The 144,179-nt window shown below is 34.4% G+C and overlaps 7 protein-coding genes, 1 long non-coding RNA gene and 1 pseudogene across 9 annotated transcripts; 7 read left to right on the forward strand and 2 right to left on the reverse strand.

Annotated features, from left to right (window-relative positions):
* Positions 1 to 6,937: 6,937 nt before the first annotated feature.
* LOC132755055 (uncharacterized) lies at positions 6,938 to 22,727 on the reverse strand. The gene is made up of 3 exons (XR_009629161.1): positions 22,620 to 22,727; positions 9,810 to 10,042; positions 6,938 to 7,731 (listed from the first exon to the last, which is right to left on the reverse strand). It is a non-coding gene; the product is annotated as an uncharacterized LOC132755055 (long non-coding RNA).
* Positions 22,728 to 39,915: 17,188 nt separating this feature from the next.
* LOC132755040 (uncharacterized) lies at positions 39,916 to 62,141 on the forward strand. Its single transcript, XM_060745825.1, has 4 exons — positions 39,916 to 40,429; positions 42,577 to 42,712; positions 43,415 to 43,695; positions 61,653 to 62,141. The coding sequence occupies exons 1-4, from the start codon at positions 40,312 to 40,314 to the stop codon at positions 61,700 to 61,702; spliced, it is 585 nt and encodes a 194-aa protein (XP_060601808.1). The 5' UTR covers positions 39,916 to 40,311; the 3' UTR covers positions 61,703 to 62,141.
* Positions 62,142 to 63,744: 1,603 nt separating this feature from the next.
* LOC132755039 (uncharacterized protein K02A2.6-like) lies at positions 63,745 to 68,347 on the forward strand. The gene is made up of 3 exons (XM_060745824.1): positions 63,745 to 67,048; positions 67,456 to 67,539; positions 68,243 to 68,347. Exon 1 carries the CDS (start codon positions 63,865 to 63,867, stop codon positions 66,421 to 66,423), a length of 2,559 nt encoding a protein of 852 aa, XP_060601807.1. The 5' UTR covers positions 63,745 to 63,864; the 3' UTR covers positions 66,424 to 67,048; positions 67,456 to 67,539; positions 68,243 to 68,347.
* Positions 67,479 to 76,990, forward strand: LOC132755047 (uncharacterized). The gene is made up of 7 exons (XM_060745839.1): positions 67,479 to 67,539; positions 68,243 to 68,365; positions 68,779 to 68,795; positions 70,616 to 70,796; positions 71,204 to 71,287; positions 71,992 to 72,114; positions 76,600 to 76,990. The coding sequence occupies exons 1-7, from the start codon at positions 67,479 to 67,481 to the stop codon at positions 76,722 to 76,724; spliced, it is 714 nt and encodes a 237-aa protein (XP_060601822.1). The 3' UTR covers positions 76,725 to 76,990.
* An 18,945-nt stretch (positions 76,991 to 95,935) lies between these two features.
* Positions 95,936 to 98,547, reverse strand: LOC132755041 (uncharacterized). 2 transcript variants are annotated; one of them, XM_060745827.1, is made up of 4 exons: positions 97,681 to 98,547; positions 97,398 to 97,481; positions 96,921 to 97,040; positions 95,936 to 96,334 (listed from the first exon to the last, which is right to left on the reverse strand). In XM_060745827.1, the coding sequence occupies exons 1-4, from the start codon at positions 97,772 to 97,774 to the stop codon at positions 96,087 to 96,089; spliced, it is 546 nt and encodes a 181-aa protein (XP_060601810.1). In that variant the 5' UTR covers positions 97,775 to 98,547; the 3' UTR covers positions 95,936 to 96,086. The 2 variants fall into 2 exon arrangements, with proteins under 2 accessions (XP_060601810.1, XP_060601809.1); XM_060745826.1 differs by having other exon boundaries at positions 95,939 to 96,334; positions 97,386 to 97,481.
* A 4,466-nt stretch (positions 98,548 to 103,013) lies between these two features.
* On the forward strand, positions 103,014 to 104,531 carry LOC132755049 (uncharacterized). Its single transcript, XM_060745840.1, has one exon. The coding sequence runs from the start codon at positions 103,014 to 103,016 to the stop codon at positions 104,529 to 104,531; it is 1,518 nt and encodes a 505-aa protein (XP_060601823.1).
* A 1,068-nt stretch (positions 104,532 to 105,599) lies between these two features.
* On the forward strand, positions 105,600 to 106,406 carry LOC132755050 (uncharacterized). Its single transcript, XM_060745841.1, has one exon. The coding sequence runs from the start codon at positions 105,600 to 105,602 to the stop codon at positions 106,404 to 106,406; it is 807 nt and encodes a 268-aa protein (XP_060601824.1).
* Positions 106,407 to 106,724: 318 nt separating this feature from the next.
* LOC132755051 (uncharacterized) lies at positions 106,725 to 107,342 on the forward strand. The gene has a single exon (XM_060745842.1). The coding sequence runs from the start codon at positions 106,725 to 106,727 to the stop codon at positions 107,340 to 107,342; it is 618 nt and encodes a 205-aa protein (XP_060601825.1).
* Positions 107,343 to 139,702: 32,360 nt separating this feature from the next.
* Positions 139,703 to 141,811, forward strand: LOC132755052 (ADP-ribosylhydrolase ARH1-like; annotated as a pseudogene).
* The last annotated feature ends 2,368 nt before the right edge of the window (positions 141,812 to 144,179 follow it).

Consider the following 144,179-nt stretch of genomic DNA (forward strand, 5'->3'; position numbering starts at 1 on the left):
AATTTTGAGATATCCCCTCGTTGCCATGGTAACAGGAAAATTAAGACTGAGTATGTCGTTACAAAGGCAATGGTCCAGTCAACATTTGTGCCAAGTTTGATTAGTATTGAAGCATTTTTCATAGTTTCATAGCAGTTTGAACTTGTAACAGGAGGCTTTTCAGTGAAAACGGCCATTTTTCACAATATGCTTATGGGGGAAAGAGTATAACCTCCTAGGAAATGAAACAAAGTTAGTAAAGTAAGGTGATATTATACTATTAAGTACCAAATACATCTAATTGACTAACATAAGAAAACCCCAACAAATTTCAATGAAAATTAATAAACTTATTGCTATTTTCCTATGATGCCTATCTTTCTGCAACAACTACAATAAATCTTCAGTAGTGGCTATTCACAGTCCAAGGGAAAGATCTTTAATACAAGAGGGCCATGATGGCCCTGAGGTCGCTCACCTGTATAAAGGCACGCGGAGCGGGGCCAGTTTAAACCCCAGGGCTTTTATTTGAATAAACTTGGAAGACACCCATTAGAAGATGTTTCACGATGTTAAGTTTTTACTACACACATATAATAAAACAACCCCCAACCCTCCCTCCTTCTGCCTCTGAAACACCTCCCCCCCCCCCGCCCCAGCCTCCCCCCCCCAAAGGGCTTTTATTTGAACAAACTTGGTAGACATCTAAGCTCTAGCTCATTGGGTTTTTTTTAAAAGAAGATTTTTTAAGTTTTTACTGTACACATATAGTTAAAACCAATGACACCCCTGGGGCGGGCCAATTTTGACCCCAGGCATTTTATTTGAACAAACTTTGTAGACAATTACTAAAAGATGATTCATGCTTAATATCTTAACTCTAGCTATTTGGGTTTTTTCAAAGAAGATTTTTAAGTTTTTGCTTTACAAAATTATAAGGAAAATCAATTACACCCGGGGCGGGGCCAATTTTGGCTCCAGGGCTTTTATTTGAACAAACTTTGTAGACACTCACTAGAAGATGTTTCATGCTTAATAACTCCAGCTATTTTGGTTTTTTTCAAAGAAGATTTTTAAGTTTTTGCTATATACATATAAGGAAAATGAATGACCCCCGGGGCGGGGCAAATTTTGACCCAAGGGCTTTTATTTGAACAAACTTGGTAGACACCAATTAGAACATGTTTCATGCTAAAGATCTTAGCTCTAGCTCTTTGAGTTCTTTAAAAGAAGATTTTTTAAATTTTTACTATATGCATATAGGGAAAATCAAAGACCCCCTGAGGCGTGGCCAATTTTCACCCCATGGCTTTTATTTGAACAAACTTGGTAGACACTCATTAGAAGATGTTTCATGCTAAATATCTAAGCTTAGCTCTTTAGGTTCTTTAAAAGAAGATTTTTTAAGTTTTTACTATATGCGTAGAGGGAAAATCAAAGATCCCCTGGGGCGGGGCCAATTTTGACCCAAGGGCTTTTATTTGAACAAACTTGGTAGACACTCACTAGAAGATGTTTCATGCTTAACATCTAAACTCCAGCTATTTGGGTTTTTTCAAAGAAGATTTTTTAAGTTTTTGCTATACACATATAAGGAAAATCAATGATCCCCAGGGCGGGGCCAATTTTGACCCCAGGGCTTTTATTTGAACAAACTTGGAAGACACCAATTAGAACATGTTTCATGCTTAAGATCTCAGCTCAAGTTCTTTGAGTTCTTTAAAAGAAGATTTTTTAAGTTTTTACTATTATGCATATAGGAAAAATCAATGAACCCCTGGGGCGGGGCCAATTTTAACCCCAGGGCTTTTATTTGAACAAACTTGGTAGACACTCATTAGAAGATGTTTCATGCTAAATATCTTAGCTCTAGCTCTTTGGGTTCTTTAAGAGAAGATATTTTAAGTTTTTACTATATGAATATAGGGAAAATCAAAGACCCCCTGGGGCGGGGCCAATTTTGACCCCAGGGCTTTTATAAGAACAAACTTGGTAGACACTCACTAGAAGATGTTTCATGCCAAATATCTAAGCTCTAGCTCTTAGGGTATTTTAGAAGAAGATATTTAAAGTTTTTTCTTTCGGTTGCCATGGCAACCAGAGTTCTGCATGGAATTAAAATCTTTGAACTATTTTTAAAGGTGACCACCAAAAGAACATTCCTGTGAAGTTTGGATGAAATTGGCTTTGTGGTTTATGAGGAGATGTCATTTAAAGTATTAAAGTTTACGGACGCCGGATGAAAAGCGATCACAAAAGCTCACCCTATCACTTTGTGACAGGTTAGCTAAAAAACATCCTGGTGCCAATATTTTATCAAAATACTGTTCAGGACAGACCAAACATTAATAAAAATAGGTTTTTAAAGGCTTTTCGGAGTAAAACTAAAAATGAAAATTTCCGTCGTATGCAATGGCAAATTTGATAAGCCATATAAAAGCTATTTATAAATTATACAATAAAACAGATATGTATTTTTGTAGATGTTGAATATCATGTGATATGTACTGAAAGATTATATTAATTTTTTGAGTACATATCACATCATATTCAACAGCTAAAAAGTCCATATTTGTATAATATTTAATTATTGTCTATATACATGCATTTGACTTTATTTTTTATAAGACATTGTAACAGTACAACTTTTTAATTGACCTTTTTTGTATGAGGGGGGGAAACTCTTAATTAACTCCTCACCAGTGAGTTTTATTTTGCATGAAAGGATTTTAATAAAGATAATTAAAATGTCACACAAATAATAATACAGACATTTTCCGAAATATTTATGGATTGTCAAAAAACTATATGGGATGGCGAGTAAATATTATGTGACATTTTATCATATTGAGTGAAAAGATATACCATATTTCACGAAAAACGAAAAAATAACCTTTTTATTTAATTTCATTATCAAAGAAAAAATGGTTACGAACACCCTTGTATTTGTCCAGCGCGCAGTAATATAATCATTGTCTTGTTTTGCACGCGATATTTAGCGCTACATTGTGACGTCACATAAACAACTCTTTAAACTCTTTAAACGTCTGTACAGCGTTAATGACTGAATTAAAGATATTGGTGTTCGGATTTATTTTCTTAGTTAGACCATTTTCTATTATTCTAGATAGTTTTCAAAACAAAATTCAACAAAAAGTTGTTTTGTATTTATCAGATTTTTCAAACAAAATTGCAAAAGTAGTCCTGTAAAATTAATATTAGTTTTGACTCCGCCCACTTTCATATTTATATTTCACCTTTAATTTTAAAAAATATGAAATATGTCTGACTGATATAGCAACATATTTCATGAGTAAATTTAAATAATTAGTCATATTTAAATAAATTATTATAATTTATTACTTAAAAATAATATTTGCTACTATGCGTTAATATTTTTACATGTTATTTTACATACAAACTTTAAAAATTTAATTCACCATAAATTTGTCTTAATTTGTAGTGCTATTGATGATATATAAGATGACATAACTACACAAACTCAAACTCCCACACAAGAAAATTTTCCTTATTTACAAAATTCACATAGTCATATTAATTAAGAGCAATCTTTCATTGAATAAATAAAGAAAATTCCATCAAATTTCATTGGAAATTAAAAAAGATATGGCCATGTTCCTATGATATATAAAACTAATAATGAAGATACTAAATTTCAGATAATGGCTATGCATAGTACAAGGGAAGTAACTCAAAAATGGACTAAAGAGGCAAATTGAATTTACTTTAAAAAAATAGCTCTATAAACATAAAATGGTTCCAATAAGACTAATTTTGAGTATAAGTTAGCTTGTTTTAAATAAGCTTAACAAAATATTTGATAATAAGATGTAAAATAATAAGATTTATAGCTATTAAAGGAATATTACTGGTAATAGTATGAGTTGTCTTCCCCCCCACTTAAATATTTGTGGTTTGATTGATACCACTCTGTAAACCTACTCAAATTTAGATACTTAGGAACATATAGAATGTATTACAATTGATTTATAATGTTAATAAGTTGTAAAATGTCCTCAAATGACTATAATAAAGGAATTTCTATATATAAAACACCAATTATAATCTGTCAGAAGGGAAACTTACACGTAATATGAAAAGTACTGTACTGAATAAATTATTTACTATCCTGGGTGCCAGACCCTAGTTTAAATGTTAAGTATCTAATTATAACCTTAATTTTTTAACTAAAAAAAATATTTTTTTCACGTTGTCAGTCACATATGTTAAAAGACCTACATAACATATGATATTACAATTTACCCCAAAATAATAATGGAAATGATTTTTATGGTAAGGCGGGGGTACAAAGACATCCTATGCTGTCCTTCAGGTCCATTTCATCAGGAGTCGGACGGAAAAAGACTGTCTTGGGCACCCTGGCGGCGCCCTGTTTTATCAGGGAGGGGTATACTAGTATCCTACGTTACCGGGGAGGGGCTCTGGTTGACTCCAGGTTCCCTTGCCTATCCAGCAAATTTTGATAAAAACAGGTTTGGGGCATGTTGAGCTGAGCGTGTGGACTGGCCAAACATCAGGAAAAGACCTGTTCCCAGGCTGTTTAATTCGTAAACCAATATATACCCTTATAATTTCAATTTTTAAAAAATTACAACAAAAAAACTTATGGTCATTTTCCTCCCTCCGGTGAGCATCTCCTCCATGCAAAATATTAGATCTATAATATGTATTGCTCAACTTTTCTTATTTAAAACTATTTGTTTTGATATTATTTAACTGTCCATGGGAGTTTAAGCTACATATATATAGTAGCTATGTTTATTTTTTCGATTACAAAATGTACCTGCCAAGGGGTGTTGCCAGTATAACTCTGTTGTTCTTTTTGTAATATTAATTAAGAGCTCCATCATATATAAATTTTTAATAGTTGTAATAGTGTACAGTTCAGATACTTTTTATTGTAAATAATTGAGTGTTTCTTTTATTACAGGTAATTAAATTTTAAAAAGTGATACATATCTTCTTAAATACTGACTGTACACTATCACCAAGTTTTATTGTCCCTGGTACATGATCATTCAAAATTGGGTTGTGGCTACATGAGACCTACAATGTATATAAAGACTCCATTTTTCATCTTTTATCTATATTTTTATCCCTTGTTAACAGCTGGTCTGTTTGTAAATAAACAAACTATCTATTTTTCATTCTTTCTTATATAGGGTACAATCTATAACATACTGTGTTGATATTGAGCCCGTTTAAATAATATGGAGCAAAGGCTATATGGGGCTCAATCAAGTATGAATTCCTCTTTTATTTGTTATCAAGAGGACTTCATCACATTAAGGCTGTCTATTTCGATAGTAAAAATCAAGCATTATATATATTCTTTAAGATTATGTATATGTTGAAAAATGCATTTCTTTTTCCTTTTAGACAACCTTAATGTTAGCAAAGACTCCATATTAGATTGTACACATACCTATATACACAAATATATGTATTAAACAGTTCACACTGTTACCTACTCAATGATAAAAATGGAGCACATGTTAATTCATTGAGTAGGGCAAGTATGAGCTAGCTTTTTTCTTCTTTAAAAAGCTGTACTCATCACATTGTAGATAACCAAGTAATTTATTATTAGCCCTTTTAGGGTTGTTTTTGTGTTGATTGTGTACAATTGACACAAAGGTATAACTACCCATCTACAGGCAAACAATTGCAATTCCAAACAATCGCAACTCTGCCTATCAATTTCACGAGATACGGTATTTATGGCACTGCACTAACTGAACTATTTCTTATTGCAAACCGAATTTCGTTGACAAAAAAAATAGTTCCGTATGTTCGGCAACAAATTAGAAAATCAATTCATGCATTATATAGAAAGGGTTGTCATACATTTATAATTGTATTACATTATCGAAAATTAAATTACAATTTGGTTTAAATTTGTACTGTACGCAGAAATTATATATATGCGCGAGTGAATCACGTGACTGGCTCTTCACTCTTCAGTGACGCCATTTTTATTCAACAGCCAGATTGAAACGTAGTTTTAAATTTTAATAGAGGAATTGTGACTTTGTAAGTTTGTAAAAACTATGATATCAATGTATGTAATATGTAAGTACAAAGAGGTATAAGATAAGTGTCTACTCGGCCCTAAACCAACGAATCCGGGTCAGCTCGCCACTAAAACGTACTCGGCCCCCGAGTCAGCTCGGCCCTATACCAACTCGGCATGGGTCAACTGGGGCCACTTTTCAATTATTAATATTTAGGTTTGTACAGCGGTGACCAGTTTGGCCTTTAATAGACGCCGTTGTTACTATTTTTAACATTATAAAGGAGACAGTGCAGAAATGTCAATACACAGACCACGTGGTTTAGATCGCTGAGAGTAAATGCGCCAATGAAATCTGTTTGATAACGACCAATAATATCTCTTCATTTCTTCCAAATTAGCCATACAAACTGCATAATTTTTCGGCCAATCAAAATTCACCTTTTAAACGTGGTTCGGCGTTATCTGTCAAAATTCGTTTCTGCATTGCTCTCTCTAATAAAAAAGAAGTTATACTATATGATGGCCGTAACTATGTTCTCAGGCGTGTTACTAAGGTTTATACAAATAAACCTTTTCATGTGTGAAATAAAGATTGAAAACAAAGAATTAAAAGTGTTTTACTGCGTTGGCATGCTATAGGAAGGCGTACGCGTATAAGCATCTTCCCCCCTCTAATACTAGGATATTATGTGCTTGAACAAGATATTTTTGTGTATTGAACATTATCTTCGGACTTGCGAACTAAACCATTTGTACAGCATTGACAGAAACATAGTTTGTTATTGTTAAATGCAGTTAAAAAGTTACAAATTCGAATAAATTAGGAGAAAACTCGACCAGAACAGTCACATGTCAAATTTAAAAATATCTACATGATCAGTTTATATCTTCAATAACTTCGTCAAAACAAAATCTAGGATGCTGAAACCTTTAACCGAGTGTGGCATATATATTGCATTATGGAAAAGACATACTAATGAACTTCAAAATAACAAAGAACCCGACTTGCCTGGCAAAAATTTGTTCACCCGTTTCAAAAAATCACGCCTTGTTCGCCATTTTGTCAAGTTTGCAACTAGTTCGCTCGCTTTAACCAAGTGTGCAACCACTTCATGTCCTGCCCCTTGGACAAAAGCTATTTCAATACAGGTAGTTAGATATATTTGGGACACTTCAGTCTATATATTTGAACACAGTGTTACCGGGCTTTGTTCCATAATATTAATAATAAAACAAAGACGGAGTTCAATCACTGTATTCTTTATTGCATCTAGGTGTAGAGACATAGTAAATCCACTTTACATAGGCTCTGCAAATAAATTAAACATAACATATTTCCTATTAGGTTAAATTCATAACATACATACAATGCATAGAACAATGAAAACAACTATATATCATAATCCTAATATCATAGAAGTAAATCATTGCCATTTATACATATGTCTCTATATTCTTTACAAACAATTGTAATTAGCTATTAATTTAAGAATAAAATGAATATAAGATACATCAACATATTTTACACATACATGTCATGGTTATTAAGTGGCTATGTTATCAGGTTCATCTAAATCAAAGTATAAAATAAGATTACACTTACTGGTCTATGGGACCACTGCCCTTATATAGATAATACACACTATATGTCTCTCTCCACACAACACTGCTTCATCTCACTGTGATGTTAACTGCTGTAAACAATGTAATGATACATGCACAAGTGTGAAATAACAAGTTGGATAACAGACCAGTCTGACCGGCATTTCCCTTTAATAAATAAACGGCAATATCCTGGTTTAGGCCACGGAGGGGTTTGTGTTTTTTAGACTGTCATATATAATGACGACTCTTATTGTCATATCCTTGTAAACTTATCGGTTATCAGTTGCAGGTAATACAACCTACATTTAAAATGATTAACAAGTCACGTGTAATAAGAATGACTCTCTCGTATTATTATATATACTCCTGGTTTAGGCCCCGTATATAACAAGAGTTTATATATATTATACACGAGATTCCAGAATATTGTCTCTCCTTCTATTATATATACTCCTGGTTTAGACCCCGGGGTTTAAACCAGGATGATATATAATAGAAGGAGACACGGTATTACCATTGTTTTGGTTGTTGTCATTTAGTTTTACTCTGATATTCAATGTAAACAAACTTAAGAGGATGGTAAATTTCACATATTTTTATTTTCAATGTGAATTACTTCAGCAATTACTGTTTTCGCAATCATATGCATTATCATATCAAAGCTTAAATACATTCCATATCATTATGTAACAAGTTTATAAAATAGCACTATTGATTTTTTCAGACTAGCTGATAGACTACGAGGATATAATTAATATGGATCCTTGTATGAATTTCTTCAATTAATTCATGCAAAATCGTCATCTGATGACCAGTCTGATCGTAATGTCGGTAGTGATGGGTTTTTTGATTTTACAAGTTTTCATTTCTTTTTCTTTCCATCAACTTTCACCTGTACAAAGCGAGATGGGGCACACACATAACGTAAATTTTAAGTCGAAAAAGGGGCATAATTCTGTCAAAATGCTTGATACAGTTACCTCCTCCTGTATACAGGTTGGGGTCATGATGGTGAACAAGTGTGCCAAGTTTCAAAGCCATATGTCAATGGACTTTGAAAATATTTGAACTATTACAAAAACTTTAACATAAGTGGTTACGCCGACGCGGACACCAACGCCGACGTCGACACTCGGGTGACTACAATAGCTCTACTTATTCTTATCGAATAGTCGAGCTAAAAATAAGAAATGCAGAGTACCAGTTCTTGGGCACTGCACTTCTTCTTAATGAGTTCTATCATCCTATGAAGTTTCATGTCCATAGCTTTAATACTTTAGGAGAAAAGGCCTGGACAAAAATAAAGTATGAAAATTAACAAAGGGCAATAACTCAAAAAATAAGAAATGCAGAGTACCAGTTCTTGTGCACTGCACTTCTTCTTAATGAGATCTTTCACCCTATGAAGTTTCAAGTCCATAGCTTTTATACTTTAGGAGAAATGGCCTGGACAAAAATAAAGTATGAAAATTAACAAAGGGCAATAACTCAAAAAATAAGAAATGCAGAGTACCAGTTCTTGTGCACTGCACTTCTTCTTAATGAGATCTTTCACCCTATGAAGTTTCAAGTCCATAGCTTTTATACTTTAGGAGAAATGGCCTGGACAAAAATAAAGTATGAAAATTAACAAAGGGCAATAACTCAAAAAATAAGAAATGCAGAGTACCAGTTCTTGTGCACTGCACTTCTTCTTAATGAGATCTATCATCCTATGAAGTTTTAAGTCCATAGATTTTATACTTAAGGAGAAATGGCCCGGACAAATATAAAGTATGAAAATAAACAAAGGGCAATAACTCAAAAAATAAGAAGTACAGAGTACCGGTTCTTGTGCACTGCACTTCGGGTCATTATGAGAAGCATGCATACCAAGTTTGAAGTCAATCTGACTTATAATGACCGACTTATGCTCCGGACAAGCTTTAGGGGACGCCGACACCGACAACGACGCCGACAAAAGTAACCCCTATATATCGCCTTTTTTAAGGCGACACAAAAAAGCATGTGCATTGTGATATTATTATCACGAAATTGCAGGCTCAGTTTAACAGCTTGTCCCTTAGTTTTATTGCTATTCAACTTGATTGACATAAGATATTTTTAAATCAGTCAATCAATCAATCAATTTTAGATAAAATATATACAATGTAAATATTTAGCTTACCGGATTCCGAATTGGCATCTGAAAATGCAGGTTCCATTTTCTCGTTTTCTGTAATTGGACCTGTCCGTGTATCAAACAGTGGAGTGCTGTTGGTATATACTGCTGGCTTGTCAAGAGGATAGATTTCCTTGATGAAGTCAAAAAAGGAATATACGTTTCCCTTAACGACACTGCCCCACATCACCTCGGCCATGTGAGACTCCCATTGAGAAGCTGTCGTATCTGACATTCGTCTGCAAAAGGAAGTGAAATATGCGTAAAATTTTTAAGTAAAGATAGTTATTATAAAGTACATTTCCCCAGTGTCTATTCTAGGACGCGCGATTGCGCGATTCACGCTAGTATTTAACAGATCGCGCACAATTCAAAATCATGTGCGTGAAAATCGCGCATCTATAAAAAAAGTTAATAAAACCGTAAAACTTCCATCCCGCATTATATTTGGTTGTTTTGTTTACATTTACACCGAAAACCGAAGGGAGGTTACTGTAAGCTAATTATAATAATTTAGTACCGTATGGTACTGGTTACGTGAGTTGACGGAAATTAACGGAATGTTCCGTATCGACCGGAACTAGTGTGCTTAGGTCTGACAGTTGGGCGCCATTTTAGTGTAGTAAATAATCAAGAAAAATGAGGCAATTCCTAGCTTGGCTACGATCTAGACGTGAAAGATAGTTCGATTATTTGTATTGCCAATCCCTTTATAATCAATCGCGGCAGTTCTGTAATAATTTGTTTTCGTTTAAAAATTCAGGGGGGACAACTTCTGCTGCCTTAAATTAATATTATCGTTTTAAATAATTATTTCATCGGTTGAACGCCTCAGTGTAAACTTAATGCAGACGATTTAACATTGGCAGTTTATATTGTCGCCCTTTGATTTTGAAAATCGCCCCCTTTTTTGAAATAGAGGGGGGAAAATCACCCCTATTTTTCAATTCCTAGAATAGACACTGTTTCCCCCCATTTGAAATATATGTTTGCTGTTCTTGATTTGACCACTATGTAAATTTCAGTAGTATGCACTAAAGGAAACGGAATGAACCTTATATATACTCCTAGTTTAGACCCCGTGGTCTATTCCAGGATATATACGGCAACTTCAAGACAATGTTAATAAAATACAAATGTCATTCATTCCGTAAATACATAAAAAGTATAAAAATTGTATCATGATAAAAAGTAATTTAAATTTCAGAAGTAAAGCTTGAATATAATGCACTTAAGAAAACGGAATGAACCTTATATATTTACTCCTAGTTTAGACCCCGGGGTTTATTCCAGCGGCAATTCAATGTTTATAAAATACAAATGTCATTCATTCCGTAAATACATAAAATGTATGTAATAGAAAGAGCACCGAAACACGAGGTTATCTGATTTGTACGAGGGGGCGTAGCCCCCCGAGTATTAATCAGGTTACCGAGTGTTTTGGTGTTCTTTCTCTTTTGTATCATAGTCAAACATAAAAACACGTTCCCTGTTGTCACAATATGAAACCCCGGCAAAAATGAACCAATGAACGAACATCTGAATATCATATTTCTGTCGCTTTCCCTTTCTCTGCCGTCACAATATGTAAACCCCAGCAAAAATGAGCCAATCAATGGGCATGCTCTAGAGTGCGGGTAACTAATACCCGCACTCCAGTTAACGCACGGTGCATGTATATGTATACGATTTAACCCTGACACATTTTCAACAGAAAGGTCTCCGAACTATGATACAACAAGCAATTATCATAGTATTGCAAGCAATCCATAAGTCCCCTACCGGTAAGAGCCCAAGAACATTCTGAAGGGCCATTGGCCGTTCACTTAGGTTCTTATTTTAAGTAAATTTGTTAAAAAAGTTACTTAAAAGTGATCACAGGAAACAGTTTTTATGTACAGACAGACGGACTGAAGGACACTCTAAAGTTATTTTTTAAACATCCCTGTTATCAAAATATAACATTTTTAAAATCCTATCATGATTGAAGACGTTGGAGTAAAAATTACCAATTTCTCAAAAAAAAGTCTAAGTTCAAAAGGGGCATAATTCTGGAAAAAGTCTTGCTAGAGTATTGAACACTCACAAATGTTGAGTGACAATAAGAAACATTTATATGAAGTTTGAAGTAGATACATTCAGAAAAAGAAGTTATTAAAAAAAACAATGTTTTTTTCATGAAAATTTTAAGTTCAAGGGAGGTAATTCTGATAAATTTTGTGCTAGAGTTGTAAACCTTGTCACATATGGTGTGGTTGATGACAAGCAACTTATATTAAAAGTTTGAAGAAAATACCTTAAGAAATAAAGAACTTATAGTGAAAAAGCTTTAAAATTAGAATCAGAAATCTTGAAATTCAGTCTATTTGTTGCCATAGCAACCAGAATTTTCAACATAGAAAGATAAAAAAGGATGTGCATAATTTCCATACTGCCATCTACCCATATGTCAAGTTTCATAAACATATTTTCAGTACTTTTTGTGTTATCACTGGATCCAGGTTATGTGTAAAATTTGCCATATTTTCAGTCTATTTGTTGCCATAGCAACCAGAATTTTCAACATAGGAAGAAAAGAAAAAGACGTGCATAATCTCCATACTGCCATCGATCCATATATCAAGTTTCATAAAAATATTTTCAGTACTTTTTGCGTTATCGCGGGATCCAGGTTATGTGTAAAATTTGCCATATTTTCAGTCTATTTGTTGCCATAGCAACCAGAATTTTCAACATAGGAAGAAAAGAAAAAGACGTGCATAATCTCCATACTGCCATCTATCCATATATCAAGTTTCATTAAAATATTTTCAGTACTTTTTGCGTTATCACGGGATCCAGTTTTGTGGACGGACGGACTGACGGACGGACAGACGGACGGACTGACTGACGGACGGACGGACGGACAGACGGACAGACGGACGGAGGGTAAACCTAAAGTCCCCTCCGGTAAACCGGTAGGGGACTAAAAAAAAATTGTATCATGATAAATAAGTTATTTAAATTTCAGACAGGGCTGCCAACAGGAAATTGCAAAATCAGAGGAAAATACACGGGGAATCAAGGGGGGCTGTGTAAGCCCCCTTTGCGGGTCCAGGGCAGAGCCCTGGTGGGGGCCCAGGGGGTGAAGCACTATGAAGTGTCTGTACCCCATATCGTTTAGTATCAACCGTCACTGTATATTGTAGTCCTATAAATATGACGTTGCTTTGAGATATTTTTGCTTCTGGGCAAAGCAACAGGCTTGACCAACATAAACTATAACAAGCCTGTAACGTCTAATATATTGGACTATGTATATTGTACTTCCTGGTTGTACATGGCGTTCAATTAGCGGCAGCAATGTTTTCGCTCAGCGGTCATGAACAGGGTAGAGGATCAAACTGTTGCTGGCCCTTTCTACCATCCCAAACACCCACACTCGCAGTCCTTTGTGGGGATTTCCTTTATTATATTTTACTTTTCGTCCAAACAGACTCTCATCGATTTCAATTTCCCCAGATAAAGATTTGTTTTTTAATTTCCTCTCATAAAATTCCTTAAGAACCTCTCTTATGAAGCTTCCCCAGTCCACAGCTGTACTGCCGTAAGCAACACCACTAAATTTTGCTCATGTGTTAAGATAAAATCTGTCTAGGTAGGATTTCGAAAACATCATAACGTCCTGTATGGTAAGGTGTGATTTGATTTCTCAAAGAAAGAGTTCTTACACTTTGCTCATGGTCGCGATGTTTGTTACATCTTAGTACAGCCCCTGAAATATTCCTTGACCGTTTTGCAAGGGAAAGTGTTCCATTGCATCCTGGTCTATGGCAAGGCATCGGTCCATGGAGTAATCCGTTACGTACACACCAGTTAACAACGAACAAATCATCTTGCGACATAACGTGATAAAAATTCTACGGATTGTAAAAGTCCTGAATTTCAATGTTACTAGGGTCATCTTTATGGCTCCAGTAGTTGCCGACAACCCTTAGTTTCCTCTCTGAAGCCATGCTGAAGTGATGACTAGGCTGTTGCTCTTGGACCTTATATACCGTGGTCTTGGGCTGCCAGGATTTTGACAGATCATGACAAGCACCGGCCCGCCCAAATTCATTTGAGTTTGAAACAAGAGGGCCATGATGGCCCTAAGGTCGCTCACCTGTATGTAGGCCCCCGGAGCGGGGCCAGTTTAAACCCCAGGGCTTTTATTTGAACAAACTTGGAAGACACCTATAAGAAGACGTTTCATGATGTACACACTTATAATGAAAAACAATGATCTGCCCTCCCCTACCCCCGGCAGGGCCAATTTTAACCAAGGGCTTTTATTTGAACAAACTTGGTAGACACCCATAAGAAGATGTTTCATGCTAAACATCTAAGCTGTAGCTCATTGTGTTTTTTTTAAAGAAGATTTTTTAAGTTTTTACTATACACATATAGTTAAAAACAATGACACCCCTAGGGCGGGCCAGTTTTGACCCCAGGGCTTTTATTTGAACAAACTTTGTAGACACTTACTAGAACATGTTTCATGCTTAATATCTAAACTCTAGCTATTTTGGTTTTTTCAAAGATGTTTTTAAAGTTTTTCCTATACACATATAAGGAAAATCAATGACCCCCAGGGCAGGGCCAATTTTGACCCCAGGGCTTTTATTTGAACAAACTTTGTAGACACTCACTAGAAGATGTTTCATGCTTAATATCTTAACTCTAGCTATTTAGGTTTTTTCAAAGAATACTTTTTAAGTTTTTGATATACACATATATAAGGAAAATCAATGACCCCGGGGCGGGGCTAATTTTGACCCCAAGCTCTTATTTGAACAAACTTGGTAGACACCCATTAGAACATGTTTCATGCTAAATATCTTAGCTCTAGCTCTTTGAGTTCTTTAAAAGAAGATTTTTTAAGTTTTCACTATATACATGTACATATAGGGAAAATCAATGACCCCCTTGGGCGGGGCCAATTTTGACCCCAAGGCTTTTATTTGAACAAACTTGGTAGACACCCATTAGAACATGTTTCATGCTAAATATCTTAGCTCTAGCTCTTTGAGTTCTTTAAAAGAAGATTTTTTAAGTTTTTACTATATACATATAGGGAAAATCAATGACCCCCTGGGGCGGAGCCAATTTTGACCCCAGGGCTTTTATTTGAACAAACTTGGTAGACACCCATTAGAACATGTTTCATGCTAAATATCTTAGCTCTAACTCTTTTGGTTCTTTAAAAGAAGATTTTTTAAGTTTTTACTATATACATATAGGGAAAATCAATGACCCCCCCCGGGGGCGGGCCAATTTTGACCCCAGGGCTTTTATTTGAACAAACTTGGTAGACACCCATTAGAACATGTTTCATGCTAAATATCTTAGCCATAGCTCCATGAGTTCTTTAAAAGAAGATTTTTACATTTTTACTATATGCATACAGGGAAAATCAATGACCCCCTAGGACGAGGCCAATTTTGACCCCAGGGCTTTTATTTGAACAAACTTGGTAGACACTCATTAGAAGATGTTTCATGCTAAACATCTTAGCTCTAGCTATTTGGGTTCTTTAAAAAAAGATTTTTTAAGTTTTTACTATATGCATATAGGGAAAATCAATGACACCCTGGGGCGGGGCAAATTTTGACCCCAGGGCTTTTATTTGAACAACCTTGGTAGACACTCACTAGAAGATGTTTCATGCCAAATATCTAACCTCTAGCTCTTCTGATTCTTTAAAAGAAGATTTTTTAAGTTTTTACTATATGCATATAGGGAAAATCAATGACCCCCTGGGGCGGGGCCAATTTTGACCCCAGGGCTTTTATTTGAACAAACTTGGTAGACACCCATTAGAACATGTTTCATGCTAAATATCTAAGCTCTAGCTCTTCGGATTCTTTAAAAGAAGATTTTTTAAGTTTTTACTATATACATATAGGGAAAATCAATGACCCCCTGGGGCGGGGCCAATTTTGACCCCAGGGCTTTTATTTGAACAATCTTGGTAGACACTCACTAGAAGATGTTACATGCCAAATATCTAAGCTCTAGCTCTTTCGGTTTTTTAAAAGAAGATATTTAAAGTTTTTTCTTTTGGTTGCCATGGCAACCAGAGTTCTGCATGGAATTAAATTCTTTGAACAATTTTCAAAGGTGACCACCAAAGGAACATTCCTGTGAAGTTTGGATGAAATTGGCTAAGTGGTTTATGAGGAGATGTCATTTAAAGTAAAAGTTTACGGACGGACGACGGACGGACGCCGGACGAAAAGCGATCACAAAAGCTCACCCTGTCACTTTGTGACAGGTGAGCTAAAAAATGAGGCCCGTCATATTCTAGTAGAAAAGAATAACCTCTTTCAATTTGTAAAATAATGATTTTATATTAGTTTGGAGGAAAAAAAACAAAAAAAACCCAAAAAACATGGGGCTCGAACCCATGCTCGTCGAGTGCGACTAACTAGTCCCTGTAGTTGATAGACATTTTATTTTATCCATTGTATATATACTCCTGGTTTAAACCCCAGGCCCCGTGTTCACAAAGAAAAGATCAGGATCAGGATCAAGTGATCCTGATTTTATTTTCATTGTTTTATGTTACTAAAATTTATTGTGTTTTGCTAGAATTAAATAGTAAATATTCAAAATGTAAAAAATTGCTGATTTGAAAAGAAATCAAACTATTTTGGGATAAAATTAACAAATAACAAAACAAATACAAAAATATTTGGATCAAAATAAGGATCAATTTTAGGATCAGGATCAATATTTGGATCAACTGTAAAATGCCCGTATCTTGTAAAAATAACAATAAATTTATTCTAAAATTTCATTAATTTGCTATTGCAAGTCCAGTTTTATCAAATTAATATTAGATATTTAATCTATGAGGATAAAAAATGAAGAATATTAGAGTTTTTCAATTTGATCCTGATCTTGATCCTGATCCTTAAATCTTTGTGAACACGGGGCCAGGGCTTAAAACAGGAGTATATATATATGTACTTACAGGAAACAAATCGATCTGTTCTGCTTTTGTAAGATAACATTTTTACAGCTTTTTTTACAAAAGTAAAAATTTATAATAATAATAATATAATATAATTTAAAATTAAAGATAATAGTTTTATAACAATGAAGAAATATTCTCTGAAGAGCCTCAATTGCACAACTTTTGGCTGATGCTGGCATCGGCACCATCAAAAGTGTCAATGTCATGTCACATTGACTGCCATGATGGCATTACACCCGATTTCATGTACTGTTTCCCAAAAAGGTGAACAGAGTGCATTTACATGTAGTACACTTACCTTTCATATAACCTTTCTGTCCAATGAATATGTCTTGGATTGGCAGAAATAAAGAAATTTACGAGAAATGGGTGAATATACAGGACTTAATTGGTGATGCTGTACAGTGGCCAAGGAGAATACGACGACTTTTTTGGACACAAAATTTGAAGCATTTTGACAGAATACTGATTACAGCTTTTTGTTATGTTAATGGTTTGACCCCTGAAGTGTTTTTTGAATGGGCTTGTCTTTTATCGTTAGGAAGAGATACTGAAGCCCAAAGGCATTTCACAGCATTGTTCAGATTGTTTGAACAGGGACGTTATTCAAGAAGTTTATATGCCTGGAATACGACCAACAGACGTTATGAATACTTAGATGGCACTGTGAAACAGTACGTGCATGCTTCTCTTCGACATTAGGTAATATTAGTTGATATTTTAATCCTTGCAATGGATATATTGGTACGCAAGTGACATTTGCTCTCTGTCTGGGGCCTATTTGTTAGCCCCCCGGGGCACATTTTTTAACACCCGGGGTTCATTTGTTTACGCCCTGGGGCACATTTATTCAACAATTGGACACTTCCAAATATCCCCCCAAAAACAAACCAAGCCCCATTTTTAAATATATATGAACCCCCTAAGAAAACCCTATTCAGGGATGCCAACAGACAATTTGAAAAAACGAGGAAAATTAAACGTGAGGGGTCATGGGAGCCGTGTAGGCCCCCATGCAGGTCCTGGGCAGAGCCCTGGTGGGGGACCAGAGAGCGAAGCCCCCGGAAGCTCCAGGGTTTTCATCCTTTTCAGATGGTCTAAAATTCATTTCCTTTTAGTGCTTTATCAAATATTTTCATTAACTGATATTTATAGCGAGCTCGACGAGCTGGCCCGAAGGGCCTGCTCGCAAAGCGAGCTTTACGGTAACGCGAGTACCTGCTAAGTGATGGTTTTGAAAACTTTCGTCCAAAGTACCGAATTGGACACATCGCAACCTTTCGAATTTAAAGATAACGATAAAAACTGAGGAATTCTGCCTGAAAACGGATGTGCATGTAGACTGGTCACCCGCGCACGTCTATGGGAACCATAATTGGACAGGGAACCAGAATAACGGAAGCTGTGTATAAAAAATGAAAATCGAAGGCGCCATTTTGTTTGAAATCTGATAAATAAAAACAATTTTTTTGTCGAATTTTGTTGTGAAAACTATCTAGAATGAAAGAAAATGGTCTAACTAAGAAAATGAATTCGAACACCAATATCTTTTATTCAGTTGTTAACGCTGTACAGACGTTTAAAGTATTGTTTACGTGACGTCACAATGTAGCGCCAAACAACGCGTGCAAAACAAACAAATCAAGTACGCTATTTTAATGTCGCAAACGTTTTAAGTTTTACATTTATTTCACTTTAAATAATCTTTATTTCGCTTGAAAAATTATAGAGTGAAATAAAATAAACATAGTTTTATAAACGTTTTCAAAACTCGTTATTCATTTCACGACAGGGGCGGAGCCATATTTAACACAGTACGTGTGACGTCACACGCACTCGTCACTGCATTTGAAATAAAAATGAGCGATTATTTCCACAGGTGCTAGTTGCATTGATTTGACCTAAAATGTGTTTGACCTTGTTATTTATACAATAAAATATCAATATATTAAAAAAAAAAAAATTAAATTTTTTTTTCTCTGTTATATTATTATAGTCTATAATAATATAACAGCGAAAAAAAAAAAAAATTTTTTTAATTTTTTTTTTTTTAATAGCGAGCTCGACGAGCTGGCCCGAAGGGCCTGCTCGCAAAGCGAGCTTTACGGTATGGCGAGTACCTGCTAAATGATGGTTTTGAAAACTTTCGTCCAAAGTACCAAATTGGACACATCGCAACCTTTCGAATTTAAAGATAACGGTAAAAAACTGAGGAATTCTGACTGAAAACGGATGTGTTGACTGGTCACCCGCGCACGTCTATGGGAACCATAATTGGACAGCGGAACCAGAATAACGGAAGCTGTGTATAAAAAATGAAAATCGAAGGCGCCATTTTGTTTGAAATCTGATAAATAAAAAACGATTTTTTGTCGAATTTTGTTGTGAAAACTATCTAGAATGAAAGAAAATGGTCTAACTAAGAAAATGAATCCGAACACCAATATCTTTTATTCAGTCGTTAACGCTGTACAGACGTTTAAAGTATTGTTTACGTGACGTCACAATGTAGCGCCAAACAGCACGTGCAAAACAGACAAATCAAGTACGCTATTTTAATGTCGCAAACGTTTTAAGTTTTACATTTATTTCACTTAAAATAATCTTTATTTCGCTTGAAAAATTATAGAGTGAAATAAAATAAACAAAGTTTTATCAACGTTTTCAAAACTCGTTATTCATTTCACGACAGGGACGGGGCGATATTTAACACAGTACGTTCGACGTCACACGCACTCGCCACTGCATTTGAGATTATTTCATACTATTTCACGTAAAAAGTACATCGAGCTCGCTTTGAGGCTTTGCCTTTTTCATATTATATTGACAGTGATTAATCTAGATGTGCGTCTTGCGTAAAATACGCATAAAAATCGAAAAAGACGCACAGTTTCAAAATATGTGCATTCAATTTGACGCATGCAAATCAGGTGGTTTATAATCCAAAATATCACGATTAGTAGTTTCTATGTACTGTTTGATTACTTTAATTTCATTAGTTGAATAATTTTTCAATTTCATCAGTTGAATAATTTAATTTCCGATGATTACTTATGCAAGACTTATCCCCCATTTGCTTGAAACGTAAATCCCTGTGATCGGTAACCGCCCATTATCGGCATAAGCCAATCAGAGCGTCCATTTTGCATGAGAGCGAATCGCCTACAATGGTGAAATATGCAGAGATCTGCCTGCGCCATTGGCGCAAAAATGAGAATTGCACAGGAAAATCGTCAGCAAAGGGCCAAGGGTGCATCTAAAATCTGTACCAGACTTATATTGTATGTTATTAAGTCATCCAGACAAAACTGGTACCAACAGCAACAGGTTACCTATTCCCCTGTAATTACGCATATTCTTGAGTTTATCCATTTCCCTATAGCATTTTTCCAAGTTATCTACTTACCTTATCCCTTTCCCACACAGATAAGCATTTCTACTACCGTAAATTTAATCCAATAAAAGCAAACAAAAAATCATTAATCTACTTAATATTTTAGATAAATATCGGTAGCTGAAAAAAAAGTGTTGCTATTTTAAGAAATGCTGTAAGTTACAGTATAATCTGACAGGTGTGTAAATTGAATTCCCCTAAGGTCACTCAAGTTCAGGCGGAGTGTAAAAAAAAAAAAAGATGTCTATTACGTCATCAGAATATTTGACAGGGTGATTAACCAATCAGGGAAACATTGTGCATGACTTTTTTTCATGATCAAAAGGTCTGTCTGTGTATGCTTTCTACACAGAGGCATACAAGGAGCAATAAAAGTCGTCAGTATGTATACAGTGTGATAGGGACATTTTGTGCAAATTACGAACAATTAAAATGGATATTGCACAGTATTAGACATAAGTAGTAAGAAAATATAAATTATGCAAATTAGATTTTTGAGCAGCCAATAAAAATTGTTTTGCCTGCAATTAATATTAGTACCAAAAAAAAACTTTTTTATACACTTTAATTATTTAATCGCTTGTTATAAAAACATGCAAATCATGTCAAGGATCTGCTATTAAAAAAAAATTTCTGCTAAGACGCATTTATTTTGCTACATGACTCATTGATTTTGCTAAAGGACTCATTGTTTTCAAAAATGTGCGTCATCCGACGCATTGTAAAGAATTTCTAGATTAATCACTGTATTGATATTCTATTGTATAAATAACAAGGTCAAACACATTTTAGGTCAAATCAATGCAACTAGCACCTGTGATTATTTCATACTATTTCACGTAAAAAGTACATCGAGCTCGCTTTGAGGCTTTGCCTTTTTCATATTATTTACTGATTTATTTTGACGAAATCATCACCAATGGGGACGGTTGTCACGTTGATCCTATATTCACATTTACTGTGTTCTCTAACCATTTCAAATTAAACTTATTTTTAACATTTTTGTCAAGTCTTTGATCTTCGAAGCGTTGTTGGAGTTAATTGCTGCCATTATTCATGTAAAAAATATCTTTCTTACTAATCGGCCGACATTTTCATTTTGTTTTGCTTTCTTCAACTACAGAAAGACGCTACGATTGGTCGGTAATTATTTAACGCTATCGTTCATTGGCTTACTATAATAGCGACAATAACTGAAGATACCCGAAAAGCGGTACGGTCTAAATATTTACGGTACGGTCTAAACATTTACAATTGGCGGACAATAGACGGTAGCAAACTCGGCGAAAGAGACTCCCACCCACCAAATTTTCTCCTCGGATTTACATCGTTCTCAAAAGTGGTTCGAGGACCTCGAAATCCGCGGAAAATTGGCATCCCTGCCTATTCCAGGGGATACCCTCCCCTGCAGAACTCATTATTGTGAAGTCACTCGTGTCTCTTTTTTCCAGCATATTTTCTTTTATTTATATTATAAATATTGACAACTTCTCTCGCTTAATATTATAATCCTGGTTTAAACCCCGGGGTCCAAACCAGGAGTATATATATAAGATAAAACTGGATGTAATTTATAAAAGCATTTTACGATAACGATAATATTTCAAAATATGTTTCATTGAAGTTAACTCTTCACGGAATGAACATTGTCGATTGAACGACAGGTAAAATATTTTTCTCAACAGTATATATATACTCCTGGTTTAGACCCCGGGGTTCGAACCAGGAGTATATATAAGAAACAAGAAAACTAAAGTTCACGAATATTTCCGCAGAACTTTAACTCTCCAAACTGAACGAACATAATCTTTTATCTCACCAAGTTAAATAGGAGGAATATCACGTTTAAAAATGGAAATGTGGAAAATGCAAAATAATTAAGAACCAGTTTTTAATATTTGACGTTACATGATATGAAATAACATCTTATTACAGGGTTTTGGTAAATAATGTTTTGCGTGTACTCGTATTTTTTAATACTTAATCTGAGACGGAAGATAGTCCCAGATTTAATTATGGAGCAGCAATGCGGCCAATGACCCATGTTTGAGATTAGTCCTATAAATATGACGTCGCTTTGAGATATTTTTGCTTCTGGGCAAAGCAACAGGCTTGACCGACATAAACTATAACAAGCCTGTAACGTCTAATATATTGGACTAGTTTGAGATCTGATGATTTGATACTGTCTCAATTTATCTATTTATAAGTGTATATTTCTGTCTCATGCACCACATCTGATATATAAGACTGTCCCAGGTGAAATGGGTCTCAACCACAGACACTCCTGATCCGCACTTGTATACAGCATGTCTATTTTTATCTTGCAAACCGTGCGCCAACATATTTTTGTATATTTTTACGCCCTGGTTAGAAATCTTGAACATAAAATATACAGGTATATATTTTTTTTTTAAATTACTTTTTTTACACTATCCCAACACTGTGCTGGGTCCCTGTGAAAAGCGACATATAAACTTATGGATTGGAAGCAAGAAACATTTTTTTTTCTAAAATGAAAATGGAAATCAAGCCAAAGTTACCTCCCAGTGTCTCTCTACTGTAACGAATGCTGCCTAATTTCGTTGTAATCTCGCACGTCTGCTAAGTGGATGGCAAGACCCCTCAATTCAGATTTTAAAAAGGGAAAATGCCAAGAAAAAATTGTCAGTGTTTCTCTTTAAAAATTATGATTACAAAATGTTAAACTTTAATAATAAATCAGGCTCTAAACACTATAATTTGCCAATTAAACCCGGCTTAATTGGAACGGCAAAGACAGGATTTAGGGCGATACTAAACTGCTGACGAATTAGCTGACGATATAGAATGTATAGGAGACTGCTGACCAGTTAAACAAAGAAGGATTATCGAAAACTGCTGACCAGTTAGATAAAGAAGGGAAAACAATGAAGGTGTCAAATTGCCGTTGGTGATATTATAGGCGAGGTCGAGAAATACTTAATAAGATGTTTTTCAAGATGACAATATTACAAATGATAAATATTAATTATAAAAATTTCAATTGATATATTTCTCAATTTCTTTTGATATAATATTTTATTTTAGTACCTTAATGAATTTTCTTCTATGTGTTGTATATTGGTTAAAATTTTAAAAATATAGTCAAAATATGATGTACGAAAAATCATAATTTGTTTCAAGTATGTATAAAACTATGCATCATAGGTTAAAATATATACATGTACATTTATGTAATGTACGTATATTTTAACAAAATCAAAAAATTGTATCGTATTGTGACGATTGTTCTATTCTGCCTAGATTCTATAATGATTTAGTGGTTTTGTACCTAAATTGTCGGTGAATTAAATTGTAAACAAATATGTTATCCTGTGTTTAAATGTATAGTTTGATCTTTTATAAATAAATAAATAATACATAAAAACTAAATGAATAGATTTAACAACTTATTCGTAGCAATATTTTGATATAACGGGCATATTTTTATTATTTCTAAAATATCAGAACAATTCGTACTTAAAATCATTCGAACTCAATGCCATTCGTACAAATATTCGAACCATTATCAATATCCCTTGGATGCTTGATTTCTTCAACTTCAGTAAACGATCATTAAATATAACTATATTATTGGGTATAAATAGAGCTCAAAGCTGCGGACAGCCAGTCTCTGTCCAGCTGCCGAAGTGTCAACACCACAGAAAATAATTAATTAATATTTTAGTTTAATTACTTGGGTTCTTGCGCTATTTACGAAGTATTTCAATTGCATCAATTCAACATTGCGTTAGGTGTAATTGTTATTACTAAAGTATTGAAAAACTCGATATCCCAAGTGGTTTTTCTATATATATTAAATAGCCTAAAAAGTGTCACCCCAATTTTATATCAAGTTCAAGGACCACTTATTACCTTTCAAGCACATTACTGTTATAACATGAGTTAATTAAACTTGATTCCAAAGTTTGAATAAATCATTTTATAATCATTTGTACCCAATCAACTGGCAAAGTAGCCATAAGAAAAATTATATATAACAGCTAGCTCGTGCACGTTACAAAATTGGCGCCCAACATGGGACACATCTAGCTTTAGACAGGCTAACTTACCCTAGACTTTTAAGAACATGGCTGAGTATAGAAGTAAATGGTCTGATGAAGATTTTTGTTATATGTACGATGAAATGGAAAATCTTAGGAATGAGAATCGTAGGCTGAAACTCCAGAGAGAGATTGATAGTCTTCAAAGACAAATTGACCAGACAAGTATTGAGCTGGCTACATCAACACCTGCTATGGTAAAAACAGAGAATACTTATGGAGGTTTTACACCAAGTAGAAAGACTACCTCAAAGCCTAGACGTCTTTTGCCTTCATTGCCTGTTCAAAGTGAAAAACATGAGAGGGATGTAAATGACAGAATGATCACCCAAAGACGGAGGATTGTTGACTTGCTTCCCCCTGAAACTCAGAATGATCTTTTGGATAAAATGAATTCGGCTAGTGTTATTTCAGCGACTGTATATAGCATTAAATGGGCACATGGTTTAAAGGGACTTCCGTTATTTGTTAATTACTGAACAAGATGTTTCTGATGAAAAGTTTTTATTTAGACCTTGTTTTAGATCAGGAAATAATTGTAAATTGATTTACAAGAATAAGCCGTTAAGTTATACAAGGGCTAGAGAGTGCATTTTAGAAAGGTTACGTCCTTTTACGGGTAATTTAAATATTGGCTTGCACTCGCTTAGATCCGGTGGAGCTACCGTAGGTGCTAATGCGGGGTAAATGATAGGTGTTGAAAGCGTCATGGTCGGTGGAAGTCGATAGTAGTAAAAGATGGCTATGTTGCGGATTCTTTGTCTAGACGACTTGAGGTTTCTAAGATGCTTCTTCTTTAATTGACCCAGAAACTTTTTATTAACACTCCGTGAACGTAAAGCCCTTGATGTATAATGTCTACATGCTTGTCCGGCAATGTATTTATGAGTTTGTTTTTATATTAATCAATTATTAAGCTTATTGTGAAGAGTAAAGAAAAGACTAAAATTTTCACGCGTTTCGTTCAAGTATAGCGTGAAAATATTGTCTTAACGATGCGTATACACAATATTGTAATGGTCAGTTTTTGTAATGTATATAGTATCTGCACGTGTTATGCGTGCGATATCGTGTTAGTATATATATGGGTTTTACAGTAGGTTTAATTCAGTCTACCGGACACTAGCGCATTGTTCAGTCGGTTTTATCCAATTTTTCTTTTAAGTATAATATTATGACTTAAGGTCAAGGATTGGATATCTATATTGATTATCTGCTGCAATTATTGATAAAATTTTCTTTTTAAGTTTACATCAGGCAGCATTTTACGCTATTGTAGACAAAGATATGGAGCTTAAATAATTATATTATCAATTTAAAATTGATCAGATTGGTTTATGTTGCATTTTCTTTTTAATGTTATATTATATGTATAATGTTCAGATTAAAAAAATGAGATAATAAGCAGGTTAGATGTATGTAAGATTGAGTCCCAACACTCAGCGATATGACATTTGACAAATGGGAACAGGTTTCCAGAGTAAATTTCTTTTAAAAGTAAAAGATTTTTATCGCTGATTTTTCCTGGGCGAGTCAACCGTGATCATTATTAGAGTATTGTGAAATTTGTGAATGGTTTTGTATCATGAGAAATAACAATCATTTGTTGATTCATATGTCAATATTTTGTTGTCGAATGATGAGCCACGTGATCTAACAATACATGCTTGTCCGGCAAAGCATTTATAAGTTTGTTTTTATATTGGTCCTTTATTAAGGTTATTGTAAAGAGTGGAGGAAAGACCCATATTTGACATATGACACCAGACTATTCCAACTGAAGTTGTGTTCAGCTGGTCTCATGTACCTGTAACCACATGTTATTTCAGAGTCCAAACTGTGCCAGCTGAAGTTTGGCTCAAACTGTCTCATGTACCACGTCTGATATATGAGACCAGACTGTTCTAGCTGAACAGGGGGCTCAAATGGTCTCATGTACCACATTTGATATATACCAGATTGTTCTTGGTGAAGTTGGTGTCATACGGTGTTATGTACCACATCTGTAAACCTTCATATTTTAATAATCAAAAGAGTTGTTTGATATGCAGTCTGAATGAATCTTTATATTTGTCTGCTTACGTCTTGGTACAAAAACATTTTCACCAAAAAATAATCCTTTTGTTTCAAATGAATTGTCCAAGAATATGTCTTATTTTCAGTTATTTTGTCTATTTCAGTTTTCAAGCCTTTACAATGGAAGACAATAAAAAAATTCTAAAAAAAGTTATGAAAATCAAACCCAGAGGGTTGAAACAATACAGGAAAAGGCTTGCACTCACTGGAGAATATAGATATCATCCATTTAAATCGAACACAAAACCGAAAATATGTTTTACAGACCACAAAAAAGATCGAAGCTCAACATCAAGACTTTCAGGTAATATTACTTTTTTATTTACATGTAAAGTCAAAAACCTCAAGTACATGTAAATGATTTTGCTGCTCTAGCAAAACAATACTGATACTTTCTTGTTATAAAGATGTAGGATTAATCTGTGCATTTTGAAAATTTTCCATGGTATTTTTAAACTTATGCATAGAAAAAATACAAAAGAATATTATTTGTGCTTTTAACATCTTTTTATGCCTCCACAGAGTGGGAGCATATAGCGTTGCACTTGTCCGTCCGTCCGCACTCACATGACAGTAATTATGTGGCTAGAGGGACAATAGGTAACTGTTATTTCTCTTTGATGTCATTCATTCCGTAATGCTTTTATGTGTTTTTTTCTTTTGTGTGGATAAAAAGAACAATAGAGAGAACAATAGAGTAGCCACATAATTACTCTCCTGTTAGAACTTCCGTCCGTCCGTCCGTCTGTCCGTCCGCACTCACAGGACAGTAATTATGTGGCTAGAGGGACAATAGGTAACTGTTCTTTCTCTTTGATGTCATTCATTCCGTAATGCTTTTATGTGGCTATTTTCTTTTGTGTTGCTAAAAAGAACAATAGAGAGAACAATAGAGTAGCCACATTATTACTCTCCTGTTAGAACTTCCGTCCGTCTGTCCGTACGTCCCGAAATCTTGTGAACGCAACTCCTCTTAAACCGGATGGCAGATTTTGCTTAAACTTCCAGGGATGAACAACCTTAATGTGTAGATGGTAGTAAAGGAAGGAATTTTTGCTGCGACCAAATTTAACAGAATTATGACCCTTTGTTGATTTTTTCACTATATACTATGTAGAAATTTTGTTAACGCAACTCCTCTTAAACCGGATGGCAGATTTTGCTTAAACTTCCAGGGATGAACAACCATAATGTGTAGATGGTAGTAAAGGAAGGAATTTTTGCTGCGACCAAATTTAACAGAATTATGGCCCTTTGTTGATTTTTAGTTTTCAACTTGTGGCACATGTAGTCCAAAAAATATTTGACCTAGAGTCATAAGATTGACAGAACAGTGGCGTGTGAGGGCACATTTCTAGTTTTTTACTAAATGTATCTAGTATCTACTTCTAACTGAAGATAGTTGATGTATTACATAAGTTGAGTGTGATGTCTCCTTTAACAGGTCTTGTAAGTCAAGTCATTAATCAACATGTAGATTTTCTTTTTATTTGAATTATTTCTTGATACTGTAATTATATTCAAAGGACATTTTGATGCAGAACAGCCCACTGTAGTAGTAAATGCAGAATCCAATAATGTGGACAGGGAAAATTTGTCATGCTGTCAGCAAGAGACCTCTTCAAGAACCTTTGAGAGTATCCCACAAGAACAAGCTACACAGGTATTGAATTTAATTGATTGCCTGTATATTTGTCCGGTCTCATTTCTGGTTTGGACACATTTAGCATACGATTATTACAGATGAAGAAAAAAGGATATTGTGTTCATCCATGCAAATATTTGTTTTAACCCATTACTTCATGAGCATTTTGTGAAGAATGGCTGTTTTCATTGAAAAGTCTCCCGTTACAAGTTAAAATTGCTATAAAACTATAAAAACTGCTTCAATACTAATCACACTTGGCACAAATGTTGACTGGACCAATGCCTTTGTAACAACCTGCTCAGGTTAAATTTCCTGTTACCATGGCAACAAGGGGACATCTCAAAATTGCTAAAAATCACTATTTTGTGTGGATTGTTTCCATCAAAATTGATTTCAAAGTGCTGCAACTTCTCAATGGATTGAGATAGAGCCAAATGCTTTTCAGCGTTGGTTACACATTACTGGGGTCCTTTTTAGCCTCTCACAAGTCCAAAATTTTCCTAGTGACCCCCTGATGTATCTTTTGGTTGGGGGGCAGCGCCGAAAAAGTTGTCACTTTTTTAACAACATTTCTAAAATGAAAACATTGTTTGGGGCCCAGGCTGTGATTATGTCACGGACGACCTTGAGGCCGCCATCGTTGCCGCACTCATAACCGCTCACTGTACCACACACGCTCCTGGACAGACTGCCAAAGTAGAAAAAGTTAGAAGACCCACACTAGCAACAGCAGGAACAAGTGAAGAATGGGCATATTTCCAATCTCGATGGTCTGACTATGTAGATGCCACTAAAATCAAAGGCCGTGATCGCGTGGTACAGCTTTTAGAATGCTGTGACGAACAACTTCGGAAAGACTTAACACGATCAGCTGGCGGCAGTCTTACTTACAAGTCTGAAGAAGAAGTGATGGCTGAAATAAAAAAAAACTGGCAGTTCGAGAAGAAAACACTATGGTAGCCCGAGTTTCCCTGCACAACATGCGTCAATATCGTGATGAGCTTGTACGCCGTTTCTGTGCACGACTTAGAGGACAGGCTAGTGTCTGCAAATTCCTGATTAAGTGTCCAACATGCAACACTGATGTTAATTACACTGACACAATAGTCAGAGACGTATTAGCACGCGGCATATGTGACCCGGAAATACAATTAGATCTCCTTGGTGATAAGAATCAGGATATGTCATTAGAAGAAGTAGCACAATGTGTCGAAGCTAGAGTCTGGAAAACGATCTGCCTCCCGACTATTAGACTCTCATGAGGTCCAAGCAGCAGTCAGTAAGTTCATATAGAAAGGCGAAACAAACCGCTGTAAAAGATAAAAACGAAAACTTGCTCATACTGTGTGGCAAGAAAGGACATGGTTGCAAGAAAATCAGAATGTCCAGGCTTACGGGCAAAGATGTAAACACTGTAATCGTGAAACCACTTTGAGAGTGTTTGCCGAAGTAGGGACAAACCGAAAGCGAAATCTAGTGCTTACAATGCCAATGACTAATGGAGAATGCTGTGTTCAAACACCTTGGGTGCAGTGTATCATCAAATGTCTAAAAACAACATTGACAAGACATTAGCTTTAGACCACGCACCTATATGACAACTTAGTATCTGATACTTTGGATAAAAAAGAAAACCCCTTCCCAAATCGCAACCCATTCATTACTCTTACAATCAGAGCATTACCCGAGGACTATGAAAGCCTTTTTTGGTTTTTAAGAACCTAAAATGCTGGAACACACGCTGTTCGTATTCCTGCCATGGCAGACAACTGGGATGTCAAAGCTGTCTTGCGGGTAATCAAAGTCATCCCACAAACTTGGCCTCAAGCAAAGCGAATCTCAAATTCCTATAACTTTGAAACTGCACGCTGCAAATAACAGGGGCATTAAAATCCTCGGTGCCACAAATTTTCGGATCTCAGGAACAGATGAGCACAGGGAACCTTCTTAGAGACTAAGCAAATGACATATGTGACTGATAATTCCGATAAGCTCTTCATCAGTAGGGAAAGCATGCATTGCTCTTTGGCATGATATCTGGAAGTTTTCCGACAATTGGTGAAATCTGCGACACACAATCCGAAGCAATGTATCAAACTCAGGATACAAACAATAGTGAAGTCGGAAGCATAAAGCGGACTAGTGAATCAATGTGACTGTCCGAAACGTCAACTACCAACCTCCGCCACTAAGCAAGGTTAGCCATACAGTGGAAGTGAGTCCAACCGCCTTAAACTAAAGGAATACCTCTTGGAGTACAGATCAAGTAACATTCAATGTCTGTGACCACCAACACCATTAACCGCTAATGGATGGAACCGCCAATTGAAAGTTTGATGATGCAATCCCAAATGCTGAACTGTCGCCATCATACAACCAGTGGGCCAGTACACCCAATTACAATTGGCAAGAGGAATTAAAGGGCTGGACTCGACCAAGACATCCGCCTTGGGTGTCCCTTGAGGAACCAGTCCCTATTGAGGAACCAGTGACTTGGTGCCATCGGGATGGTTGTATGTGCCAAGAAAATGGCACACTTCGACGAAAGTTGATTTTCAGCCTCTCAATGTACACGCTAAGAGAGAAACGCATCACCACTCCTTCGCCATTTCACCAAGCAAAGGGTCAGTCCCACAAGGGAAAAAGAAGACCGTCTTTGATGCCTGGAACAGGTACCACAGTGTGCCGATTCAAGAAATCTGACCGTCACTTAACTACGTTCATCGACTCATCTTGGGGACGCTATCGCTATAAAACAGCCCCCTCAAGGATACATTTGCTTCTGGCGACGGATACCTCGACGCGATATGATGAAATAGTTGCCGAAAATACCCAACAAAACTAAATGTAATCGATGATGTCCCTTCTCTGGTCTGATTCAATAGATGAGAGTTTCTTCCAAGCTGTCCAATGGCTTGACATATGTGAAAGACATGGCATCACACTCAACCCTGAAAAGTTTTGTTTCGCAGAAGACACGGTTGAATTCGCTGGGTTTGCAATAACCCCCGACACAGTTCGCCCTTGTACAAGATATCATAGCGCAATTATGGACTTCCGACTCCGAGAAATATCAAACCGATGTCAGATCTTGGTTCGGTTTATTAAACCAAGTATCGTATGCCTTTCAGCATGACAGACAAAATGCTACCATTCCGAGAGTTATTGGAAACCAGGCACAGCCGTTCATCTGGGATGTCAATATTAATGCACTCTTCGAGGAATCTAAAACTGCCATTCTGAATGAAAATTGAAGAAGGCGTGCGAATCTTTGACAAGACAAAATCTACAGGTCTCGTCGCCACTGATTGGTCAAAGTCAGGAATCGGGTTCTGGCTGTTCCAGAAACATTTGCAACTGTCCGGACAACCAGCCATTTTGTTGTCGCACCGGTTGGAAAGGTAAACACTTGTCGGGAGTAGGTTCACGCATGCAGCTGAGTCTCGATATGCACCAGTGGAAGGGGAAGGGCCTTGGCAGTTGTCGATGCTCTTGAAAAAGCAAGATACTTTGTTCTTGGGTGTGACGATCTTGTAATAGCAGTTGACCATAAACCCCTGTTAAAAATATTTGGTGAGCAGATCATTGGAGGACATTTCTAACTCACGTCTCAGAGTGAAGAGAAAGAAAAGTGAAAGAAAAATCCCTCGCTAATCGATTCCGCATGATTCATATTCCAGGGGTCAAGCATCTCGCTGCAGATAGAGTATCACGTCATCCAACCGGAAAATCTGAAAAGCCTATCGCTTTCCAAATATGATATTGCAGCAATTAAAAAGGGGTACCTTCTCTAAAACATTTTCTCCTACCTACATTGCCATCAACATATTCTATTCTCAATGTCAATGATGTTGATACCTGTATCTCCGCTTCAGCGTATGCTCTCTTGACTCACTTGCCCGTGAAGGCAAGTCAACCTGGGAACAGAGTTCGCACTGCCACAAGTACAGTTGACGATAACATGCATGAACTCCTCAACCTTATAGAATGGGAGTACCCTGAGTCTCGCATTTCCAGAATTTTTCCTGCACATCTTCGTGAGTATTTCAATTCCGTGAGCATCTCTACAACAGTAGATGGTGTAATACTTATACAAGGATCGTGTAGTTATTTCCTCATCTCTCCAGACAAGAAGTTCTGCAGCTCTTCATTCAGCACATCAAGGATTACCTCCATGGTATCGGGCGAGCAGAGTCCTCCGTGTTTTGGCCAGGGATCACACCTGCTATAACAACCCTTCGAGCTGGATGCAATCAACTGCAATCGTTCGCACCTTCGAATCCTAGTGCTCCGCCTACACACCCTAATATCTCCAGACTACCCATTCCAATGTGTTTGTCGCATATTATTTTCACCATCAAGGTGTTGGATATTTAGTTTATAGTTGATCGATACTCGAACTGGCCCATAGTTGAACGATCTTCGAATGGTGCAGAGGGGCCTTATTACTTCACTACGCGAACATTTGTGACATTTGGGATTCCGAATGAATTGACATCTGATGGCGGACCTGAATTTACGGCAACAACAACCGACAATTCTTAAAAAAATTGGGAAGTCCATCACCGCTTTCCTCTGTGGCTTTCCGCACACAGTAATTGCAGAGCTGAAATAGGTGTCAAAACTGACAAGCGTCTAATAGCCGACAACACAGGTAGAACGGGGATCTCAACACCGATGCATTTCAACGTGCGATGCTCCAGTACAGGAACACACCTGACAGAGACACCAAGTTATCTCCTGCTACATGTGTATTTGGTCATCCCATCAGAGACTTCATTCCTGTTCCGCCGGCAGGTACCGTCCCCATAACACATGGAAGGAAACACTCGATGCAAGAGAGGAAGCTTTAAGACATCGCCACCTTAAACATGGAGAGCGCTTATCGGAGCACACTAAAAGACTACTCCACTCTCTGTAGGCGGTAGGGTTCGCATCCAAAATCAAAAACAGGACATCACCCTCTTAAATGGGATACAAAACTGGCGTTATCATAGAAGTTCGCCAATTCGACCCAAATACGTCGTTAGAGTTGATGGCTCCGGTAGGGTCACACTAAGAAACCGAAATGTTTGAGACAATATGTGCCCTGTCCAGAAGTTTGCCAGAAGTCCGTACAATTAAAGGATGATGAAACTTGGAATCAGTTTGTACCTCTTGTCAGCCCTCAGACAACTAAAGCGTCTGAGACCATTGTGAAACACAACCAGGACACTATTCCAACAACGCAAAATCCGAACACATATTGTACCCTCCCATCAACCACTTTACCTTCACCAAGTGGTCACACCCCTAACACTCATTTGGATGTTGATGCCCCGGAATGCCTTCCGACTGATCTCGGCAACACCAAATATCATCCAGCTGAGATCCCACCTCCCAGTGATAGCACAAACTCTCCATCGCAAATCTAGTCGTACCCGTCAACCGCCAACATGGCACCGTGATTTTTCGAGATGAACTAGTGTTATCATTACTTTATATAAAATTATGAACATACATTTAATTGTTTTTGAAGTTTCCGTTTTTCAATGCTAACAGGAGTTTAGTGTTCATGGACCTATAATTTTGGATGTTAATTTGTTATCAAATGTTTTGACTTCAGTTTTAAACCGACTATGCATGAAAGACATATTAGAAGGCCGTTTTAAAACTTAGGGGGAGATAGAGGATTATAAACATTTACTTATACAATTGTTCAATTAACATTAGCTTAGTCATTTATCTTTAATATGTTTTACGTTCATTTCAGATTGACCGTGGTCATTGTTCATCATAATAAAGACATATGAATAAATGGACCTTGTTCTTATTTAAAAGTCTTTTGTTTTCAGCCTGAGAAATATGTTTTAGTCCGAAGACAGGCCATGACTGATTTCAATGAAGAGTGTCATTGGATGTTCTGGTGTAGTTGTGACAGCAATAGTTCTAGACAGATTTCCTCTTTGAATACTAATGTGAACATGTCAATTAATGGTATTTCTACTATTATCAGTAACTTTTACATACGTTTGCTGTGTTACTAACTGTAAAACCTCTTAGGAAACAAATACTTTGTTTGTTGCTGAGAGGATTTGCTCTACAGAGGGTGTCTCTAAAGAGGTCATACTGTAGTTATTCTCAGAATTTCCTCTTAAAAAATATTATTATTAATTATTATTATTCAAATAGAGAATCATCTTATGTCAGGGCTATTCATGATTATGGTATTCTATCATTTTTTAGGAAAAATATTGTTTTGAACTAAATTTGTACTTTTTACAGACATGACTGAATTTTCAACCATTTTAATTGCCTTTTTCTACAAATGTAATGAAAGTCCTTTTTGGCCATACTTTTTTCAAATAAAAAAAATAGAGGTATTTTTTACAGTCATGGCAGTGTTTACGTTGCTGTGGCTGTCTGCAAACTTTAACCTTGATAATAAATTTCTAAGTTGTTGATGTATTACCTTAATACTTGGCAACAACAATCTGTAGGACAAGACATATTAGTAGGCCTTTTAGGTAAAATGTATAAATTTTGCTTTATTTATGCTATTTGTGGCTTTAACTTTTTTGTTCTGTTTAACACAATAATCTTTTTGGATATCCCTTGCTTGCTTTTAGAAAAAAGTGAAAAAGGCAAGTATTGCCCCTACCTGGCATTGGCTCTGGTTGAAATTTGTGTTAAAATTCTGTCATGGCTTTGTTTAAATCAAACAAAATGTAATGATTATTTCAGAACTTCAAAGGTTGTATCCTGACTGCATCAATATAAAAGCATCAAGAAACGTTTACAGAAAGTATGACCAAGACAATGGGATTGAGGCTATAGATGAATCCTTTGTTAGAGAGCAAGGTATACATAACTGTTGGTTTAAGAAGTGATTTGTGCTTGTTATGTCTTATGGTGTGATATCATAGGGAAACTGTTGAGTGACATTAATTACATTGATATGTTTAAAGTTTTTAGCTAGATCTTGTAAACTAATTACTTAAAAATAATTAAACTATATGTATAACAACATACTCATCAGCTATTTGGTATAATTTCTGTTATAGCCCTTGTTTAATGACAGTGAATCAGCTAATGCTTAGTAATTATTGCATAAACAATTGGAGCTTTATGTGTAATAAAATAAAAAATTGCAAAAACGCAATTAGAACATTGCATAATATAGTGTCATTTTAATCCTGCTTTTTAAATGGATTTTTTTCAGGTGCAGATCACAGGTATCTGGTAGGCAAAATATTTACACTATCTACTTTAATCTTATTTTATGACACCTAGTGTCTGGTCGCATACTGTTGGGGTTAAGTGATTTGATAATGTTTTACCTAATTATGGCCCTTTGTTGTTTTTTTCCATATATGTAATATATAGTGAACATTTTTTTCTTTGCAAAACACCTACATTTCTCAAGGGATTATGATAAAACTTTCACAGAAGCTATGTCATCAAGTGCCCTGGTTCATATTGTCAGGGTTTAGTGATTGAAGATGTTATGGCCCTTTGTTTTCTACAAATATATATGATATTTAGTGGCACATTTTTTTAATCACAACTCCTACATTCATCTAACTGTATATTGTTATTGACTGGAAACATTCTGATTGATGCTTACAGTCAAGGTCATTGTTACTAAAACTTTTATATGTTTCCTGCCATTAACTAGAGAAAGGAATAAGATAAAGTACATGTAGGGATATATGTATGTAATGTTTATCTTCTATGCATAAAAAGAATATAAGTTGCCCGTATGTACAGTTGATTGTTACAGTATTCTTTTCATGTCTGTCAATTTTCAAAACGCTGCTTAACTTTCAGTAAGAATATATGACATTTGTGACATGGTCAAACTTTATTTAATCATGACTTTAGAACTTAAGACAAATTTCCCCCTTCTTTAACTTACTGCCAGTAACTGGTATCTGCCATGAGACAGCATAACTCTGTGGAATTAAGTGGACATTAGTACAAACTTTAAAGCTGCATGCCTCCAGATGAACCAAAATATGTAAAGAAGATTAAACTTGAGAAAATGTACTAAGGTTTTAAGACAAATTAAAAATATAAACGATTCGAGTAATGATTTACATGTTATGTGCTATTAAGGGCTGATTTTGCAGTATTTATCACCATTTTCTACTGCGTTACTAACGCAGTTGGGGCTGTTTTTGCTTATTTTGACCTCTTTTGGGGGTAATTTACGTGGATTGCAAATGCTGTTTGCAATGTGAAAATTATTTTCTTTGATCATTTAACAATATTTTACTTTCAAATCATGAATCTGGAGGCATGCTGCTTTAAAATATATTAATTTAGTTGGATAAAATTCCCTTCTATTGTGATAATGTGCTTTTTTCCTTGACTATTCGATAACAATAAGAAGAGCTATTGTAGTCACCCGAGCGTCGGTGTCGGCGTAACCACTTATGTTTAAGTTTTTGTAAAACCTCAAATATTTTCAAAGTCCACTTACATATGGCTTTGAAACTTTGTACACATGTTAACCCTCATGACCCCAACCTTTAGACAGGAGGAGGTAACTGTATCAAGCATTTTGACAGAATTATGCCCTTTTTTAACATAAAATTTATGTTAAAGTTTTTGTAATAGCTCAAATATTTTCAAAGTCCATTGACATATGGCTTTGAAACTTTTCATAAACCCAACCTGTAGACAGGAGGAGGTAGCTGTATCAAGTATTTGACAAAATAATGCCCCTTTTTTTACTTAGAATTTATTAACCAGGTTTTCAACGAAAACCGGGTTATTGTTATGCCGAAGTCGGCGGTGGGGGGGGGGGCAGGCGGGCGTGCGGGCGTCAACTTTTGGTTTCCGCTCAATAACTTTAGTTTGCTTTGGCCTATTGACACCAAACGTGGTGTGTAGGTAGCTTATATCAAGAGGCAGCTTGGGATTGCTACCCAGGTGTCTGTGATAAAGGTCAAGGTCACTGTTACTAAAAATAGAAATTCAGTTTCCACTCAATAACTTGAGTTTGCTTTGGCCTATTGACACCACACTCGGTATATTGATAGCTTATATCAAGAGGCAGCTAGGTGTCTGTGTTCAAGGTCAAGGTCACTGTTACTTAAAATAGAAATTCAGTTCTGCTCAAAAACTTCAGTTTGCTTTGGCCTTTTGATGCCTAATTTGGCGTGTAGGTAGCTTATATCAAGAGGCAGCTTATATCAAGAGGCAGCTAGGTGTCTGTGTTCAAGGTCAAGGTCACTGTTACTTAAAATAGAAATTCAGTTCTGCTCAAAAACTTCAGTTTGCTTTGGCCTTTTGATGCCTAATTTGGCGTGTAGGTAGCTTATATCAAGAGGCAGCTTAGGATTGCTACCCAGGAGTCTGTGATCATGGTCAAGGTCACTGTAACTAAAAATATAAATTCTGTTTCCGCTCAATAACTTGAGTTTGTTTTGGCCTATTGACACCAAACTTGGTGTATGGTTAGCTTATATCAAGGCAGTTTTGGGATTGCTACCCAGATGTCTGTGGTCTAGGTCACTGTTACTAAAAATAGAAAATTCAGTTTCCGCTCAATAACTTGAGTTTGCTTTGGCCTATTGACACCAAATTTGGTGTTTATATAGCTTATATCAAGAGGCAGCTTGGGATCGCTACCCAGGTGTCTGTGATCAAGGTCAATGTCACTGTTACTAAAAATAGAAATTCAGTTTCCGCTCAATAACTTGAGTTTGCTTTGGCCTATTGACACCAAACTTGGTGTATATATAGCTTATAACAAGAGGCAGTTTGGGATTGCTACCCAGATGTCTGTGGTCAAGGTCACTGTTACTAAAAATAGAAATTCAGTTTCCGCTCAATAACTTGAGTTTGCTTTGGCCTATTGACACCAAATTTGGTGTTTATATAGCTTATATCAAGAGGCAGCTTGGGATCGCTACCCAGGTGTCTGTGATCAAGGTCAAGGTCACTGTTACTAAAAATAGAAATTCAGTTTCCGCTCAATTACTTGAGTTTGCTTTGGCCTATTGACACCAAACTTGGTGTATGGATAGCTTATATTAAGAGACAGCTTGGGATTGCTACCCAGGTGTCTGTGATCAAGGTCAAGATCACTGTTACTAAAAATAGAAATTCAGTTTCCGCTCAATAACTTTATTTTGCTTTGGCCTATTGACACAAAACTTGATGTGTAGGTAGCTTATATCAAGAGGAAGCTTAAGAGTGCTACCCAGATGCCTGTAATCAAGGTCAAGGTCACTGTTGCTAAAAAAGAAATTCAGTTTCCACGTAATCACTTCAGTTTGCTTTGACCTATTGACACCAAACTTGGTGTGTAGGTAGCTTATATCAAGAGGAAGCTTGGGATTGCTACCCAGGTGTCTTTGATCAAGGTCAATGTCACTAAAAATAGAAATTCAGTTTCTACTCAATAACTTTGCTTTGGCCTATTGACACTAAACTTGGTGTGTAGGTAGCTTATATCAAGAGGCAGCTTGGGATTGCTACCCAGGTGTCTGTGATCAAGGTCAAGGTCACTGTTACTAAAAATAGAAATTCAGTTTCCGCTCAATTACTTGAGTTTGCTTTGGCCTATTGACACCAAACTTGGTGTATATATAGCTTATAACAAGAGGCAGTTTGGGATTGCTACCCAGATGTCTGTGGTCAAGGTCACTGTTACTAAAAATAGAAATTCAGTTTCTACTCAATAACTTGAGTTTGCTTTGGCCTATTGACACCAAATTTGGTGTTTATATAGCTTATATCAAGAGGCAGCTTGGGATCGCTACCCAGGTTTCTGTGATCAAGGTCAAGGTCACTGTTACTAAAAATAGAAAATTCAGTTTCCGCTCAATTACTTGAGTTTTGCTTTGGCCTATTGACACCAAACTTGGTGTATGGATAGCTTATATTAAGAGACGGCTTGGGATTGCTACCCAGGTGTCTGTGATCAAGGTCAAGATCACTGTTACTAAAAATAGAAATTCAGTTTCCGCTCAATAACTTGAGTTTGCTTTGGCCTATTGACACCAAACGTGGTGTATGGATAGCTTATATTAAGAGACAGCTTGGGATTGCTACCCAGGTGTCTGTGATCAAGGTTAATGTATTTAGTGTTCATGTTATAACTTGAGTTTGCTTTGACCTTTTGACATCAAACTTGCAGAGTGGCAGCTTTGGATTGCCACTTAGATATCTGGGAGCAAGTTCAAGGTCATTTGCTTACAATAGAATTTTCAGCTTCTACTCAATAACTTCAGTGCACTTTGATCTATTAATTGCTGTCACATCAAAACTTGGTCGTTGAAAACCTGGTTTTCGTCGCATTGCGGCGCTTCTTGTGTTAAAGTTTTTGTAATACCTCAAATATTTTCAAAGTCCATTGACATATAGCTTTAACTTTGCACACTTGTTCACCATCATGACCCCAACCTGTAGACAGGAGGAGGTAACTGTATTTAACATTTTGACAAAATTATGCTCCTTTTTCACAATTCAAAATTTATATTTAGGTTTGCATTATGACCCCCTCAGATATTTTCATATTCTATTGACATCTGGATTTGAAACAACTTGAAATTTTATACTCTTCTTTGAGAGCATAATTATATTAAGGACCCTCTCCAAGGCCTATAACTGTAACATGGATTTAAAGAAAAAAATGCCCTTTTGTTAAGTCAGAAAATTTTACATTATCAAGGCTCTTTTACTATCAAGCACTAAGAGTAGTCGAGTGTTGCTGTCCTACTGACAGCTCTTGTTGATTTTTCGTGCCTGAAATCAAAATTTGTTCTGTTTTGTTTATTAGGTTGTGATGATTAGATTAAAGCACCTCTTCAATAGCCTTGTTATGCTACTTGTTACTTTTTCTGTGATTGAAAGGCTAGAAAAGTTAAATAAAATTCAGCTCTTATTGTTCTTAGTATGTTGTTGGTTATGGATTTTAGAAGTTGATCAGCCTTTCTTCATGCCTATGTCTTTTTATCATTACAGGCTTCTCAAGAGTTTTTTTAAAGTACCTCATACAAAATTACTTGTTTGTCGGAGAGGAGGATCAAGCCGCTTTGGACTGGTGGATAAGAAATTGAAGTGTCAGATATGCAAGAAGGAATGTGAGCATTCAAGACTCTGTAGAGAGGTGAAAAACAGAGGCTTTCAAAGTCAATACTTTGAGCTGATTGAAAATCTATTTTCACCTGAACCAGATCAATGTAAAAGAGAAATCAGCAACCAAAGAGCAAGCATTTCTTTAAAAAAAAATTCCATACAGGCAATCAGAAATACTTGCTGAAAGCTTGAAAGGTCTTGAATCAACTTTACAGGAGAATTTACTTCCAGATATGAACCATTGTCCCAACTGTAATGGAAATTTGGAGGAAGGGGGTCCAGTTTTGATGGACTGGATTGCATATGAAAATGTTGTCATAGTAACAAACACTTCATTAAAACATGCTAAAGGTAATAAGTCCCATTTCTATTTTTGAATTTATGTTTACCCATTGTGATTCAAAAGAAGATTTATTGAAGCAATGAAGTTTAAAGAATGATAAATCAGTAGGCCAAAGAGAATCATTGTGGAATAAGTTTTTAATGCAACTTCTTGTACACTCATATTTCAGCAACCACTGAAGCTATTTGCTTATAACTTAAATATATTCAGCAAGTTTTAGGTCTCATTAGAAGGTCAGTATCCAAGGCTTGACTCTGTGACCCTGACATGGATAATGTCAGAATTATGACTGTTTTTGTGTCGCATTGTATGTGTCGCCTTGAAAAAGGCGACATATAGGGGTTACTTTTGTCGGCGTTGTCGTCGTCGGTGTCGTTGTCGGCGTCGGTGTCCCCTTAAGCTTGTCCGGAGCATAAGTCAGTCATTATAGGTCGGATTGACTTCAAACGTGGTATGCATGCTTCTTATAATGACCCGAAGTGCAGTGCACAAGAACCGGTACTCTGCATCTCTTATTTATTGAGTTATTGCCCTTTGTTAATTTTCATACTTTTTTTTTGTCCAGGCCATTTCTCTTAAAGTATAAAAGCTATGGACTTGACACTTCATAAGATGATAGATCTCATTAAGAAGAAGTGCAATGCACAAGAACTGGTACTCTGCATTTCTTATTTTTTTGAGTTATTGCCCTTTGTTAATTTTTATACTTTTTTTTTGTCCGGGCCATTTCTCCTAAAGTATAAAAGCTATGGACTTGAAACTTCATAGGATGATAGATCTCATTAAGAAGAAGTGCATTGCACAAGAACTGGTACTCTGCATTTCTTATTTTTTGAGTTATTGCCCTTTGTTTATTTTCATACTTTATTTTTGTCCAGGCCATTTCTCCTAAAGTATAAAAGCTATGGACATGAAACTTCATAGGATGATAGATCTTATTAAGAAGAAGTGCAGTGCCCAAGAACTGGTACTCTGCATTTCTTTTTTTTTAGTTATTGCCCTTTGTTAATTTTCATTCTTTATTTTTGTCCAGGCCATTTCTCCTAAAGTATAAACGCTATGGACTTGAAACTTCATAGGGTTATAGATCTCATTAAGAAGAAGTGCATTGCACAAGAAATGGTACTCTGCATTTCTTATTCTTTGAGTTATTGCCCTTTGTTAATTTTAATGCCCTTTGTTAATTTTCATACTTTATTTTTGTCCAAGCCATTTCTCATAAATTATAAAAGCTTTAGACTGGAAACTTAATAGGATGATAGATCTTATTGATAAGAAGTGCAGTGCACAGAAACTGCTGCTCTGCATTTCTTTTTTTTTTAGTTATTGCCCTTTGTTGATTTTCAAATTTCATTTTTGTCCTGGCCATTTCTCCTAAACTATATTGTTCACAAGGCGACACATCCGACTCGCGGAGTTCTAGTTTTAATAAAAAAAGTTCCTGATTAAGTTTTATGTATATTCGTTGAATGAGGGTTTGTACTGTCTTTAAAAAATGGAAATAGAGCTTGAAAGTACTTGAATTTGGTTTTCTCTGAAAATGCTTAAAAAGTGCATGACAATGTTCATAGTTTAGCATCTTTATTTCAAGAGTTATCTCCTCTTCAAGAATCTTGCTTTTAAAAAATTTATATTGGTTGTTAAAAGATTTACCTTCAGAGTGTCTTTTAGTCAGTCTGTCTGTTCCGTCCTAAAAACTTTTTAGTCAGTCTGTCTGTTCCGTCCTAAAAACTGTTTTCTGAGATCACTTTTAAACTTGTAACTATTCCAAAAAAATTTACTTTAAATATAGAAAATTTAAAATATTAGTAATACAGATTCATCCTGAGAAAATTGGATCTTTTGATTATCTGTTGTAGATACAAAATTTCCTTCTAAGTAGGGAAACTGAACACATTACTATGATACAGACAAACAAAGAACTCAAGAGATTTAAGTTCATTCATGTCATTCATTTATTCAATGGCAAAATTGAATGGCCAGTGGCCATTCAGAATGTTCTTGGGGTTTTAACTGGAAGAGTACTTATGGATTGCTTGCAATTCTATGATAATTGCTTGTTTTTAATAGAATTTTCTTCATAGTTTATTCTTAAATCATCCATGTTTACCATATAGTCAATCACTTTTTCTTACAAATATCTCTTGTTTTCCAGTGTTCTACAGACCCTGCCAAGATTGTGGTGCTGCAGCAGTATTTGAAGGACAATCAAAATGTCTGCTCAATCTTGGCACATATCTTGTTGGTTATGATGTTTTGAGGTCCTACATGCATAGCTTTCTTCATGGGAGGTGAGTGACTAAGTGCAGTGCCATGTGTAATAAATAAATGTCTGTATCTTTAAAATATTTGTGAACTTGATTTCTTTTTATTTAACCCAAACCAAACTAGAGTAGTTATATCGAATTCACTAGAATGTCGGCCTATCCCTCTGTGCAGACACAAATATGTTGTCCAACAGTTTTCATTGTTCAACATGCAAGTTGCATGTATTGGCTCTATGAAGAGGTACCTTTAGCAGTTAATGGGTCAGATTGGTCATGATACCTTTTAATCGAAATACAGAAACAATTGCATGTTAATAGTTTTAGTTTCAATTTTCCAGTCTACTTAAAACTCTGAACATAACAAACTCCTGTGAAGACCTTTATTTAGATTACATTCATGTCAATGTAATTTATATTGAAAAACTTTTTTGGTTGTAAAATTGTTTTTGGATTAGCCTATGATACAGAAAATAGAAAACAAATGATCTCAAATCAACTGACCATCAAACAGACCCAGCTTGGACTTGTGATTTACATTTTCTGAAAAGGGCAAAGCTTGAACCACCCACTTAAATAATGATAATTTATTAACCAATAATTTAAATAAAGTTCAATATATAAAATCTTTTCTTGACATTTGACCAATTAATGTAAACTTATCATCAGTATCAAAGATTTGTTTCTGGTAAGCAAGAACAAATTCATGGAAAATGTATCTTGTTTCAGGAGACCCATGTATACATTTTACCATACTTTTTGTGATGTACACCTTGATTATGGCAATAGAAACATTCAAGAGGAATTCTCATATCAGAAATTTCGCAAAGCTTGGCACACCTTCCTCAGTCTGCTGGATATTGATTACACAGATGGTTTTTCATGTCCAGACTGTGGTAATGATGGTCCGGGAACAGTTATATGTGATGGAACATCCCTCTCATTTCAACGTAGGATGTGGAGCTGGGAGACAAACATGAAGAAACTATTAAAGATTTATCATCTGTTAGGTATGTGATATGTCCTTGTTTGAGAAGCAAATTATCTTTTAACCTTCAGCCGTGTAACATGTGCATCCTCATATACAGTCCTACCTGGACTTCTACAATTGCCGGGGATTGAATATTTAATTCAATTAATGGATTGGTTTGATTAATCGGAATCTGAATATAGTGTAAGACGACAACTATTAAACTTTTACCAAGCGCCAATTATAGGCAAGTTGCATAATAACATCACAAGTACCTGCTACTACAATTAAGTAGATTTACCGGTTAGCAAAAAGAGCCAATATTTCTATGCTGAATTGTTAAATTCTTTTAACTTTTTTATTAGCTCACCAGAGCCGAAGGCTCAGGGTGAGCTATTAGTATCAAAGGGGGATATACTCCGGTGTCCGTTGTCCGTCGTCATGCGTCAACAATCGTCTTCTTCTCTGAAACTGCTAGACAGATTTACTTCAAATTTGGTCTGTAGCATCCTTGTGACAGTCACACTTGAATTTGCTCATGCCATTTCAATTGGCCCCTTTTAGGGGTCAACAGAGCTAAAAATAGAAAAACCTTTAAACATCTTCTTCTACAGAACTAATTGATGGATGATCACCAAACTTTGTCTGTAGCATTCTTGGGTAGTCTTTTATCAAGTTTGCTCATATTAATTTGATTGGCCCCTTTTAGGGGCTGCTAAAGCTAAAAATAGAAATTACTTTAAACATCTATATCTAGAGAACTAATTGATGGATGATCACCAAACTTTGTCTGTAGCATTCTTGGGTAGTCTTTTATCAAATTTGCTCATATTAATTTGATTGGCCCCTTTTAGGGGTCTCTAGACCTAAAAATAGAAAATCATTTAGACATCTTCTTCTACAGAACCAATTGATGGATGATCACCAAACTTTGTCTGTAGCATTCTTAGGTAGTCTTTTATCAAATTTGCTCATATTAATTTGATAGGCCCCTTTTAGGGGTCAAGGGAGCTAAAAATGATATAAACCTTTAGACAGCTTTTTCTACAGAACTTATTGATGGATGATCACCAAACTTTGTTATTAGCATTCTTATAGTAATCTCTTATAAAAATTGCTCATATTTATTTGATTGGCCCCTTTTAGGGACTGCTAAAGCTAAGATACCCCAGACCATGGCATTTCTTCAAATTATAGAATGGTTATTTGAATGACTTGCACAGTTTGTATAACTGAAAATAAAGACAAATCATTCACATCGGGATGCACAAACTTTTGAGTTTTTTAGTACCGTATGGTACTGGTTACGAGAGTTGACGGAAAATCGGAACTAGTGTGTTACGCTTGACAGACGCTTCCAAAGCTCCATAATTTTACCGATTGGGCACATATTTGCCCTCAAATAAAAAGTTTGTTGTCCCAAACTGTAAACACCTTACATATTTTGCATGTGACATTTTGTGTATTCATTTACAAAAGTTATAAAGAAAAAATGTTCCATCAAAATTAACCCTGCTGTAGTGGTCATTTATCAGGTCTAGTATTTCATGATATTTATGAACTGTCCGTAAATTTATGGATAGTCTGGGACATTATCTTATATCCCAGGGATAGTCTAGAAATTTAAAGATTTTTCAATCCATAAATTTACAAATCTATATTCAATGTGAAATTTGCTGTTTTTAATTTTACACTAAAATCCGCAGCTTCTGACTAGATTCAGTGTACCTGGTGTCGTACACTTTAAGGAAAAATAAGAAAATTATCTTATAGTTAAAAATTCTTCTTATAATTGATATTATTTTGAAAATTACATCCCATTAATGCCCATAAAAAATGATGACCAAAACGTTTCTATCTTAAGTAGGTCATACTTCTTAGTTCTAGGCGCACTTGATTTTAAGCAACAGGAATGGGCCAAATATAATAAATAGTGGACTCGGTTCCGCACACAAGGCCATTTTTATACTGACAGCTGGTTATTTTACATCTTAAACATGTTTTATAAATTATTTAACATCTCTAAGTCCAGATAAGGTATTTTTTTTTTGCTAATTTTCAGGACTTCAAATAAATTTAATGCACATTCTTTCTAACATTACAAACATTTATTTCCAAGAAGAGTAGCACACAGGAAACATGTAACAGCAATGGAAACATACTTTTTTACAACATGTAGGTAGCAAGCATAGACAAAAAAAAATATGATTGAAAGTTTTTTCATCTATTTAGTTATGATTTGTTCGATTAAGAGTTTGGTTTTATTTTAAACAAAAGAATCAAGGTAAAATGACTTGACGTTTGGTAGTTGGGAGAAGTTAATTCATGTGCATATTTCATAACTAACAGCAAATTTGCCATAACAAAAACATACATTTCTTTTTATAATAATATTAACATTAAAATAGAAATTAGCATGGTTTAATTGCTGAATAAGATGTTTTTATGTGTGACCTACACAGCCACGTACATGTATTTACATTTTTGTCTGCACTCTCCAGGGAGAGGCTAGGGGGAGGGGGGCAAGATCCCAGATTATGTCATATCCTGTTGAAAACATGCCAATTCAGTGAAACACAAATGAAAACTGAATAAATTCATTTGAATTTTCAAGAAAAAATGAAAAATGGGAAAGTGTGCGGGACAGGGTCCTGTGCGGAACCGGGTACACTGACTCTAGTTTTTTTATTGATTGTTTATATTTACAAAGGTAATGTGGTGAGTTTCATCTTTGTATGATGATTTTGAAATATTTAATAAAAGTGAAAATTGAAAGTCATCATATTGTTTTGAATCTCACCATACTGTTACATTTAATCATATAGTATGTAACCTTATTAATTTTAACCTGTGGTTTTGAATTTTAATGCAGCTTCTACTATTTTCTTACTTAATGTCTGTAAATTTACAGATACAAAAATCTGTAAAATTATGGCTCGTCCAAAAATTTACAGACTGTCCGTAAACATCATGAAATCCTAGACCTGTTTATTCTGAATAATTTTATTCTACATAGTCTCATGGGAACACACTTGCAACATAGATATTTCTAACAAAGCCTCCAAAATATTAGGGCAAAATATTTCAATAATTAGAAGGGCAAGTAAAAGTTGAGGTGGACTGGTCTTTCAACAAGTTCTTTGAAAAATAACACTGAAAAACAGTTGTTTCTGGTGAGCGACTCAGGGCCATCATGGCCCTCTTGTTTGTGTGTTTTTTGTTGTTTTTTTTTAGATTCTTATATAATTGAAAGTTCTTTATATTCATATTTTTGAAATATAAGCGGATTTGAATTTTTTCTTGTAAAAAATTAGCTCGGCTATTTTTTAAATGTTGTTTCAATAGTTCACCCAGTTTAACGCTTTACCAAGAATAAAGGAAACAGTTTTGAAAATTTATTATTTAATGTGTAAAACATGATCCCTTTCTATTGCTATAAAATATTAAGCTGCTTAATTATTTATAGAAAGTCTTATATACATGAACTGGAACAAAATAGTATGTGTTATTTTGGTTTTGGAGTGATATATGTTGATATATTACCTGCAAAGATTTTATATCACCCAATATCAGACAATCACTGTGATTAAATTGAAGTTCCTAAACTATCATAATTTTCCTACCTACTGTTAGGTTTTACTAAAATTTTCCTCAAAGAAAGAAAATGTATGTAACTTATAAGGGACATTATTTGTTAGGCTTATCTAAAGCTACTGTTTGATCCATTATTTTTTTCATATAAAGGTTTTCCCGAAATATATTGTACATCTTGGTTTATTTTTGAAAAATCTGAATATTATTCAAGTTTTTTTTGTGTTAAAAATCAATTGTGGTGGAATATTTCTCATTAAATATAAATTTCAGCCATTTTTAAGTTTGAAAAATTTAAAAATTCAAATTTTGGCTTTATTAATTTGTATTTGTAATTTTGGATTGTGGCAAAACTTTCAGGATATCTTAATACATGGAAGTATGCAAAGTTACTTATTAAATTTTTATGCCCCCACAGAGTGGGAGCATATAGCGTTGCACTTGTCCGTCCGAGTGTCCGTCTGTCTGTCCGTACGTCCCGAAATCTTGTGAACGCAACTCCTCTTAAACCGGATGGCAGATTTTGCTTAAACTTCCAGGGATGAATAACCTTAATGTGTAGATGGTAGTAAAGGAAGGAACTTTTGCTGCGACCAAATTTAACAGAATTATGGCCCTTTGTTGATTTTTTCACTATATACTATGTAGAAATTTTGTGAACGCAACTCCTCTTAAACCGGATAACAGATTTTGCTTAAACTTCCAGGGATGAACAACCTTAATGTGTAGATGGTAGTAAAGAAAGGAATTTTTGCTGCGACCAAATTTAGTAGTTCTTCTCTGATTAACCACCAGATAAATATAATTATCCCAATGGCGGTTCCTATCTGCAGCTACCGTCACCCCCAACATCACTAACTGGTAAGAGGCTGAGCTTTTCCTGCTGCTACCCTTACCCCACCAGTACTAACTGGTAAGAGGCAGGCTTTTATTACATTAGACTTATTCCAACTACATGTACAAGGAATTTCCCTCAAGTTGATTTCCTACATGGCACCCTGGATCCAAACACCATGATTACAACCTGATTTTCCCTCAGATCGATATCCTACATTTTATTCTATCCAATTTCCTTCCCCCCTTTGGGATTAGAAGAACCACACGTTAGAATAAAAATGATATCGACCCAACCTTGTAGTCTTAAAACACCTAAAAGCATTTTATAAACTTTTAGGGCTACCCTTTGACCTTAGCTTAGTCAACTGTGAAAGCCTTCTCAAACTTATCTTCAAGTTCCTCAATAGCCTCCGTCACAGTTTCCCAAGTCACAGAAGAGTTATCTTCATCAGAATGAACTTCATAACTGTCAGTACTGACTGAAGGAACCCTCTTTCCTTCACACCTTTCACTGCGTTTGCACCTACCAAAAATGGCATCATGGCTCTGTTGGTACTTACGGACCACTAATTTGGCTTGTTCGACCGTGGATGGATCATGCATGTTAACATGGGACCCAGCTTGTTGGTCTAATAAACCATGGCAAAACCTACTTATAACCTGACTTGTTATAAATTGGGCACACACCCCCTGAAAGACTTTATCGGCTAAGGCACATAACCTGTCTGCAAAATCATCAAGAGATTCGCCCGGGTTTTGAAAAGCTTGATAAAATTGCCCTTGAGCTGCCTCTGGTGAGATTTGGTCACCAAACCGAGCCTCCAGTTTATCGTATAAAGAAGCATACGATTGCACTTCACCACTTTTATGTAAAATTACATAATAATCTAAAGCTTTGCCCTCTAACGTCCAGCACAACGCAAAAAGTTTATCCTCATTTGACCACTGGCACATCTCAGCATACCTGGAAAACTTAAAAATGAAAGCTTCCCAGCTGCCATTGCCTTCAAATGTTAAATGTGTGGGCATTTTATCTAACGCTAGTCTTAACCTGGCTGGATAAACTGGTTTCCATCCCCCATTAGATAATGGCTCAAACTCATTATCCCCCAATGAGGTGGTCCCCTGTTCTTTCCATAGAGACCGCTCAGACCCAAAATCAGCAGGAATAGCTTGGGGAACCCTAGGTGTGGTAAAAATATGCCCCTTATCCCCTTTATCCCCACTCATACAGGTCACCCTTTCTTTTCGCCAAAAACTGAATGCTTTTCACCCCCGGCCCCTTGGGCCACTCGGGTTTTACGCCCGGGCGGTTCAAAAAGTCGAAAAGACTGCCCCAAGGACCAAAAATGACTTAAGACCCTTTCCCTGTGAAGTTTCTTTTGAGCTCAAAGCCCCTCTTTCCCTAGGGGATTTTCCCAAAGCTCATTGGGAAAAATCTACATTTAACCTCCCGAATTTTTTTCCAACATATAGAAAATGGGCGTGTATACCGACCCCCCTTATGGATAGGAAAAAAGCACAACCCTTTAAAACCCCCCGAATTTAACCAATCGTCTCAAAAGAAAAACTTAACGCAATCAATTTTTTTATTTGTGGGGGGGTTTTTGTGTTCCGCCCCTATTCCATCGCCATTGGCCATATTTATAATTACTTATTACAATTTTTTTATTACAAATAATTAAAAATATCAGGCAATAATAGGTCATGCAAAGTACCACTTACCGTTACTGTAAACCAATTTCCGAAATAAAATTTATTAGTCCTCTACCGGTTTATCGGAGGGGACTTTAGGTTTACCCTCCGTCCGTCTGTCCGTCCGTCCGTCTGTCCTTCCGTCTGTCCGTCCGTCAGTCCGTCCGTCCGTCCACAAAACTGGATCCCGCGATAACTTGAAAAGTACTGAAAATATTTTTATGAAACTTGGTATATGGATAGATGGCAGTATGGAGATTATGCACGTCTTTTTCTTTTCTTCCTATGTTGAAAATTCTGGTTGCTATGGCAACAAATAGGCTGAAAATATGGCAAATTTTACACATAAACTGGATCCAGTGATAAAGCAAAAAGTACTGGAAATATTTTTTATGAAACTTGACATATGGGTAGATGGAAGTCTTGAAATTATGCACGTCTTTTTCTTTTCTTCCTATGTTGAAAATTCTGGTTGCTATGGCAACACATAGACTGAAAATATGGCAAATTTTTACACATAAACTGAATCCAGTGATAACTCAAAAAGTACTGGAAATATTTTTATGAAACTTGACATATGGGTAGATGGCAGTCTTGAGATTATGCATGTCTTATCTGTTCTTTCTATTTTTGAAAAAAATATCAGTTGCCTTGGCAACAAATAGGCTTAAAACATGGCAAATAATAACAATATTTGTGATTAGTCAAAAAGAGCTGAAATTTTTAATGAAATTGCATCTTTAATTCAAGAGTTATCTCCTGTTTAAGAATTTTGCTTTTAAAATGTTATATTTTGGTAACAGGGATGTTTCAAATATTAACTTTAGAGTGTCCTTCAGTCCGTCTGTCTGTCTGTTCATAAAAACTGTTTCCTGTGATCACTTTTAAAGAACTTTTCCAACAAACTTACTTAAAATAGAGAAACATTGAAACATTAGTGAATGGCCCTTCAGAATGTTGATAAGGTTCTAACCGGTAGGGGACTTATGGATTGCTTGCAATACTATGATAATTGCTTGTTTTATTCCACACACCCGCACAATACTACAATATTGTGCCTTACAGTAACTATAATAAGCAATAAAAAAGAATATCGCTCTTTGAATTATGCAATATAAAAAAATACACACCTCTTTCTGCCTGAAAATAAGCAATATTATGAAAATATCACTCTTAAAAATTCCTCTGCAATTTTGTTTCAAAAATTGCTAGGTTTTGGAACAACAATAGAAGAAAATAAATATGATACCGGTATCAAATATCCTAATTAGAAACCACAATGGTACAAAATCCTAAGTGGGTCCTTAGACTGGTAGCGTCTTAAAAATACAGGCCGCAGCTAGAATTTAATCACCGCTGCCACCATTATAGTAAATCTATAATGGTATAACAAACTTACATAGATGTTCAAGTTCTTTGGATACTTTGACACACGGATGTTATCAGATTAATCTGAGCAGTTTATTACTTGTCCATTCAACAGGAAACCAGGATGTGGACTGAGGGAATACTGGGACGTCCCATCTCACCAAGGTCAAACACCACTATATTTCGGTTAGGTCAGTGACCACCACATAGCGAACTTCCGGTTATAAGAAACAAAATTTTTTGGCCCGAATTTTGCCGTTCTTTATTTAATGTAAAAATTACGGTTACACGGCACGGGTTTTAAGGAATTTTTCGCTTATAAGGGAAATTTTTTTTATTTCCCCAAACTATAAAAAATTTCAGGGAAAATTTTCACTTTTTAAGAAATTTTCCAAAAAATCGGGTATCCTAAAAAAAACGGGGGGTTTTTCTAAACTTTCGTTTTAAACGGCCCCAATTAAAACTTGGCCGAAAGTAGCGGGGTTTTATTTTTGGAACAAAAATGAGATTTAAATTTTAATCTTTCGAAACGAATTTTAAATTTTTTTTTTTCTGGGGCCCGGGTTTTGGGGCAAAAATGAAGTTTTTATTTTTTTGCACAAGATTTTTCATTTTCTTCGGGCTAATGCACAAAAAAAATTTATTGATATTGGGAAATTTTAATTGAAGAGTTTTTTAAACATTTTTAAACTTTAAAAAACGACTTCTTTTTAAAACAAAATGAAATTTTTATGAGAGCTGTATCGTTCATTTTTAAAACAAATTCATATATGGTACATATCATATATCTTATAGATATATTTTTATAAATAAAAATTATATAAAAAAAACAACATTGCAATTATTCCTTTTTTTGAATCAATATAAGGGAGACAACAATGACGAAACCAAGAGTTATTTATCTGAATCAAATGCTCTTCTAAATGGAGGACGATGGTAAACAATTAGTTCGTTATATGTAAAACTGTTCGCTATAAAAACTTCTGATACATGTATTTATTTACGGTGCATACACCGTGTCTTTCCATGTATGGTAATTCCTCGTGTTTTTAATGGTTATAGTTTTGGCGATAATTACGCACGATTTTACGTGTAAGTTGATAAAATATAGTCATTCGAGGCATTACGTTCACGCCGTCCATTTGTGAAATTTTGTTTTTCTGCGCTCGAAATCATGTCCAGGGATTTTGACGAACTAAAGGCGTACTTTGATGAGAAATTTTCCGAAATAAAGAGAGATTTTGTCAATGCTCCTATTCCGCCAACCGTGAAATCTACGACTCTCAAGTCAAAAGCTCTACAAGATCAACTTGACTATAACTGTGAGTTGCTTTTCTCTTGTCCAGAACTTGGAATGTCTTACAAATCCTTTAGAGAACTGTGAAATAAGTGACATTTGTGCGAAAGTTCAGAAGAAAATTAATCACCGTGTCAAACTGATCAAATTAGCGGACAAATCTCCGGCAGGCTGGCTCGTTGTCAAAGAATACGAACAAGACGATTTGGCAAGCGACGACGAGGATAGCAGAAAAATCAAAAACGCAAAGAAGTCGGCTTTGGCGATTTTAAAAAGAACGGGATGAAAGGAGAAAGTCATTTACCAAGTTTCAACTCTGCTCAACGTTATTCTCCTTATAACGTTAACAATTTTTCTAGGTCTGTCGGCGACAGATTTGCTATGGCATCTCATAATCCAGGGATTTAGCAATTATCGTCCCTTCACATACAACAACCAGTGGCGCCAGCAACCTTTTCTACGGTCCAAGACCAACAGACCAATGTTTTGCCTGTGGCAAGTTCGGGCACTACCGATCTACCTGTCCTCAAAACATCTTTAACCGGGAAGTCCAACGGAGGTGCAGTCTACTCAGAGTCGGAACCTAAGAAACAGTGAAGTCGACGTTTCCAAGGATCAAATGATAGACTTGAAAGTTGAGTATAATTTATTTTTTCATTCTTAAAGCGAACAAAAGGTATTTTTTGAGTTAAAAGAAAGACAGTTTTCTCCAAAAATTTCAGTAAAAGGCAGATTAAAGCAAAAAATAAATTTTTGCGATAACATAGGCGGAAGCACTTATATAAAAAGCGTTATCAGAGATGGTTACTTTATTCCTTTTATTCACACCCTAGTTTCAGTATGCTTGAAAAATAATCAGTCGGCCTTAGAAAACATGCCCTTTGTTTTAGACGCCGTTTCGGAACTGTTGATATCTGGGAGAGTTTTAGAGGTGCCTTTGAAGCCCTTAGTAGTAAATCCTCTCACAGTTTCTGTGAATCGTTCTGGCAAGAAAAGATTAATTTTAGATTTAAGGCATATTAATCAGTACATTTGGAAAGAAAAAATGCGCTTTGAGGATGTAAAATTAGCTTTAGAATACGTCAAAAAGGGTACTCACATGTTTAAATTTGATCTTACATCGGGTTATCATCACATAGATATCGCTCCAGAACATCAAACATTCTTGGGTTTTTCGCTTAATCAAGGCAATAATATAAAATATTATGTGTTTACCGTTCTTCCGTTTGCGTTGAGTTCATCGGGTTTTATTTTTACTAAAGTTTGGAGAGAGCTTGTAAAATACTGGCGTATTCAAGGCATAAAAATAATTGTATATTTAGACGACGGTTGGTCGGTTAATTCATCCTTTCATCAGACTTATGCTGATTCCGATTTGGTAAGGACTTCTCTTGACGCTTCCGGTTTTTTTAACTAACAATGAAAAGTCGGTATGGGTTCCGTCTCAGACGATGACCTGGTTAGGTCATTATTTTGACCTTAAAGCAGGTAATTTTTGAAATAAAACAAGAAAAGAGTGATAATTTGAAGAGCTCAAAATTTCTGAAGCTAAGTCTACTGCGCGACATCTAGCAAAATAACGGGTATGATAGCTTCTATGCATTTGTCATGGACAGCTTGGTCGCTTAATGACTAGGTCTTTATATGCAAAGGTTAATGAGCAGCATCTAACTGGGATTCTTTCCGAAATATCGAACCAGAAAGTCCAGAATGGGCAGAGTTATGTTTTTCATCTGACAATATTGATGATATTAACATAAAGCAGCTGTTTCTGTTAGTACGATACAAGGGGTCCTATTTCTGTGTATTCGGATGCCAGTGGACGTTGCATGTGCGGCTTTTTTCACCGCATATTGCTGGAAAGTATTGCACATAAAACATGGTCAGATTCCGAAAAAACACAAAGTTCTACTTGAGAGAATTAAAATGTAATAGAATAGGGTATAAGGGCTTGTCAAATTTCCTGAGTGATAAGCGCGTACAGTGGTTCACAGATAACAAAAATTGTGAAGTTTATCGTCAACGCCGGAAGTTCAAAACCCGACTTGCATTCCTTAGTTTATCATTTTTTCATTTTGGCAAAGAGAAAAGTATAGATTTTTCCATACTTTGGGTACCTCGCTCAAAAAAATGAAATTTGCCGCTTTCTTTTCTCGTCTAATTGATGAAGACGATTGGTGCGTGTCCGATGATTTTTTTCATTTATAAATTCGTTATGGGGGCCATTTACTATTGACCGTTTTGCTAATGTCGATAACAGAAAAAAAATTTGTTTCAATTCAAGTTTTGGAATCCAGAAAGCGAGGCTATTGACGCGTTGTCTCAAAATTGGCTAGGAGAAAATAATTGGTTAGTTCCACCCGTGTGTTTTAGCATGCAAATGTATTTTGCATTTAATTGACTGTCAGATTTTCAGGTACTTTGACTGTGCCGAAATGGCCTTCGGCTGCTTTCTGGCCTCTTGTTTTTGCAGACGGAAATTTGCACTTGGAGAGATTTTGTTTCAGATGCTTTAGAGTTTAACAATTCAGAAATCATTAATACCCGGCAATAATAAAAAATCTTTGTTTGAAATCTGGCCGTTTCAACGGGTCTGTTTTTAGCCTAATTAAATTTGATGCCCGATCAAAATAAAATTGAATTTGTTTTTTATAAATAGTTTGCTCCGCCTTTCTCGGGTTTTTTATTAGCTCACCTGAGCATGCTCAGGGTGAGCTTTTAGGATCGCATGATTTGTCCGTCGTCCGTCGTCCGTCGTCCGTCGCGTCGTCCGTTTCACATTTTGTTGTTAACACTCTAGCGGTCGCATTTTTGCCTCAATCATCATTAAAACTTGGTCATGATGCTTATCTAGTTGATAGCTCGGATAGAGTTCAAACATGGGTCATTCGGATGAAAAACTAGGTCACAAGAGCTAAAAATAGAAAAACCTTGTTAACACTCTAGAGGTCACATTTTTGCCTCATCATCATCAAACTTGGTCAGGATGTTTGTCTAGGTGATAGCTCGGATGAGTTCGAACATGGGTCATCTCGGATGAAAAAGTAGGTCACCGGAACTAAAAATAGAAAAACATTGTTAACACTCTAGCGATCACATTTTTGCCTCAATCATCATCAAACTTGGTCAGGATGCTTGTCTAGGTGATAGCTCGGATGAGTTCGAAACATGGGTCATCTCGGAATGAAAAACTTAGGTCACCGGAGCTAAAAATAGAAAAACCCTTGTTAACACTCAGCGGTCACATTTTTTGCCTAATCATGCATCAAAACTTGGTCAGGATGCTTATCTAGTTGATAACTCGGGATGAGTTCGAATATGGTCATCTCGGATGAAAAATAGGTCACAAGAGCTAAAAATAAAAACAATTGTTAACAATCCTTAGCGGTCCACATTTTTGCACCAATATCATCAAACTTTGTCAGGAAGCTTGTCTAGGTGAATGCTCGGATGAGTTCGAACATGGGTCATCTCGCATGTGAAAAAGTAGGGTCACTGGAGCTAAAAATAGAAAAAAAAACGCTTGTTAACACTCTAAGCGGCCACATTTTTGCATTAATCATCATCAAACTTGGTCAATATGTTGGTCTAGGGTGATAGCTTGGATGAGTTCGAAACATGGGTAATCCTGGATGAAAAACTAGTCACCGGAGCCTAAAAATAGAAAAACCTTGTAAACACTCTAGAGGTCACATTTTTTGCCTCAAATCATCATCAAAACTTGGTCAGGAAATGCTTGTCTAGGTGATAGCTCGGATGAGTTCGAACATGGGTCACTCGCGGGATGAAAAAAGTAGGTCACCGGAGTAAAAATAGAAAAACTTTGTTAACACTCTAGCAGTCACATTTTTTGGCCCTCAATCATCAATTCAAATTGGTCAGGATGCTTGTCTAGGTGATAGCTTGCATGAGTTTCGAACATCGGGTCATCTCAAATGAAAAAACTAGGTCACCGGAGCTAAAAATAGAAAACCTTGTTAAACACTCATCAGTCACATTTTTGCCTCAATTCATCATCAAAACTTGGTCAGGATGCTTATCTACGTTGATAGCTCGGATGAGTTTCGAACATGGGTCATCTCGGATGAAAAACTAGGTCACAAGAGCTAAAAATAGAAAAACTTGTTTAACAGTCTCAGAGGTCACAATTTTGCCTCAATCATCATCAAACTTGGTCAGGATGTTTGTCCTATGTGAATAAGCTTGGATGAGTTTCGAACTTTTTGGTCATCTCGGATGAAAAACTAGTCACTGGAGCTAAAAAGAAGAAAAATCTTGTTAACACTCTAGTGGCCTTCTTGTTTTGGATCCAAATATCCCCGTAAAATTGGTCTGAAAGTTTGTTTTTGAAATGATTTCTAATTCCCAAGTTCGAACAGGGTCATCTGGATGTAAAAACCCTACTATAGGTTCACACCGCCCAAATATGTGCGGAAAAACCTTGTTAACATTCTACTGTGGTGCACATTATTTCGACTCAAACAAAAAACTTTGGGCAAAAGGGGTTGCTAGGAATTCCCCCGATGAGTTTGAAATTTTCAGTGGGAAAAAGGTCACCGGAGGGTAAAAAAAGAAAAAATTTTTTAAACTCCCAGTTTACTGTTTTAAAACCCATAAACCCGGGAAAATTTGGGCTAAAGTTTGTTTTTTTAATTTTTAGGGCAATTTTAATATGGGTCACCTGGGTAAAAAAGTAGGCACACGCTCAAAATATGGTTAATCCGTTAAGATTGTAGTGGTCAATTTTTGACCGCACCTTTATGAAAATTGGTCAGAATGCTTGTCTAGGAAAGTTTTGGATGAGTTTGACGGGTCAGGGAGGCGTCTAGGGCCATTAATGGGCCCCTATTGTTTCGTATTTTTAGTAACTTGAATTTTTAATAAACAGGACAGCCACGTGGTTTTTCTCGTTTTTGTTAAATGAACAGAAGTATTTGTCTTTTTGACATGCGTATTGTTAATTCACTTGAAAATTCAATTGACCTGTTGAAATGAAAAGAGAAAACGTGATTGTTTTAGCAACGAACATACATTGATATACAGTAATATAATAACATACAAAAAAAATGCCCAAGAAATAAAAGTAATTATATGGAAAAGATAAAGGAGAAAAAGAAATGGAATGAAAAATTTTAATGGAAAATTGGAAAGAATAACGACAATTTAAAAGGGTTTTTCGAGAAAAGAATAGAAAAAAGAAAAGAAAGAAATGAAAGAAAGAAAAAAAATAAAAAAGAAATTTAAAAAATGAAAAATTGTAGAAAAGTCAAAAAAAAAAAGGGGTAAAAAAAATTTAAAAAAAAAAAAATAAAAAAATAGGGAAGGAGCTCAATTTTTCCAGCATGCTTTTAATTTTTTTATTATTTTTCATTTTTTAGATATTTTTAAATTTTTTGGAATTTGGGAAAAATTTTCATACATTTATCTGAAGCAAAATCCCAAATTTAAAAAGATCTAGCAGATAAATTACCCGAAGAACGTGCTTCAAAAGTAATCTGACCAATAACCAGGAAACAATATTCGTCTTACTTCAGAAAATGGATTGCATGGTGCGCAACCAGATGAAAATAGCTAAAATATATCCCGCTTTGAATTTTCATTATAATTAGTAATGTTGTTGAACAGTAGTTTCTAATGGCATTGAGTGGGTGCATTATTTTAGTGGAAAAAACCCCATGCGAGTCAAAAACGGTTAATTCAGTTTTAACTGCTGCAAAAAAGTTGTGCGGTTTCACCCAGTATAATAAGAAAAAGCTTTTGACATCTGAAGATATTACAAAAATGTTTACATTTCTTTCCGCCTGACGTAGTAGATTTGTACAAAATTAAGGAACATTAACTTTTGTTGTATAGGTTTTGCCGGATTTCTTTCGCATTTCAGAAATTAAGAAATTTGAAATGTTCTGACGTAAATATTTAAGAAGATCATCGCATTTATTTATGAAAGATCAGTAAAAAGATAAGAACAAAAAAGGAAGAAGTCCTCAGCGAAAAACAGGAAAAAAAACCTGTCCTTAAATACGCTAAAGCCTTTTATTTTAAAAAAGGGGAAATTAAACTAGGCGATGATTTTTTCTATTTGAAAAAATTTCTTTTCAAAAAGCAAAAAAACATTGTTTTAAAAAAAATTTGGGTTTTTTTATACACAAGATTAGGGAATTTTTCCGGGAAGTACTGTCAGAATTGGTTTGGAAACCTGATTTTTACGGCACAAACAGTTTTAAAACGCGGGGGTGCTAACCGGGCCCGGTAACTGGCTTTCAAAAGATTAATTTAAAAAGCCCAAAAAGGAAAGGTTTCAAAATGATAAAACAAAAAGGTTAAGTTGCCCAAAAATTTTCGGGAAAAAATATCAGTTACACAAAATTAGGAAATTTAAAAATGCTTTTGAAAATTACTATATTATGCTCTTTCGCATTAAAGAATTGAATTGCCCTTGGTCGTTTTTAAATTATATCTTCAATAATTAAATACTTAACTTTAATCTTGTTTACAGGATTTTATTTTAGCATTTTAAAATATCAATGATTATTTTTTGATTTCCCCTTCTTTATTTTTCGACGGCTTAACGGCATGCCCCTCTAACCTTGTTTTATGTTATGTTTTTTCTTTAAAGCTGCATGCTTGAATGAAGGTGTATGTTGGAGGATAATAAATAATTTATGCTCATTTGAGAGCATCGAATAAGAGCATAAATTTATTTATTTACGGTGCATACACCGTGTCTTTCCACATATGGTAATTCCTCGTGTTTTTAATGGTTATAGTTTTGGCGGTAATTATGCACGATTTTACGTGTAAGTTGATAAAATATAGTCATTCGAGGCATTACGTTCACGCCGTCCATTTGTGAAATTTCTTTAAATATAATTTTCATATATTACGAAATATCATGAATAAATTTATGTATTTAACATTGCCTTAAACAGATTTTTGATATCTTGTTTTATCTATTTCAGATTCTCAGTCTTCGTTTGAACATGGATGTAAAAATTTTAAAAAAAAGGTGATTGAAGCAGCCGCTTGTCTAGAGCTTTGGAGCTTCCTACCTCCCCCTCCCAAGACGGAGTAGGGTTGGGTAGCCCGCTCGCAGCATTTCTGACTTTGGCTTTTTCCAATTATTTTATATTTGATTAATTCTACCTGCGATTGATTAAAAATAGTATTTCTTAGAAATCGAATTTCATTAGGTTTGGTTGGTTGGATCGGAGAGCAGAGCACGAAAATTTTAGAAGTACACTTGCAGTTTTTCTTCAAGTATTGATCAATGGAGTTGTTTCTTTTGTTTCCTGTAAATCTTTTGTCAAATAAACGGGACGGCTTAACGGCATGCCCTCTAACCTTGTTTTATGTTATGTTTTTCTTTAAAGCTGCATGCTTGAATGAAGGTGTATGTTGGAGGATAATAAATAATTTATGCTCCTTTGAGAGCATCGAATAAGAGAATAAAAGGAACTAATTCGCTATATGCTTACAAGGAACTCCGGATATAAGGATATACAGCATTCCAGTGAAAAAAAAGAAAAACAACTGACTTCAAAAATAATAATGTCTTTAATTAATCTGTGAGTTATATAAAACATCCATTAAACCTCTCCTGTGTAAAATCAGCTGTTTTTGTTTACATTCTCTCTGCAGGTTAACACTGCATGCTATTTATAGTTCAGGGTTTATAACCGACAGTTTTACATCACTGATTAGTCAGGAAAAGAGTCAACTCGGCCCTATACCAACTCGGCACGGGTCAACTCGGCACGGGTCAACTCGGCCCACTTTACAAAAATATATAGGCCTATATCGTATTGACTTTGCTTTGCATGTTGTTAAGGTAAATGAATAATAAGAAATATTTTATTATTATTATATAATTATACACTGTACCTCTGCTGAAATAAAGTATATTTAGAAAAAAAAGTTATTTATTTGTCTTGCAGATTATTAGATAAAATTAATATAGACACAGGCACGATTATCGAACCTGGGAAGAAAAAATATGAACAGATTGATAAAATAACTTCATATTTTTACTTCCCAGGTCCGATACTTGTGCCTGTGAATATAGATATAATAAAAATGTGTTTCCTTAGATGCATTTTGTTTGTAAAGTAATGTTGCCCCTTTAAGCAGATAATACTTCATGCCTTGAAAATGATTTTTAGATATCTTTTCTCATTGCATGAAGGGGGACCAGGAACCAAAAACTCTTTAAGTTAAATATTAAAGCAGCACGCCTCCAGATTCATGTTAATTTTCATAAAAATTTTGGAATTGTATTTAAAAGTAAAATATTGTGAGGTGAACAAGTAAAGCAATTTACATATTACAATCGGCACTTACAATCCAAGGAAACTACCAAAAAGTGCAAAAACAACCTTTACTGCAAAAGTAACGCAGTAGAAATCAAATATATGATAAAATACTGCAAAAGCAGTTTTAAACAGCCTATAGCATGTAAATATCCTTTGGATCTTGAATGTTTTCACCTTTTTTTGAAATTTTAGTATACCATATTTTTCTAAATATTGATTTTTTTGGCTCATCTGGAGGCGTGCAGCTTTAATATACAATGTTTAATTGAACTTTTTATGTAATTGAACTAATTATTCAAAATAACTTTATAGTTTTAAATGGAGTAATGATAATTGCATGGTTTAGACCATTAAGTGGGACAATGTAAGATGTAGCAAGTAAACAGTCATTCATTAACATTTACAAATTTGGTCTTAAACAGAATATTATCATATAAATGTATCTACCTAACAGGGCAGAGATCACAACAGTCAGTGTCTTCAGGCATATGGCCAGAGATGAGCTAACTGTCATCTTTATGATTTTTTTGTTAATTCATCCACTTCCTTGCAGATGTACTTTTTCCCGTTGGGATACGTTTTTATTTTGAATGTATCTTTGGTCATTGAATACATGTTTTCATTTAGTCTTCTGCAAAAGTAGAGGCGGATGTTCATTTGAACCCGATTCAGTAATCCTGTCTGAGTATTTGGAGAAGACACTGTGATACAATTTCACGAGATCACTGTCTTCAATTTTAGGATAATGGTCGACAGACCCTTTTCCAGATCTTTTAATTTCTGACTGTGCTGCCTTGTACGCTTCATTAGCAACTGCGAATTCAGGGCTACTTATTATGTCAAAAGGTTTACTGTGTGGTGGTAATATGATAATATGGTGATATGCCTTCTTCATTTCAGCTACTATGAGCAAACATTTTTTGAAGATGCTACCACAAGACATCTCCTGAAGGGTTTCACAGCAGATTCAGCTCGTGGCGTATCACCTCTGAGTGAATCCGATAAAAATAAGCTTCTGTCGTCAGTGAAGAAAGTTTCTGAGCCACTGTTTGATATTATCAACGAGATTGATGGTAACCCAACACTGCTACCATTGTATCGTATAGTTTTGTACAGCATTGCCTTTCCATCTCCAGTAATGTATGTTCTTTTGTTCGCCCATGTAACCCAGTAGAATCCCTGGTAAAAGCTATTGTTTCAGGGATTAACATCAGGGAAGAACCTTTGATGTGGAAAACTGTTCATAATTTTTTACCCGTATTATTTGAGGTTTTCGAAAATCAAAATGTTACTCCAAATATGCAGCTACTGGTTAACCAACTGTGGAATATTGCAGTGTCACCATTTATATATGCAAAAGAGGATCATCAAAAATCAACCTTGACCTACAGTCAGTGTAGTATGTTTACCATACTGTTATCTTGAAACAGACTATAGCTAGTCTATACATGTAACCTGGCTGGAATTATCCGTCAGTCGTTGACCAGCTACACTTGTAGTAAGATCGCTTGATCATATCTTTATATTACTAGTCTTGTAAATAAACTGTATATATATGTATATCGGACTTTGTTATTATACTTGACTTTATTATATAGTTACAACGATACAACATGGTGTCAGAAATTTTGTGGATTTAATAACTACTGTATTATTTAACAACGTGTATTTAAAGTGGATATTTAATAGACATGGACATGTCTGGAATTACACCGCCCAGAATGGACTGGGATAGTTCGAATCTGCCTGAAACATGGGAAAGATTCCACAGGCATGTAGAATTAATTTTCAACGGACCGTTGAAAGGAAAAGAAGAAGAAGAAAAAATTGCGTATCTCCTAATATGGGTAGATGAGAAAGGGAGAGACATCCAACAAGCTTGGAACTTATCAGCAGACGACAAAAAGAAATTAAACATCCAGTATGAAAAATTCAAAGAACACGTACAACCAACGCTTAATCCTGTATTTGCCAGGTATCGTTTCAATAATGAAACACAAGGATCCGACTCGATTGACAAATTCGTAACACGCCTAAGGCTCCGTGCTAAAGACTGCAGATACGGCGGCATGGAAGACGAGTTAATTCGTGACCGCATCGTTTTTGGCACGAACAATTCAAGAATTCGTGAGAAATTAATAAATGAGGGAGAAAAACTAACTCTAACAAAAGCCGTTCAAATTTCTCAGAATTTCGAATACTGTCAACAGCAAATGGCGACAATGAGCATCGGTGACAGGCAATCACAATATCACACCGGTAATGTAGACGCTATACGGAGAAGACGCCCCGAACAGCCTACACACCAACGGAGAGAATACGCACCTCTTCCTGTGAAGCAATGTGGAAATTGTGGACAAAAACATGATTTGAGAGACAGAACTGTTTGTCCCGCATATGGAAAAACTTGCTTAAAGTGTAAAAAATTGAATCATTTCAAGAAAACGTGTCGCGCTAAAACTAGAGTGCATGACATTGAACAAAGTTATTTTAATGGTTTAAGTGCTGTGGGACCATGTGATACTCATTTTGAGGAGAGATCACAATACTTCATTGATACGGTAAGCGCTTCATTTTCACCACACAAAACTCCAGACCGTGCTTTTGTTTCCCTCCAAATCGGCCCAGAAAAGCTGCGCTTAACATTCAAAATTGATACCGGAAGCGCATTAAACATAATCTCGCGCCAAATCTATAATCAGCTCAGACTGAATTTCCCACTTGAACCCCCGGACAGTAAACTTACTTCATATTCAGGGGATCTCATTAAAGTTCAGGGAAAGGTCACGTTGCAGTGCACCTATAGAGAAACTAAAATCAATACAACTTTCTATGTAGTAGACACTTCCGCCCCATCTCTTATAGGTTTAAAGTCAAGCCTCGACCTAGGTTTATTAAACCTTACCTACTCAGTAGATAAATCGCCAGTACATAATATTGAGCTCATGACCAAACAAATAGTTATGTCTGACTATGGGGACTTATTCAAAGGTATTGGTAAACTTCCCGGTAAATGTAAATTACATGTAAAAGAAACTGCGGTTCCTACAGGTAACCCCCTCGCAAAGTACCAGAGGCACTGAAAAACAGGCTTAAACAAGAACTTTCACGTATGGAAAGTGATAAAATAATTGTCAAGGTTACAGAACCCACAGACTGGGTAAATTCTATCGTGGTTGTTGAAAAACCAAAAACTGGCCAACTTAGAATATGTATAGATCCGAAAGCGTTAAATGACGCAATCTGCAGGCCCCATTATCCGATGCCTACACTGGAAGATGTGACGGCTAATCTCACAGGTGCGTCACACTTCAGTATACTTGACATCACTCATGCATATTGGAGTGTAGAATTAGAGAAAGAATCGTCAATGTTGACAACTTTCTCGACGCCATTTGGCAGATATCGCTACTTAAGGCTGCCATTTGGCATATCTTCATCTGGCGACATTTTTCAACAAAAGGTATACGAAATATTTCAAGGTCTGCCAGGCGTTCACGCTATTGTTGACGACATACTTATTTGTGGTCGCACAAAAGAAGAGCATAACGCAAACTTGCGTAACACCCTTGATCGCGCACGGGAGGTAGGAATTAGGTTTAACCCTGATAAATGCATCATAGGTGTTCCTGAAGTTCAATTTTTCGGACACATTATCTCAACCCAAGGCTTAAAGCCCGACCCAAGCAAAATCGAAGCCATCACGAGGCTTGAAATCCCAAACACACGTGCTAAGCTTGAAACGTTTCTAGGGATGGTCAATTATATGGCAAAATTCGCGCCAAACTTGGCTGAGGTCACTTCCCCTCTGCGTAGCCTCATGCAAAAGGATGTTGAGTTCACATGGGAAAATTCCCACACTCAAGCATTTCAGGAGGTCAAAAATATCATTACGAATGCCCCAGTTCTTGGTTACTTCGACCCAGACAAACAACTTGTCCTTGAGTGCGACTCGAGCCAGAATGGAACTGGTTGTTGTCTCATGCAAGGAGGCAGACCAATTGCATACGCATCAAAAAGTTTCACTAATACTGAAAAAATGTATGCGCAAATTGAGAAAGAAATGTTAGCCATTGTTTTTGGCTGTAAGCGATTCCATCAATTTACATATGGAAGACCCATAATTGTTAAAAGCGATCATAAACCGATCGAGTCAATTATGAAAAAACCCCTTTCGGCGGCCCCTCCTAGACTTCAGAGAATGCTGCTGCAGTTACAAAAGTACAAAGTAACTGTAGAGCATGTTAGCGGTAAGAATATACCGGTCAGCGATTTTTTATCGCGACATTCACTACCTGAAACAATGCCTACATTGATTGAAGGTCTCGATCTGCATGTACATTCAATTACGAAACAGTTGTTCGTTACTGATAGACGTTTAGATATCATTAGGCAAGCTATTACGCAAGACAAATCCATGCAGATATTGAAACAAACTATACTAGCAGGCTGGCCTGAAATGAGGTCACAGTGCATCCCAGAAATAACCGAATTCTGGAATCACCGGGACGAATTATCAGTGGAAGATTCCTTGATATTTCGTGGTCAAAAGGTCATAATACCACATAACCTTCGCCAGGAAATGCTGACGCAGGTTCACACAGGTCACTTAGGCGTTACCAAAACTATTGAACGCGCGAAAGATAACATGTTTTGGCCAGGAATGGCAAAACAAATCACAGATTATGTTTTAAAATGTCCTATCTGCTTAAAACATAGAGATTCAAATGCGAAAGAGCCGTTGCTCCCGCATGAATTTCCAAGCCGACCCTTTGAAAAAATAGGGACTGATATTTTCCAGTTTGATGGAAAGCAATATCTTGTCACAATCGATTATTACAGTCGATTTTTTGAAATAGACTTATTACCTGATACAAGGTCAGGCACAGTTATCCAAAAACTGAGAGTACATATGTCGCGTTATGGTATATGCGATATATTAATCAGTGACAATGGACCTCAATTTTCCTCGCAAGAATTTGAAGATTTCACGCGCGAGTGGAAATTTGAGCATAAAACATCTTCTCCATATTTTCCAAGATCAAATGGTATGGCAGAGAAAGCTGTTTCAATTGCTAAAAGGTTACTTACTAAAGCAAAAGAAAGTGGTCACAACCCGTATACAGCTTTGCTCGAATACAGAAATACCCCCCTCGACTGTGGTTTTACACCAGCGCAGTTACTTATGGGTCGTAGAACTAAGTCAATTCTCCCAATCACACCCAAACTGTTACAACCTAAAACCATATCTTCTTCCCTCGTCATAAAAAATAACGATAGGTCAAAGTTTACGCAAAAGAAAAATCACGACAAAAACGCCAAGCCCCTATGCCCCCTTTATGTAAATGACTCTGTTAGAATACGTTCAGGAAAAATTTGGGAACCAGCCAAAATCATCAATAAACATGATGAAAGGTCATATTCCGTTGTTACACAAGATGGAACTGTATATCGTCGTAACAGGCAACATCTTTTGAAAACAGAGGAAAATTTCTCACACTTTGACCCCATGCAACTCAATATTTTTGCTGATCCTGTTATAAGTAAAGAGCAAACATGTGTAAACAATCAAGATCAGATTAACCCCAATACTGAAGGCCCTTATATAACACGGTCAGGGAGAGTGGTGAAAAGCAATCAGCGCTATTCAAGTAGTCAGTGGGTGAAATAAACATCATAAACATATCATTTTACCTTTCACACCACTTGTTGTACTCTAATCAAAACAAATTATTATTTTGATATGTACTATAATTTTTTATAGATTTTATTCATTTCTGAACATACAATGTTTCATCTATATTTAATTTTCTGAATGAAAAAGTGCTAGTTGTTTTACACCTTATTACAATTATGAATTGATTTCTGATAATAAAAGAATATTATTTTTTTTAATACTTAAAGAAGGGAGATGTAGTATGTTTACCATACTGTTATCTTGAAACAGACTATAGCTAGTCTATACATGTAACCTGGCTGGAATTATCCGTCAGTCGTTGACCAGCTACACTTGTAGTAAGATCGCTTGATCATATCTTTATATTACTAGTCTTGTAAATAAACTGTATATATATGTATATCGGACTTTGTTATTATACTTGACTTTATTATATAGTTACAACGATACAACAGTCAGGATGATGAATTATCATTTTTTCCATGTTTGCCGAAGTACAGGTCCAGGGGTCGGTTCCAAAAAGATGCATCGCAAGTGAAGAACAAGGTACATTGCACCAAGAAGTATGCTGGACATCCTAGCCTTTTACCAGGGGTCTTCACTATCTTCTGTCCTCATGGTGAGTAATCTATATATATAGTTACCTTGTTATTGTTGTTGGTTTAAATGCTTTTGATGTTAAAATTCAAGACTGAAATATATATAGTATAATAAGTACTTTAAATAGTCACCCACAGACACTAAATCAAGAAACTACCACCCTTCTATACTGATACATCTTTGTTGATTTGATTTATACTAGATTTTGGGATGAACTGGTATTTGTCTGAATATCTTCACTAATACAGTATCATTGATGGTGTCTTGTTTCTAGTATTCTTTAAATAATATACTTGGCTCATTGTTTGTATGGGACAACAGTCTGTTCAAGTCCCATTCATCACTGTTACATGTAATTTTCACATAATGACAGTGCTCTGCTTTTAACCATTTGCAGAGGAAAACTGTGCTTTCTTACTTCTTCAGGTATATACTATGGTTTTCAAGTAATGGCTTCAAATGAGTCTCCAAATGTACCATTTACTATTCTGAGGACTAGATTCAAACGTGGTGAGTGCAGATATTATATACATACTTTTTCTAAGATACAGTTACTGTATCAAATGACCCTATGTCATCAACAACAATTAAAGAATGAGAATTGACTTTTTTGTCCCCTGTTTGTCTCTGCATGTGTCAGTAACAAGCTGACTGGAGACTGAAGCTGAAACTATGTCAGTTTGTAAGTTGTCTATAACGTAAAAATGGATATATCTTATAATGGAAAGCTCATTACATAAGAAATATATAACTATATAACCTTATAAAGCATAATTTTAGAATAACTGCCAAAATTGTTTTTTACAAAAAAAAGTGTCTCAGAAGCAAAAGTGATAAAGTATTTGGTACAATCTGAAACATCATAAATCGATATATATGGCATTAAGGGGATAACATTTTCCAAGAAACATATAGATTTTACCACTAATCTGATAATAAGAATTAGATATGTCAGGGATCTATGCATAATGACAATCTTCAATTGTATAGAAACAAAAAATAATTCTGTTTCTACACTACTATTTAGTGTTGTATTAATGCGGTGGCATAGTTTTTATCACAAATGCAATCTTGTTTTGCCTTATTTTGCAGATAAAAATAAGTTTGCTGCTAAATTCTTTTTTTAGGTGTATAACCAATGTAAACACCAAAATTATGCCCTATCATACAATTACCAATTATGCAACTTTTGTGTTTTTACTTTTAATTTCAGCCCCAAGACAAGTTATATATGACAATGCATGCAAGCTGCATGAGTATTGTCTTAACAGAGATCCACTGTTCTTTAAAGAAACAGAATTTTATATTGACCGACTGCATTTGGATAACCATACTAGTAAGTTAAATGTAATTATATTAAATTGAAGGATAAAAAGGTTAATGTAGCATTTTTCCAGCGTTAACATTTGCAAAAGCTTATATTGCATTGAAAGCCCAATCATGTGAAAAAGGCCTCTTTCAATGATTTTGAGCTCAGTCGTACATAATATATGGAGAGCTGTCCTACTCGCTCAGGCGTCGGCGTCCATGTCTGCGTCCAGATTTCAGATTCAAGTTTTGGTGCAGTGAAATATTTTTCACTATTAACTTTTTCATTTCTTAAGGTATCAACTTCAAACTTCAAATATATGTTCCTTATCATTAACCACATGCTATGTGACAAGGTTCTTAACTCTAGCACAAATATTGCAAGAATTATCTTCTTCATGAACTTTTTTAATTGAAAAATGTTACTTTTTAATATAATAGCTTCTTTAGTTTTGGAGGTATCCACCTCAAATTTCAAATACATATTTATTATCATCAATTACATCTTATGTGACAAGGTTCATAACTCTTGAAGCAATATTTTTAGATTTCTCTCCATTTGAACTATGGATTTTTAAAGAAATATTTTAACTTCTTTACTTTTTAGCTCACCTGTCACAAAGTGACAGGGTGAGCTTTTGTGATCGCTTTTCGTCCGTCCGTCCGTCGTCCGTCCGTACACTTTTACTTAAAATGACATCTCCTCATAAACCACTAAGCCAATTTCATCCAAACTTCACAGGAATGTTCCTTTGGTGGTCACCTTTAAAAATTGTTCAAAGAATTTAATTCCATGCAGAACTCTGGTTGCCATGGCAACCGAAAAAAAAACTTAAAAAATTTTCTTTTAAAAAACCCTAAGAGCTAGAGCTTAGATATTTGACATGAAACATCTTCTAATAAGTGTCTACCAAGTTTTTTCAAATAAAAGCCCTGGGATCAAAATTGGCCCCGCCCCAGGGGGTCTTTGATTTTACCTATATGCATATAGTAAAAACTTAAAAAATCTTCTTTTAAAGAACCCAAAGAGCTAGAGCTAAGATATTTAGCATGAAACATCTTCTAATGAGTGTCTACCAAGTTTGTTCAAATAAAAGCCCTGGGGTTAAAATTGTCCCCGCCCCAGGGGTCTTTGATTTTCCCTATATGCATATAGTAAAAACTTAAAAAATCTTCTTTTAAAGAACTCAAAGAGCTAGAGCTAAGTGGAAATTTGAGCATAAAACATCTTCTCCATATTTTCCAAGATCAAATGGTATGGCAGAGAAAGCTGTTTCAATTGCTAAAAGGTTACTTACTAAAGCAAAAGAAAGTGGTCACAACCCGTATACAGCTTTGCTCGAATACAGAAATACCCCCCTCGACTGTGGACTGAATCACTCCCAAACTGTTACAACCTAAAACCATATCTTCTTCCCTCGTCATAAAAAATAATGATAGGTCAAAGATTACGCAAAAGAAAAATCACGACAAAAACGCCAAGCCCCTATGCCCCCTTTATGTAAATGACTCCGTGAGAATTCGTTCAGGAAAAATTTGGGAACCAGCCAAAATCATCAATAAACATGATGAAAGGTCATATTCCGTTGTTACGCAAGATGGAACTGTTTATCGTCGTAACAGGCAACATCTTTTGAAAACAGAGGAAAATTTCTCACACTTTGACCCAATGCAACTCAATATTTTTGCTGATCCTGATATAAGTAAAGAGCAAACATGTGTAAACAATCAAGATCAGATTAACCGCAATACTGAAGGCCCTTATATAACACGGTCAGGGAGAGTGGTGAAAAGCAATCAGCGCTATTCAAGTAGTCAGTGGGTGAAATAAACATCATAAACATATGATTTTACCTTTCACACCACTTGTTGTACTCTTATCAAAACAAATTATAATTTTGATATGTACTATAATTTTTTATAGATTTTATTCATTTCTGAACATACAATGTTTCATCTATATTTAATTTTCTGAATGAAAAAGTGCTACTTGTTTTACACCTTATTGCAATTATGAATTGATTTCTGATAATAAAAGAATATTATTTTTTTTTAATACTTAAAGAAGGGAGATGTAGTATGTTTACCATACTGTTATCTTGAAACAGACTATAGCTAGTCTATACATGTAACCTGGCTGGAATTATCCGTCAGTCGTTGACCAGCTACACTTGTAGTAAGATCGCTTGATCATATCTTTATATTACTAGTCTTGTAAATAAACTGTATATATATGTATATCGGACTTTGTTATTATATACTTGACTTTATTATATAGTTACAACGATACAACAGTCAGGATGATGAATTATCATTTTTTCCATGTTTGCCGAAGTACAGGTCCAGGGGTCGGTTCCAAAAAGATGCATCGCAAGTGAAGAACAAGGTACATTGCACCAAGAAGTATGCTGGACATCCTAGCCTTTTACCAGGGGTCTTCACTATCTTCTGTCCTCATGGTGAGTAATCTATATATATAGTTACCTTGTTATTGTTGTTGGTTTAAATGCTTTTGATGTTAAAATTCAAGACTGAAATATATATAGTATAATAAGTACTTTAAATAGTCACCCACAGACACTAAATCAAGAAACTACCACCCTTCTATACTGATACATCTTTGTTGATTTGATTTATACTAGATTTTGGGATGAACTGGTATTTGTCTGAATATCTTCACTAATACAGTATCATTGATGGTGTCTTGTTTCTAGTATTCTTTAAATAATATACTTGGCTCATTGTTTGTATGGGACAACAGTCTGTTCAAGTCCCATTCATCACTGTTACATGTAATTTTCACATAATGACAGTGCTCTGCTTTTAACCATTTGCAGAGGAAAACTGTGCTTTCTTACTTCTTCAGGTATATACTATGGTTTTCAAGTAATGGCTTCAAATGAGTCTCCAAATGTACCATTTACTATTCTGAGGACTAGATTCAAACGTGGTGAGTGCAGATATTATATACATACTTTTTCTAAGATACAGTTACTGTATCAAATGACCCTATGTCATCAACAACAATTAAAGAATGAGAATTGACTTTTTTTGTCCCCTGTTTGTCTCTGCATGTGTCAGTAACAAGCTGACTGGAGACTGAAGCTGAAACTATGTCAGTTTGTAAGTTGTCTATAACGTAAAAATGGATATATCTTATAATGGAAAGCTCATTACATAAGAAATATATAACTATATAACCTTATAAAGCATAATTTTAGAATAACTGCCAAAATTGTTTTTTACAAAAAAAAGTGTCTCAGAAGCAAAAGTGATAAAGTATTTGGTACAATCTGAAACATCATAAATCGATATATATGGCATTAAGGGGATAAACATTTTCCAAGAAACATATAGATTTTACCACTAATCTGATAATAAGAATTAGATATGTCAGGGATCTATGCATAATGACAATCTTCAATTGTATAGAAACAAAAAATAATTCTGTTTCTACACTACTATTTAGTGTTGTATTAATGCGGTGGCATAGTTTTTATCACAAATGCAATCTTGTTTTGCCTTATTTTGCAGATAAAAATAAGTTTGCTGCTAAATTCTTTTTTAGGTGTATAACCAATGTAAACACCAAAATTATGCCCTATCATACAATTACCAATTATGCAACTTTTGTGTTTTTACTTTTAATTTCAGCCCCAAGACAAGTTATATATGACAATGCATGCAAGCTGCATGAGTATTGTCTTAACAGAGATCCACTGTTCTTTAAAGAAACAGAATTTTATATTGACCGACTGCATTTGGATAACCATACTAGTAAGTTAAATGTAATTATATTAAATTGAAGGATAAAAAGGTTAATGTAGCATTTTTCCAGCGTTATCATTTGCAAAAGCTTATATTGCATTGAAAGCCCAATCATGTGAAAAAGGCCTCTTTCAATGATTTTGAGCTCAGTCGTACATAATATATGGAGAGCTGTCCTACTCGCTCAGGCGTCGGCGTCCATGTCTGCGTCAGATTTCAGATTCAAGTTTTGGTGCAGTGAAATATTTTTCACTATTAACTTTTTTCATTTCTTAAGGTATCAACTTCAAACTTCAAATATATGTTCCTTATCATTAACCACATGCTATGTGACAAGGTTCTTAACTCTAGCACAAATATTGCAAGAATTATCTTCTTCATGAACTTTTTTTAATTGAAAAATGTTACTTTTTAATATAATAGCTTCTTTAGTTTTGGAGGTATCCACCTCAAATTTCAAATACATATTTATTATCATCAATTACATCTTATGTGACAAGGTTCATAACTCTTGAAGCAATATTTTTAGATTTCTCTCCATTTGAACTATGGATTTTTTAAAGAAATATTTTAACTTCTTTACTTTTTAGCTCACCTGTCACAAAGTGACAGGGTGAGCTTTTGTGATCGCTTTTCGTCCGTCCGTCCGTCGTCCGTCCGTACACTTTTACTTAAAATGACATCTCCTCATAAACCACTAAGCCAATTTCATCCAAACTTCACAGGAATGTTCCTTGGTGGTCACCTTTAAAAAATTGTTCAAAGAATTTAATTCCATGCAGAACTCTGGTTGCCATGGCAACCGAAAAAAAAACTTAAAAAATTTTCTTTTAAAAAACCCTAAGAGCTAGAGCTTAGATATTTGACATGAAACATCTTCTAATAAGTGTCTACCAAGTTTTTTCAAATAAAAGCCCTGGGATCAAAATTGGCCCCGCCCCAGGGGGTCTTTGATTTTACCTATATGCATATAGTAAAAACTTAAAAAATCTTCTTTTAAAGAACCCAAAGAGCTAGAGCTAAGATATTTAGCATGAAACATCTTCTAATGAGTGTCTACCAAGTTTGTTCAAATAAAAGCCCTGGGGTTAAAATTGTCCCCGCCCCAGGGGTCTTTGATTTTCCCTATATGCATATAGTAAAAACTTAAAAAATCTTCTTTTAAAGAACTCAAAGAGCTAGAGCTAAGATCTTTAGCATGAAACATGTTCTAATGGGTGCTACAAAGTTTGTTCAAATAAAAGCCCTGGGGTCAAAATTGGCCCCGCCCCGGGGGTCGTTGATTTTCCTTATATGTGTATAGCAAAAACTTAAAAATCTTCTTTGAAAAAACCAAATAGCTAGAGCTTAGATATATTAGCATGAAACGTCTTCTAGTGAGTGTCTACCAAGTTTGTTCAAATAAAAGCCCTGGGGTCAAAATTGGCCCCGCCCCAGGAGCTCATTGATTTTCCCTATATGCATATAGTAAAAACTTAAAAAATCTTCTTTTAAAGAACTCAAAGAGCTAGAGCTAAGATCTTTAGCATGAAACATGCTCTAATGGGTGTCTACAAAGTTTGTTCAAATAAAAGCCCTGGGGTCAAAATTGGTCCCGCCACGGGGGTCATTGATTTTCCTTATATGTGTTTAGACAAAAACTTAAAAAATCTACTTTGAAACAAACCAAATAGCTAGAGCTAAGATATTAAGCATGAAACATCTTCTAGTGAGTGTCTACCAAGTTTGTTCAAATAAAAGCCCTGGGGTCAAAATTGGCCCCGCCCCAGGGGGTCATTGATTTTCCCTATATGCATATAGTAAAAACTTAAAAAAGTCTTTTTTTAAAGAACTCAAAGAGCTAGAGCTAAGATCTTAAGCATGAAACATGTTCAAATGGGTGTCTACAAAGTTTGTTCAAATAAAAGCCCTGGGGTCAAAATTGGCCCCGCCACGGGGGTCATTGATTTTCCTTATATGTGTATAGCAAAAACTTTAAAAATCTTCTTTGAAAAAAAAAACAAATAGCTAGAGCTTAGATATTAAGCATGAAACATCTTCTAGTGAGTGTCTACCAAGTTTGTTCAAAAAAAAGCCCTGGGGTCAAAATTGGCCCGCCCCAGGGGGTCTTTGATTTTACCTATATGCATATAGTAAAAACTTAAAAAATCTTCTTTTAAAGAACTCAAAGAGCTAGAGCTAAGATATGTAGCATGAAACATCTTCTAACGGGTGTCTACAAAGTTTGTTCAAATAAAAGCCCTGGGGTCAAAATTGGCCCACCGCCACGGGGGTCATTGATTTTCCTTATATGTGTATAGCAAAAACTTAAAAAATCTTCTTTGAAAAAAAAAACAAATAGCTAGAGCTAAGATATTAAGCATGAAACATCTTCTAGTGAGTGTCTACCAAGTTAGTTTAAATAAAAGCCCAAGGGTCAAAATTGGCCCCGCCCCAGGGGGTCATTGATTTTCCCTATATGCATATAGTAAAAACTTAAAAAATCTTCTTTTAAAGAACTCAAAGAGCTAGAGCTAAGATCTTTAGCATGAAACATGTTCAAATGGGTGTCTACAAAGTTTGTTCAAATAAAAGCCCTGGGGTCAAAATTGGCCCCGCCACGGGGGTCATTGATTTTCCTAATATGTGTATAGCAAAAATTTAAAAAATCTTCTTTGAAAAAAACCAAATAGCTAGAGCTTAGATATTAAGCATGAAACATCTGCTAGTGAATGTCTACCAAGTTTGTTCAAATAAAAGCCCTGGGGTCAAAATTGGCCCGCCCGAGGGGGTCTTTGATTTTCCCTATATGCATATAGTAAAAACTTAAAAAATCTTCTTTTAAAGAACCCAAAGAGCTAGAGCTTAGATATTTAGCATGAAACATCTTCTAATGAGTGTCTACCAAGTTTGTTCAAATAAAAGCCCAAGGGTCAAAATTGGCCCCGCCCCAGGGGGTCATTGATTTTCCCTATATGCATATAGTTAAAACTTAAAAAATCTTCTTTTAAAGAACTCAAAGAGCTTTAGCATGAAACATGTTCTAATGGGTGTCTACCAAGTTTGTTCAAATAAAAGCCCTGGGGTCAAAATTGGCCCCGCCCCGGGGGTCATTGATTTTCCTTATATGTGTATAGCAAAAACTTAAAAATCTTCTTTGAAAAAACCCAAATAGCTGGAGTTTAGATATTAAGCATGAAACATCTTTAAGTGAGTGTCTATAAAGTTTGTTCAAATAAAAGCCCTGGGGTCAAAATTGGACCCGCCCCGGGTGTCATTGATTTTCCTTATATGTGTATAGCAAAAACTTAAAAATCTTCTTTGAAAAAACCCAAATAGCTAGAGTTTAGATATTAAGCATGAAACATCTTCTAGTAAGTGTCTACAAAGTTTGTTCAAATGAAAGCCCTGGGGTCAAAACTGGCCCGCCCCAGGGGTGTCATTGATTAAAAAACACAATGAGCTAGAGCTTAGATGTTTAGCATGAAACATCCTCTTATTGGTGTCTACCAAGTTTGTTCAAATAAAAGCCCTTGGATTAAAATTGGCCCTGCCGGGGGGGGGGGGCAGGTTGGAGGTGGGGGGTAGATCGTTGTTTTTCATTATATGTGTGTAGTAAAAACTTAACATCGTGAAACATCTTCTAATGGGTGTCCTCCAAGTTTGTTCAAATAAAAGTCCTGGGGTTTAAACTGGCCCCGCTGCGGGTGCCTTTATACAGGTGAGCGACCTCAGGGCCATCATGGCCCTCTTGTTAAGGTATCTACTTCAAATATATAATTTTTTTTACTCTTAACACACAGTATGTTGGTAACAAGGTTTCAAATCTACGCGTGACTCATTTCCAGAATATCCCCCTTGAACTTGGGAATTAATGTAAACAAATGTTATTTTTTTTGCTATAACTCAATACATGATTATACATAATTGATTTTCTTTCATAGATTTGCCTTCCTTACTGCGTCCAGTATTTCATTAGAGGAGCTTCGCTGTCTCCTGTGACAGCTCTTCTTTAAATGGACTTCAAGTTGACCAGAAAGACTTTGACCTTCACTCATAAATGTCCTTGACCTCAAATTATTGAAATGTTCACGTTTTTGTTGTAACTGACTATAATTTTAATATAAATGAAAGAATTGAATGCATTTTATAACAGAACATTCTTTAGGATAAAACCTTTATGTCTTTTATGACCTTGAAGGTTAAATTATTGATAATTGAAATTTAATTTTTGTAAATTGTTACAATTTTGTTATTAATGTACAGATTTTATTTAAAATTATATCAAACAAGATTTGCAACCCAACAAACATCTTGAATATTTTAAATATGACATTAATCCTAAATTAACCCTTACTGTCAAGGTCAAATAAATGAATGCTTTTAAAATAAGTTAAAATAAAGCGTCGCCCCTGCCCGGCAATTTAAATAATGCTAATGAAATTCACTTACGCTAGATCCTGTCTCTGCTCGATTGTCACTGCATCTTAATTATCGTAATTCCTTATTTTACAGGTTGCAGCTATGGATATAACTTGTCTATGTATCCAGAACTTGAGAAGCTCAACAGCCAGTGCAATGAACAAGCTAATACTGGACTTAAAAGAATAAAAGACCAACTTTCCTATATGACAGCCTGAAACTTTATGACCCATTGTGCATTTTATTTAAGACACCAAAACATTTGCAAATTGAAATCTATTTAATGCTTATTCAGGTATGGTTAATCCATTGCCTATAAATGAGTCATTTTATACAAAGATAAAGACCAGTGAGAAGAACTGCAGTGTCTAAGAACCAAAGCCATATTCCTACTTTTGGAGATATACTTATCTTCCTTGATATCATTTTATGATGCTTGTTACACTTTTGCTTGTACAATTTTTTCTAGCTCGAATTCTCTCATTTATGACTTTGGATCTCATTGGATAGAACTGCAATGCTAACAAACATTAACACAGCCTTGTCTAATTTTGGAGTTATTGCCCTTAGTTCATTTTTACACTTTGACCACCATAGACATGTAAGTCTCAATATCGTATGTGCCTTGTTAATGTATGTCTTGGAGCCTTTATTTGGAAGTATTTATATTACAGTAGTATTGTTTTATAAGGGATGCCGTTTACTGGATAGTTGCATGCGTATTTGCTCATTTCTCTGTACCAATAAATATATGCATTGACTACCAAGTGTTGTTGTTGTTGTATAAGTATATATACTATTTTGAAATATCAGTGCCGTCTTCTTGAATGTAAATCTATTAGTTTTTAGCTCGGCTATAGAAGTATATGGAGAGCTGTTCTACTTACCCTGGCGTCGGCGTCAAATTTTAAATAGTTATCGTATCGGTTTCATATTATCCTAAACAGTTCAAGTTTAGCCAAGGCTTTCCAGAAAAGTAATAGCAGTATCTTTAAGAGCATACTATAGACAGTTCTTTTTAAGAATTTAATTTTACGCTTTATATCAATGTTACAAAAATGACGAGCAAAAGTAAGTAAATGAAAACAAGGTTAACAAAATGCTTTTATACACGCGCATCTTTCAAAATAAAAGACATTGTTGCATCAACTAAATCCTTAGCTATTCAAGGGACATAGTTTTTACATATACATGACTTTTATCTTTGGGTTTAGCGTGTGTGTAAACATACTCAAAATTTCAATTTAACAGTTATTGAATGATAAAAATGAATATGCACTGACTGAATAGCAAACACGGGTGACCATGATCAGACAGTACGGGTGTGTAAAAGGTAAAATTTCACAAGAAATACAAACCAAATTATAGTTCAACTATTTTGAAAAGACAAATTGATGTATTCGTTCAGAACAAAAGTCTGGTCTCTTCAGTGACTTTTTACATGAAGAGACCGTGTGCCAAAAAATATAAATTTTCAGTTTACATTTATACCACTATAATGAAAATTACAAAAAAATACGTAAGAAAAACAAACCAAATTATAGTTAGAAGAGACCGTTCGCCGAAAAAGTCACAATAAATTTAAGTCAGTATGATAAAAATATGTTAGAAATACAAACAAAAGAAAATTGAAACTGTTATGGCAAAAGCCAAGTTAATGTTTTTCCTCTTATAATAATTGCAACGATCATATGTTTGAGAGTAAAAATGTCCTTTGTACGTGTTTAATGATGTAAAAATATTACTCGTTCTAACGTGCTTAAAACCAAAATACTAGTATGTCTGATTGATTAGGTGAAGTACTGATATTATAAAAGTACACACATATATTGTCAAAAAGAAAATCGACGTTTTCGTTCGTCTGTATGATGTGATTATCAATCGTTTTTCGTCATAAACAATCTTTATGATACGTTTTAAATAGCCACTAAAAGTATTATAAATTAAATGCAAAAATCTTTGTGACAAGATAAAGGGAAGTATCCTTTGACACGAGCAATATATATTCTGATCCTATTTGTTCATCTGTTTACTGGCCGCGTGTACACATATATATTATTAGTTATAAAAAAATGACAGGTCATATGGTATATGAACGGTTGTTTCGATACATAACCGACAGCTAGACGAATTTATAAAACAGCAAGCATCTTTTATAAGAAAAAAAGTGATATTCCTTCATAAATTTTTAGCAGGCGTGTATACAATACAATAGAACCCTCACGATAATCATGACTTTTTTTTATTTCCTCAGCTGACATTTATGGTGCTTTGAGATTGCTGAACTACAGATTTTACCTTTTCCGGAGTTACCCGATGCAATAATGCTTACTTGTTGTAACCCTTATAGCTGTTGTGTCAACAAACAGTCTGTCTTTCAAGCTTAAGCGAGTTTTACGGCCAACATACCTTTCGTAGTCCCTGCCTTCTTTGTGTCTTCAGTATTCACACCGTAAGATAGTTAGTAGAAGATAAGGTACGGCCCTATTATAATGAATGATACAGATAGTTTTGCGTATTAAACCAGAAACACAAATCCAGGAGTTTCCAATTACATGACATATCTATCATAACCGAGCAGAACCACACTACTTTGATGGTTTTATCCAATTTCAAATGCACCAACTATTTGAAAAGTGAAGCATTTTCTGTGATATAGACAGAACGACACATTTGTGTATAGCAAATCAAATACATCTTGATACTTTCCAATATCACTTCTCATTTCATGGGAAAAAAATTTTTTTACATGTATAAATGATTAAGCTCTAAATTAGCTAAAAAAATTAACACGACCAAAAAAAAAAAAAACGTTTCGTAAAACAAAATTTAAATATTAGCTAAATTATAATACGGTTTTCAATGCATAAATTTAAAATAAATTTTAGAGAATCAATCGCTCTTAAAAAACCCTTGATTTATTTTTGTCATTTTTTCTGCCCAACATATCTTTTTCTTTTAAAATAAGAGCCTTTTCCCGGGGATTTTTCCCGAATGTTTTTGACACAAAAAAGAAACCCCTTTGTTTTACAGATTATCCCTGGACAATTTCAAAGGCAAAAATTTTGATAAAAAGGAAAAGTTTTTCTAATAAATGGACCTTTGCCTACAAAGTTTTTTTGACCCTGTTATGGAGTTATGTACATGCCAAAGTTTAAAATGTAAAAATTAACAAAGGGCAAAAACTCCAAAATTATAATTAAGGTTGCATTATCAAAGACACAAGGCTGACGTTTTTCGCAGCTTTAAAATTCATAAAGAAAGTTTTTTCCACATTAAAAATTTTAAAAATGAAAAAAAACGCAATATTTATAAAATTAAATTTCATTGACACTTGTTTAATTTAGAAAAACGTCGGTAGGTTAATTACCTAATAAAAATTCTTTGGTTTATTGGTCAGGTAAAACCGTAACTTCACGTTCAAAAATTTCTAGCACAAAATTGGTGTATTTTTGTTTTTTTTACGAATTTTGAAAAAAGAATTTTTGGCCAATATTGAATCCCCGAATTTATACCTCACGAAATTGCCGTTTGCCCGGAAAAAAAAGAAAATTATGCCCTCGATTTAAAAAATTGATTTCACAGTTAGAAAGGGCCAGTTAGTTTTTTGAAACTGAAAATTCAAAAACCTTTTATTGAGATTATGTACCACAAATTTTCATGTTAAAATCTCTTAAAATTTATAGAGTGATGTCTCAGACATGACCTTTCCTAAAAGGGAGATAATTCAATTACAGGGCTAACCAGTTATGGTTTTTTGCAATGCATTTTCAACCCAATGAGATCTACGTACAACAGTTTTCATGTTGATATTCCTTATAATTTTAGAGTTTACGTTCTGGAAAAAGTGTAAAAAATGAACAAAAAAGGCAATAACTCCAAAATTAGGCATGGCAGAGTAACGTTTTCTGTGTACTGCACAGCTACCACTGGAATCTATCTACCTACAAAGTTTCATGTTGAATATCTCTAATAGTTTAGAGTTATGTCCAGTACAAAATTTTTTCTAAAAGCAGGATAATTCAAAAAACAGGGGCTGAGAAGAGTTATGATTCTTTTGCACTGCACTTCCACCCGATGAGATCTATCTCACAAAGTTTCATGTTGATAATCTTTTATAATTTTAGAAGTAATGTTCCGGACACAGTTATAAGTGTAAAAATGAACAAAACTCCAAAATTAGGTAATGGCAGAGTTACAGTTCTTGTGCACTGCACTCCCCTTGATGTGCCTCATTCTAACCACTGTGTGAAGTTTAAACAAATTATCTCTTAGGGTGTTTAAGTTATGTTTCGGACAAGACAACGGTCGGACAGGACAGACAGACAAGGCGGCGACTATACGCTCATAAAAATAGTGCATCTCTTCAATTTACAAAAGACCATATTGAAAAAAATCACCCTTTATTTAAAAAATTTAAATAATTTTCCCAACATTTTAAAGTACATTTTTGCCCGATCAAAAGGGGAAATAGTGAGGGGAACAGGAAAAGGGGAAACTCAATTTAACTATGGGATAAATTTTTTAAATTTTTTAAATTTTAAATTCTACAAGGACTTTTTTTTAATTTACCCGAGAAAAAAATTTAAAACATTAAAAAGAATTTTCATATCACGGTTTATTTTATAAAAAAATGGGAGAACATTTTTTTTTCTTGGAAGTTTTTATCTTTCATTTCCAAACGTTTGTCAGTATTTAAAAAAAATATTTGTCAAAACCCCCATTCTAACAGGCCCGTTTTAAAGAAAAAAATAGTAATTCAGGGAATTTTCCAAAGATTAAAATACATTGCAACATTTAAAAAATTTATTACATAACATAACAGTGTTGCTATGTGAATTGGGGCCCAATTAAATTTAAAAGGGCTTTTTAAGCAATTTAAATTTGGGTTTTAGTATTTAAACCCAAAAAAATAGCAATGAAAGAATTAAAAATGAATAAAAATCTTTTTATAAATTAAAGAAAATAATGGTTCTAGACCAAATTTAAATTTTCCATTTTTATACGAGATACTAAACTTTTCAAAAAAAATAGAACTTTTTTTTCCTTTAGGTATTCAAAATCTGGGTTTCAATATTTTTTTTCAACATTTGGGGAAAACCGCTATTTTTTTATAGGTGTTTGTTTAAAAAAAATAATATTTTCAAAGATAAAAATTCATTTTTAAAAATACAATGTTTTAAACATGGCACTAATAAAAAAGAACAGGGATTTACGAAATTTATAATAACCATGTCAAACGTATCAACAACTTCACAAAATGAGTTGAAATAAAATGATAATTACTTTGTGCTTCTTTAGTAGTAACACGGTATGACATAGGAAGATAATGATCCAACAAAGTAAACAATATTTCAATTATCACAGTAAATGCACAATAATAAAATAATAATCAGTCACACTAATAACAAAAAAAACAAAACATCTTAAAACAAGCCTATAAAAAATAATAATAAAATAATCAAAACTAAATTAAAAAAACAACACTTAACAATACACACACAAAGTTATCTATATTTGAAAAGAATTAAAAGGGTTTGTAAAACTACATGTATTTCAAAAAATATTTGTCTTAACATTTTCTACTGTAAAATAAGAATTGAAATTTTCAATCCATCTTTAATATCAATCATTAAGATTCTGAACCTTTCATCTATTAAATATTTGTTTCTTAGAGTCAATTAAGCTATTTCACAGTAGAAATAATAATACTCTTAAAAGAAAACTTTTTGATTAAAAAATTTTTAATATTTTAATTCTATTTTTTTAAAAATTTGATCTGTCACTCCCTTTTTTCAAAAAAAATGCTGTTTAAACTCCCCTTTTAATTCATGACTTTTATTATAAATAAAATTTCAAACAATTTTTAAAAGTAAAATTTTTATGTCTTAAAAACTTTTTTTTTAAAATTTTAAAATTTTTTTTTTTTAAAGCAAAAGTGGGTTATTTTTAATTTTAATTAAATTTCTGTTTAGACTTTTTTTTAAATATATAACAAAAATTTTCATGCACAAATTAAATTTGGGGGGGTTTAAGGGCTTTTTTAAGTCAAAATCCACAAATTGCCCTTTAAAATTTTTGCAATTTTTTAGAATAAACAAACTGGGGCCCCGATTGGTTTCAATGGTTCAGCAACCTTTTGTTTTTCCGGTGTTATAAATATGGGTTTATTAAACCTTTTCCAAAAATCGGGTTTTTGTTTTTTTCTCACTCTTTTAAAATCACCTTTCCAAAAAAGGTTAAAAAGGAAAAAATTTTTGGGAAAAAAGAAAAAGAAAGGACTGATTGAAAAATTATTAAATTGGGGACAAAGAAGGGCTTTGGGAAATGGAAAAATAAAAATGTTGTAAAATAATGGTAAAAAAAATTTCTTTTTGGGTAAAAATGAAAAATTTCCCTTAAAGTTCTAACATTCTTAAAATGAGGAAAAAAGCTTTGACCCCTTTAAAAACAACATAAAAAGTAATGTGGAACGATTTTTTTTTGGTTTTTATACAAATTTAAAATTGTCTTGCAAAATTATCCCCGCCCATCTAATTCTTATTATCGAAAAAGTGGTTTTAAAATTTTGTTAAGCAAAAAAAAGATAGTTAGGGAATTTTTGCATTGAGTTAGTGAATTTTGGGGGTGAAAGGGGCCTTTAAAATTTTATACTTCAAACAAAGGGCAACACGTAAGGGCAAATTTGTAAAAAATTTGGTAGTGTTCAAAATTCCTTTCATCTTAATTTTATGCACTTGGTTTTAAATTTATTTGGGTGTCATCAAAGGCAAAAAGTAGGCAATTTGGGCAAAAAGTTGGTCCCTGGTTCAAAAGCCCAATTTTAAAATTTTTTTAAAATGTGCCAAAGGGCAAAATTTTCATTGGCCCTTTTAAGGGACAAAAAAGTTTTGTTGAGGGAACATTTTGGGCCCCAAAGGGTTTTTCAAAAAATTTTGATAAAAGGTTTTCCACCCAAACGGGGATTTCAAAGTCAAAGTCTAAACTGTAGCTTTTCTATTCAAAAAATTTGTTTTTTTTTGTTTTTTTTTTGTTTTTATTTGTAAAAAACCAACAGGTGAAACGCTATATGCCCCGCTGCAGATTCTGCGGGGGGCATAAAAAAAATTTTATAGACAATAAAGAAGGGGGGTTATATTTGTTTAAATTTCATTCTAAAGAATGAATTCCCCCTTTGGGAAATAGATATTTGGGGAAACAGAAATTTTTCTTTTTTTCTAATATTCTAAAAACTTCTGGTTTCACTATCCAAACTTTCAAAAAAGTATTAAAATTTGATGTCTATTTATTTTCCAAATTGCTTTTTGAAAAATGCTTGCCCCACTATTCATTTAAAAGAAGTTTTTTTGTTTCTATACAAACTAAAATTTGCCTTAAAACAGTTTTGGGTTTTTAAAAATTGGGGCAAAGGTTTTTCAGCTGTGAAATTTAAAGTAATTTTGGGGAATTGTTTTTTTTGGTACAAAAAAATGTGCCTAATTTATTAAAAAAATAGTTTTACTAGATAAAAAAAAATTTTTTAATGAAAAAACGGGGCTTTGGGGAAAATTTTTTGTTTTTTTATTTTTGTGGTTAATTTTGGTTTAAAAATGACTCTTTTAAGGAAAATGTTCCCGGAAATGATTTGCAAAACCTTTAAAAAAGAAAAAAGGTTAAATTTTTATAAAAAATCTTCTTACATGGACCTAGGAAATTTTAGTTTCCTTTCCCTTCTGTGGCTTTGCCCCCATACAAAATGTTCTAGGGTTTTCGGTAAAAGTTTGTGCAATTTCCCGTAAAAAGGGAGGTGATGATTTTTAAAATTTGGGAAATGGGAAATAAAAATTGCATACATTTGTTTAAAAAAAAAAATTTTTTAAGGAAAAAACTTTTTCATGGGAAATTATTTTTGGGTTAAAAAGGTGTACGTTTTAAAATTTTTAAAAATGTGGTTCTTTTTAAAGGGTATTTTTTAAGTTGGTTCCCCCTTTAAAAAAAGTTTTTTAAGGGGAAATTTTTAAATTCAAAAGAAGCTTTTCAAATGCTTTAAGATTTGAAATTTTTACATTAAAATTTTGGGGATAAGGTTTGGTAGATCTCCAATCAAAGTGTATTTGAGCTAAACTTTAAATTTAAATGTTAAAAATCAAAAAATGTTAAATCGTTTTTTTTGGTTCAAAGGCTTTTTGCCCTAAATTATAAAATCCTTTTAAAAAAATTTTTTGGTGTCCCCTTTTGGTAGAAATTTTAAGGGTTAAAAAGGGAAAAAAAAACTTTCTTAAAAAGAAGTTATATGAGTTTTTTAGACCCTTTAAACACCCCCAATTTGGGTCAGTCTTTTCAGAGTCCTTTTTTAAAAAAATTAAAGACCCTGCAAAAAATGGTAAATGTGGAATTTTTTTTCTATAAATTATAAAATTTAAATTTTGTTTTTTTTTCTAAAAAAACATGTTTTTTTTAAACCCTTTTTATCGGCCCTTTTCCCTTTTTTCCGTACAAACCCCAAAACCAAATTTTCCCCGGGTTTGTTTTTGGGTTGAAAGTTTAGGAAATGTTTAAAAATTGGTTTTCCCCATTCAAACCCAGTATTGGGGTTTTTTTTAAGGCATTAGCCCATAACCCCCCAAAGCCCAAATTTTCTTTATGTGAAAATGGCCCCGGGTTTAAAAACGCTGGACCCAAAGATTTATTCTGGTATCTGAAAGGAAAATTTTGTAAGGGTTTTGTAGTTTAAAACTTTAGAAAACATTTATGGTTTGGAGTTTTTTTACCAAAAAAATTTCCCACCTGAAAAACTCCCACTAAAATGGTTATTTTTTCATTTTAAATAAATTTAAAAAAACAGTTTCAAAATTTCTTTAATCCGCAAAAATTTTTTGAACATTTAAAATTTCTTTATATTGTTTCTTAAAATTTCTTGGGTTTTTTGGTTTGGGCCCCCCTTTAAAAGTGCAGGGGTTACATCAGTTTAAAGGGGGGGTAAGCGCTCTTAAAAAATTTGGGGGCATTCTCCTTTAATTCGTGTCTGTATTTTGGGTTTTAAAAAATGGGCCTGGATGAAGGGGGCTTTAAAAAAGAAAAAAAGGTTATTTTTTTTTCTTTGATGTTCAAATTTTTTTTTTTAAATTTAAATCCCTATTTTTTATTCATGTTTTAGAAATTTGCAAAAATCCCCCCCTTTTAAAACCCCTACGGTAAAAAAATCTTTTTTTTAATTTAAAAGGGTCTTTGTGTTTTTTTGTGTTTGTAAAAAAGAAATTTTAAAAAAAATAAGGAAATGTTTTTGAAAAATTTAAATTTTTCTTTTAAGGTTTTAAGGGGGAAAATTTTTGAACCCTTAAAAATTTTAAAAAAAACCAATTTTCATTTGGAAACCCTTTAAAAAAATCAGCTGGTCCTTTTTAAAACCCCCCCGTTATTTTACATTTTGTTTTTTGGTTTTAACTGTCAGTTAATTAAAACCATGTTTTATTCAGATGGCAACATTTTCAAGTTATTATCAAGAAAACTTAAGAAATTCACCATATTTTCAGAAAGATATAACAATAAACATACTTCCATCCTTGTTAGGGCGATTTTACCATCTCCAAACAATTCCTGTCTCAGCAGCAACTCTAGCTGCTCAACTGTCAACTCATTTATCTGTTGAACTTCAGTTGAACTAGGGCGACCCATTCGACCACTGAATCTTTATATTCTTCGAGGGATCTGTAAAAAATAACCAGCTTTGTACTAGTGCAAGTCTTGTACATATAAACTGACCTGTTATTGATGCTTCTGTAAATATCTTAACTTTACAACTTATTAGTAAATGTTCTTAGACCAAAATCTATTCATTAAAATATTTCTAGTTTGCAATCATCACATTGTTTTAAAGGACATAAGTTGGTATGAATATAGTTATTTTCAAATAATAATAATTTTAATGTTCAATGATAAAAAATTGAAACGATCATTTCTAAAGATTTTACTTTAAATAGTTATTCTTGCTCAAGCAGCCCATAAATGAACTAGGACTCTGTGTGTCGCCTTGTGAACAGTATATTTGTTATACTACATCACTTAAGCATTTTCTTCTTAAATGTAGGTTATTTATAAACGCTGCTTAAGGGCAATAACTATAAAATTAAGAAGTGCAGAGTACCAGTTCTTGTGCACTGCACTTCTTCTAAATGAGATCTATCATCCTAGCTTGAATCCATAGCTTTTATAGTTGAAGAGAAATGGCTCAGACAAAATTAAAGTATGAAAATAAATAAAGGGCAATAACTCAAAAACCATGGAGTACCTGTTTTTGTGCACTCGCATCATCTCGATGAAGTTTCATGTCCAAAGCTTTTATAGTTTAGGAGAAATGGCCCAGACAAAAATAAAGTATGAAAATAAAAAAAATAAGAAGTGCAGAGTACCGGTTCTTGCACTTCTTCTTTATGAGATCTATCATTCTATGAAGTTTCAAGTAAATAGATTTCATTGTTTAGGAAAAATGGCCCGAACAAAAATAAAGTATTAAAATTAACAAAGGGCAATAACTCAGAAAATAAGAAAAACAGAGTGCCAGTTCTTGTGTACTGCACTTCTTCTTAATAAGATATATCATCTTATGAAATTTCAAGCCCATAGCTTTTATAAATTATGAGAAATGGCCCGGACAAAAATAAAGTATGAAAATCAACAAAGGGCAATAATTCAAAAAATAAGATATGCAGAGTACCAGTTCTCTGCACTGTACTTCTTCTTAGTGAGATCTATCATCCTATGAAGTTTCAAGTCCATAGCTTTTATAGTTGAAAATAAATGGCCTGGACAAAATTAAAGTATGAAAATTAACTAAGGGCAATAACTCAAAATTAAGAAGCGCAGAGTACCGGCCCTTGTGCAATGCACTTAAGGTTATTAAAAGAAGCATGCATATCAAGTTTGAAGTCAATCCGACTTATAGTGACTGAGTTATGCTCCAGACAAGCTTTAGGGGACGCCGACAACGCGGCCGACAAAAGTAACCCCTATATGTCGCCTATTCAAGGCGCCACAAAAACCAACATTTTAATGTAGATCTGAACTCAACTTACATATTTGGAAAATGGCAAGATGTCTTCAACCATCCGTGCAGCTGACAGAAGACGCAATGTCATTGCCATTTCTTCATTGCCATATATAACTGTGGAAACTGTATTAAAAATGCAGTTTCCATAAGCTGTGGCTCCCAGAACTATCCTTTCTCAAATAGTCATCGGTATAAAGTCCTTATACCTATGAATGAAAGTGGTGCAGTCAATTTACTCAAGAGAAATGGACCCATTAAAATTAATCAAATAAAAAACTGTGTATATTATGAAATATATTAATCTTACATACTGCCGGTGCAGACGGGATATCTAGCTCGAGGGTAACTGTTTAAGGCGGTTACGAGGCTCTGTCGAGTTTACGCTAAACAGTTACCCGAGAGCTAGATATTCCCGTCTGCACCGACAGCCGGTGCTTGATTCTTTTTCTTGCATATTACATACCAATTATTTTAAGAACAGAAACTATGAAAACTGATATTCTAATTACACACTTCCTTCTTATAGTAGCAAATGCACTTACAACTTCATTCATATGGCATCCTTAGAACGCAATATTCATTCATAAAATGCGCGCCACAATGAAATCATTTAAAGCACGCAACTTCATGGGAGGGGGTGTAAGACACTAGCACTGGTTTCTAGCACTGGTGTAAACGGTAGATAATCCTATCTGATATGCAAGAATATAACTGTCTTACTTGCCAAAAACTTAATTGCCAAAGGCATGGAGAATAAGACAATAAATTATATCTGACTTTCTCAATGAAACATACCAAGTATCAGATTGTATCACTGAAATAATTATGTTAATTAAGTCATTTCACCTTATATCCTAAACATATGAACTAATCACTACTTATTTCCAAGTAAAGTGTTAAATAACAAACAGTAAAAAAATATACCTATTGTCTGTCTCCAACAAGGGTTTGCTTTGCCATGTAGTTGCCAAGGTGGTCTCTGGCTTGAGAAATACAGACAGGATGGTGTCTGCCAGCCCCCATAAATGCTCCCAGCTTCTAATTTTGTTCATGATCAGCAATGATCTCTACAAGGCAATAAAAAGCACATTTTTAAGCATAAATTATTCCAAACTGTTTAATCATTGTGATGTACATTACAGTTGAAACTCAATGTTAAAATCTTCAATAAATTCAGTAAATGAATGAATTCAGTTTAATACAATTGTCATCAATAAAACTGTGTCTCCTGCAGTTCTGTCTCCATTGCCATTAATCACAATTTGGTATACCTGTGATGACAGATATTTTTGTTGTTGAAAATAGCATGAAATTGAGTTTGAGTTTTAGTAGGTCATCAGCACCAAGCAATAATGCAATGAATAACAGATTTAATATTCATAAAAAAAACTAGGTTGAAAACATTCCAGTCATATACCGGTGGATCTTTATTTTAACTTAACTTTTCTTTCACACAAAAACAAATGACCTATTACAATAAATGTCTCAATTTTTTCTGGAGTTGTTTCAATAACTAAACATCAAAAAGGTTTTTATACACAAAAATTGGATTTAGCTAATATACTTTGTATGTATCTTTGTCACTTACATCAGTATTTTCCAGGAGTTTTATCTCCTGTCTTGTCTGATGAAGTCCTTCTAAATCAATCTATAAAAAACATCAACGCAGCTGTCATAGTTGTACTAGAAGATCTGTATATTATCAAAAACTTTTTATGTACTCCGGCCATAAGCAATTGCTTTATCAGAAAAAAACTAGAAATGTGTCATCATGCCACGGATGCCCCCGCATGCAGCCAAAATTTCAGATGTTATAATATTTAGTTCCAAATTTGTTTGCACAAATTATTTGTTTCATTTTAAGTTCAAAGCCCTTAAAAGTTTTCAATGTTAACACAAACCATTTTCATACAATGTTCAAGGCACTGAATTTATTCAGTCTTAACCTTTTGAAAATAGCATATTGCATATTTGTAGTCAAAATAATGGCTACATACATTTCCACAAAAGTATGAGTGCTGAAACTGAAAGTTCAAAATTTTTCCAACATTCAGGAAAGATAAGTTTGACCAAAATCATTCAACCACGACCAAATTCAAACTTAAACTGCTTATTCCTAAGATGTATCTATATTATTTTCAAAGTGAAAGGGACATTACTCTGCCAAAAAATCATCGAACCATCACCAAATTCCAACTTGACCTGCCCATTCCTTAGACATATCCATATGTCAAATTTGAGTTGAATATGTAACACTGTTGGGTAGATAATGAACAGAAACTGTAAATTTCATATTATTTTCAAAGTGAAAGGGGCATTACTCTGCCAAAAATCATTGAACCATGACCAAATTTGAACTTGACCTGCGCAATTTTTTAATGTATTCATATGTCAAGTTTGAGTTGAATGTGTTGTACCGTTGGGGAGATAATGAACGGAAACTGAAAATTTAATCTTATTTTCAAAGTAAAAGGGACATTACTCTGCCAAAAATCTTTGAAACATGACCATATTCGAACTTGACCTGTATTTTCTCATGACATATTCATATGTCAAATTTGAGTTGAATGTGTGCAACCGTTACTAAGATAATGAACGGAAACTGATGATGACGGAATGACAGAATGACGGAAGGATGGAAGGACGGAATGACGGAACAGGGTAACACTATATGCCCCGGCCATTACATGGCGGGGGCATAATAACACTATATGCCCCTGCCATCACATGGCGGGGGCATAAAAATGCAAAAATAATTTTACTTCCAAATTAGAAATTTGTGGAAAAGGTTTAGGAAACTAATGCTAAACTCATCAGATCACAATGTACTTAAGAGCCAAAATCTGCAAAATTAAAAAAAATACCTACATCTGTAAGACATTCATTGTTTTCACTCATCATCTCAGCCTCACCAGAAATTATATCCTGATCAGGATTTACACCCTACAATATATGTTTAATTTAACAGATATGTGGTTCAAATAATGGAGCAAATCCATATTAGGTGACATGAGCTTAGAACACAAAACGTAATAATCTATAATGCAAATGGAAATTTCTTGGCTCTGAAGGTCAGCGTATCAAAATCACACCGTCTGTCCGTTTGTATATTTTGAGTTACATGCAACACAAGTTGAAAATTGAAAAATTTTACTAAGTCAAGGGCAATAACTTTAAAAAGACTAAAACTAAAAATATCCACACGAAAATACCCAGGTGCACAACTTCACATGCTGAGCAACATTCTTGTAAGGTTTCATGACTCTAGGTCAATTACTTTTTGAGCTACGTGTGACACAAAAAGAGAACGGATGGACGGAAGGACGGACGGACGGACAAGGGTAAATCTAAATGATCCCCCCCCCTATAATGGGGGCACAACATTTATATATAAAATGGGTAAAAGACAGAAAAGGCCAGGTTGCATTTGTATACAAAATATCATGATGATGTGATACTACAAAAAATTTTACCAATTACCATTAGTGTCGAAAATTTAACTAAGTTTGTAAACAGGAAGACGATGGTGCATGGTGGTGTAATTGTTTATTAATTGCTTCGGGAGTTGGAGAGCCGATCCTTGTCCAAAATCAGAGATTTCACTGCCCTATATACTCTCTATTCTCTTTCAAGAAACCACAAACCAAATCATTCCAACGACTTGTATGGCTTTACGATCAAGGAGACTATGTTTCTCTCCGAAACAGCATTAGTAACACCGAATGGAATCTGTTGAAAACAGTGATCAATATCTTTACTTCCTCATTTACAAACTAACTCCTAGAACTATCTAAATCATTCATCCCAACGAGGCAAGTAAAGTTAAGCCTAACGATGCTCCGTGGATTACAACAGAAATAAAGAAACTAATACATAAGCGCAAAAAATATTACCACAGAGCCAAATACTCACAAAACTCGCACCACTGGTACAAATTTAGACAACTCCGTAATAAAATCGTTACACTTATACGCACGGCTAAACATAACCACTTCTTACAAATGGCAGAGTCTCTCAAGTCAGACTGTACTACACAGAAGGACTGGTGGAAACTAATCAAATACCTTATCTCTCCCACTGAAAAGACAAAACATTCTTCAACTTAAAAACCCAATCAATGATGAACTTGTTTTTGATTCAAAATTGGAATCTGACCTTTTGAATGACTTTTTCTGTAGCCAGTCGTCGCTAAATAATTCCGATAAAGAACTTCATTTTAATGATTGTAATATGCCTATAAACACACTTTGTTCTATTTCTATCTCTCCTCAGGATGTTGAAGACGCTCTGCGGTCACTTAAAACAAACAAAGCTTCAGGTCCTGATGGGGTCAGTAACCGTATATTGCGGGAAACTGCTTCAGTTATTAAATTTCCCCTATGTTCGTAGTTCAATCAGTCTCTTCAGACTTGTAAATTACCATTTACATGGAAAAAGGCCAATGTTTGTGCTGTCTTTAAAAAAGGTGATCCATCTGTTCCAAATAACTTTCGTCCGATTTCCTTGTTGTGCTGCGTAGAAAAGGTTTTTGAACGTATCATATTTAAGTATCTATTTAATTTTCTTCAAGATAATAACTTCCTTTCTTCCGTACAGTCAGCCTTCAGACCAGATGACTCAACGGTAAACCAGTTAACGTACTTGTACAACACATTCTGTAAAGCTTTAGATGACGGATTAGAAGTTAGAGCTGTGTTCTTTGATAAAAGTAAAGCGTTTGATAAAGTCTGGCACAAAGGTCTTCTCTTTAAGCTGAAAGCTGCTGGAGTAGACGGTTGTCTACTTACCTGGTTTTCTGACTATCTTACTAACAGGCACCAGGCGGTCCTACCTGGGGTCCAATCAGACTGGTCGATAGTAAAGGCTTGAGTACCCCAAGGCTCCATCCTTGGGCCGCTACTATTTCTTGTTTTCATCAATGACATCGTGGAAGATATAGGCTCTAAAATTAATCTTTTTGCTGACGATACCAGTTTACATATTATTGTTGACTACCCTGGTTTTGCTGCTGAAACACTTCAATCTGATATAGACAAGATATCAGCTTGGGCTGAAAAATGCTGGTTACTTTCAATCCATCGAAGTATGAATCTATGGTTATCTCTCGTAAAAGAAATAAACCCTTTCATCCTTCACTTCTTATGCATAACCAACAAATAACAACCGTAAACAGTCACAAACATCTTGGCCTCCACCTTTCAGACGATTGCTCGTGGCATTGTAACATTAACTATATTACCGAACGAGCCTGGAAGAGGATACACATTATGAGGAAATTGAAGTTTCAGCTTGACCGTATATCTCTTGAAGTGATATATTTAACTTTCATCCGACCGATTTTGGAATACGCCGATGTTGTCTATCTAAACTGCACACAATATGAGAAACTTGAGCTTGACAAAATTCAAAATGAAGCGTCTCGTATTGTGTGCGGTGCTACAAAACTTGTATCATTAGATAAACTTCATAGTGAAGTTCCTTGGGAATCCTTAGAATCTCGAAGAAATAATCATATGCTTATCTTACTTTATAAAATGAAAAATGGCTTAACACCAGATTACTTGTGTTCTTTACTTCCACCTACTGTAGGCGAAAATTCACGGTACGATCTACGCAATGCTACAAATATTCAGACTATTCGAACACGAACAACTCTTTATCAAAATGCTTTTCTTCCAATTTCTCTGAATAAATGGAACGCCCTTTCAACTGAAGTACAAAATATACGTTCACTGTTTCCTTTCAAATCCCATTTGAGACGAAGCAGCTATAGTTGTCCGATTTATTTCTATGAAGGCGATAGAAAATGGCAGATCTATCATGCTCGACTTCGTAGTGAATGTAGTTCTCTAAATCAGCATCTATTTAAGAAAAAATATGTCTCCATCTCCTCTTTGTCAGTGTGGCATAGTGGAAAGTAATTACCACTGTTTCTTTGAATGTCAACGCTATGCTGACAGCATGGCCTCTTTTCTTAACACTATATCTACTATTTGTTCAGCAACTCTCCAAAAGTTATTAAATGGAGACCCAAACATTAGTGATAATGCAAACAGAAGACTGTTTGAAGCCGTTCATACATACATCCGAGAAAGCAAGAGATTCTCTTAAGCATATTCACATCAGCTCAAATCACTAAATACTTCCCATTTAAATCGTCGAACTATCCGAATGATCCACATTTCATTTCTTTCTTCTTCTTTTCTATTTTGCTGAAAGTTTCTTCCTTCATTTCTTTCTATCTTAATTTACGTTATTTCTTTTCAATTCTATATAACAAAATGATGCAGTCTTGTATTCTCATTTCTTTTTTTTTGTATATATTTTTGCTTTATATTATAACTAAATGTAGAAACAATTTTGACTTTAACTTCTTTAAAACAATGTAAAATAAGATATATTTCAAGCCAGTCACATATACTGTCATACCGTATTTTATGCATTGTAAAACTATAAGGAGAAGGCCTTTATAAGCTCAGCTTTCGGACCCAATCCTTTTTCAACATATCATGTATGTATTGTGTACATTATTGTCTGTATATATATTGTGAATTTGTTCGAAATAAACTATGTTTAAACTAAACTAGGAAGACGATGAGCAACAGACCTGAAATCGAATTCCACGGTATGGGACCACCTGTCAATTCTGTATGCCAAATATCAAGAGGCTGTGATAAGTAGTTGCCGAAAAAAATGTTAACGAAAATTTCCTACCATTACAGTCAAAAAATTTTAATTAGTCAGCAAACAGGAAGTGGATGAGTGACAGCCTGCCACCGCCCAACATTCACCATACTATAACCCGGGTTTGCACCTGTGCAACCCGGTCTATAACCATTATAAAAAATTGAATTTAATAGATACATGGATCATACATTGTATTCTTCCACTTCATTTATATCTTCTTCTATCTCTTCTTCTTCATCTGCAGTATCCTAATAAAACAACTATTTTAATGAATAAAATAAGGTTAAAAACATTCTGAACATATCCAAACAGCAAGGATCACACGCTTAACTTCTCTGATTGTATATGTATACAAAATGATTTAAGTGTTCCTTTATTGTTCAGCAATCTTTAAGAATACAAAGAAAAAGCTCAATCTACCTTAAATGAAAATCTTTTTTCTTGCACTGATACCAAAATTCATGCACATCTGCCCCACCACCCCAATTTTCTGTATGAAATTCTGGAAAATCAGCTGTATGAAATTGACAGAATGCAGTGTTCGGATTTAATGTAGTAATTGGTAATTTTAGAATAGTACTACTTCTTAACAAACTTACCATATCATGCGCAATAGGATCATAGGCCACATTACAAGTATCTTCCTGAATAGCAGAATAAAAAACAATTAACAACTTTCTTCGCACATCTATAAGATAAATTAAAAACTATGCATGAGACTTTACAATAACCATTTACAATTAATCCAATAGCACTCCACTGCCATTTTTCGACACGAAAATACTGGGCATTTTATTTTTTCAAGAGAACATTTGTTTGGCCTAGTATATTTACACTGAAATTCATGTCTAATTCAAACCACTTTTTAAAGAATATTCATTTTTTTTAAACAAGATCGATCAGTGATCACATGTGTCGCCTCATGATGGCCAATTTCATGTTGGGACAAGTTTTGTGACAGACGGAGAAGTGATAGGAGTAGTGGCGACATAAATTCCTGTAAAGTTAGGATGAAATTGCCCCAGTAGTTTATGAGGAGTAGTGGGGACAAGTTTTGTGACAGGCGGACAGACAGACAGTGCACAACTAGACTTGGTACTGATCATTCCTGTAAAGTTTGGATAAAATTGCACCAGAAGTTTATGAGGAGTAGTACGGACAAGCTTTTGTGTATCTGGCAACACACAGAAAATAACACCTTTTTATCAAAGGGCCATAACTCGGCCAAAAATCATTCAACCGGAAAACCCGTGCAATATGCGCAAGGACTTGAGCTACAGATCAATTCTGTAAAGTTTCATTGACATTTCTTTAGTGCTATAAGAGAAGTAGTCCGGACAAACTTTAAATATAAAAATTATTAAAGGGCCATAACTCTAACAAAAATCATTGAACCGGAAAATGCTGACAATATGTACAACTAGACTTGGTGCTGACCATTCCTGTAAAGTTTGGATGAAATTGCACCAGTAGTTTATGAGGAGTAGTGATCCCTATATGTCGCCACTACTCCGTAGAGGTGACACAAAAAGACCTTAAAGTTGAGCCACTGAGATACTATAAACTTGAATCTGATTAAGATTTTTACAAAAAAAATCAATATCAATTAAACTAACAAGAGATGCCACAGGAGACAAAAAAGCTTGACTAATTAAATATTTGACACAGTAAAGAATGAAATAATAATGACAAAAAAAATAATTATGTCACGTCACGTCAAAATATATGCGCGGCCGTGCAATTCCATATTTATGGAGTCAAAAAATCAGCACGGGTGTGTGATAAAGATCAATATCCTAAGATCAAATGCAGGAAACACAAGAAGCTTACCATTTGTAAGGTATGACATAAAATATAATGATTGCAATCAAGAATAAGTAAAATTGTCATCATTAATCATCAATTTTCTTGAGCCAATACAATACATAATATATCCAAATGTGTCACAATTGCTAAATGATGTATGCTGCTTTAACATAATAGTAATTGATTTTGGGTTTTTATGAATACATCTACCTGGACCTCTTTGATTCACTGATTGGAAAGCTATGCCAGTACGTCTCCACCATGCAGGGCAATTTCTGTCCTGATACCAATTTCGCCTTCCACTTTTGTCTGAAGTTAGAAACAAGTGGGCATAGATGGTCCTGTATCAACAACTGACATACATTGCTCAAAAATTAATCAATTAAGTTGAAATTGGTCAATCATACTTAACCTCAGCTGTAGGATTTAAAACAAGGGGCATTATGGTCCTGGATTGCTTACCTGCTACAGGAAAACTATATAAGCTCTAGACATTGTAGAAATAACAGGATCTTGAAACATTTCATTTTAAAATCTTTTAATGTATCAGACTAGAATCATTCATGTAACTTTCACAGAGTGCCATGTAAGGATCATTCCTGTGAAGATAGTCAAAATCCACAAAGTGTTTTAAGAAGGATGTTGTTTATTAACACATTATAAAAAGGCAGATTGACAAACATCATGCCATTACAAAAGTTCACCTCCAAGTAGTTTAAAATTTACATATTTAAACTACTGCACATTCATAACACAGTACACATGCAATACTTCACAATTACATTTTTCAGTACATTATAGATATTATAAATACATGTACCTAAAGCAAACCCAATTTTACTTAGTAGATACATAAGAAATCTAATGATACTAAGTACTAATTCAATATACAAACTTGATAATGAACTTGATGGACCAGCAACAGTTGACAATATTGATCTCATCATGTCCACATTTAGATCAAAAACATGTTTATCAAGACATTCCTTGTATGAACAGTCTTCAGATGTGCCCTCTGAAATATACATCAATTCAATATTACCTTGGTCACTTTAATAATAAAATTTTGAGCATCACTAATAAAGCCAGTTGGTAGGAATGACATCCTTTAAGAAAACTTACAGCCAAATAAGATTTTTTTTCCATAATACCATCAAAAGAAATTAACAGTCACCAATAGTGCCATAGCACTTGTAGAACCTTCATATGTGTATATGTTTCAACAAACAGAGGGATGGACAAATCCACACCTATATGCTTCCTCTTCAAGAAAGCAAACAAAAAGTGTATTTTAACTTTCATGGATGCTCACATTCAACTCATAAACTTATTTCAATTTAATCTGTACAAGACAACCAACCTTCAGTCTCACCATAGCTGTGATTCAAAACAGCTTCTTTGTAGGCAGTCTGAACTTCAGTCTTTAAAGCGAAGTTAGTCCTTAACTCTGTAGGACCTGAAGTTGGTAAATATACACTTTATGAAATTTGCTGAATGACATCTTAAAATTTAGTATTGGATATGATTGTTATCTTAAATGATAAATACACACAAAAAATAGGTACGTTGTATTATTTTTTGATAATATGATTGTAAGTACACACTTACTGAATAAACGTTTAAAGATTTTAAAACATGGAATAATCAGTGGTTACCTGTAACTTGTATATCTTTATCCAGTACCCCAAAACACAAAAGGTTCATTGACTTGTATTTTTCATTGTACTTAGCAATCTGAAATAAATACATGATAATTACATAAATTAATATAGTTAGAGGTACAAATGTGCCCAGAGTACATGGATACTCCCCCCTCCCCCTTATCGCACTGTTTGTAAGTATACAGAGTGGCCTGGGATAATTAAAACATGAAATTGAAATTATGATGAGGGATTGTAAAAAACAAGATTAAATTATAAATAATATACAAGTAATATATAACAAAAAGTATAGCTATGAAATCATTTGCTAAGAGTATGTTTTACCTTCAAGAAAATGATTATTCATTTTAAGAACAGTATTTGCTATTTCAGAAAATTTTATTAATTTCAAATTTTTCCATAAGGTCTGGCAGCGGCTAATACAGAGCACTGCTACAGTTCCATACTATGAACATAAGTGTGCAAGAATAATGAAAATCACCTTATAGAGCCAATTTAAAGATCATAATGCTAATATTTTTACAGTGATAAAAGCAAGGGTACCTGATTCTAGAATAAACTATTCAATATCTATTGGAAGCAATGAGTTAACCCATAAATAATCTATTATTTTAAAAAAGAAAGAAGTTAAAAGCAAAAGGAAAACCAAACAGCTGATGTGAAAGAAGTGCAAAAATAAAAAGTGCCCAATTAGAGGTTTAAGTGCAATATACACTAAAGCTATATCTGAATTACAGCTGTAACTACAGCTGTAACTAACAAGGCAGCAAATTTTATGATTTGGTGAGAAACAAATTTTCAGCAGACTGCAAATTTTACAATTCTAATAATTTTCTACTAAATACAGGATATACCTTTTTATCCTTACTTACTACCAGAAGAAAGAGGCATTCCCATTGCAAATTTTTTTTTCCAAATTGAGAAGTAGAAATGCCCATTCATCATTAATATTGGTGATGATTTTCATTGAAAAATATTTTTTTATAAAAAGATTTATAATTTAAAAGTGTATGTATAAGATCTAAGTTTTTAAAACTATAAACCAATTTTTCAATAAAAGGACAGGAAAAAGTTTTCAAATTATTTGAGCCTTTAACAAGAGCCACCGCCGGGCGGGGGCAACGCTCGACTTTTTACTTTCTCTAAAAGCAAACAAAGAAATGTTCGAACAAAATATTAACGTTTCATTTAAATATAAAATTAATCATTCTGTTTTGTCACATTAGTTTTGTCTATATATTTTATATATATAAATTTACTAATTTATATATAAATAAAGACACCCAATTCGAAGTCACATGGTGCTGTCACGTGGTGAAGTCTCGTGGTGGAGTCACGTGGTGGAGTCACGTGGTGAGGTCACGTGGTGGAGTCACGTGGTGGATTCATGTGGTGGAGTCACGTGGTGTAGTCACGTGGTGGAGTCACGTGGTGTAGTCACGTGGTGGTGTCACGTGGTGGAGTCACGTAGTGGAGTGACGTGGTGTAGTCACGTGGTGGAGTCACGCGATAGTCATGCGGTGAAGTCACGTGGTGGAGTCACGTGGTGAAGTCACGTTGTGAAGTCACGTGGTGGAGTCACGTGGTGGAGTCACGTGGTGGAGTCACGTTAAACAACAATGTCTTGTCTTTAAGTATGTTCTGTTATAATATGAAGTTGATCCCTTCAATAATAGCAAAGTAACAGCCAGTTACAGCCAAAACAAAGTCAAGGTCATTCATGAGTGAAGGTCAAGGTCTGTCGGGTTATTTTTAAGGGTTATCCTTGAAGATTATTATGTTCAAGTTTGAAGACAATCCATTCAAAAATAACAAAGTTACAGCCAATAATAGCCAAAAACATGAAAATTTCAATAATTTGACCTTCAAAGTCAAGGTCATTTATGAGTGAAGGTCAAGGTCTGTCAGGTTATTTTTAAGGGATATCCTTGAAAATTATTATGTTCAAGTTTGAAGACAATCCATTCAAAAATAACAAAGTTACAGCCAATAACAGCATGAACAACTTTTAACCTTGAAGGTCAAGGTCATTTATGGATGAAGGTCAAGGTTAGTGTGGTCTACTGAAAGGTCTTGTCCCAAAGGTTGTTGTGGCCAAGTATGAAGACAATGCACCAAGAAGAAAAAAGTTTATGATCCAGGTACAAGTTTGCGGACGGCAACAACGGCAACGCCCGACCGACTATAACAATACCTCTACTTTTTTTTTTTCAAAAATAAAAGGTCGAGCTAATAAAAGGACAGAAAAAAGTTTTCAAATTAATTGAGCCTCACTTAACAAAACACATCAAAAACTTACATTTTGCTGAAAATCTATTTCCAGGCATATTCTTGGAATAAATAGCATAATGATGTTGAACCCTCACCTGATTTGCCACCCTGATTTCCATGCCTTTGTCGCCATACCTGCTAAATCTATACAATTTGTTAAGGACACATATATTATGATTGAAATTGATGTTCATTAAATATTAAATATTTGCATATCCAAATAGTCTTAAAATGGCCAGTTTTGAAATATCCAAATAGTCTTAGAAATGGCCAAACAAATAAATACAAATAATAAAAGATTTTAAGACATAATACTTAAGAAATTAAAAAAAAAACTATTAAGGTTAGTAGCGCCATGGAAAATACATGTATTATCTGAAACAGGAACGTGTTTGTTAAACACAAATGCATCAGGCTCAGATTCTTGTCACTTACATAAAAAATAAGTGGGCATGACAAGCATTGACTTGTGATGAAGTTGAATAATATTCAATTACAAATAAAAATTCATTAAATATATAAATATTAGACATTGGTAAAAATTACAACAAAAGCTCTATAAAAAGTATATTTTTAGCACAGGTGACCTTGACCTTGTTATTTTTGGTGCCATTGATCTTGAACCACTGACCCCTAAAACAAACCAAAGAAAGAAAATCCCTTGAACAATGAAAGCTATGAACAGGAAACAAAATATACCCTATAAAAACCATGTTAAGCTTTGACCTCCAAGTGCGGCCTTGACCTTGGAAATGGGGATCCAATGTTGAGTATGACACATTGTCTTACTTTTTTCAACAATAGTGGCCAGTATTTACAAAATAACTAGATTTCAGAAAAAGTTATGGATGGTACACCACACAATACCCTCAAACAGACATTGTTGAGCTGTTATCACTAATAGTGAGCTTGACGTTAAAGGACAGGCCTCTGAGTGTTGCACACAACGTATCTTCTTACTGTGTACTAAGTAATTTCAAATAAATTATACCCTTCAACTGACCATATTAAGCTTTGATCTCCAAGTGAGACCATGACCTTTGAGGAAGAGGTCTGGGTGCTGCACATGACACTTCAGTCTTATTATTGTAAACATTTGTGCCAAGTATTTTCAAAATCCCTTGATCTATGTTGAAGTTATGGACCACACAAAAAATATACCCTTTAACAGTATACGTTAATCTTTGACCTCCAAGTGTGACCTTGACCTTGGAAGTAGGTGGTTACACATTGTCTTATTATTGATAACATTTGTGCTACGTATTTTTTTCAAAATCCCTTCATGAATAAGAAAGTTATGAACCGGACATGACATATACCCTCATGACATATCGTTGCATGACATCGTATTATTGTAACAAACATTTTTGCCAAGTTATTTCAAATTACTATAATAAATAACATAGTTATGGACACAGAAGTGACGGCCGTCCAGATGGAGCCTATTTCTATATCCACCATTTTTCTTCTAAAAGGCGGGGGGGTGCAAAAAAAAACAAGCAACAATATCCTGTGCTCCTGTGAATCTTGGTGCAAGGGGGCGTGGACGGTAACTTGCACTTTCCAGTACCGTCCATGAACAGGCTCAATCAAACTGAGCCTGCAACATTTTCAATTATGTTGTGTTGGACTTTCTTTAGGGATTCTTATGTTCCAGACTCCGAATGTTGGTGCTGGTTTTAATTATCAGAGACCGGTTTAAAATGTTTAGATAATTGTTTTGATTTCAATAAATCATGCCAACTGTCCAGCGCAGTGTTATTTTAGTGCGCTCTGGTCCCTGCCAAGACTAAGCGTTCCCTATAGTAACTAATGATCCCCATATTTAGAAAATCAAATTTTACTTTTATTTTCTTAGAGGGCGCTTCCTGCATTTTGGTTGGTCAAAACTGTCCCTAGAAATAATAATTATATGCAAATGCAAGATTTGCCGCCTTTCCAAGGCGCAGTTGAAAATAAGATTTTGGAATGTGAAGTACAGATCTTGTGAATTTCTATTTATTAAGTTTCGGACACAGATACCATTGTTCAGTAAGTTTATTTTTGTTTTTATTTGCCTTCGTTCGAGAAAATTATTGTTTATATTAATTTTTGTTCTAAAATAATTACATTTATTATTGTTAAGGTATATACATTAACAATTTTATGTTAAGATAGATAAAACTGTATCCTAGTTAAAATTTTGATGTAAAAGTAAATAATCTGTAATTCTATCAATTAATAAATTTGTTAACATTACTAGCAGCAGGATTCCCACAGTATTTGTTAAGGATGAATTATATATGTGACTTGTTTATTTGTAAGTATGTATGCATTATTTGTATGTTGTTTTAATTGTTATTAATGGAAGTATAACTGTTTAACTTTCAGATAACCGCTATATACGCTATATACGCTATATACGTTAGATACACTATATACTCCTTAGACTATGTGTTGTTTCTGGAATAAAAGTTGAAAATATAGCGCGTGAATTGCATCTTTTTGTTGCCCAAACTTGGTGAAGCTGCCCATGACGACTGTGTCGTAGTGTCTTTGTAATTTGGTGAACAGTTGAAGTGAACACCCGTATTAACGTGTTCTCTCTCAGCCATCCACGTAATCTACACTGTGTTCTTAAAGTGATTGAACAGTATAGTTCCTACAGTTATTGAACACTGTGTTATTCTACAGTTATTGAACAGTATAGTTCCTACAGTTGTTGAACACCGTGTTATCCTACAGTTATTGAACATAATCTATTAACGAAATGGTGAAAGTTAATTGGATTTAACCGTATTTATTTGGATTATATTCGTAAACATATATTCCGTATCATCTAAAGATGGCAAGTAATGTAACCAGCAACGAAGCTGAAGTGAATATGAATAATAATTCAAGAGGGCACGAGCTGCACTAATTCCGTTGTAACATGTAGCTCGACAGCCTCACGCAAGCGGAGGGCAGAACTGCGCCTCCGTCAGCTGAAAGAAAAACAAGAAACAGAGCGCAGAAGCGAGGAGGTTCGCCGGGAGCTCGAACTGCAGTCGGCCCGGCACGAGCTAGAACTAGCTGAGATGGAGGAAGAAGATTCCGACGATAGTGGAGTGCTATCCTTACCTGACGAGCCAGCAACATATGTTCGAGTTGAAAATTACGTGAAGGACTTACCTGACAATACAATTAGTGAAAATCTTTATGATAATATACCATCAAGACAAATTTATTCTCAAAACGTTTATGGTTTACCTAAACCGGAGTTAATTAAATTTAGTGGGAATCCTGCTGATTATTGTAAATTCATCAGCAATTTTGAAACCAATATCGAGCCTAGGGTTAGTGACAATAGATTAAAATTAAATTATTTAATTCAATTGTGTCAGGGTGAAGCACAATATTGTATCGAAGATTGTGTAATTTTGTCTCCGGACGAAGGCTATTTAAGGGCTAAAGAAATCCTTAAATCTAGGTACGGTAAACCACATTTAGTGGCCCGGTCCCATGTAGATAGTTTAGTAAATGGCAGTGCCATAAAAAATAATGACGTAAAGGGTCTAATGAACCTGTCACTCCATATGGAGAAATGTCATATGACCTTGACACAGCTAGGTTTTATGTCCGATGTGAATAATACGGAAAACCTACGCAAAATAGTTAGGAGACTTCCACTTCACATTCGGTCCCAGTGGGTCGAACGTGCAAGTAGCCTGATAGAGCAGGGGCTCGAACCAAATTTTAACCATCTTCTAACCTTTGTGAGGGAACGGTCAATTGTAGCCAATACAATGTATGGTTATGACCTTGCGAATGAGTCAAAACAAACAGTGAATTCGCAAAGAAATTCCCACATAAACCCTCCTCAGCGTAATAAAGTAGTTACACTGTCCACTGGCTCTGATAAGAGAAATTTAGGTAAATCTCCCTTAAAGAAATCCGCTAGGGGACGATTATCATGTATTTATTGTAAAAAGGCCCATAAATTAAGGGCATGCGCAGAGTTTCGCTCCATTGATATTGATTCAAAGCTGAGAGTTATCAGAGAGCATGAAATGTGCGAAAACTGTTTGTATTTCAAACATGTTGCCGAAAATTGTAGGCAAAATAGTTTTTGTGAGGTTTCAGGTTCTACCGGGAAACATAATACAATGTTTCACCGAGATTCTAGTAAAATCGACAAATTTACAAATGTTGAGGATAAATATGTTGCGGCTTCCGAATCGAGGTGTAAACAAAACAAGGTAAGTTTACGCATAGTTCCTGTCGTCGTCGGAACGAAAACTATGCAAGTAGAAACGTACGCTCTCCTTGATGAAGGGAGCGATGTAACGCTTTGTAGCGAAAGCCTTGTAAAAAGGCTTGGGGTTAAAAGTAAACCATGTAAGTTCACGTTAACTACAGTGAACAAGTCTGGTCATAATATAAATGGCAAGGAAGTTAAACTACAGGTAAGTGCATTAAATGACGGTCAGGTCATTGACCTTCAAAAGGTATGGTCTGTAAAAACCCTGCCTATATCCTTGCAGTCGTTGCCAGACCAGTCTGTGACAGGTAAGTGGAAACACCTTAATGGTACAATTTACCGAAGATTGATGTAAACAAAGTTGAGTTGCTTGTGGGAAGCGACACCCCAGACGCATTCTGGGTAGAAGAGCAGCGAAGGGGGAATAAAGGTGAGCCCTATGCAATTATGTCAATATTAGGCTGGAGTATTATAGGACCCACATGTAATGGATCGTCAAATGATCAAGGTAGTATCAATTTTCAGTTTGCATCTAGTACACAGTTGCAAATCGATAAGTTATGGGCAACCGACTTCCCAGATGTCAAGAGCTGTGGCACAGGAATGTCACAGGAAGACTGTCGTGCACTTTCAGTAATGAAAGGTACAGTAGTAAAGGAAAACGGTCATTACGAATTGGGACTCCCGTGGAGAAACCAAGACGTAAGTCTTCCAAGTAATGTGAAGATGGCTACGGTAAGATTATCTCACTTGAAGCGAAAACTTCAAAGAGATAATAAGTTATTTGATATGTATAAAGAAACGGTGAATGGGTATATTGATAAGGGTTATGCTTCCTTATTAGAAACCAGGACGGGATTCGAACCCGGACGTATTTGGTATTCACCTCATCATCCAGTTCTTAACCCAAAGAAGCCGGGTAAGGTAAGAGTTGTCTTTGACTGTGCTGCTAAGTATCAAGGCACATCATTGAATGACAATCTGTTACAAGGTCCCGACCTAACTAACAGTATTACTGACGTACTTATGCGATTCCGGCAGGCCCCATTGGTTGCGGACATAGAAGCCATGTTCCACCAGGTAAGAGTATGTGAGCATGATAGGGATTCTTTAAGATTCCTTTGGTGGCCTCAAGGTAACTTGAACAAGGAACCAAAGGAGTATCGTATGAACGTCCTCTTGTTTGGTGCAACTTCGTCACCAAGTTGTGCGGCTTTCTGTTTAAAGCGCACGGCAATTGAAAATACTGATAAATTCAGTCAAGAAGCGGTAAGTACGGTCGAACGTCATTTCTACGTTGATGACCTTCTTAAGTCAGTATTAGACTCAAGTTCGGGAATTAGACTTGCCGCAGAAATGAAAAAAACTTCTTTCTTTAGGGGGCTTCAGACTGACAAAGTGGCTCTCTATTTGTGAACATGTCATGAATTCGATCCCGGAAGCGGATCGAGCTCAGTCAAAGGAAAAAATAGACCTTGACAACGAATCGTCATGTGAGCGAACACTTGGGTTACAGTGGCATGTTAAGCATGACCATTTTGTGTTTGATGTAAATCTCCGTGACAAAGGTACGACAAGACGTAATATCTTGTCGGTTGCCAGTTCATTGTATGATCCGCTTGGGCTTGTTGCGCCAGTGACGTTAACACCAAAATTGATTCTACAACGTGCTTGTAGAACAAACCTAGGCTGGGACGAACAAATTCCAGATGCGGATGCTGAAAAATGGTTGCAGTGGCTAGCCAGCCTACCAGCACTATCGAAGGTAAGTATAGATAGATGTATAATACCAGGTGAGCTCGACAGGTCAACCTTGACAGCTGAACTGCATATGTTTAGTGATTCATCTGAGTATGCCTATGGATCGAGCGTGTACTTAAAAGTGTATGACGCGAAGGGGCTCAGTAAATGCAGTCTAGTTATAGGTAAGTCTAGGTTAGCACCTATAAAGGCTTTTTCGTTACCAAGACTCGAACTTGCAGCAGCTGTAGTTGCTGTAAAACTGTATCAGATTGTCATAGAGGAGCTTGATGTCAAAATTACTGAAAGGTACTTTTGGACGGACTCTATGATTGTGTTAGGTTACATAAGAAATGAAACGAAAAGGTTTAAGACTTTCGTTGCAAATAGACTATCAATAATTCATGAGGTGACGTCACCACATGACTGGAGGTATGTACCCTCAAAGCGTAACCCTGCCGACATTGCGTCAAGGGGAGTTAATCCGTAAGAAACTGAAAGGCTTGACATATGGTTGAATGGCCCCGAATTCCTTAAAAGGAATGAAGCAGAGTGGCCAGTGCAGGTAAGTAATGTAAATGAGGATGACATAGAGCTCAAACCTCAGGCTAGTGTACTAAACACTCATGGTAAGTATAATTTAAGTATGAATACGTTACTAAGTAAGTTCTCCGACTGGCATAAACTTCAAAATGCAGTCGCTTGGCTACTACGTTTTAAGTGTTTCTTAAGTGAGAAATACTTACCCCAAAGACGAAGTCTTTACAGTAAGGTAAGTAGCAAACCCCTAAGTGTGTGGGAAATTAAAATGGCACAAACAGCCATCTTTAAATTAGTTCAAACGGAGGCGTTTGAAAATGAAATAAGTGAATTAAAGGCTAAGAGGCCAGTTCCGAGTTCGAGCCCTCTGAAAAGGCTATGTCCTATATTGAAGGATAATGTAATGCGAGTCGGCGGACGACTAGCAATGTCCGACCTACACGTAGATGCTAAGCATCAAATTATCTTGCCGAGTAGCCATCACGTGACAAGAATCCTGATACAAAATTGTCATGAACAGAATGCGCACATGGGTCCAGTTCACATTCTGGCCATGTTGCGACAAAAGTATTGGATAATCCACGGTCTGCAAACAGTTAAGTCTGTTATCGGTAGGTGCATAACATGCAAACGACAGTTACAACGACCGGAATTGCAACAGATGTGCGACCTTCCAGAAGAAAGGCTCACGCCCGATAAGGCACCGTTTACGTATGTCGGTGTCGATTATTTTGGCCCGATGACTGTGAAGTCTGGAAGACGACATCTGAAAAGATACGGCTGTATATTTACGTGCTTGACCACCAGAGCAGTGCACATTGAAATTGCTCATAGCTTAGATACGGACTCTTTCATCTGTGCACTGCAAAGGTTTTGTAAGTCGTAGAGGCCGTCCCGAAAAAATATACAGTGACAATGGGAAAAATTTTTGTATCAGGAGATAGAGTTTTGCGTGATAGCATTCGGCAATTTAATCAAACTCGACTCGCAAAAATTATGTCAACAGCAAGAAATAAAATGGCATTTTTAATCCTCCATATGCAAGTCATATGGGCGGTATTTGGGAACGGTTAGTACGGTCCACAAAAGGGCTATAAAATCAGTCATTGGAGAACAACTTCTCAACGATGAGGCTCTGTTAACTTTAGTTACAGAGATAGAAAAGATTCTCAATGATAGACCGATTACCCAGGTAAGTAGTGATCAAAGGATCCAGAACCCTTATCCCCAAATAAAACTTTTGATTATGAGACCAAATGCTTCATTCCCACCAGGTTTATTTGATAAGCGAGATGTTTATTGTAAACGCTGGTGGCGACAGGTACAGTATCTAGCGAATGTTTTCTGGAAAAGGTGGGTTCGAGAATATCTGCCGACCTTACAGGTAAGACAAAAATGGCATAACATTCAAAGGAATGTGTCCGTAAATGACCTCGTTCTCGTCTGCGACGAGCAATTATCTCGGGGGCAAATGGCCATTAGGCCTCGTTCTGGAAGTAAACAAAGGTAGAGACGGACTTGTAAGGTCATGTAAGGTCAAGGTAAATGGGTCCGTGAAAGTACGGCAGATTTCGATGTTATGTGTATTGGAACAGGAAATCGTCAGAATTAACGTTTAATGAGCGACCTTGTTTGCCTCGCTATAAAGACGTTACGATATTTAAAAAAGTGTATATATGTGTAACATAATCTAGATTAGTAAAAAATTCTAGAACTTGTGAATGTTTTGATTATTACAAAACGAGTATTAAATTCTTCGTCTTCCCTTAATATATAAGAATGAACTTATGTAAAAAAGTTCATTGAGGGCCGGTGTTCCAGACTCCGAATGTTGGTGCTGGTTTTAATTATCAGAGACCGGTTTAAAATGTTTAGATAATTGTTTTGATTTCAATAAATCATGCCAACTATCCAGCGCAGTGTTACTTTAGTGCGCTCTGGTCCCTGCCAAGACTAAGCGTTCCCTAGTAATTAATGATCCCCATATTTAGAAAATCAAATTTTACTTTTATTTTCTTAGAGGGCGCTTCCTGCATTTTGGTTGGTCAAAACTGTCCCTAGAAATAATAATTATATGCAAATGCAAGATTTTGCCGCCTTTCCAAGGCGCAGTTGAAAATAAGATTTCGGAATGTGCAGTACAAATCTTGTGAATTTCTATTTATTAAGTTTCGGGCACAGATACCATTGTTCAGTAAGTTTATTTTTGTTTTTATTTGCCTTCGTTCGGGAAAATTATTGTTTACATAATTTTTGTTCTAAAATAATTACATTTATTATTGTTAAGGTATATACATTAACAATTTTATGTTAAGATAGATAAAACTGTATCCTAGTTAAAATTTTGATGTAAAAGTAAATAATCTGTAATTCTATCAATTAATAAATTTTCAACATTACTAGCAGCAGGATTCCCACAGTATTTGTTAAGGATGAATTATATATGTGACTTGTTTATTTGTAAGTATGTATGCATTCTTTGTATGTTGTTTTAATTGTTATTAATGGAAGTATAATTGTTTAACTTTCAGATAACCGCTATATACGCTATATACGCTATATACGCTATATACGTTAGATACACTATATACTCCTTAGACTATGTGTTGTTTCTGGAATAAAAGTTGAAAATATAGCGCGTGAATTGCATCTTTTTGTTGCCCAAACTTAGTGAAGCTGCCCATTACGACTGTGTCGTAGTGTCTTTGTAATTTGGTGAACAGTTGAAGTGAACACCCGTATTAACGTGTTCTCTCTCAGCCACCCACGTAATCTACACTGTGTTCTTAAAGTGATTGAACAGTATAGTTCCTACAGTTATTGAACACTGTGTTATTCTACAGTTATTGAACAGTATAGTTCCTACAGTTGTTGAACACCGTGTTATCCTACATCTTATTTTCTCTATTTTATCGCCACATCAGCGTTGTTTGTGCCGTGTGGAGGCTGTAAAAAGTCGCCCCGTACATTCAATCAGAGATGTTATATTTCCGATCCTTAAAGATCGTTCAGCACGACATTATTGTTGTGCTTGTGGTATTTTTAGTTTTAACTTTTCGGCATTTTCTAGTTGGGTGGTTCCAATATTCCTTCTTGAATAATGTTAAATCACCCTTAGGATATGTTGCTTGCTTTTTAACTTTGTCTTTTGACGTCTTATCTGTGATATGCAGGCTTCATAACCTCTGATCCCCTTTCAAAATTCCATTTTATTTAGTTCCGCCCATTGTTTTCTCGTTTAGGGCACACGCTTTTTATTACTTGGGGACCATACGCCGCTTTTCATGGAATGGCACGGAAGTGTCACGTTGAAGGTTCCATGATGACCGCCGTATGAACACATCTGCGGATGTTTCGAAATTAAAAATTTATCATTTCATGTTTAAATGTTGAATTCTGCTTAAGCCGGTGCTAGGGGGCGTGGACGGTAACTTGCACTTTCCAGTACCGTCCATGAACAAGCTCAATCAAACCGAGCCTGCAACATTTTCAATTATGTTGTGTTGGACTTTCTTTAGGGATTCTTATTTTCTCTATTTCATCGCCACATCAGCGTTGTTTGTGTCGTGTGGAGGCTGTAAAAAGTCGCCCCGTACATTCAATCAGAGATGTTATATTTCCTATCCTTAAAGATCGTTCAGCACGACATTATTGTTGGCTACAGTAATAATAATAATAATAAAAGTACAAATATATCTTTCAAGTTTGTCATCTCCTTATGGTGAGAAAAAAAGAGCGTTTAGTTACAGTTGAATAACATCAATGGAAATCATATACACATGTACATAATTAATTATACAGTGATTAATTTTAGATGTGCGACCTGCGTAAAATATGTAAAAAAAATAGAAAAGAAGCAGTTTTAGAAATATGTGGGTCTCATTTGACGCATGCAAATCTGGTTGTTTATAATCCAAAATATCACAGTTATTGATTTCTATGTACCGTTTTATTAGTTTAATTTCATCAGTTGAAGAATTTATCAATTTCATCATTTGAATAATTTAATTTCAGATGATCATAGGCACAAGACTCACCCCCTATTTGCCGAAAGCAAGTGTTGCTTGTGATCGGTAACCGCCCATTATCTGCATTAGCCAATCAGAGTGTCCCTTTTGCATGACAGCAAATCAATCATCCGCCTACAATTGTGAAATATCAAACGAAATGTTTCAATAAATGCTTGAGATATATTTTGTCCACACAAAAACTCATAATATCCATTCTAAATATGTAAATATTAACAGTTGCTTAATATCTGAAGCGGACAATGTAAAAATAAAACAAGATTCATCTCATGGTAAATAACATAATTATATTGGGCTGGTGATTGTCGGCATGCCTTTTTGATGAGATAAAAGGTGTGTTGGGTTTTTTGAACTTTGTCAAAATAACCTTTTTAAAATGTAAACGTCATGATGTGAAAAGTGGTTTAATTTTCACTTAGCCTACTGCACATGTCTGAGTGTTTTGGTTTTTTTATCTGGAATGATACAAATAGCAAAGGTAATATTTAAACGTAATTTAAATAATTATATGCTCAATAATATTGATGAGTAATCAAAAAAATTTATAACAGAATTAGAATGGATGCTCTTTAATTAAAAATAAAACTCGACAAAGATGTTTATAAATATTAAAAAAATTGTTTGAAAAATGTAAATTATGAAAAAATCGAAAAAAAAAAGAAAAAAAAACAACAGTCATTTAACCTTTATGCATGTCTCTAAGTGTTTCAACATTGTCTACTGAAGATAATAAACAGCTGTCTCGCAAACTGATTTCTGTATTGCTCTTCAGTTTTGCAAACCATATAGTCTAGCATCTTAATTGCCTGGCAAAATACAGCCCTAGTATGTAGGAAAGAAACCTCTTCCTTATCCCATTAATGCAGTGGTTGCAGTGCTTGGATTTTGAATATAATCTTGAGCATTTTATCAAACTGCACTAAATCAGGGTCTTTCAAATAGAAAATTCTATTTGAAAGACCCTGACTAAATCAAATATCTTTTAACGTCTGGTGGGTTTTGTATTTATAAAATATCTATAAGATAAAATAAAAACACAATTATATGTATACATATGAAAATGACGACTGTAAAAAAATTCCAATAAAATGTGATTTTTGCGACGGACGCGCCCTCATGCGCGTTCAGAGCTATGTCATCTACACATGGAATTTCGACATCTACAATAGAAAAAGTGTCCCGAACCGAATAACATCTAAGAAATAGTGCACGATTTAATCATTTAAAGCACACCCATTATGTCGAAATATGCGAAAAGCGTCTATGTTCCAGTTTGATTGCAAAGACCGTTAGTTATCCGACTTAAAAGATAAACAAATGAATATCATATAAACGAGAAAATATCGTAATAATTGCACCACTTTGACCTTATTTGTCCAATCCGATTTACAGCCAAACACGGTTTTATGAATGAAAGTCGTAAGCAGGAAAAGTAGAACGACAAGTTATATAGAAAATAGTAATAGTTCATTTTAATGTAGAGCAAAAATGTTAGTAAAAACATTAGGAAGTAACTATTATGTGAAAAATATGTGCCAAAATATCTTTTTGTGGTGCCTGAAATAATTTTCTAAATAACTATTCCTCCGCTTAGAAGCACTATTTTTATCAATGAGATTGTACAGACACGTCACTCCTCAGACATTTTAACTTTGGCCATTTTGCAGACACTTAACCTTCAGACACTCATATTTTTAAGAAATTTGATTGAGACACATTTTCAATTTTTATTTTTTTCTGTTGAACGATAAATAATGTTAGAAACGATAAAAATATTCAATATTGAAGTATCTTGAGGGTCGGGTGTGGCTTGAATTGTCCGGGGGATTAGTGTCTTTTTCCCATTAATCTGACCTAGTTTATCGACGATCATATCAAGCATCAAACTGCAGTATTTTCATGTAAAATGTGTTTAGATATTAATTTCCTTCATTTGCAAAAAATGTGTAAATTATGCGATTACGCATATTATGTTAATTAAAGCAACTAAAAATAGTGTATACGTGTAGAAGTTCGTTCTACGGTAAATGTTACGACCGAGTTATATCCCTTTACTTTCGAAAAACCTAGCTTAACACCGGATTCCGGCACGTTACGGATTTAGCTGCGGGAAATTTACACTAATAGTGGGGCGGGAAATAAGGTATCTGCTTTCAAAATAGATCAAATTGTGATACAAGCATTAAATTTTCAGGAAATCATCTTTTGACCATGTAGATTTCAAAAGTGATGTGGGCCCAAAAATATCTCTGCTCATTCAAGATGGCCGTTATTTTCAAAATGGCCGCCAAATAAATTTAACGTACATAATTGCTTATTCATTACAATTTTTTGTTCAGACCTGAAACTTACACCAAAGCATGCACATAGTTTCTCCTTTTCAAAAATTTAAAACTTACAAAATTTAGCTTTTATACCTCTTCAGAATCAAAGATGGCGTCCAATATGGCCGCCAATTTTACGCAAAACTGATATATCTCTTTTGTAGTATAATATGTTGCACAAAGTGTGCTTATTGCCATACAAAATTGTTTAAATATATTGGAAAAAATCAAATTATATATTAACCACATTGTTAGTCAAGTTTTTAAAGTTTTTATACAAAACAAATCTTTAAAAATATCAAAGAAAAAGTACCATTTTTTGCATTTTTCTCTAACATGGTTTTCTAGGCCTATGTAAGTAACTTAGTTTCTTATAGTGTATTTAATATTCAATCAACACAATGTTTTATTGTAAAAATGAAAGAAAAACATAAATGTGAAGGTTTTATACTTAGTCAAAGTGGGTGGGGTAAATTTACCTGACAATTGTAATACAAAATAACGAAATTTGCAAAGGTAACTAATATTCATTTCTTTGCTTTGATAATTTTTTCATGAATTCTTATGCAAATATTCACTGTATTCTTCCTTCAGTAATACAAATACAATTATTTGTATACATTCAGTTATAAAACTTGTGTGCATGATATAAGTTCTTAATATTATTTGTTAATTGCACTGAAAGAAGACTGAATATACATCAACTAAACATATGTTAGATAAAATTATGCCTGTACATGAGTGAAATATTGTCTATTTATGAATACAATTATTTCCTGGACAATTTAGTCTTACTAAAAGCTTGTAACTGAATGATTAAAGTTATATTTACTTTCAAATCATTGTAATTAAGTATAATTGAATTAGTACTATCCATTTTTAATAACTTATGTAGACATGATATTTCCAAAAGATACAAAAATAATGGCGACTGATACATCATAATTATTAGGTATCAATAATATCGCTTGACCTACATAGCTTATGATTTGAAATGCAAACTAAATGTATTCATACTTAATTTTCCCCATTAAACAAGAGGGAATTGATGACCCTAGATCACTTGCCTAAGATCCACTGCTGGAAAAGGGCTATAATTATTTAATACTGAAGTACGCTAACATCATATATGGAGTATCACTTTTTTCATTATAAACTATTTGAAAAGAAACATGCCCAATACCTAGGCTCTCGGAACTCAGAACACGAAGAATAATATAACTTAATTCCAATAAGAGTCCAAGGAAACTAAGTGATTTTGGCCCTTTGCCAAAAGTTCATAATTTTATATAGTATCACAATGTGATGATATACGATATTTTTCTGCTCTGTGCACTTCTTCGGAGAGAATTTTACAACTACAATGCCTAGAGCTTAGACAGTCAACATATTACCTTGCCAAGTAGAGAAGACATCTTTTAACGTTACATAAAACGCTTTTGGATCATGTACATGCAGAATAATAAAGCTTCTCAAAAAGCAAAATGCACAGAGCACAGGTATTAAGCATGTACCACCTTGTGTCTTTGTTAACATATTTAATGAATCATGCTTATAGAGCCACCTGGGTTCACAGACTTGTATTGGGAAACACATTAAAAACTTCTAGTGTTAAATAATAAAGGCTTGAGCTAAGATATTTGGGATGTAGCATGATATAACATGCATAAATTTGTGTGATGCTACTGCATTTGCAATGGGTATCACTTAATTTACATAGACTACTGTAATTAAATCTTGTTTTCTCTAAACCACAGTAGACCGAAGCATAGAAATTAATCGTGTATGTCATAATTGTCATTTTCACAATATTTGATTAAATCATTGACAAGATGGGGTCCTAAATTTACCAAGCACGCAGGGGTCACTAAGTTTCATATGCCTCAATATATGAATATGGTTATTTAAGTCCTCTCGTGTGAAACAATATTTAGAAACTAGATATTGGGCATAAATAATTAAAAGCAACCTGATACAAATATTACACAAATAATGTGTGTTCTGACGTAATTGACACGCTATATATAATCGTGTCACATACCTTTATTAAAGAATTGAGACCTTTTTCAAACAATGATCTTTGGTGAGTGATCCAGGGTCATCATTACAAAAAAAAATGAGATATGATTACTTTAAGAAATACACGTAGTTTATATCTTAACTTATGCAAGCCAGGCCATATCATTGATATATCTGTTTCTCATCACATATATGAGGTGATGTGGCAGCAGCCTTATTTTTACTTTGTATGTTCAGACATTGAATAAAAAACACACAACATTATATCAGTTTGTTGGCTTTTAAGCTTTTTATATTATTAATAATATGAAATTGTGAAGGAGTCAAAATATGCGTTTATGGACTACCTTTGTACCTTACATTCATGTGTATGCTATTTAAAGCACGCTTAGTTGATTTTATTGTCTTCTTATTAACAATTAATATATGATATCAAATATATTGAAACAAGAATAATTATGCAACCAAATTTAATAACTGAATGTATTCATTCATGAATGTATTATGAATAACTTCTTGCTCACCCACTTGACCCGAAGGAAGACGAAAATACTTTATCCAATAAACAGTTCTTTTAAGATGGAACATTTGTACAAGAAATAGAAATAGGCATACCTATCTATATTTTTTGTTGTTTTTTCTTTTACAATTAACCCACCCACTTTCACAAAATATAAAACCTACAAATTTCATGTTTTTCTTACATTTTTACAATAAACGCATGTTATAACTGATATGCCAAATACAGTTTAAGAAATACTTTTTTTTAATTTTGTACATTAATTTAGAAAATCAAATTTGTGAAATATGCAAAAATTGGAATTTTTTCTTCATAGTTTCAAAGATATTTTTAAGACAAAACTTTTAAATGTTTACTTTTATTAAGATAAACATATAATTTGATTATCTCTGATATGTTTAAACACTTTTTATCATAATAAACATAATTTGTGCAACAAATTATACTATAAAAATGATATAACAGTTTTTGCACAAAGTCGGCGGCCATATTGGATGCCATATTGGATTCTGGAGAGGTATGAAAGCGAAATCTTGTAAGATTTAAATTTTTGAAAAGGAGAAATTATATGTATGCTTTGGTGTAAATTTCAGGTCTGTACAAAAAATTGGAGTAAATGACCTATTATGTACGTCAAATGTATATGGCGGCCATATTGAAAATGGCGGCCATCTTGAATGAGCAGAGATATTTTCTCAATTTCCCGCCCCACTTTAATCGATGAACATAACACAATAACATGATATTTCTATTTTTCTATCATTACTTTACCGTTTAAGGTGAAAATAATTGATGTGTTTGAAAATTATCAATATTTCTTTTATATCTATTGCAAATTTTTTAACAAATATATATTGTTTATAATGAAAATCAATAAAATTAAAACAGTCGTTGTAGTGGCATCTTCCATTATAAACAGAGTAATTTCTAGGTTTTTTGCGAATAAGTGAATAATACTTAATGTAAACAGTAGAGATGTGGCGCGGAAAAATATTAAATTCTGGAAAATAAAACATGAAAGAGAACAATATCCCAGGCAGTAAGACAAAAACAGTCGTTGTAACATTTTCCCTGAAGATTTGGTTTCAAAGAGCAGTTCTTTTTTCACGGGTGGCACACTTTCTTTATAACATGCATAAGACCATTTATTTCAGACGAACTATTTTTTATTAAGCTATAGAAATACGACCCATACAAATTATTAAAACATTTGAAATCGAATATTGTTTATTTTTTATTATTTTAAACCGTAGACTGACATTACAAAGAAACTTTATAGCGAAAGAAAAGAATCGACAACAAGTTATATTTTCTCCAGCATCACACACTGAAGTAAGTTATGAACTGGACCTGCGATCTATATTCTAAGACCAAATACGATACGTACAAGTTTTGTAACCTAAGATTTAAAGTACTGTTCATTCTATAAGACTAAGACATGTCTGCAAATTGAACATTTTTTATGGAAAATTAAAATTGAATTGACCATGTTATTTATGATATTTTTTCCATAATAAATTAGACTTATTTGATGATATCAGGCACGGGATACACGGCAGGGAGCTGAAGGGCTGAAGCCCCCTTCCGCCAGACACCCCTGGCCTGAATTGTTTTCCTATAAAAAAAACAGCGCAATTTGAGAGCTAAAATAATGATATAAATCTAAGTCGCTTTTTTTTTATTTGAAACCTGGACCCCAGCTGAGTTTCCTGTCCATTTTACAATTAGGTGCGAGACTTAAATACTATGGGCTTAGTACTAAATACATACATGCAGACACTTAATTAGTTCTCTTGGTCAGTGTAGATGGCAGTTTAAGCACCTTGATAATACTGAATGAAAGAGCAACTTATTCGTAGTACAGTCTAAATACATTTTAACTTTTGGAACTATAAATAGCCCCGCCTATTGAATATTGAATGTGTGATTGAATGATTTTTTCGTATATATATTGCAGCATTTTTTTATAATACTGAAGCGAAGTGATGTAAATTTAAATTATTTTAATCTTAAAGCACGCTTTTTAGGGTTAAATGTAAAACATATCTTACCCTCTGGAAAATTCATTAAAAATAATAGCTTTCCCATAGATGTAGATTAAGTTTTTTTTTCTTCCAGTTTTGCAGAAAAATCATTTTTGTGAAAAATATGTAGAACACTTCAGTTTCAAAATGTGCAAATAAAATGCACCAAAAGCCATAAGGTAACATATGATTTCATCTATTTCCTGGGAGAAAACCGCCAGACCTTCCGCTCAATGCAAAGGGGAAGTTTGGTCATTTCAAACACATACCCCCGCCCCCCTACGAATTCTTATGGCCCGGCGCCTGTAATAAAAGAGTATGTCTACTTGTCTTTCGAATGATATTCTCCCCTTCACAAATCTTGACCTATTTCATACTTGTACTGTATATGAAAACTCAATATCATAAACTATTCTAATATTTATTTTACAGAAGTCTTAACAGAGGTCTTGCTATAATGCATGTATAAGTGTAAAGTTTCTATCAAAAAAGAGGGCTCTGAGAGAGAGTTTCTCAGAGTGTTGCATTATTTAATCAAGTAGGCGGAGCTAATCTCTTAATACTAACAACACTACATCTCCGCCCTTGCTTAGGTTTTAAAGTTCGCTGGTCAGTCCTAATGAAGGACATTAATTATTTGTCTGATAGTAATGTTATTGTCTCAGATATCGCCATAATGATTCACAGGTGTTTATTTCACGCTGGCACTGCCACTACAAGTTAATGATCATTTTATATCCAGTTATGATAGTCTCTTGATTGCTATCACATTTAATATCAGGTTTATGTTCTAGTGGCAATTAGTGGTAGAAAAGTTTACTGACTGTCCGTAGTCCAATAAATTATCTTTATTGTCTAAACTGTGTTGTTGTGAAATTTTCAATGTTTTACAGAATACAAAACGGGTTTTATCAGCATGAAAATAAAACAAATTAGAATAAAGATTGAAGATAGAATCTAAATGATACACAATTAAGTTTAAGTATCAAAATGCCAATTGAATGTTTCATTTATACTTGTATTCCATTTTCTCTGGAGATTTAAGCACACATAGTAAAGAATTGTATGATTATCAGCAGTTATATTATATTCGCCTGTTTAGAATGTTTGTGCACGAGCCGACAGTTTTAAATAATCGAACTCTATTTGTCTTGAATGAATGTTCCTTTTAAGTTGAAGCTAACTTTTAGTGGATTATTATGCCACTGTTTAACACTGTTTACACATTTTATTCTTCTAAATAGTCATATATATAACAGGTGGTTTTTTCACTCATTTAGCTAACTTTTAGTGGATTATTATGCACTGTTTAACACTATTTACATATATAAATCCTTTAAATAGTCAGGTGGTTTTCTGTGCCTTTCAGATCTTCGCAAAGAAGTATACTCATTTGATGTAGGTAAAGTTTCAAACATTGTGCTTTCATCGGATTGTGATTCTATGCTCGTTTCGTTGTAAATTGGTTCTGTATTGCTGTGTTCACCCTCGCTATTTAAAGGAGAATTTCCATTTAGACTTTGGGTCTGAGAGTTGCCGACACGTTTAAAATGTGATGAATTTCTAGTGATTTGTTTGTCTTCTCGCTCTGCCGTTATCATTGATCCTTGTTTTGTTTGGTTTGCTTTACTAACACACTGTCGCCTATTTTAACTTCAGTTTTTCGAGCGTTTCTTCATTTATCAGCGTGTTCTTTACTTTTTTGTTTTGATTTTCTGTCATTTTCTCTGGCCTTTATGTCCTTTTTAGATTTATTTTGTTTTTGAACCATGGGAATTTTGATGTTAATAGGCCTTCCGTAGAACAACTGTGCAGGAGTTTCGGCCGTTGTCCCATGTGGTGTAGATCTATAATTCCTTAAAAATGCATACATGTCTTGTTTCCAGTTTGTATGGTGCACATGAGAAGCTCGTATTGACTTTGTTTTCATGAATCGCTCACATTCAGCATTTGCTTGTGGCCATAACGGGGTTATTTTCCTATGTTTGAAGCCCATGTGTTTTGCAAAACTTTTAAATAGGTGAGAGTTCATAGGACTGCCGTTGTCTGACTTGAGAATTTCAGGAATTCCGGTTTCTGAGAAAATTTTGTCCAGCACAGGGATCACTGTATTTCCTGTTATGGAATTTAAGACTTCTACGAAAGGAAAACGTGAATATTCGTCAATTAGTACAAGCAGATATTTTCCATCTGGAAATGGGCCACAAAAATCCAAACTTATCATTTAAAATGGGTATTTTGGCATATCACTCATGTTTAAAGGTTCATGCTGTTTTGAATTTGTTGCTGCTAAGCACGGGATGCAGCTTTTGCACATATTTCAACTTGTTGATCCATGCCTGGGAAGTACACTTTCTCTCTTAGAAGTTGTTTGGTTTTAACAATTCCCTGATGACCTTCATGAGCTAATGATATCTCTTTATCTTGCAACTGCCTAGGAATAACATTTCTTGATTCATGCAGTAAGATTTCTTACCTCCCTTGAGATTTACTACCGATAATTCATTCTTACAGCGAGAGAACGTATCAAATACTTTATGTTTATTGGTGTTGCTCCAACAACCCGTCTTTATGGATTTAATGGCCATTTGGAGGTCATTGTCCGTAGAAGTTGCCTGAATAATTTCATTCATGTTCATTGAAACAGGTACATCATGATATGCAAGAAAACTTACATATTCTTAAGCTATGCTTGATTTGCTGCCTTTTCCTGTGTCTAGATGTCTGCTTAGATAATCTGACATGTTTGGCTCTCCAGGTTTGTGCACGATCCTGAAGTCATATGATAACAGGCGCATTCTCCAACGTTCCAGTCTTGCAGATCCAAGTTTTGATTTAGGATTATTTTAGATATTCTCAAGAAATTTTGCATCAGTTATGACTGTGAATTTATGTCCAAATAAGTATATGTGCCAATGTTCTAATGACCAAACTAATGCTAAGTTTTCTTTCTCTTGTTGACTGTAAGAGCTTCGTTCAATATCTGTCAGGGATCTGCTTGCATAACACACAACTTTACCTTCTTGGAGCATAATTGCAGCCACTCCGACAGGAGATGCATCTGTGATTATTTGTGTTTCCTTATTAGGGTCAAAGTATGTCTATGACTGTATCACTACTCTCAAATAGATTTCAGTTTGTTGAATGCTTCGTCATGTTCATTTTGGCCATGCCCATTTTGCGTTTTTCTTTATCAGACGACGTATTGGCTCTGCTATAAGGTGCTGTAATTTGGGATAAAGCGTGACACGTAATTTGTCATTGCTAGGAAACTTCTGACTTCTGAAACTGTTTTTGGAGGCTGTGTCCTTTTAATTGTATCAATTTTCTTAGGGTCTGCTGACAAACCATCTTTACTGAAAATGTACCCAAAGAATTCAAGTTTTTGCTTATTAAACTCACATTTGCTTAAAAGTTAAGTTTTTCTGCTCAAGTCGCTTTAACACTTCCTCAAGTCTTCTGTCATGTTCTGCTTGGTCGCCAGCCCATATAATGACATCATCGGAAATGTTTCTCACGCCGTTAAGACCTTCTAGAGCCGTACTTAAAGCATTTTGGAATATTTCTGCTGCACTATTGATTCTATTGAGGCGTTTATATCGTCTTAATCCAACATGTGTTGTAAATGTTGTAATGTTGCGTGATTCCTCTGACAGTTCTAATTGGTGATATCCATGATTTCAATCTAGTTTAGAGAAAACTTTTGCACCATTTAAGTCCACAATCATGTCATCAATTGTTGGAATAATATGTCTTCATACGCTTTATGGCTTGATTCGGTAGCCTCATGTCAACACATATCTTTATTTGGTTGGTTTTTTGGCTTTGGAGCTACTACAATGGGTGATACCCAGTCTGTGGGACCCTCAACTTTTTCAATGATATCTAGGTCCTCAAGCCTCTGGAGCTAATTTTCAACTTGTTTTCTTAGGTGGAAAGGTATTCGTCTATGTGGTTGCGTAACAGGTTGAACATTTTTATCCACATATAGTTTGACTATTGTTGCTTTCATTTTCCCAATGCCTGTGAACACGGTTTGGTACTTTTTGCAGAGTTCATCGACCTTGCTGTCTGTGACTGTGTTTATTTCTGGAATGATATTGAGGTCAACAGATGTCTGATAAGAGAGAAGATTACCGCTCGTGCCCGTTGTCACATATACTGGAGCTGTTGTTATTTTGTTTTTAGATTCAATTTGTGCTTGGAACTTGCCTAATAAGGTAACTTTACTAGCACCATATGCATAGACTTTGGTGTGTGCTCTCTTAAGATGAACTTTATTTTGAAGCCTTGAGTACGTGTTTTTCGTCAATTACATTTATTGATGATCCTGTATCAGTTAATGCTTTAATTTTACAGCCGTTGATATGCACTTTCAGCCTTGGTCTTTGTAATTGCATGGAATTGACAGATAGTCAATATATTTCGTTTTCAACTTCGCTTTCTTTGTTCTTATCACTTTCACTTTGTGAGCTATCATTAAGTTTGTATGTGAAATTATTGTCCCGTTTCTTTGACAAGCATACTGCTTCAAAATGATTTTTCTTAGAGCAAAATGTACATGTTTTTCCACTGGCTGGACATTTTCCTGATTTGTGAGGATATTCATATCCACAGTATCTGCATATTGATTCCTTAATGATGTGTCTTTGATTGCGCCTTTTATTTTTCCTTTGTCGTGATTTCATAGCATTAACGACGTCATATTTTGCTTGACCTTCAATTTCAGATGCTTGTTGATCTGATAGTTCTAGTGTCCTTGCTTCTTTGATGAGACTGTCTAATGTCAGGTCATCGCGTAGTGCTTTGCGACGCAGTCGAGTTGAGGTGCAGCCTTGAATGATTTGTGACTTAATTTCTTTGTCTGTTTCCGAAAATTCACTGTTTATACTTAAGTGTCTTAAAACGTGTGTGGAAACTATCAATGTTTTCATTAGATTCCTGTTTTGCCTGTTTAAATTTATACATCTCAAATTCTGTGTTTTTCTTGGGGGCAAAGTACTCTGTTAGCTTTATTTTTGCTGTTTCGTAGTCATCCCCTGTATTCTGCAGCACGTCGAAGGTGTCATTTACTTCTTCTCCTGCATAGTGTAGCAATAAGGCTCTCTGACGTTTTTTGTCTTTAATGTCCATGCCAATCATTAAGTTTTCGAATCGATCTGACCATTTCCTCCATCTTGTGTCAACGCCTGGTTCATTTACACTAAATGCTGGAAAAACTGGTAATGCTTGAGCCATATTGTCACTGTATCAGTGTTATTGATAAGGACATAGGTTGCCAAAAATAAAATCCAGATAAAGTGTCTTAAACTCAAAATCCAACAGGTGTAAATTATCCAGTGTTCACTGCATTTAATTCTTGTAAAATATTTTTGTTACATAAATTCCATTTATTTCTTTTTAATCCTCGTCGCCATTGTACTGTATTGAAAAATCAATATCATAAACTATTCTAATATTTATTTACAGAAGTCTTAACAGAGGTCTTGCTATATTGCATGTATAATGTAAAGTGTCTATCAAAGAGGGCTCAGAGAGAGAGAGTTCTCAGAGTGTGCATATTTAATCAAGTAGGCGGAGCTATTCTCTAAATACTAACAACACTACAATAATCTGCATAATATGTGTGCACTGTTATAAAAGGAAAATATTACTTCCTTATTAATTTTCTGTGTTACCAAACACGGAACAAATAAAATTTAAGATATTGCAAGGTCTCATGTCACTTGTATATGAAAAAAAAGACTGGAGCCTGATGGAAACATTAGCTAAACTGTCCTTCTATCCTTCTCATCTTGGTGTCATGAGTGTCCGCGTTGGCATACCACTTTGGTTTTGGGGCAACGTTCAGCTTATAAAGCATAGAACTTCATAAACAATTAAAATATTTACTTGTAACTTCACAAATATTTTTGAGATCATCCGTAATAAAAGTTGCAAAGCCAATAACTCTAGCATAGGTTTTTGACAGAACAAATTGACAATTTTGAAACAAATTAATCTTGCTTATTTCTTTCAATTTTGTTGTAAATGTTTTCAGGATTATAAATGGAGGTTACTCTCTGAACCCCATAAATCTAACAATCATTTTAACAGAGAAATAGTCATTTTTTAGGTTAGAAAAATCTTAATTTAAAACTTTGCAAGAAAATCAATCTTTAGGACAACAAATATATACTTGTGGTATTCATTTAAACATATAACATCAGTTTTCAATAGAAAACAGAAGATATTCATATGAAACCTTTACATGTCTTAGTCATAATTGAAAGTTTCTATCCAAGCTCCATAAAACTCAGGCATAGCATTTTGCTGCCCTTTGTAAATAATAATAAAAAAACTTGGTCCTTTTTTGACAGCATTTATGCAATTCCCTTTACATGTCCGTCGCACCCAGTGCTTTCAGCACCTTGATTAATATTTATCCGCGTTTTGAGAACTCATAGCATTCGCACAAACGTTATATCATTAGATAAGACTAAAACGGCATATATTTCGTGTTATTTGGAGTGTATATAAGACCGTACGTGTGATTATCACGGCACTACTCCCAACAGTCTGATTATAACGCGGCGTGGTAATAAAGAAAATTGTACAAATAGTAGTGTTCTAAAAATGTTTACTATTAAACGCAGAACTATTTTTGTTTTGTTTTAAAGATTTACCGTTCGGATAAAACTGATTAAATATAAAGTTCTGCGTGTGTTTATCACGGCACTACCCATAATCTGTCTTTATTACGCCGCCGCATAAAAATCACAAGCGTGGTTTTGCGTAATTATCACACGTCTTTAACCAGAACAAAACCACTTCATAAATTGTTAAAACTATTGAATTCATGATAATTTCAAATTGTCATGTTTGTTTTCAGTTTCATGGTTAACGATGCTTGAATAATCAGTAACCCCGTGACCCTTAATATATATTAATATCCTTCGGTATTTATCGGAAATGTTCAATTTATAAAAAAAAAAATGAGGCAGCTAGTGTTTTAATTTTGAAGCATTTTTTGATATTGGATGCTACATATTTATCAATAACTGTTCAATCACCGTAATAACAGTCAGTGTTTTGACAAAAAAAGATTGACAGTGAAAAAACATAAACATGTGACTTTAAAGGAACTCTGGCTATGAGAAACAAAATGTTGAATGTTGTGCGTTAATAAATAATATCGTGATTGTCCATTATCCTTTTTGTATGTCTGTATTCGTATCATATGCATGTGCAAGTTGTAGTAACAGATTTAGATAAATAATCTGTTATATTCATATTAAATGGAAGGCTTAATTTCACCCTCTTCCGCTTAAAGTGTGGTATTAGTAATAAGCAAAACAAATCGCTTAAAAAATAGTATGCGAAATGTATACGTTGGTTGTGTTGTTAAATTTGCATGGTAAATAAATATACTATTCTTCTAAATTCAATTACTTCTCGTTAATCTAAGAATAATTGACATTAATCGATCGTACCATTATAATATAATGGGTTGTACAAGTTCTTCAATTACATTTTTATTACGATATAGAAAAATAAAAGTGGATATAGATACGTAAATCCAAGTAGCGTACTGGTTAACGAGCTCTGACTATGAAGATCTCAGGCTATGAATATGTTTTTTCGAGCGTGTCACGTAACTTTTCATGTTCTCTTTTATAATGTTTTGCACAATTTAAAGTTAAACTTATGACGGTTAAACAAAATTGAATGTTTTTGATTTTGAACTGTCATTGAACAGTTTGAATAGTATTTTCAATTCTATTCAGTTTGAAACTCTGAATTCTATTCGCCACATATTTAACAATTCTGGTTCATTTGTACATATATTTTGTTCCGTTGCCCATTTATCACCCTAATCACAACTGTGTTGTCTTATTTTTAACCTGATGCATGCGAATTGGTCTATAAAATGTTCTCAAATAGCAGTTTGTAAATGGAATTCACAACAACAACAACAAACAAAATAGAAATGTAAAAATGCATTTTTTTTCAAGATGCTCATGTGTGCTGTATAACAAAAGTGTTTGTAGAAAAAAGACATTTATTTGAAACAATTCATTTTGGAAAACAAAATTATTAATTCTAGTATTTTTGGTAAAATATAAAACCATGCCTGCGATTATCACGGCTTTACTGTCTCAGGCGTCCGAGATCTTGTTTAACACCAAAACACTTTAAAAGTTTGCATAAACTTTCAGCTGATGACACATGTAGACACAAAATTGATTTCAAAGAAAATAATATTGTACTATACATAATTCAAATAGTAATATATGATAAAAATTTAACCGTTGTTACTTCGGCGCGATATAATCAAACGCGTACACTATTGTAATTTCTTATACAAATTATACATTTCGGTAATATAAGTAGGTCTATCTGATTGCACTTTTATTGATAACCATTATTCCATTATCTAATGTTATAACTTACCTTCAAACAATTCGACTAAGATAATGAACGTTATTCATCTAAGTAAAATGACATATTAATGATTGTCTATTTACATCCCTTACAAAACATAACAAACACGCATAGCTATTATCAATATTTAAAATCACAATTGCCTTGAACACTAAGTGAAAACACAATCAATATAACACTTTAGAAAAGTAGGACAAAAACTTTTAAAAACTTATTTATCAAAACAAATTATTTTTAATAACGAAGGTTGTCATATTAAAATCGCTTGTGTGTTTATAAAATTAATGAATTCCCACAAGAGTTATACCATTAGATGCGGAATTCATTTTGCAATAAAATGATATACAAGTAAAATGTTTTCCTGCGGTGAACATTTTAATGATATAAAGATATTTCATTTAACTATTTTCAACATTATTGGGGGGGATAAATAAACGTTTGTATCAGGAATATAGTTGACAACTGAAGAAACGATCAATATAGGAGAAGCTAGCTATGTCTTTGGAAACTGGTGACCGTTGAAGACCGGAGAAGGTCAAACATAAAACAATTATTTCTTTTTAAGAAAATGATTAAATAGTCCTACCATTTTATGAATAATTCCGAGCAAAAAATAAATAAAGTAAACACACAATTTTACGCAGAAAATATCTCTATTTGTTATGGCAGATGCCACTACGAATATTTTAATTTTGTAGATTTTTAGTTTAAACAATTTATTGTTTGTAAAATTTAAGATAGATATTAAAGAAACATTGATAAATTTTCAAACACATCATTCAAGTTTTTCCACCTTAAACGGTAACATAATTATAGAAAATTAGAAATATCACGTAATAGTTTTTTGTTCTTAATTAGGTGTAATTCGGACTAATTCCCTACAGGTAAATCCGTAACGTACCGGCAAACGGTATTTAGCTAGGTTTTTGAAAAGGTCCATTAACCAATCATGTACGGTTTACAGATCACATGCTCCTCCATGTACCGAAAACGGTCACGTGCTCCTCCATGCCTCAAAAGTTAAACGCGTACCAATACCCTGCGGTCTCCAGACCGCAGGGAATAATTTTACTATTTTGGAGTATATTTAAGACCGTACGTGTGATTCTAACGGCACTACCCCTAAGCGTGTAATATTACCACGCATGTGATAATTACGTGACACCGAAGCATACGAATAGACTCTTGTTCAGAAGGTAAAAAAACAACAACCTAACCGCCATATTAAGATATTATTTGTAGGCCTACATTTGTAACTACAGATAAGCTATATTCATTACTCTAAGAAAAAGTGTCCATGTTTAAACATTATATTGGTAATATATTAGCATTCTGGCAAGTAATGTTTCGAGGTATACTTGTCACATAGCAATTCTTAGACACCGATTACACGTTTGCTTATATAAAAAAGGTGAAAGAAATTAACATGTTTTTTTTATCAAAACCTGTGTAATAAACGAGTAAACTTAATCGCGTCCGATAGATGATACAGTGGTGTCCTTACAGTAAAAACGTGAGTCGAAGTTCCAATGTATCGACGTTATTTTGTGCAAGTTCCGTAGTGCATTATTTGTTTGTCATATATATTGATTATACTAAAGGACTGAACTATTTAGTCGTCATGTGGTTGAATAATGATTGGTTCTTTCCTTTGCTTTAATATAGAAGTTAGTTGCAAAAAAGTTAGCAATTTACAAAAATGTATATACTTTCACATGAAATATACGTTGATTTGTGAAAACATTCTCTGCAATACTGCCTGTGGTTAATTACAAGGTTAGCTTTTAAAAAAGCTAGTAGCGACTCGCTTCGTAATTTTTTTTCCAGGGGTGTGTTTAAATGTAAAAATGACAGTTCTGTTAGCTGAAGAGACTTCCGCGAACATCAAAATAAAAGTGACATATACAGTTATGGAAACCAGTTCTCTTAGTTTAACAAAGAAGAAGAATATGAGTATATATGAAGATGCATGTAAACAGAGTAAATACATACACTAAATACAGGAAAGGATGAAATGACTGGAAAAAAAAAGAAAAAGAAAAAAATGCACAGAACCAGATGTACACCTATGTTAATTAACCAAACGAAAACTTACTACAGAGAAAACAGGTGAAATCGCTAAATCAAAACATTTTAATCATCATTATATCTTTGCGCTCAAAGCAATACTTGCTGCTTTTTAAAAATGGCGTGAAAATTGAAGGTTTTTTGACGCTATGTAAGATTAAATTTGATTGGCTAAATAATTTTGGATTCCAGCCCTGACAGATAAATTTTGTAGAAAGCTGGAAGCCAAGCTTCGATTAAGTTTTTGGGTGGATTCGGAGTTTTAGGTTGCTTCTCAGTAAAATCCTAACGAAATACTGGCTCGCCGTGGCGAGCCGGCAAAAGCTCTTATTTATCCGCATATGCTCAAATGAAATATCAATATAAGTACCAACTCATTTTTGTAAAAAACAACATTGTTATTATGCACGATTGTGCACAATTTATAGTTTTTAAACGAAAACTGAATATCAAAAAGAATAAGCTATTCTAGAAGGAACTGAGCAATCATGAAACAATAATACTATTTACACAAAAATCTGTGATAATAGAGATGACTTATATGTGCTCTTGATATTACAGAGCATATGTATAGAATACTGTAAGCAGAAAAATGTAATATGATGGGCCAACACTTCCGTGATTTAATTCAACAGCACATTAGTGAAGATATTAAAATTACAAATGTAGCTTTGTCGGTTGCATAGTATCGTCTGTTACTAGCGGGATGCCCGAAGATGATAAGTTAAACCACTAGCGTATCTGTTCCTACCACTTATGTACTAAATATTTTCTATACATTGTTACAAGCAATTTCGTAGCAGGTGTAACGTTGAAACTGACCCCAATAAAATAATGACCCCCGGTCAATATTTTATATAAAATAATGTCATAATATTATTACTCCCCTACACGTAGAAAAAATGGCCCTCGCATAGAATAGTGACCCTCTGTAGAATAATGACCCCCCCCCCCAAACCCAAACTATAAAGCCCTTACTAGACTCTTTCAAAGAAACATTGTCAATATAATTATCTCAACTGAGAAATACAGTAATGTCACTTGTCTGTGCGACCGTGGACGGAATTGTTTCAAGATACTATAATCGAAGCCCAGCCTCAGTCTGCATTTTGTACAAATGACAACTGCTAGGGATATGTCGTTCGACTGCAGTCCTTGTTTGTACTTTACAAAGTATACGGAGAGTTCTTCTCGTCCCAGATTTAAGATTAAAGTTTTGGTGCGGTAAATTATTTTTCACTATATTTTTTTTTTATTTCATAAGGTATCAACTTAAAACTTAGAATGTATGTTTCATATTATCAACCACATCTTTCAAGGTTTATAACTCCAGTACCAATATTTTCAGATTTATTTCCCCTTCAACTTAGAATTTTCCTTAAAATATCATTTTTACTGTTACTTCTTTAGTTCTTAAGGGATCAACTTCATACTTCAAATATATGTTTCTTATCATTAATCACATCTTATGTGAAAAGGTTCATAACTCTAGCACCAATATTTTCAGATTGACCTCCCCTCGAACTTAGAATTTTCCGTAAAAATTATCAATTTTTACTGTTACTTCTTTATTAATTAAAGAATTAACTTCATTCTTCAAACATATGTTTTTTATCATTAACCACATCTTATGTAACTCTAGCACCAATATTTCAAGAATTATCTCCCCATGAACTTAGATGTTTTTACTTGAAAAACGTGTTGGTTTTTCCTTTAACTTCTTAAGCTTTAAAGGTATCTACTTCATATTACAAATTCATATTCCTTATCATCAACCACATCTTATGTGACAAAAGTCATAACTCTTTAAGCAATATTTTCAGATTTATCTCCCCTGAAACTTAAAATTAATATTTATAATCTAGGTCTTTTGGTGGACTGTATTCTGCATAAAGTATTCTAACTAGTTTAACCACGGCTGAATAGTTTGTTAGTAGCAATCGCATTTTCTCGGCCATTTGCCTCAAATTTCGGATAGATCTACTCTTTTAACCTTCTTGGAATACTTTTTTATGAATGGCAAGTAGCTAAATGTATGTTTACTCGTAGTGGATTTGGAAATATCGTTTGCACAAAACAAATCGTAATGGTTGTAAAAAGCACATACTGTTTACCTTTAAAACGCCATGGCTGACTTTATATGAGCACATATTTGGACAATTGTTAATATATCAAAACTTAACAAAAATACAATTATTTGACCTTCACGGTCAGGGTCATTTAAAGCTTAAGGTCAATGTCGTTTAAAAGGTTGTTTTGGTCCAAGTTCGAAGATAATCCATTGATTCATTACAAAGTTTCACAACCAATTAACGCAAAAATCAGTGGAAATAATTTACTTTCAAGGTCAATTTGAGTTTGATATACACGAAAAAGGTTTTGTCCTGAAACTGTCGTTTCCTAATATGAAATTCATTCATTGGTAACAAACTTAAATCCAGTTTAAGAAAGAAAACACAAAACAAAAAATCCTAAACATTTGACCTTCATAGTCAAGGTCACTTGTGAGCGAAGGTCAAGGACTGTCTGGTTAAACTGAAGGTCTATCCTAAAAGATTGTCTGAGCCTATAGCCACTTATAGCAAAACCGAGCAAAAACCAAACAAGCAAAACTTAGACATTTGACGTTGAAGGTCATTTATTAATGAAGGTCAAATATAATCAGATCAACTTAAAGGTCTTGTCCGAAGGAATGTTGTGACCAAATATGAGGACAATACACCAATTACTTAAAAAAAAGTTATGATCAAGTTTAAAATAACACATCATATAACAATATATCGGCATGTAGACACATAGGATTATGAAGATTATGAAAATTATGGAGGCTATTCGTTGCCAAAAATCCAGCCTTTGAAACTTGACAATGCATACTTCGGTTCTACTAAACTGATTAGTAAAAATCTAATTGTCGATCCGAGATTACATACTGAACTGGTATTCAGCAATTTGATTAACTCGATTTGATAAAATTGAAGCTGTAAACATGCAACTTAGATAAATTTCAAAACTGTATTTATAAATGTATAACTTCAACTTTGCGACATGTAGAAATGTAAATGATAGAACGTACACAATACGTTTAATGTTGTGCATTATGACGTTGAGAATGTAACTGCATCAACTTGACACACTCGGGTTTACAACACCACACTTTCCTTTTACATTCTAACGCGATTAACATTTGTAAACGATTTTGCAACTTCCATATATGGAATTATCATGGAAATAGACGAAAATTAATAGGCGGAACCAATTTTCACGAAAGCTGAACATAAAGAGAGGTAAATCTTGCTGGTACACAAAATTGATATTTCAAATTATATAGAAACTGTTATAAATTTCACATACATCAATTGCATTACAGTTGACTTTGAACATCCTCTGATTCTTTAAAACGTATTCTAGTACAGTATATTCAAGTAATGCAAAATTGGTCAAGATATAATGTAACAATGTAACAACGTTAATACTGATAATGAGCATTATATTATGCAAAAACTAAAGTTTGGGAATTAACATAAGGGAATGTTTCATATATATAATGACACACACCATTATTTGTAATCAACGATAGGGTTTGTGTGCCTTCAAACGATACACGATAGTACTCGTACGCATATCCTTTACATTCAGCAAATAGTACTAGAATGCGATACATGGAAGTCATTTTTGGCAACACGAATAAAGAGAACTGAACAGTAAGCCTTGCCTTCTTTCTTTAAAGGAATTTGTTGGGTTTTAGAAAAACCCATATTTTTGACCAAGTGTATAACCACGGAGCAATTAAGCGTATTCTATCGATAATTCCGTTGTATAACCAAAAACTTGTGAATTTGTCCCATTTTAATGTTGAAATAAATATTCAGTGTACCGTTACCTTCATTGGGAGGTATTTTGAGTCATAGGATGTGATTTAGCCTTTTACTATTGAATATATGTAAGCTGACGTAGGTTAGGGTCTTTTTATGCATTGTACTGAATCAATAACAACTGTAAAATCTGTGTTTATATGCTGTCAATAGCTGTTACCTAAACTTGCTGTCTATCTGATCAAAAGCAGATAACTATTTTTATGTACATGAAATACTACGCAGAATATTTATTAAGTTTTGTAAGTGATGGTTTCTAAGAGATAAAATAAACAAGGTATACATAAATTGATAATCGACATACATACATTTGGACTCATTTAAATATTATTATTGAAAAACAAACTGATAAACATTGCAAAATATATCTATACAGTATGGTAAAAATAAAAATTTATGTCCGAAAGGGTGCATAAAGTTTGGTTATAATTTTACTATTGTTAAAAGTTTGTTGTTGTCCATTCATTATCTAGAAAAAAGATCACTAATGTAATAGTAAATGCTACTACTAGGAAATCCAACAGCCAGAATTTGGCCTGTATCAGTATTTAGTCGTAACAAAATCTCTATCAGATGTTGACTTGAAAATTTGAGAGTGGTAAGGTAGCAGCTTAACTGTTAATGTTACTCATTCCTATGCAAATTGGAATACCCTCAGTACAATTGATTTGTCGTTTAATATAGTCTTATCAATTATTTTTTACTTCCTTGAAATATATTTAACCTTAGACAGTAAGTAATCTAGTGAGTTTTTTAATTATTATTTTTAGTTTCTTTTTCTTTAGGAAATGTGGTATCTACAACGTTTTAAACTTATATGCCTATAATCTTTTAAAGTCCACTGGTGTTGATTGTATAAACTATGAAGGCATAGTATGGCAAGCATGCAAGTGAATAATGTTTGGTGAATAACTAAACGGAAACTACGCTACTTCTTGTCGCCGACGGTAATTACAATACCGAAAATAAGCGGATAAATACGTTCATTTACGATAATGTAGTGGGCGGGAAAATGGGCGGAGCTTATTTTATCTCCTATTGGAAACGTGTAAAGCTGGATTATGCTGATCCGAATCATGATGGTTCGACAATGTAAAGCTAAGAAAGTAACTTCTGTTTTGTCCTCGTATACACGAACAATGAGTATTCGAACACTTGATATTGCTACTATCAGCAAAAACAGTGAATGTTTTGTCGTTTAACAAAATGTATTTTGTTGAAATGCATGTTTACAATGTTAAATCGGCAAACTCAATCAAGAATGCAACATTGGAGTTTACATACAAAGAAATACAATTGTATTTTGTCCATTTACAAACTGTTCAATTCAGATCAACAAGGCTGGATTTTGGCAACGAATAGCCTCCATAGACAATAAGCTTTATATAATTGCAAAGAAATTTTTTTAATGAAAATTAAGCAATATATATATATAACCACCTGGCTGTTCAAATGTGTCGGATTTAATTATAAGATATTTAAAACGGCTCATTAACATTAAATAAATGCGTGTGAAGCTCATATGAACAAGAGTAACAAATATACATTATATATTGGCAAATTAATGTCGTATCCAGTTTTAAATTATCTTTGCTTCACATACGTATACATAGTATAACATCAAGTGGCCATCATATATTTTCTTATAAACTATTTTCCGCAAAAGATGTCTGCATATCATGAAAAAATGGCCTAATACAATGTGATAACCAACAAATATGGTATAGTGTATATAGTTTAAAGACAAAGACACATATATACATGATATAAAAATGAACATTGAAAATGAACTGTTGGTATTTAAAAATGCCAACGTGTATGGAAAAATGAAAAATGCAATTAAAGATTTTTACTTCCATTTATAATATAGTCATAGTATATACATGTTATGGCTCATGTTAGGCTACGTCAGCTACGTATACATATAACTTGATATTACATAATGAAAAATGAATATAATTTAATGATAAATTAGGAACACAAAATGACACATTAGCATTGCAAAGTAGCAAATGGTCATCAAACTTACTAAAGAAATCAGGCATAACAAGAGCCATGTCAACATGGCCATCCCCCGCCGAATGTGTTTGCTCATTGGAAGAATGTATATGTAGTACAGCAGAATAATTCCATTTTAAGAGGTCTTTTGGTAATGAAAACTGATGGCTATAGTGATTACAGATTTGAAACCTATGTCATTACTGATGGCTGAAAATAACAAAGGGCAATAACTGAAAAATAATGCAGGGTAGGTTATCATTCTTGTGTGCTGCATCCCTCCTCAGTAAAATCTATCCACCTATGAAGTTTCAAGTTGATACCTCAAATACTTTTTGAGAAAAAAATTGAATTGAAAAATTAAGTATGAAAAATAACAAAGGGCAATAACTCAAAAATTATAAAAGGTACAGTTATCATTCTTGTGCACTGCACACCTCCTGAGTTAGATCTATGCACCTATGAAGTTTCATAATGATATCTCAAAGGCCTTTTGAGTTATGCTCTGGACAATAATTAATTTTGAAAAATAAAAAAGGGCAATAACAAAACAATTATGCAGGGTAGAGTTATCATTCTTGTGCACTGCACTCTTCCTCAATGAGATACATCCACCTATGAAGTTTTAAGTTGATACCTCAAATACTTTTTGAGATAAGCTCCGGACAAAATAGTATGAAAAAGTACAAAGGGCAATAACTCAAAAATTGTACAGGGACGAGTTATCATTCTTGTGCACAGCATTCCTCCTCAATAACATCTATCCACCTATGACATTTTATGTTGACATCTCAAACACTTTTGAGTTACGCTCCGCTCGGGTGAAAAATTAGGTATGAAAAATAACAAAGGGCAATAACTCTAAAATTATGAAAGGTAGAGTTATCATTCTTGTGCAATGCACACCTCCTGAGTGAGATCTATGCACCTATGAAGTTTCATTTTGATATCTCAAAGGCTTTTTGAGTTATGCCCTGGACAATAATTCATTTTGAAAAATAACAAAGGGAAATAACTAAAAATTATGCAGGGTAGAGTTATCATTCTTGTGCACTGCACTCCTCCTCAATGAGATCCATCCACCTATGAAGTTTCAAGTTGATACCTCAAATACTTTTTGAGATAAGCTCTGGACAAAATAGCATGAAAAAGAACAAAGGGCAATAACTCAAAAATTATATAGGGAAGAGTTATCATTCTTGTGCACAACATTCCTCCTCAATAAGATCTATCCACCTATGACATTTCATGTTGATATGTCAAACATTTTTTGAGTTATGCTCCACTCAGGTGAAAAATTAAGTATGAAAAATAACAAAGGGCAATAACTCAAAAATTATGAAAAGTAGAGTTATCATTCTTGTGCACTGCACACCTCCTGAGTTAGATCTATGCACCTATGAAGTTTCATGTTGATATCTCATAGGCTTTTGGAGTTATGCTCTGGACAAAAATGAATTTTGAAAAATAACAAAGGGTAATAACACAAAAATTATGCAGGGTAGAGTTATCATTCTTGTGCACTGCACTCCTCCTCAATGAGGTCTATCCACCTATGAAGTTTCAAGTTGATTACTCAAATACTTTTAGAGATATGCTCCGGACAAAAATGTCGGACGGAAGGACGGACGGAAGGACGGACGGAAGGACGGACGGAAGGTCGGACGGACGGACGGAGACTATTTCTATATCCCCCGCCGCCTTTTCGGCGGGGGATAATAAAATGACTAGTGATAATAGTATATAAGTAAAATAGCATCGTATAAAGAATATTAAACAACAATTACGTTGCGTACATCCATTTGCGATATAATCGCAGCACATTAATCCTGATTCTATGTTAGGACAGTTATGTCGTTCCATATCTAAATAAAATAAAAAAAATCGAATTTGGTTAAAATTGTACATAGATGGTATTTTTATCGATTATTATTGTCAGACATATTTTCAATTAAAGATTTACCGGAATAAACATATTTTCCTCACTATGTCAAATATATATATATTTATATATAAAATAGCATCCTTTGTTTATTATTGCATCTAAAAAAAACATTGTAGAATTCTTTAAACGTACAAAATGGGTCAAATCTATATTTATGCCTCCAAGAAATACGTACAAAATAGGTCGAATCTATATTCATGTTTTCAAGGAGGGCGTATAAAATGTGTTAAATCTTTATAAATCTTTATATAGAACGTTAAAAGATGGGTCAAGTCTATATTTATATTTTCAAGAAGAACATACAATATATTTATGCCTCCAAGAAAAACGTACAAAATAGGTCGAATCTATATTCATGCTTTCAAGGAGAACGTACAAAATGTGTCAAATCTATGTAAAGAACGTAAAAAAATGGGTCTAATCTATATTTATACTTTCAAGAAGAACGTACAAAATGGGTCAACTTTATGCTTCCAAGAAGAATGTATAAAATGTGTCAAATCTAAATTTATGCTCTCAAGAAGAACGTACAAAATGGTCAAATCTATATTTATGCATTCAAGGAGAACGTAGAAAATGGATCAAATCTATATAAAATTTACGCTTTTAAGGATAACATACAAAATGGGTCAATCTATATCTATGCTCCCAAGAAGAAGGTACAAAATGTGTCAAATCTATATATGCTTCCAAGAAGAACGTTAATGTACAAAATGGGTCAAATCTATATTCACGCTTCCAAATAGAACGTAAACATGTGTCTAGTCTATGTTTATGCGTTCAAGGAGAACGTACAAAATGGGTCAGATCTATATTTATGCTTCCAAGAAGAACGTACAAAGTGACTCAAATCTTATTCATACTTCCAAGAAGAATGCAAAGTGGGTGAAATCTGTACATCTGCGAATAATTTTTCTAAATTCAAAATTTCAACATTACCATAATTAAACGTTGAATTCTCTTCAAACCAGTGCTTGGGGTCATTGACGGTAAATTGCACTTTAAAGCACCGTCCATGAGTAGGCTCAATCAATCAGAGTCTGCAACATTTTCACATTTGACGTTGTGTGCGTTCTTTTGGGGTTCTTTATTTCTCTCTATATTATGCATCCAAGAAGAACTGAACAATTGGTGTCAAAGCGATATGTGTTCTTTCAAGAAGATATTTATCCTTCCTCGAAGAACCGGACATATATTCAGTCAAGTCTGTTTTAAGAGACCGACTTTGGGAATCAAGAAAAAGGTCACATATGACAGGGAGTCTCTTAAAACAGTCTTCCACAACCAGCCGACATTGGTTTATAAATATATTTAACACGTATAACTAAGTAGTGACTTATTCCAATGAAACATATATAAATTTTTTGATTTTCTGTGTATATTTTTACACTCATGAATTTATTTCAATGTATATAATGAAAGCATTTAATTTTTTTAGTTTTATTTTATTTCATGCATTATTTTATCCCTTACAAAGTAAGCAGATTATTATATCTCTAATATAAAATCTTTCCCGATGTTTAGAGTTATTTTCAGATCAAAAATACTGTGTCTACGAAAAATAAAGTTAGATATGGGTGATTTTTGCATCACTTTTAATTATATTGCCTCAAAAATCAACATTAAAAATAATTGTTAAGAATATAAATCAACTTTTACTTTAAGTGACTAAATATTCAAATTTTCAGTTGCAAACATTTTTTTTTAATATTCTCAAGAGACTTAGTTTTATTTCATGTAAACGGGTGCGGTAACTGTAAATCTATCAAAAATTCCCTTTACAGATATACGGATATGTCTTTACAAATACGTGTTTAATTTTTGTTCTGTCAATTATATTTACAAGAGCGACACATTCAATGAATATAACATTAATAAGATACAAATAAATTCTCTGTGTATATCAGAACCGTTCAAACTTTAGAAGTCAGTTTTATGATTAAGTTACACAAATAAATGAGAAATCGTATTTTTTCAAATTATTTTTTTAGTTCTTAACTTTAAAATTCATGATACTTATCAATGTTCATAATCTGCTTAAAAAGGTAACAATTTCAAAGAGATATGCCAGTCTGAACCCTTCTTGCTTTTTCTTGTTACTATAAACCTTGCACCGGCTGGGTATGTTCTCTCATGTTCCACATATTTTGCGTATTTCTCTATATTTCTAGGCTGCCACAAGCAGTTTGCTTTGTTATCAATAGTAAATATGACAGATTGTTCACCTTCTGGACCGCATGTTGGGAAGGGCATAGCTTTTTCGAGAACAGCTGAAGAAGATACAATTGATTGCCATACAAATCTTTTCCCGACAACATACTGGTCAGCATCTGATTTAACTAGAAACATCTTGCGATACGTTTCGCCACTTTCCCGAGGAATCTCTTCCCAGTACAGCAACAACATCTGGTACATGACCGCATATGGACCAAGCGATAGATCATTTCCGGTAGGCCTGTAGTTCTTCTCCCTTTGTCTTCGAAATGCAACATTCAGATATGTGTACATGTAATTTTGTTCTTCTGTGTATGTGTCGATGATATTCACAAAGAATTCACGAACGTTACGGCTCCGCTTTATTCGTGTGCTGTTTTCTTCACAGATGACATAAACGGAATCACATACTTTGTCTTGGACTTCTTTCCATCTTTTTGATGACTGGTTTACATCTTTAAATATGTCACCTAAAATGGCCATTATGGACTTTTTTGGGTCAATTGGTTTCGGATGGAAAGTGCTCTTGTAGGCTGCCAATGAAACCGCTAATAAACCTAGGCCATTATTTTGATTGTTGTTATAGTAAGATTCAAATGTCGGCGTGTCTTGGTGATCTATACGATTGTCGTGTTTGGATAAAAGGTGGGCTAGTTCCATGTATTTAAACTGTTGTGCTATTTCCTCTGCGCATTTTCCACTTGTATCACCACATTCAGACGTACACTGCTTTGTGTGTATTTTAGAATCGCAAGCAGGATATTTCAGTAAGTAAAGTAACAATGTTTTATTGTTCCAGTAAGTAGCTTGGTGAAGAATACCCCATCGTCTGTTTTCTGGTATGACATTAAAAAGACGCTCGTTTTTTGGTTTTTCTGGCGACCCAAGTATCTCCCATACATTGTCCCAGTTTCCGTTTTTTGCTGAGGCGAGTAACGTATTTATTTTTGCAGCCTCCTTGTCAATGTAATTACCCTCTGCAGTTCTATGACAGAATAAAATGAAATATTTAAAGTGTAAAAGTATATTCTTTATAGAAAGTCTTTTGTAATCAAGGTTGTTACGAAGTTACTTAGCAGCACTTTCAATGTGAGTGTGGTATTTATCAAAGTCGAATTTGCCATTATTTTGAAATTGTTCATTTTCATTTTTAATCATTTCATCAATACAGAACACTGCAAATAAAACTAAGGCGTAGTGGGATGCAAAACTAAAATCCACAAAATATCAGACATTGAATTACGATTTCAGTACTTAAGATAAGTGACAAGTCAACTGATAAAAGTGTGGGTTTAGCATATATTTGAAAATGACAGACTATTTTGATAAAGATCTTAAATGCATTTAACGAAAAAAAACATTCAAATTACAAGCTTAATAACAGAAAAATGCTTCTGAATAGATATTAACCTGTATTGAAAGCAAGTTTTTTTTTTCATTTGTGGCACTTTTATATATAATGCTAATACTTACATTTCAGGTACTGCGCTTGCCATTTATGTCCTGTATTTTAATAAACTTTACGTTTAAAACTTTGGTTGCAATTAAATAAAGAGATATTTTTCATGTGACTACTTAGGATATAGCAATGCCAACAGTCCTTGATCGGTTGTTCAAACTATATTTAATCTCTTACTTTGTTTTGCGCCTGCGTTAAATGTAAACCAGTTTTGTGTCTAAAAATATAACGAAATATATATCGTGTTTCACCCTGTATTTAAAAGGACGTTTTCTACAAATATTGACTATATATAAATATCTTTTTTGTTCCAATTTGTTCAGATTTAGATATTTCTCTGCATTTTTTAAGAATGGCACGCAGGGCAAATCCATATTTTGCAGGTGAAAAGGGTGGACATAAAGACTGGTCAGCACAAACAAGTAGAGCATGTTATGTTGATGGTATGGTGCTAAGTGGTGTTGGAGATGCACTTGGATTTAAAAATGGTGAATGGGAAATGTGCAATTCTGGGGCGTAGATCCACGGAGAATTACAAGTGTTAGGAGGACTTAGTAACATAAGTATAAAAAACAGGAAAGTAAGCGATGACACTGTTATGCATCTAGCTACGGCTAAATCTCTCATACAAAACAAATTTTCTCTAGATAAGGAAAATCTGTATTCATTATTAGCTCAAGCCTACAAAAATTGCATGTCTGATATGAAAGAGAGGTCGGCTGGTTTAACATGTATTGAAATGTGCAGACGGCTTGATCCGTTTAGAACACAGGGCTATCGCATTCCGTACAATTCGACTGGCGTTGGGTGTGGCGCTGCAATAAGATCGATGTGCATTGGGTTGAGGTATCCAAGACCACGAGATTTGCATGATCTAATAGAGGTTAGTATAGAATCTGCAAGAATGACACACCACCACCAAACTGGATATCTTGGAGCGTTAGCTTCTGCTCTTTTTGCATCTTATGCAGTACAGGAAAGAAAACCTTGCACATGGGGGAAAGCCGGTGCTAGGGGGCGTGAGGGATGTTGCACTTATTCATTATCCCTCATGTACAGACTCAATCAAACCGAGTCTGCAATTCTTATGTAATTTTGTTGTGATTAATGCTTCCGAGGGATCACTATGTTTCCAGATTTTTATACTTCACAACAGCAGGTGTCAAGTGCTGTATGGCTGCTCCCGTACTTCACTTCAGTGTTGTTATATTTTTCTGGTCCTTCGGGATCATTTGATGCCAGCACTATTAAGTGTTGAGAATTGAGTACCGCTCAAGCCTGTTGCTAGGGGGCGTGAGGGATGTTGCACTTATTCATTATCCCTCATGTACAGACTCAATCAAACCGAGTCTGCAATTCTTATGTAATTTTGTTGTGATTAATGCTTCCGAGGGATCACTTTGTTTCCAGATTTTTATACTTCACAACAGCAGGTGTCAAGTGCTGTGTGGCAGCTGTAAAAAGTTGCCCCGTACTTCACTTCAGTGTTGTTATATTTTTCTGGTCCTTCAGGATCATTGATGCCAGCACTATTAAGTGTTGAGAATTGAGTACCGCTCAAGCCGGTGCTAGGGGGCATGAGGAATGTGGCACGTATTGATTATCCCTCATGTACAGACTCAATCAAACCAAGTCTGCAGTTCTCTTGTAATTTTGTTGCGATAAATGCTTCCGAGGGATCACTTTGTTTCCAGATGTTTATACTTCACAACAGCAGGTGTCAAGTGGCGTATGGCAGCTGTAAAAAGTTGCCCCGTACTTCACTTCAGTGTTGTTATATTTTTCTGGTCCTTCGGGATCATTGATGCCAGCACTATTAAGTGTTGAGAATTGAGTACCGCTCAAGCCGGTGCTAGGGGGCGTGAGGGATGTTGCACTTATTCATTATCCCTCATGTACAGACTCAATCAAACCGAGTCTGCATTTCTTATGTAATTTTGTTGTGATTAATGCTTCCAAGAGATCACTTTGTTTCCAGATTTTTTTACTGGAAACCATAAGACTTGCCCAAAACTATGTGAAAAACAAAGGTTTATTTGTTGGTGAAAATATGAAAGACTGGGGTTATTTTGAAAACAAGTGGGAACAATTTTTAGATATAAGAAACATACAAGATGGAAGACGAGAGCCAAGTTATCCATTAGATTTTGATGACGTGAGAAAGAGAGATCAATTTAATAAAATGATGAGTTATGAAAATATCGGAGGAGCCAGTGGCCACGATGCACCAATGATTGCATACGATGCTTTGCTTGCTTGTAACGGAAACTGGGAGGAGCTTTGTAAAAGAGCAATGTTCCACGGCGGAGACAGCGACAACACTGGCGTGATGGCAGGATTTCTATTTGGGGTTTTGTACGGCATGAAAGGAGTTCCAAAAAGGAACTTTTAACACTTGGAGTATCGTGAAAGATTGGAAAGAGCTGGAGAGGACTTGTACAACATTGTGTTTTGTCCTTGACTTGTCAATAACTATTGGATAACAATTTGACTTACGTTTTTAGTTCAAATTGTTGATCATAAAATGCACAGAAAAGCCTATTTTCTGCTCTCATATTGAATTGAATTAATTATAAATTTCAAAAGATTGGCTAGTATAACGGTGATTAAACAATTATTTGTATTGAAATATGTTGATCGTAAAATATAAAAACTGTCTAAAATATTTCAGCTGTTTATCTTTTTTATAAATCATACGTTACCTATAAAAACAAAGAGATGTTTGGTAATCATGTGTATTTTATAATTTATATTTTGCATGATTTACTGTGGAACGATACATGAACATTGCGAGTCGTAAATAAAAACGAAAGTATATTAAAACATTCACATTTATCAGCTTTACACTACAGGACCAATACAAGATTTCTTGCTTTGTTACAAAAATTTATTATTTAAATTTCCGCAATTTCACACGTGTGTCTGTGTGTGTTGTTTTTTGGGGTTTTTTTTGTTTTGTTTTGTTTTTTTTTTTGTTAGTTTTGGTAACGGGTCTCATGCCTTTAATGATTTATACATGTTTACTATGTAAATGCACAAATTTGATTGTTTTATTGTTGGTCATTTGCTGATATAGTTTAATTGGGATAAAGTAATAATGTCCTAGTCATGAGGATAAACCGTTACTAGCGAGTCATCATATAAATGAGATACTTGGTGTCAGATTCCTGGCACGATACGAAATTGACCAAAGGATACTCGTCATGTCACAGCATAAAACGAGTACTACTAGTATGACGTAATTAAAATTTTCGTGTCCTTTTTAATTTCAACAACTGCGCAGATCTAAAAAGACATTTGACTACGTACAATTGTTTGGTTATTCCTGGGACAGAAGATCTTCCGTTCCAGGTTATTCTTAAAGTATGCAGTGAACACGGAGCCAAATTACGCGTGCATAAAACCTCGCTTGTATTATTTTTATACACGTAAAGCGTATCAAATGCCATATTTTAGCTGTAGGCTATTTGTCAATTATGAGGATAGATCTATCCGTTGTCGTCTGTCGTCTGTGGTTATTCACCAGTGCCTCTATTGTCACGAAACTAAGTCAGAAAAATTGTCTAATTGATTACTCAAAAAAGTTCGAATATCGGTCATCTGGGATGAAAACTAGGTCAAATGATTAACAAACAGAGAAAACGTTGTTAACACACAAACGACTATATTTCAGCCGAAATATAAAGGTTATTTTGCTGTTTTCTGGCCCAATTTCAAATATGGGCAATTTGGGGTTCAAATACTAGATCACAGAGAAAATAATATGGAAAAGAAACTTGTATACACTATAGAGGTAACATTTTCAGGTAAAATTGCCTTCAAATTTGTCATAACTTATTTCTAAGGCATATTGTTCATACTTTAATTTACATTTTGTGATAGCGTTAATTAAACGCAATTAATATAGATTCTTAATAAATTCTTAATTGCAAAAGTAACAACGCATGAAATTTTAAGATCAAAATTGTAATTTTGAATTAATGAGTGAAATCACTCTAAAACGCTAGGTAGGTAAGATAAAATATTGACATGCGATCTTAAAATATGATAACAGAAACATAAATTTTAAAAGAGACCAAAGTGTGGTTCACATACATTGTATTTGCGTTTTCTGCCTTCGAATAGTTTTTTAGGTCATTACAAGAAGAGATAACTTATACGTAATTCTTTTTTTAAGAACATTTGTAATGTTTTAAGTACAATAAACTACTTATCTCAATATTTTACAAACTTTACACAATCATCCAAATTTAGCGATGTGAAAGCAGAAATAGAAACAACTCCTTCATAACCTACATTGTGAGTTGAATAAAAAAGAATGTTAGAACGTCATCAAATAAACATTTTAAGTATATTATTATGTATATTAACATTAAAATCTGTTATGATAATGAATGCAACTCATTTTAACGAATTCAGAAGCTTCTGTTTTTTGGGGGATTTTTTTTTTTTGTTATAGAAATTATAAAATTTCAGAATAGTTGACTATAAAGTCTTATGACTAAAATTAAGTAAGGAGTATATGATTTGTACTTTCTATATGTATATAATTACATGAACTGTTTTTTGTTATAAAGTTTGAATCTTAGAATACATGGTATCGCATCAACGATACAACAACCTACAACAACCATCGGTGATTGATCGGTAGTTTTTTAGCTTAGCCAAATTATGGAGTGAACCAAAGACAACGTATTTAACACCGATATCACCTGTTGGTCACCTGTTTTCCACCTATCAACTGCTATTGGAAAAGATAAGTTTTATCGGTGAAAAATTACCGATTGGGATTTTTAAACATGTTTAAAATTCTCGATCGGTGAAAATAT

This window comes from Ruditapes philippinarum, unplaced genomic scaffold, assembly GCF_026571515.1.
Source record: "Ruditapes philippinarum isolate M1 unplaced genomic scaffold, ASM2657151v2 ctg4367_1_1_1_1, whole genome shotgun sequence".
Lineage (NCBI taxonomy): Eukaryota > Metazoa > Mollusca > Bivalvia > Venerida > Veneridae > Ruditapes > Ruditapes philippinarum.

Coding starts and splice junctions, on each gene's coding strand:
- LOC132755040 (XM_060745825.1), top strand. CDS start 40,312: ATGAACCATTGTCCCAACTGTAATGGAAATTTGGAGGAAGGGGGTCCA. Junction 40,430..42,576: donor TTCATTAAAACATGCTAAAG/GTAATAAGTCCC, acceptor CTTGTTTTCCAG/TGTTCTACAGACCCTGCCAA. Junction 42,713..43,414: donor CATAGCTTTCTTCATGGGAG/GTGAGTGACTAA, acceptor ATCTTGTTTCAG/GAGACCCATGTATACATTTT.
- LOC132755039 (XM_060745824.1), top strand. CDS start 63,865: ATGGAAAGTGATAAAATAATTGTCAAGGTTACAGAACCCACAGACTGG.
- LOC132755047 (XM_060745839.1), top strand. CDS start 67,479: ATGGCTTCAAATGAGTCTCCAAATGTACCATTTACTATTCTGAGGACT. Junction 67,540..68,242: donor GAGGACTAGATTCAAACGTG/GTGAGTGCAGAT, acceptor TTTTAATTTCAG/CCCCAAGACAAGTTATATAT. Junction 72,115..76,599: donor GCATTTGGATAACCATACTA/GTAAGTTAAATG, acceptor CTTATTTTACAG/GTTGCAGCTATGGATATAAC.
- LOC132755041 (XM_060745826.1), bottom strand. CDS start 97,774: ATGTATTTATTTCAGATTGCTAAGTACAATGAAAAATACAAGTCAATG. Junction 97,482..97,680: donor TAAAGATATACAAGTTACAG/GTAACCACTGAT, acceptor TACCAACTTCAG/GTCCTACAGAGTTAAGGACT. Junction 96,335..96,920: donor TCCATCAAGTTCATTATCAA/GTTTGTATATTG, acceptor TTCTAACTTCAG/ACAAAAGTGGAAGGCGAAAT.
- LOC132755049 (XM_060745840.1), top strand. CDS start 103,014: ATGGAGGAAGAAGATTCCGACGATAGTGGAGTGCTATCCTTACCTGAC.
- LOC132755050 (XM_060745841.1), top strand. CDS start 105,600: ATGAATTCGATCCCGGAAGCGGATCGAGCTCAGTCAAAGGAAAAAATA.
- LOC132755051 (XM_060745842.1), top strand. CDS start 106,725: ATGGCACAAACAGCCATCTTTAAATTAGTTCAAACGGAGGCGTTTGAA.